Consider the following 144,179-nt stretch of genomic DNA (forward strand, 5'->3'; position numbering starts at 1 on the left):
AACGGCGGTCTCAGAGCACTACCTCTTGATGGTTAACGCCTTTCAGAATCCCATCACGTTAATCGAGATGATTTTCAAGTTGAGCTGCAATGTTTTTAATAAAGAACCACGCACCCCCACACGTTGGAGGTGCGTGCCTCTTCCTATGTCTACACAGCCGAAGGAAGTGGAAAGAAGAGCCAATGAAATACACCTCCACTCAAGTCAGCTTTAGGAAATAATCCAATGCACCAGCGTTTCCATGACAACGATGGATGGAGCGGAGGGGTCTCCAAGGTCGGAGCGAGATTGCCCTCCCCCTCCCCACCATCCTATTTCCTTCAGCGCAGAGGGGAAGCAGACCTGCCAGGGTGGGCTTCTGTGGGGGACGTCGCCGTCAGAGATTTCATTACCACCACCCAACACCCTCCACCCTCTCCCCTCCCGTCAGCTCCACCCGCCCTCACCCCCGAATGATAAATGGTCACTATATATTGGTCCCTTCATCATCTCTGAGGACATGCAAGCCAAGAGAATGCAAATAATAATAAAGAGCATTTGTCCTATATGGTGGAAGGAGTCGAGAGCATTTCTACAGCATTGTGCAAATAAGCAGGAGGGAGATATCTGAGTGGATGAGGACGAGAGTTGTTGTCGTGTGTTTGGATCCATAATTTAGGAGACTGACTCCTCAGTTTAGAGTGAGGAGGAAAGAATGGAATGGAAGGAAGGAACCGGGTTAGGAAGCAAGGATCATCTCACACACTGGCTTTCTGTTGTTCCTCATCATGGTCCTTATCTCAATCTGCCTTACATTCATAGAATGTATCTTATCATCCACAACCATTTACATGGGTACGTTTTATAAATTCCTACGGAATGCATATATGGTGTCTGCAGCAAAAACATCTTAGATCCACGCTTCAAAAGCGGGTGGGTTGCGTTAAATCTGTGGGAGAAAGTGGGGCGAGGCACTGTGATATGCTATATGTTTGATCATGAGGTTTCATCTCTGCTTGGCGTCTTCCCCTAGTGCACTGCAAAAATGGTGTCCACGGGGTAATCTTGCATGCACTTTTTTTTTCCTTTCACATATGTGCTACCGCATTAATCGGCACGTGCCGTGACACCCTGTGAAACCTTTTCATAGCAACCAGAAACTTTTTTGGTTGCTATGAAAAAAGGTCCTTGTTTTTTTTTGGGTGGTAACAAGAGGAAAATAGTAAAGAAGGAAAAGGCTTGCAACCGTGTATTAATCACGGTTGCAGCTGAAAACCGTCCAAAGAAATATCACATACGCTGATGTGTTTGAATAGAGCATAGCAACACTTCCAACACTACAAGTGGGCTGGATGGAGAGGTTTCTTTCACCATGCAGCGTCTCTCTCTCTCTCAGGACAACATCATGGCTGACCTATCTGTTCTCTGCCAGTTCTCAACATGCCTATGGGAACAGAGAGAGAGAGAGCGAGGGGGAGATAAGGAGATAGAGAGAAAAAACACACGAAAGTGTGTGAGAGTGAAAGATGTAAAGAGTGATCAAGATATAAAGATTATTACAGACTGTGAAAGAGCTAGAGGAAGATAGACAGTGACAGAGAGAGCAAGCAAGAGAAAAGAGTGGCAGAGAGATAAGGAGCAACAGAGAGTGCGAGAGAGAGAGAGTTATTCCAAAGAGACACGAAGCCACCCTGACTTTATCATCCGCCCACGGCTGTCAGAGTCTCGGCATCCAGGGACACAACTCCACAACTTTCATCACAGTTTTATGTCACTGGGCTGAGGATTCACTAGAGTGGAGGGCGAGAGGGGGCCAGGGGGAAGGGAGGAGAGGGTCAGAGGGGGGGCTGGGAGTGTGTGACAACGCCCCCATTGCACTCTCCTACAGACAGACACGTCTCCTCTCCTCGTGTTTCAGCAAGTACTGATCATCAAAAGTCTGGTGTATCCCCAGCCAGGAGTGGAAACTCTCTGCAATAAGGGCACATTAATTAACCATTAATTAAGGGAAAATTGACAGCGAGTCATTTGGTTTTTGTGTTGTTGTTCAGTTCTTCTTTTACATTCTTCTGCACCATCTAATAATATTAAACCTAACCCACTGACCCCTATATCAATGCTGGAATAATGCTTCTTACTGCATTAATTAATGTTACTTAATGGTTAATTAATGTACCCTTATTGTAGTGTTCCCACTGATCCTTTTTAGTGTATAGACATATATAAATATATATACACACTAGCTGAGATGTTTCTTTGAATAAGCATTCTTTAACCTCTTAAACTCCAGCCTATTTTTAATTGTCTAATTTGTCTAATATGCTATGTTTGAGTTGTGTTTGGTGTGTGTAAAAATGACTTGTATCTGCTTGTAGCGGAGTTTCTCATGTTTCATTTGAGATGACTATTTCTATATAATAAGGGCAGTGTTGTATGCCTTTTGCTGCGAGAGTGATCACGTTCTTCCCAATATAGTAATAGTTTAACTATTTGACCAACATCACAACCACAACAGAGCGCTAGTGATTTAATGCACAAGCCCTGTTGATCTAAACTGCTTACGTTGTATGCAACATCCACCCACCCACCCACACAGGGCCAAACTACCGGTCATTTGTTGAATATATTATTTTTATTTTAACATCATAGATTAACTTTTAATTTCCCTTCATTCATTTAAAATGATCACCTCTGAATGTACACATACTGCAAACTGTCAAAAATATACAAACAAATGCAGGCTTGTGCTATAGTCTGGTCAAATGTCTAAAAAACTGTGGCACTGGGGGGAGAGAAATAGCAAGAGAGACAGAGAGAGAGACAGAGCGAGAGCGAGAACGAGAGAGAGAGAGACAGAGAGAGAGAGAGACAGAGCGAGAGCGAGAGAGAGAGGAACAAAATAGACAAGATAGACGAGAGAAGACATTGAAACCATTGAAGACATGCACAGCATCATTGTGAGCACCAATCACAGCGGTCTGTGTGTACGGTGTGTCCGTGGGCTCAGTGTGGAAAAGTACATACATTTCATTTCACTGACGGTGCGGCACAAAACGCCCGTCACATTCCGAACAGACAGACCAAACCAACCCAGTACCCCGATTTCCCCCCCAACCCGCCCCCCACCCCCTCCTTCAAAAGGTCGCTAGTTAATGGAACTTGTTAGGCACATCATTGTTTTTTGTGGTTTTAACTTTTCTGGAAAATCTGAGATACTGTAAATGTACAATGCTAAACAAAAACGTAAAAGGAAAACAAAACAAAAACTAATTGCAAAAAACAGCCACACCCACCTCCCAAAGTAAAGACAATTGTACAATACAAATAAAAATCAACTTCGAAAAGTTATTAAGGAATCACTGTCTGGTTATAACCGTGTAACCATGTCACATAATTTCGATTTCTTCCAGGGGTTTGGGTGTTTTTGGGTCCGTCTCGTAGGGATTTCCGTATTTCCGTGTGCTTGTCTGAGGGACTGCATGCACGCGCGCGCATGTGTGTGTGTGTGTGTAGTGATCGTATTTGTGCATGTGTGTTTGCGTGTGACGTGGGGACAAGCAAAGGAAGAACCATCGGGGAGACGGGGGAGGTGAACAACTTGAGGTGCTTTGCGGTGGCAGTGTGGTGTCAGAGCCAGCCGGCCAATCAGATGCTCAGGTCCTTGGGGCTGTCCTTGTAGGTCTTCTTCTTGGGCTCTGGGAGCGAGGCGACGCCGGAGCGGCGAGCGGGTTCCGACTTGAGGGTGGTGTTGGCGGAGGAGCGGGTGGCTTCAGACTTGAGGGTGGCGCTGCCGGAGGAGCGCCTGGGGTCGGACTTGAGCGTGCTGTAGTACTCCCTGACCTTGTCCGCCACAAGGTCGTCATCGTCATCGTCGTCGTAGGAATCTTCGTCCGGCTCCGCCCGTCCCTCCCGCCTAAAGCTGCTGACGGGGGAGACGTCCCGGCCCGGGCTACGGCCTCGGCTCCTCGGCTCGGGGTAGGGGTCCCTGCTGGACGAGCGGCCCACCCTTTCGGGGGAGTCGCTCCGCAGCAGGGAGCTGTACCGCTTGTACGCCGAGTCCGAGTCGGGGGTGCGCACCCTGGGCAGGCTGAGGTCCCCGAAGGGCCCCCGCAGCGGCGCTTCCCTCAGGAGGCTGGCGGCAGGCCGGTAGGACCGCTCCAGGGACGAGGCCCTGGGCAGCGGACCGTCCTCCTTGTAGAAGCGCCCCAGCGTGCCCTCCCTGCTGGGGGGCTCCCGGAGGACGCTGTCCGGCAGGGGGCTGGGTAGGTCCAGGGATCTGCGGGGCTCCCGGAGCGCGGGCGCCCCCCCGTTGGGCTTGTGGTTGCCCTGGGCGGCGTAGCGGTCGGGGCTGCTGCGGCGCTGGTAGGGGTCCGAGGAGTGGGCGTGGCGGCGGCGCGGGGACTGGCGCGGGGAGCGGTAGGGCGAGCGCCGGGGCGAGTGTTGCCGGGAGCGATGAGGGGAGCGGTGGGTGGTGCGGTGCGGCGAGCGGTGCGGGGAGCGGTGGCGCCGTCTCTCCGGGGAGCGGCCCTTCGCGGGCGCCGCCGTGCGTCGCGGGTCGAGCGTGTTCTCGGCGCTGCGGGAGCGCCCCGAGCGGTCCGGAGAGTGATGGCGTCCGGTTCGGGGCTGCCCGGAGGACGGGTTGTTGGAGTGATGGTGGTGGTGGCGGCCGTCTTTGGAAGTGCTCTTGCCCTTGTCATCCTTGCCGGTCGACTTCCCCCCCTTGCGCTTGCTTTTCTTGTCCGGTGAGCGATGGTGGCGGTGTTTGGAATGGCTTTTCTTGGCAGGCTGACCGCTCGACGCCTTCTTGCTCCGAGCGGACACGGGGGGGGGGTCTGGCAGGTAGTCGGACACGGAGGGCGCGACGGGCGGGAGCAGCGAGCTCACTTCCGAAGCGTTTTGTAACCCTGTGGTTGACTGGACTGCGGCGTCGCCGTTTGGCTGGGTGCCTGCAATGGAACGTGACACGCGGTTAAGGGATGGGGGTGAATGCGTTTAAAAAGAGCAGAAGAAATGCCGGCCCTTTAAGTGACCACGGTTACAGTGCATGCTCTAAACCACAAAGCCAATGAAGTCACCAGATAAAAGCCATTCAGATGGTCGTTACCAGCAAGGCCGCTTACCGCCAGACAGCAAAGTATGATGGATCTAAAGTTACCAGAGCTTCTTTATAACAATAGAGCCATGTGGAACAGCCAAAGCTTGACGATGAAACTTTTGACAGGCAACCAACCTTCATCCCAGGTGTTACTGGATTCACTTTACCGAAGCAGGGTGGGCCAAACCGGCCACTGGATTGATGGCCAGCTCACCAACGTGCCGCGAGTGATTCTGCTGCATGATCGGATTTGATAGGCCATGCTCTTTCATGCGACGTCGCAATGTTTTCAAAATGGTTGATGTCGAAAGAAAAACAGTTTGGGATGAGATCCATGAACGTGAACGGAGCGGTATTGCGCTTCTTGAGGTACAAGTCATGAGGAGGCTAAATTTTTACAAGTAAATGTTTAAACTTAATCAAATAGTTGAAACTTAAAGTCGAGATGCATCAAAGGTGCCATACATCATGTGAAGACTATATTAGCACAAATTATATGGTGACATTTTTTGGGAGTGCTGCAATTTTTGATAATACACATTTTGCAGTTTTTCTTTAATCTGAACTGTCCCACGGTCAAACTCCAATTTCTTATTTTATGCTATTCATATTTTACGCTGCAAATTATACTATTTTTTTATCAAAAGCCAAGACACAATGTGCAAACCACAAGACTAAGAGGTGCTCGAGGTTAAATGCAACTGTGTCAATGCTTTAATCCGATTGGCTCATAATGACTACGGTGGCGCGGTGGATACATTTGCAATGCATTGTGGGTGAATGGGTTTGTATGTATTAAGTCTGGAAACAGCCTGCGTTGAAGCCACGCATACGAGTGGAGAGCAAGAGGACATGAGAGCCACCGCAAGACAGACAAGACGGATAGACACACAGGCAGGCGCAAAGGGGGGCGGGGGGGGTTGGGGAACAAAGCGGTTACAAACCGTGGTGGGGTTCGGAGCGGCCTCCCCCATCTTGTCATTTCTCATACATGCAGTGAGATGGGGAGCGACCCTCCCTGATGAGGACAAGAGCCGGGCACAACACCGGCAGATTAACACAGAACACACAGAGAGAAGAAGAGCACAGTGTTTAGAGCGTGGGAGCCTTTGCTGGAAGGAGGGGGGAAAAAAAGGAGAATTATCGTGTTGAGGTTTCAATGGAAAAAAATGTGTTTTATTTATTGATCATTCAGAATAAAGACAGAGTCCCAGAAAACGTCCCGACACTTTGGTGGAAACCATCAGATATAGAGAATGTCCTGGAAGAGAGCCCAGGCACACGTGTGAAAACACACACACAAACAGGCACCCGCACTCACACACACACACACGCAGACACGCACACAAGCATACAATAGAAGCAGCAGAGAGAAAAGACAGAGGACACCCATAATAGAAGCATTTGACGCCGTTTTTTTTACAATGCCCTCAGGATTTAAAAGAAACACTGACAAGAATGTCGAAAGGGTGTTTTGACTAAAAAGAAAAAACAAGAAAAAAAGGAATGGTCAAAGAATAAACAGGTCCCAATGATGTTCAGCTGAAGTTTTAAGAAGAAAAAAAGTCTTGACGCTTGACAGAAATAACATGAATGAACTTTTCCAGACAGGCAAATTATCTTTAAAAACATAACACAAAAGTAAAAATGCAGTTTCGATGACTTGCGACAATCCATCACAACAGGTCAAATACGATAAAAAAAAAAAGAATGATTCCATAAATATTATGGAAAATAGACAAAAACAGAAAAAAAAAAAAAAACACTTTGGACAAGATCATGCACCAATAGACTTTCACCTCAAATATGTGTATTCAATTCCGCACTCTGTACATAACACGAAAATACTTGTAAAATGCCTCTATTCGTTTCACCACTATACAAAACCAAGCAGTGGCGTTTCTGCCGCGTGGAAGACGGGGTGGTACGCTCCGTTGACATTAACAGCAGGTGCATATAAATCCATGGATTAGTGAATAATGTCACAATGCACAGCAGTGAGATTTCGTTGTTGCGCGGGGGGAGGGGGGGACGGGGGACGAAGGCTCACGCGTAAATCGACGTTAGACTGAGCACAGTTCCTGTTGCTGACAAACCCCTTCGAATTCAGTAGCTTACATTCACCTTCAATAAATAACATAAATATGCATCTCATCGCATCCTAACAGAGAAACCCCGGGAGGATGTTCCCCCGCCCCCGCTTGAATTCCTTTTCATTATGGGATGCGTGGTATAGAGCCCCTCCCCTCCATCGCTAAGCTAAGTACGTCCCTTGGGGGAATCACTTTTGTCCCCAAGTATGGATGACCTTTCCCTGCTCATGGCAGCCCCCTCTCAGTCCGTTGCAGTAGTGAGGGGCTCCGTCTAGGGCCGGGCGTTGGGCCCGGAGAGAGATGGGTGACGGTGGGGTGACATGGAAGTTGTGGTCAGGTGATCAGCTGATGATCCAATGGATGTCGCCTCACCGGCCTCACCATTCACAACACTCCCCCCCCCCCCTCCCCCCCCACGCCCCCCCCCCTTTCCCCCCACTCCCATCGACCCACCCATGTTTTAAACCAAAAAAAACAACACAACGTATCTATCGTGAGTCCATCCATGAGCGGGGGCAATGTGACCGGGTCCGAAGGTGAAACCACCACCAGCACCACCACCTCCACCAGAGAGAGTGAGAGAAGAGACGCACCCTCCCACCACCACCACCACCCACCACCACCGCCGCCACCACCACCACCGACGCCACCACCACCACCCCTCCCCCCGCCCCGCTCACGGCGCCCGGCCGGGGTCCTCAGGGCGTGAAGACGGGGGAGAAGGGGATGTTCTCGTAGATGGACCCCACCATATTCGGGCACCGAGCCGTCGCCGCGCTGCAGCAGCAGGTGGGCGCGCCGGCCCCCGCTCTTGATGAGCTCGATGGCGCGCGCGGTGCTTCATGCCCTTGGTGCTCTCGCCGTTGATCTCCAGGATCTCATCGCCCACCTGGAGACCGGCACAGAGGGGGAGACGGGGGGAGGGGAGAGGGAGGAGAGGAGGGGAGGGGAGAGAAGGGGAGGGGAGAGGAGGAGAGGAGGGGAGGGGAGAGGAGGAGAGGAGGGGAGGGGAGAGAAGGGGAGGGGAGAGGAGGAGAGGAGGGGAGAGGAGGAGAGGAGGGGAGGGGAGAGGAGGGGAGGGGGAGAGGAGGAGAGGAGGGGAGAGGAGGAGAGGGGAGGGGATGGAAGGAGGAGGGGGAGGGGAGAGAAGGAAAGGAGGGGAGGGGAGAGGAGGAGAGGGCAGGGGATGGAAGGAGGAGAGGAGGGAGAATGGGGAGGAGAGCAGGGACGAAGGTTTTGGGATAGAAACGGGGAGGGAGAGGGAAAAATAAGGACAAAAGGGGAGATAACATGAGCAAATGCCACACATCGTATCCTCAGTGCAAGAACCATACTCCGATCAGCATAAACAAACAAACAACAACTCTGGGAAGAAGAAAATAAAAAAGCGCCCATTGCATTGAAAAACCCTGATGGCAAAGTTGGCACAGAGAGACTGAGTGACAGCAGACAGCAAGGAGGAGAAAAAGGGAGCAAAACAACAGCTCCCTTTTTTAAATTTCCTCCCCTTCACGCCTGCAGTTATCCGTCAGTGCTGTCTTCTGTGCCCAGGGAATACCTCTCTGGCAGAATGTAGGTCTCACACACACACATACACACACACACACACACACACACACACACACACACACACACACACACACACACACACACACACACACACACACACACACACACTACCAGCTTCTATTAATATCACACATAACTCGTCATGTGAGCAAACCCGTATGTATGTAAACAGGCTTTGCAGACACAGCCGCCGTGCAAACAGACACACACACACATCTAAAATATGTCAAACAGTCCTCTTGCCATTCAGCTGAATATGCATGTGGATAAGTGTCAATTCATCAGCCCATATAGTGCATTCTATCTCCCGCTCCGATCACATGCATGCGCTTTTGGCAAATGTGTTGACAGTTAAAAAATATAATATATTAAAAAGCCTTCCTTATGTTGCCCTAAGAGCCTCTCTTGGCGTGCTGCTGCAGTGTTAATGAAGGTGTGTGTGTGTGTGTGTGTATATGTTCCTGACAGGGGTGCAACAACACCTATCAGCTAGCATGTTAGCTCATTGCAGCTCCTTAGGCAAGCGGTTCCGATTCAGTGTTTCACATCTCGCAGTAATTGGGAGCCACATAATGCAGAGCCAATTATATCCATGAGTGCTAGCAGTTCTTTTTTTCTAACGGATACAGAGGAGAGGAGGAGGGGCTGCCTCCATTAACTGCTCTTTAATGAACATCTAGAAGTGGCTGTATATCCCATGCAAAGCTGAGTGCGAGTGTGCTAATGACACATCAACCGTTTCCCCGGTCCCTGCTAGGCAACACAATCCTGTGAACACCACTTGGAGAGCAATCTCATCCATTGTCTGACCGACTGGTCTCCAGAAGATGCGGAATACATGGTACGCTCCGTCCCTTTATGTCTTGTGACAGGTGTGGCCCCTGCACTCGTGAACACAACCTCCTGCTGTCAAACGATTAAGACGTAGGAGAGACTTAGGCAATATAGACCCTGAATCCAGTTGATTCCATCACATTTATATTCAGCGCCCGATCGGCTTAACGTTGGTTCCTCTGCATCGCTTATTGAGAAAAAAAGAAACAAACATGCAGTCCTGTGCAGTTTTCTGATGCAAACGTGCGGCCACGCGGTCTAAATAGCTTCCCAGAGGGGCTGGATGATGAGGCAAACACGGCTAAGAAACCAGGAAAGGAGAAAAAACTAAGAGTCAGCTGGAGCAGTCACAGGGAGCAGCCACCCGGAGCATATCGGGTGTCGTAAATAACCTCCCCGCCCTGAAGCCAGCCTGCTTGTTCCTCCTCAGAGTTCCCCCCCCCGCCCCTCAACGAGGTCACGCTCCAAAGAGGGCTCTAGGCAGACTGTTCAACACACCCATGGCCCTGCCAATTAACGTTCACGGCCTTGGAAACGTCCAAAGACACTCCCAATCCCAACACACACACACACACCAACACACTAAACATCGTGTGTGTGGTGTGTGTGTTGGAGTGGATAAGCCGAGTGCCGTGGGGTGCGGTTGGTTTGTGTTTGGTCTTCGGGCGTGTGATTTGTGGGCGGTGCGTGTGTGGTTTGTGGGCGTGTGGTTTGAGGGCGGTGTGTGTGTGGTTTGGGGGCGGTGTGTGTGTGGTTTGAGGGCGGTGTGTGTGTGGTTTGGGGGCGGTGTGTGTGTGGTTTGGGGGCGGTGTGTGTGTGGTTTGGGGGCGGTGTGTGTGTGGTTAACGGGCGTGTGTGTGTGGTTTGGGGGCGGTGTGTGTGTGGTTTGGGGGCGGTGTGTGTGTGGTTTGGGGGCGGTGTGTGTGTGGTTTGAGGGCGGTGTGTGTGTGGTTTGGGGGCGGTGTGTGTGTGGTTAACGGGCGTGTGTGTGTGGTTTGTGGGCGGTGTGTTCATGGTTTATGGGCGTGTGGGTCGGACCCCCGTACCCTCATCATGCCGTTGCGTACGGCGGCCCCCTCCTCGGCCAGGCGCAGCACGTACAGGTCCATGTTGTACTCCTTCCCGCCCCGCAGGCTGAACCCAAAGCCCTTGTTGTCCCGGTCCAGGTCCACCGAGTACACCTCACCGTCCTGCTGTCACACACACACAGACACGCACACACATGGACGCACACACACACACACACACACAGGCGCACACACACACACACACACACACACACACACACACACACACACACACACACACACACACACACACACACACACACACACACACAGATGGACACGCACACACACACACACACACACACACACACACACACAGATGGACACGCACACACACAGAAGAATTAATACAATTTGCATCAAGGTCACTTTAGTGATTTCACCATCATCTATGAGTGGATGTTTGTGTGTGAGAGTGTATATAGTTTGAAGTCGACCCCAGGGGAAGCAATGTGTGTGTTTGTGTAAATGGCTAATTCAGGAGAGTTGCCTATTTCTAATAGGATACAGTATATGTCACACGGTGAGAGCGAGAGAGAGAGAGAGAAACAGAGACAGCGAGAGACAGCGAGAGAGAGAGCGAGAGAGCGAGAGAGAGACAGAGACAGCGAGAGAGAGAGAGAGAGAGAGAGAGAGCGAGAGAGCGAGAGAGCGAGACAGAGACAGCGAGAGAGAAACAGAGACAGCGAGAGAGAGAGACCGAGACCGACAGAGGCAGACAGAGGCAGACAGAGAGAGAGAGAGAGAGAGAGAGAGAGAGAGAGAGAGAGAGAGAGAGACAAGGGCACAGAGAAGGTGGACGCCCGTGTCCTCCGGTCCTCCTCTGGTGGAGGAGCAGCCTATCTGTGCGTGCCATCTCCACGCCCTCACATTAATTCAGCAGGCAGCGCGCGGACTGGGGGGCTCACTGTGAAATCTAATGAGCCTTTAGCTTCCTAACCCTTTCTCAAAGGACAGATGGCGGAGGGGACACTCGCTTAGATTATAGCTTTTATTGTGTTGGTCATCGTGTGCAAGTAGGGGAGGACAGACAGGTGAACGACTGGAACAAGGGTTAGCGGCTAGAGGCCGGCTGTAAATGTCATCAGGACACCGATAAATTGAGAGCTGTGGTGCGCGCGTGTGTGTGTGTGTGTGTGTGTGTGTGTGAGGGATTGAGAGAGTGAGTGAGAGTGAAAGAGGGAGAGAGAAGAGCGAGACAGAGAGAGGTGAATGGGATGCATAGGTGACTGGCTGGTTGGGGTTTCATAGAGAGAAGAGTGACAGCCTGGTTGAGTGACGTAGGGGGGTGTGTGTGTGTGTGTGTGTGTGTGTGTGTGTGTGTGTCTGTGTGTCTGTGTGTCTGTGTGTCTGTGTGTGTTTGTATGTGTCTGTGAGTGACATGTAAAACTGTGTGTTGAGATCTGATACATGGAGGTTCCGACAGGCTGATAACAGGGTGGACAGCGGGCTGGATGGATGGATGGCTAAAAGGAAGATGGAGGTAAACAAGGGCCTGGTTGGGTGAAGGGCTTCCTTACCTGTGCCGGGGGCAGGGGCGGGGGCGCTTGTGGGGCTTTGAACTCATACGACTCCTGCTTTGGTTTGGTGTTTCTGTAGAAAATGTGGAAGCGCCTGGTGAATGGGTGGCCATACTGTATGGTAACATTAAAACATGAACCACATTATGGACGGCTGGTAGGCCCAGGTTGTCAGAGCGCTAACAATCTAAGCAGTTGGTCGATGCGACTCAGGTTTGATTCCCACCTGTGGCCCTATCACATCTATCACAAGCGCCTTGAGTGGCCACTGGTTAGAAAAGCGCTCTAGAAATGCAGTCCATTTACCATTTATCTCTCTTTACCATCTCCATTAATGCACAAAAAAAACGTAAAAGTATTTACAAAAACAAACACATTCACCTGATTATTATCATTGAGCTAGCTAAAGAATATTCTGATTATCCAGCATTGTGCTGTTGTCCGAACCGACAAATATATCAAAAGGGAGAAAAAAAGACAGAATAATAATGAGATCAAATGATTGTGGTCCTGAAACTTTGACGGTCGTCATGTTGAAAGGACTCCGTTTCCCAGAAGGCCCCTTTACCTGGCCTCGGCCTGCTGCTGGGGGGCGTGGGTGGTGGTGATGGTGGCGATTTTCTCTGCGTTGGTCAGCAGGGAGGCGTTGGAGGATTCTGGAAGGAGGAGGCAAGGAGGACAGGTTGGATGAGACCCGGAAGGAGTCAACCACGAGGGCTTACATAAACCCACTCACACGGACAGGAGATTATGTTACACGAAGAGAGGCCCCTGAATACAACTGGGCCAGCTGCCCAGTAACCTCGTGTCTGAGTAAGTCATCCGCTTTACCGTTTAAATGTAAACGCCAAATGTAAAACGTGTGAAGGGTAATTTGCCAAAGCGCACTGGGTGGCGTTGTGGAAGCTTTATTTTCAGCTGTTCCAGGTTCACGCCAGAACCTGGAGTGGCATAGACCTCAAAGGTTTAGCACACACGCGCGTGCAAAAGAAAGCACACACTCCCACACCCACACATTCTTTTCAGTCTCAGCCTCTCGTTTGTTCTCTTTAATCCCCATTTATCCAGTTCTCCCCGTCTGCTCATCAGCAGACATTGCGCCTTTTCTTGGAGTACCTGTCTATATCTTTATACATCTCTACTTCTCAGATTGCCCCTCTGAAGCCTCTATACTGCAGGGTTGCAACTAGCGAGTAAAGTTCTTCGATTAATAGATAAAGCATTGCGAATATGTGACCCACAAACTCACTATTAACGATCTGAGAGAAATAACAACCAAATGATTGCATTCGTGGGCATCAAATTCTTTGCACTTCTTATTTGATAAATGACAAACAAATCATAGATTGCCAAGATGAAAATCTATGCATTTTCTCAAAAATCCACGCATCAATGAACCGATCAATTCATCCACTAATTGTTCCAGTGCTGCTCTGCCCCCACAACACCATCATTCAGCCCGTCTGTGTGTCTGCTCCGGCTCTCTTCATAAATTCCAGACACATCCAGAGGCTCTGCCGACGTCATCCAACACAAAACAGAGCAAGTCTGCTTCAAGGTGAGCTGCACATGGGACAACTCAGGGAGGAGGAAGAGTGTGTGTGTGTCTGTGGGTGCGAGCGTGTGTGACTGTGCGTGTGTATGTGTGTGCGTCTGTGTGTGTGTGCGTGCGTGCGTGCGCGCGTGCGCGGGATGGGGCAAATCTCGTCTCCAAAATCTCCTTCCTTCAATGCATTGGTGAAATCTCCCGTTTGGTCATTGCTTAGAGATGATACCATCTATCAACACCTTAGGATTGCCTCAGTCTCAGTAGAACAAGCGTTGGTCGCGGGCCTCGTGGTTCATGTATGCATGGCTGTGCACCCTGCTCTCCCTTAAAGCGGGTGGATTCATTCAGCAGCACCCAGCAGGCCACTTAAACCCGTCCTGATGTGTGCCGACAGGGGGAAGAGGGAGGGGACAAGCTATTGGGTCAATATGGTCCCAGACCTCCAAAATAACACCGTAATAAACATTGTGTTCATCCATGTGTGTATGAAGACACGACAGCCGTGACGCGAGTGATGGGGGATACAGCTCCAGAAACCTAAAGAGAGACAAGCATCTGATTTTTGTTGTGTGGTGGGGGTGGGGGGGGGGGTAGGGCGGGGGTGTCATGCTCTGTGCCAGTATTTTTGTCAAACCGGGTCCGTTTGCCTGGCAGATAACACAAAACGCAGGGCACTGCTTTTATTGTCTCACTGCTGTTTCCCAATCGCTCCTGCTGTGAGTTTTTTCAGGCAGAACAGTATCAGCGCACAGTTTGTCATCCGCGCTGCAGAGAAAAACAGCCATCAAAAAATAAGGATAGCTCCAATTTTCAAATGCACGCAGTTTGATAACAGGTGCACACACACACACACACACACACACACACACACACACACACACACTACTTAAACTTACACACACACACGCACACAAACAAACAAACAGTCTCATATCCACGTAACACAAGGTGGGGTGGGAACACTTATATAAGGGGCCCCATAACAATTCGCCATTATTCCTATTGTTTGTTGTGTGCACACAACACACACACCGTATCTAAATTGCTCTTGCATGTTTCAGATTTCTGGGGATGCTGGAGGCATAAAAAACAAATGCTGGGAATAAGAAGTAGAAGAAGAGGAAGAAGAGGGAGAATGGGTACAGCCCCCCCATCTCTTCTGTGGAGAGCGTGGGAGTTCCATTCCCCTTTGAACACTACAGGGGAACTCTACGGAGGGGGCTTTATATAACGGATAGGGAGCGGGTGACTTCATCGGCAAACAATGTTCTAATAGAAAACCACCACACCCTGAAAATCACCAACACCATCACAGTCCTGATGGTTATCATCACACACCGTCATCCTAATAACCATCATCATTATCTTCATCTCCTTCCCCGTCATCATCATCGCTATCATCATCATCCTCAAAGGCATCAGCATCATCACCATCACGGTCCTGATCATTATCGTCACACACCGTCATCCTAATAACCATCATCATTATCATCATCTCCATCACCATCATCACTATCATCTTCATCATCCTCAAAGGCATCTTCATCAGCATCATAACCATCATCATCACTATCACCACCCTCCTCATCACAGCCTATAAAGGGGTGAACCGCTGCCTCGATACAACGGCTGTGATCAGCCTCTGCCTCCACGAGGCTGACGTTATTGTTGTCTCAGTCTGACTCAGAGAAGTAGACCACTTGTTTTAATGTGAGCTGGAGTCCCCGCGACGCATCATTAAACGCGTCGGCGCGCGCTAAACGGCACTAAAAACACTGAGTCACAGCGAACAGGGCACCGCAGCGAGCCCCGCCACTGCTTAGGGGGGATGAATGACTGGCCTGGGAGGCTCTCTCAACAGCTAGGCTAACTGTGATTACATTCTGGGGGGGATGGGGGGATATTAGCGCATCGACAAATAATACTAAACATTTTCGGATTGTCATACGCACGCAAATACATACATTAACATATACATGACACAGACACACATAAATGAACACACACACACACATATATACAGTGGGGCAAAAAAGTATTTAGTCAGCCACCAATTGTGCAAGTTCTCCCACTTAAAAAGATGAGAGCGGCCTGTAATATATATATATTTTTTTTTTCATAGGTATACCTCAGCTATGAGAGACAAAATGAAAAAAAAAATCCAGAAAATCACATTGTCTGATTTTTTTAAGAATTTATTTGCAAATTATGGTGGAAAATAAGTATTTGGTCACCTACAAACCAGCAAGATTTCTGGCTGTCACAGACCTGTAACTTCTTCTTTAAGAGGCTCCTCTGTCCTCCACTCATTACCTGTATTAATGGCACCTGTTTGAACGCCTTATCAGTATAAAAGACACCTGTCCACAACCTCAAACAGTCACTCCAAACTCCACTATGGCCAAGACCAAAGAGCTGTCAAAGGACACCAGAAACACAATTGTAGACCTGCACCAGGCTGGGAAGTCTGAATCTGCAATAGGTAAGCAGCTTGGTGTGAAGAAATCAACTGTGGGAGCAATTATTAGGAAATGGAAGACATACAAGACCACTGACAATCTCCCTCGATCTGGGGCTCCACGCAAGATCTCACCCCGTGGGGTCAAAATGATCACAAGAACGGTGAACAAAAATCCCAGAACCACACGGGGGGACCTAGTGAATGACCTCCAGAGAGCTGGGACCAAAGTAACAAAGGCTACCATCACTAACACACTACGCCGCCAGGGACTCAAATCCTGCAGTGCCAGACGTGTCCCCCTGCTAAAGCCAGTGCATGTCCGGGCCCGTTTGAAGTTTGCTAGAGAGCATTTGGATGATCCAGAACAGGATTGGGAGAATGTCATATGGTCAGAGGAAACCAAAATAGAACTTTTTGGTAAAAACTCAACTCGTCGTGTTTGGAGGAGAAAGAATGCTGAGTTGCATCCAAAGAACACCATACCTACAGTGAAGCATGGGGGTGGAAACATCATGCTTTGGGGCTGTTTTTCTGCCAAGGGACCAGGACGTCTGATCCGTGTGACGGAAAGAATGAATGGGGCCATGTATCGTGAGATTTTGAGTGAAAACCTCCTTCCATCAGCAAGGGCACTGAAGATGAAACGTGGCTGGGTCTTTCAGCATGACAATGACCCCAAACACACCGCCCGGGCAACGAAGGAGTGGCTTCGTAAGAAGCATTTCAAGGTCCTGGAGTGGCCTAGCCAGTCTCCAGATCTCAACCCCATAGAAAATCTTTGGAGGGGGTTGAAAGTCCGTGTTGCCCAGAGAAGGTCCAAAAACATCACTGCTCTAGAGGAGATCTGCATGGAGGAATGGGCCAAAATACCAGCAGCAGTGTGTGAAAACCTTGTAAAGACTTACAGAAAACGTTTGACCTCTGTCATTGCCAGCAAAGGGCATGTAACAAAGTATTGAGATGACCTTTTTATTTTCCACCATAATTTGCAAATAAATTCTTTAAAAATCAGACAATCTGATTTTCTAGATTTATTTTTTTAATTGTGTCTCTCATAGCTGAGGTATGCCTATGATAAAAATTACAGGCCTCTCTCATCTGACTAAATACTTTTTTGCCCCACTGTATATTCCCACACACACACACACACCCACCCACCCTCCGGCCCGGCTTCACACTGACCGTCTCCGGGTATGATTCGCAGGGTGACGGTGTTGCCGGCCTCCTTGATGAGGTTGACGATGTCCGAGTGGGACTTGTTGGTGATGGAGCAGTTGTTGACGGCCAGGATGCGGTCGCCCACCTTCAGCTTCCCACAGCGGTCCGCCGGGCTGCCCTCGATGATGCGCCCTATTTTGTGGGGCATGGCCACACATGCATTGCCAGCTATGGTCACCCGCCGTGAACAGTGTGTGTACGTGTGTGTGTGAGTGTGTATGTATGTGTGTGCGTGTGCAGCGTGTGTGCAGTGAGATAGAAGAACAAAAAAAGGGAAAGATGCAAAGGAGAGAGAAGGGCAAGGGAGAAGAGAGATAAGGAGGCAAGTTTAGGGGTTAATTCACCGAAGCCCAGAGCTTGTTGAGAAACAAAGACCGAGGGGTCGCACAGAGAGAAGGCACTCCGAGGTTCCGGCAAAATGGTTATTAATGCGTCAGGGTTTTGTTTTTATCTCCCCGTTCCTGCCGACGCTCGTCATAAATCAACTTCTCAAGTGAATCAGTTCAGGGGGAAAAAAATAAATGTAGCTGAACTCGGTCAAATATGTTTTTTTCTCTTTGATGTAGTGTTCCCGTCCGCCCTCTGGCCCCCGTCTTTCCTCTGCTATCAACTCTAGAGTTTCCACGGGCAGCTCTCCGCCCGGGCGGGGGTATCGTGGTTCTATTTGTATAAGACAGCGCCTGCAGCAGCACGCTGGTAATGAGAACAAACCCGGGAAGACACTCACTAATACAGACACCTGTGCAAACTTTGGAGACAACGTGCACATCAGCGTGGCATCCCAACCAGCAGCCCGCGGCCACTCCCCCCCCCCCCCCCGTATCCCCCAGACCCACCCTCACCCCCATCATCCTCCTCCTCCTCTTGCTGTTTGTCTGTCTTCAGTCATTAAAAGAGAGAAATAGAGCACAAATACACACACTCCTTTCATTCCCTCCCAGTCTCTGCCCTTTCCCGTGTCATATTCTGCTAAATTCTTACATCTTACTCCTTTTTATGTGCTACACAGCCTCCCCATCCAGAACCTCTCCACTTGTCTGCCCTCTATAGGAGCTGGGCCTGACGGGCTGTGAGGAAGGGAGAGGAATTGAAAGAAAGATGAGGGAAAGTGAGGCACGGAGGAGGAGGTACTTTTCAAATAAGCAGCTGCAGAGATGGGCACTAGCTTCTCCCCCCCCCCCCCTCCAACACATGAAACTCTGAGGTTCAAAGTTCTATTCCTTCTCTTGCTCTCTGATTTTCTTCCTGTCCCTCCGTTTCTCCCTCTCTGTCTTGATCTAGCTGGCCGCCTGGCCAGACCGACCATACGGACGGACTTCCACATTATTTTCTACCTTGAGCATTTCAAATCCGCTGATCAGTGAGCCAACCGCAGCAGCACTCCCAGAGAGAACCCCATTACAGACACCACAAGCTGCACGGATCCACACTAAATAAGGCACCATCGCTAGCTAACACACTGCAGGGAATAAAAGCACTAATAGTATGTACACAGGAACATGTACTTTGTTGTTTTTACAAATTGGTCTACAAAAAAAGGAGGGGGGTACAGTGTGTATACGCAGGCGAATCTGAGAAATGAATGTACTTTTGAAAAGCTATCCCTGAACATTGACTCCACAGGAGAGATGATTCACACCTTTTGAATAAGTGCTCAACTGGGTGAAACTTGTTGGAAGAGGAAGTGGAGCAAATTATGAGGTTCTCTATTGTAGTCCCGTATTCTCGACTCCAATGCAATTCTGCAGACAGGTTCCTCTGTTAATCTAGCGCCGCCATTCAGGTCATTAGCTTTAAGGTGCTTAGCAGGAGTCACTTAAGACAGCGTTGACAGTGCTGCTGGCTCGGAGCATTAAACAAGAATCATGTTAATTGTCCTCGGTAAGAAGCATTATGCGCAGCACACAGGAGCAAAAAAGGAGATCCAAAAGTTTTGGGGTTTGACAGTCGCAGAAAAAAATAGCACAGAAAAAGATGAAGCACTGTTTTGAAGAAGAGACAATATTGATCTGAGGAGAGACTGTAAATAGCTCAGGTTCACCGGTTGTCTCAGGGGTTGTCAAGCGAGCGAGCGTCACAGAGACGTCATGCGAACACAAAGCAGAGGAGGACAGATGCAGAGTCCCGAGGGGGGAGCAGAGAGCCACCGAGCTTGTTTGCTTGTCTCGTTTTTTAATCGCGATGTGCGTGTACTTTAGCGATGAGCGTGTGTTGTGGACACACGTCTGGGCGTGACTCATCAACAACCAAAGCAAACATAACGACATAATAACATCACAATGTGGCACAACGATGAACAAACCCCCCCCCACCGAAAACACAACCCCCAGCGAGTGCTTCGTCTTACCGAAGGTGGTGCCGGCCTCGGGCCTCGACACGGAGGAGACGATGACGAAGCCGAAGCCCTCGTTCTCGCCGCGGCGGATCTCCACGTCGTAGGGGTGCAGGGTGGAGGAGGAGGGGGCGGCGGGGCCGGGCGCCGCGTTGTTGTGGGGCTGCTGGGAAGAGGAGACGACCGGAGGAGGAGGCGGTGGAGGAGGACCCGACGAGGAGACCGTCAGAGGTGCCATAGTGCTGCCTAAACCTCCGCCGCTGCCACCCCCGCCACCGCCGCCGCCACCCCCGCCACCGCCACCCCCGCCACCGCCACTCCCGATGCCCGAAGTGGAGCCGCTGCCGGAGCTGACGGTGTTGAGGGAGTTCTGGCTGCCTTGCGGCGTTCGCTTGCCCATCTCCTCGGTGAGACTGAGCGCCTGCGTGCTGCTGTGGTGCGAGGAGGCCGGCGATGGCGGGACGTCTCCCTCGGCCTTGACTGCAGGAGGAGAGCAGACGGGGTTCCCCCCCCGCGAGGTCAAGCAGGGAACAACGACGACGGTTTACACGTACACGTGAATGAATGGAAAGGATGGAGGTAAAAGAGGAAGGCGATGAGGAGGAAGAGGAAGAACATGAATTAATTAAAAAGGTGTGAGATGCAAACGTTGGCTGTGGGAGTCAGCGGTAGACAAAAACATGGCTCACGTAACAGGCACTCCTCTTCCCACTGCAGTGTGCAGATAAAAGGAGAGAAGGGGAGAAGAGAACTGGGGGCTTGGATGTGATTGCGCCGCAACAGAGCGCTGGATGTGACTTCACACAGGGGGAATGAGAGAAGGAGCTAGGTGGTGTTTTTTTTTTTTCATGAGATTTCTGGATAGTTCATTTGCTTTCAGGCTATGTGAGGAGAATAGCTTTAGGTTGTCGCATCGGACACTGGTGCGCTGACTTCAACGTCCAATCTGTCTCCATTCTACTCATGCATACGTTGTCCACTATGCATCCTGCCAAGGACGAAACTACGGTGCAGTGTGATTTAGAGGGGGAGAGAGATCCAGAGAGACGGATCCAGAGAGAGAGATCCAGAGAGAGAGAGAGATGCTTTACCGGTTCAAAGGGTCCAGCCTGGTTGCTGCCATTACTGATTACGATTTAACAGGTAATTTGACCCTGGTCACTCGCTGGCAGTGCACTCGAAAGCATTGTGATGAAGACAAATGTCTGTGTGGGGGTGATGCAGTACAACACACAAGGCTGCCCGGAAACGGCAGCCTCAGACGACCTTCTGTCCGACTCATTAAGGGGAGGAGGCAGGGACTGGGAATACACTGTGGGGCACCGGTATAAAAAGGTGATCCGTGCCAGGCTGAAATACTCCCAGCCTGTGGCAGTTTATCAAGGACTGCTTAGGATTTAAGAGACCTGCAGGAACCTGTTGTTTATGCTTTATGGCCGCTCTACTATCCATTTCTTTGGGTTGTAGATGGCAGCCATTAAAATGCATCAAAACAACACAGACGGGAGCGGGAAATATAGAACATCAGGAGAGGGCCTCCAAAATAAATGAAAACAACAGGCAGGGGGTTCCAAGCCATCTCATTTTGATGTCCGCCCCATAATAGAGCTGGGTGTTACATCAGTATAAATACAGACAGGGGGGGCATTGGCTCTGTACTGTTTTATAGCCATCTCCTGATTCTAGACTGTATGCTTTCAAACACCAGACTAGATGAGTCATCCAAATCCTCAAAATGTAAAGTTTTGAGTACTATGTTTGTCGTGAAAAAACCTGCGTGGGTGTGTGTGCGTGTGCTCCTAAACAGCATAGAACCCCTGCATACATCAACATCAAGCCTTCGGGTACAGATCAAAAAAGGGGATTTTGGGGACCAAACCCCGCCCCCCCCGGTTGTCTCTGTGGTTACCGGCGTAGCTGGTCTTGCGCCTCACGGTGAGGTTGACGTGGCCCTGCTTGGCCGCCTGCTGCATCAGCTGCACCACCAGCTGGTGGGACTTGCCCACCACCGCCGTGCCGTCCACGCAGATCAGCTCATCGCCCGAGCGCAGGCGGCCGTCCTCGTCCGCCGCTCCGTACTTCACTATGTGGCCGATATAGATCTGGGCAGGGGGGGAAGGGTGGGGGGGGTACAGGTACACCAAAGTAAACCAGAGAGAAGGATTGGGGACTCTGAGCGGATTGCTTTTAATAGGAAAATTAGAAATCACCCCAGAAGTCAGAATTGATTGTGAGGAAGAGCCTTGGCTTTTATGGCACATACCAACAAGCTTGTTGGAAGTTACGCTAAAGGAGCTAATTTGGATATTTTTGTGTATCTTTTGAACAATAGAGGATAGATAAAAAACTTTGAGCCCCGCAGCATATTTGTAATAGCTTTGAGTGGGAGAGGGATGGCTTGAAAAATAGATGTTATGTGATATAGATTAAATACATCTGGTAATTAAGCAGCCTGCATCTTCTGTCTCCATCAGGATATTTTCATCCTGTCATGGCAAAAGCTTAGTGTTTACATCTGCCACAAAGTTGGTGTGCGTTTGTGTGTTTTTGTGCTTCTGTGTGTGTGTGTGTGTGGATGCGTGTGCGTGCACTTCTGGCGCAGTGTAATCGCAACCTAGTTTGCTGGCTGACCCCCCAAGCTCGTGATTCATTAGCTTCCGCTTTTAATTGAGAGGTGCGGACAAGTGTAAAACAACAAACGACTTTCTTTGCAAAAGAAGGAAAATCAAAATAAGCCAAGCCCGTTCAGCGTTCAACAGGGTGATTATTTATTCAATGTTGAGGCTGATTGAAGTTAGCGCAGCCGGATCAAAAGCAGGAAGCTTTGTTGAAATCTCTGCAAGATAAAAATGGAGCCCAACAAGCGAAGCAATGAGCTTAGCACTAGCTGGTTGTGGAGGGGTAAGCGTGGAAACACTTTAAATAACCCAGTGGACTCCAATTAGGCTGGCTGTTTGAATGAGTAGGCCCACACATTCGCCCACCAGATTATCAACATTAATTTGCATATTTATTTGTGACCACATTCTTAGCTGTTTTTACCGAAGTCATCGTGACTCGAGGGGCAGCATGGTGTCCAAGTAACTCCGTTGGAGGATGGCACCAAAAAAGGAAGGAAAATTTTGATAAATAGACAGACATACCGGCTCTCCTGCCTCGTTCCCTCCCAGGATCCTGAAACCGAATCCGGTGTCCTTCCTCCACAGGAATATATCTTGCTCCTGGAAGTCTGGAACTGCAACAAAGGATAAAACGATCATAATTAGCCTAACAGGCTGAATACAGCATAACATTACACCTGACGGCCAACCCAATGATCAGCACTGTATCAAAAACTTGGGAGGCTCTTAGTGGTGGAACAAAATCTACTCGCAACAAGAGTTGTACTAACGTCTTGTACTGGTTCAATCCTCTGTACTGAAGTTATTTCAAACGTTTTTTCATACAAACTGTCAAAACACCTCACATCAACTGTTCTAGGAAAATCGACGATGAAGAGCATTGCTCAAAACAAGCTTCCAACAGAACAAAGATGACATCCATCAGAAGACCCAAACACGTCTATTCTCAGACACAAAGCCAAAGAAAAAACACCCATAAAAAAATCTATATTCCCAGGTACAGAGCAAAACTTTGGAAAGCAGCTGACACAGTCTATCCGTCTCACATTTAGCAGCCCATCTAGAGCCCGAAACAGCAAAAGCCTTTCCACTCCCCCACTCAAGCCATCGCTCCACTCTCTGGGAAACAGGCCATCATGGAGAAAGGACATGAATAATCCCAGAGACTTCTCCGTGGCCTGCTTTTCATGAATTGGCGTATTTACTCTGAACTTCATTCTCCACCCCCCTTCTCAGTACAAATGCCATTCCCACCGGCAAGTACCAGAGAGCCAACATGAGAATTGTCCATGCATTATTGAACGGAGGGACCTCTGCCGTGTCTGATTCACCGTCCACAGGGTCGTAGGTCTGTGGGTCCGAGGTCGGTTGGCCTTTTCATATGGTGTGAGTGACAGCTCTCGCTCTGTCTTACACTGGAGGTAAGAGAGGTCCTCCGGGAGGGGCTTTTACTGGGATACGGGGAACCAGGGGGAATACCGTGGCTTATCCAGGTGAGAGATTGTGTTTGACCATACACATGATGCATACGCCTTGCATGAAAGAGCCGGCAGCATCGTGACCATCCTTATGCACGGTTGCCTGCATCTGGATGGTCGTGTCCCAGCCGTAGTGGCCGAAAATAAACAAGCCTGCAACCCTGGATACGGTAAACGCCCTTTTGAACCGGTATCCTGTGGAGCCGCGAAGGGACGGCGGGCCACAAACACCCAGAAGGTGAGCAGAAGGAAGGGTAAAGAAAAACAGCCTGCTGCCAAGCTGTTGCTTCAGTGAACGCTTGAAGACCCTGTGGAAAGCAGCCATCTTTCTCGACCCATCAGTACATAGCTGGGGGTGAAATGGGTGGAGGCAGAGTCAAAGGCTAACTGTGGCAATCTGTCCCTGTAAAGAGTGATGGAGAGGAGAGGGCGGTGCTATGGCCGTGTCCATTAGCAATGATGGGTGCAGGAAGAAGGACTGGGCATGAACCCATTAATAACTTAACGACTGGCTCCAGGTCTACCTCGGGCGGCTGTGGTGACTACTAAAACATACAAGGCCTGATGAATTTCAATTTCAAGCAAATGTATCAAATCTGAACCCAGCATCGAAGCACCAAAGCCTTCTGACAAAAAGATGATGCCCAATCAAACAAAAGCAAGTCTGACAGCTTTTCCAATCTTTTGCTGCAATTTTAAATACGTGTTTCATTTGCTTAAAAATACTTTAGAGGCGAAAAGGTCTCCAAAAAATTTAGTCCTTGATCTCAGATCTTTTCTCCTGAATCCGCCTTCACAGCCATGGCCATGTGCTGACTAATATCCTGGCTGTAGCCAAGGTCTCTACCCGCCAGGCTTCTTGGAGGACAGCTGAACACAGTATCAGAAGGTACTTGCCAATACATTATTGTCTTGTTCTGTCCATTTTCATCTCTTCATTTTCAACTAATCCCTTGTTCCCACCATCTCGTCAATTACTCGTCCACTGACTGAAACCATGCCTTCCTAATTCTATGGATTTCAGGCAGGCCAGGTTAAGCTCCGGTTAAAAGTCACTGATAAGAGAAGTGGCCCTGAGTGAAGGCAAGCCTTGATGAGCACTGCCTTCTTTCTTTTCAAATATTTTTAATCTTTTACCATAAGCCCATTAGCCAGCCCACACTCTGTCCTTATCCTGACCTCTCGTCTTAGGAAGCCAAACAATGGAAGAGCGAAAGCGGGGCAGTGATGAGATGTTGTAGGTTATTGGGACTTTCCAACTCTCATTTGACTTATTATCCATTGTATTTTGATCTGCTCCACCGAGCCATGGACTGGAGAGCAGCTTATGGTCTTAATTGGGATGCTAGGCTTCCCTGCTTCAGCGTGGCTCATGCAGGGGGTAGAGGGGCGGGGGGAGGAGAAATCTGCTGACATCCACCCCACCACTGCTGCTAATTACACAACCGTTCATCAGAAGATGCGCCTCCAAAGGGCAGAGCGGTGCAAGAGTGTGTTAATGGGGTCAAGGCTGGTAATTGGGCCAAATTGCCATCTCGAACCGATGCGAGGTATTTGATGTAATGTAGAACACAGCAGAGAAATGCAGTTTTTCCCCCCACTTAATAATAAGGAAAGTCTCCGGAAGTAGACCGAGCGCTATTGTCTTACAGTGAGATTCTCTAGGGTCGGGTTCTGCACTGGGTTACAAACGGACGGGGCTACCCACAGAAGTCAGCATTTCAATGCTGTTATGCGCTAGTATATTTATAAAAACGTGGAACAGAGGACTGGGAACCATTGCGTGTTCTTGGCTCAAATCATAATTCCCTCCAACAGGGTACCATGCCCCCACCAGAGTACCATTCCTCCACCAGGGTACCATGCCTCCACCAGGGTACCATGCCTCCACCAGGGTACCATGCCTCCACCAGGGTACCATGCCTCCACCAGAGTACCATGTCTCCACCAGAGTACCATGCCTCCACCAGGGTACCATGCCTCCATCAGGTACCATGCCTCAACCAGGGTATAATGCCTTTACGCCTCCACCAGGGTACCATGCTTTCACCAGGTACCATGCCTCTATTCCTCCACCAGGGTACCATGCTTTCACCAGGTACCATGCCTCTATGCTTCCACCAGGGTACCATGCCTGTACGCCTCCACCAGGTACCATGCCTCCACCAGGGTACCATGCCTGTACGCCTCCACCAGGTACCATGCCTCCACCAGGGTACCATGCCTGTACGCCTCCACCAGGGTACCATGCCTGTACGCCTCCACCAGGTACCATGCCTCCACCAGGGTACCATGCCTGTACGCCTCCACCAGGGTACCATGCCTGTACGCCTCCACCAGGTACCATGCCTCCACCAGGGTACCATGCCTGTACGCCTCCACCAGGGTACCATGCCTGTACGCCTCCACCAGGTACCATGCCTCCACCAAAACAATAATACTTACGCCTACTTTCATACATGACTCTGGACTTGGCCCAGATTTTGAAGGGGTCGGGTTTCCTTTGGGAGGGGTCGTCGGCGGGGCTGTCCTGCGCGGGCAGGCCCGGCAGCGGCTGGGACGGGGCCGGGGGGGCGGAGCTCTCGCTGAGCGGGGCGGCCAGCGAGGAGTGCAGCGGGGAGTCCTGCGTGTGAACGCTCCTCTGGCTGGAGACGCTGTGCTGGGAGCTGCTCTGACTGTCCTTCCTCGACAACTGCTGTGGGGGGAGGGATGGAGAGAGGCGGTTAAGGGTCAATAGCATGGGTGTCCGCATGAAGGGATGAACGAATGACGGATGCCAAACGGGGAAGATGGAGGGAAACGGTAGACGTGAGGATGCGTAGTGTATGTCCTCAGAGAAAGACAGGGTTATGCTTCCTCAAGGAAAGAGGAAGAGACGGGATGAGAGGCTTTCGGACGCGCTAGGACGGGAGATTTAGGATGAGAGTTAAACAGGTTCCAGGACCACAGATCTCCATGTCTCCATGGAGACCTGTGGTCTGTAGACAGCAGACCAGAAACAGATTTCTGAAAGAGGCTCTAATGTTGGCTGGTGTTGTCAACTACAGAAAAGCACTCTCTTATGTAACACAAAGAATCTTTATTTTTTCTTTAGACTGTTCCCCCTGAAATGGGGTAAAGAGAACGCACAGTGGTGTCTCATGATTAAGTCATTCAGCTCGCAAAGGGGGAATAAAAGGAAGGAGCCCACTTTGAATGATGTGGATACATTGTCTAGTCCCTCTGGCTTAATAGAGTGGAATGTGTGAGCACGACCGGTTGCATTAACTACACTTGCTGGCTCATCCCAAGTGAGCAGACACAGACACACACACACACACACACACACACACACACACACACACACACACACACACACACACACACACACACACACACACACACACACACACACACACACACACACACACACACACACACACACCAAATTGCACTGATGAAGGCAGAAATATAAAACCCCTCATCAATTTCCAGTGGCCACCATCAAATAATATGTCTCCTTAGGCAGGAGTTTAGCAGGGGAGTCAGTTGTTCCCGGCGCCTTAGCAGTGTACAGGGCTGTTAACCGAACCTACTGTCAAAGCTGTCGACTACAACCCGGAATCCCTGAGCCTTGTCACATCGTTAGAATTAGCTAATTACCATGAGCACCAACAAGTGCTCATGGTAGTTAATTGCTAACAATTCTTCTCGTGACAAGGCTGAGGAGGAGTGTGTGCTAGCTGTAATTGATTCCAAACTCTACAACTGCCAAGGCAGAACAACGACTAGGATGGAGAGGAACCACAGGCAACGGCGGCAAGGCGATACAACAGTGGAGATTGGAGGAGGGGCGGGGACTTTAATATCAAAGCATTTCGCCTTCAAAGTGCAGCTGCTGTGTCTTCAATAAATCCACAGTAATTATGACCTGGATCTGCCCGTCCGCAACACCACCGTCCATGATAATGTACCTCATCGCTTGTACCACGTGAACCCTCGCCTGACATTTCCGTTAACGTGACAATATTTCAGACTGCCTGTTTATAAATGCAAAACGGCATCAAAAGTACGGCTTTGAACGTAATCTCCTCTGCTGCTGTTTCAAATAAAATCAATAGCCATAAAGTGAGTCACACACCGTGGGGCGTTCAATCATACGAAGGGAAGGTCAAACCTCAAGGATGAGGGCGGACAGCACCACTCTTCACTTCAGTACCTTTGGGATTTCACCGTTTCAATTGCTTTTTATTATTATTTTTTTTTTTTAAGGAATGCATCCAATCAGCAAAGTGGTTGGAGAGTTGTGGTGTGTCTAGTGGAACTCCCGCCCTCATTAAACACAGCAGACGAGCCTTTGAGGACGTTCTCACTGTGTGCTTTTGACCTTCCACTACTACTCATTATGTGTCCGCAGGGCCTGGCCGGCGCATTGGTTTCTCCTGCTCCAATAACTTGTTAAGGAAACACGAGAGAGAGAGAGAGAGAGAGAGAGAGAGAGAGAGAGAGAGAGAGAGAGAGAGAGAGAGAGAGAGACACAGGGACAGGGAGAGAGACACAGGGACAGGGAGAGAGAGAGAGAGAGAGAGACAGGGACAGAGAGTGAGACAAAGGGAGAGAGAGACAGACAGAGAGAGAGCGAGAGCGAGAGAATAATTAAAATGAAGTTCTCAGAGCACAGCCCAGAGCCATGTCCCATTCAGGCCACCAGTCGACCTATAGAACACCCTCTTCCTCCTCCACTCCCTGCCTCCCCCCCAGCTCTTTCTCTGTCCGTCTCACTCCGAGCCTGTCAGTCCAGCTTTAATCATTGCCCATCATTCTCCGCCAGCACAGGGGCAGGTTGAAAATCCAATCCACCCCCAGCAAGGCAATTTTGCTGCCGTGTACAAAAAAGCAACCTCCATACAGCACCATATCAAGCAGCCTAATAAACTTGTACAGGATTATACTGTCCTGTATTGAAAAACGAGCAAAAAGAGGGAGGGAAAAGGTCAAGAAAACCACCATCACCTTAAGTAATCTATACACTGCAAACCCTTCCACCGTTATCGTCTAGCACCACCAAATCTACCCACCACCATCAGGGCCAAAACACCCCCGTCCATCATCACATACCCTGCGTGCGTAATCTCCGTATGGAGGAGCCAGATCCTCATAATAGCCCTGGAAAACATAATGAGCAATTACATGAATTCAACACAACCATCATCTCCCTCTTCGCTGGAGGAGAGACCCTCTCCCCAGGGCTGCTAGCTCAGCACAGTGTCAGTAAGCTAGCGATGGCTTCAAAAGGTAAGCTTCCCTCCCCCCCCCCCCCCCTCCTCCTCCCCTCCCTCCCTCTCCCTCGCACAACAAGGGATGGGATAGGGGGTATGGGTGTGGGGGGGGGGGGGGAGAGGCTGTGGGCGGGCTGGGGGGATCCACCCCCGCACGGCAGCCCATGCAGCCGCACGGGGAAACACAACAAGAGCAACAGACAGAAGGCAGGGGAAAGGTTTGGGGATGGGGGGGGGGGGGGGGGGGGAACGGACGGACGGACGACACGGGGCACAGCATTGATTGGTGATCGGTGGATGGATGGCATCCACAGGAGACGATGAGTGATGCACAGAGAGATTCAAAAGGTTGGGTCCTATTATGCAACATAAAGACAAAGAGTTCTTTCTTACCAGTTTCGGGCTCTTCTTTGCAGGCGCCACCCCTGGGAAGCGGGAAGAAGAAGAAAAAAGAGACAAAGAAAAAAAGGGACAAAGAAAGTGGTTACAACCAAATGTGGATAACTCCACTTTCCCCAGCAGCAGACAAACAATGAGGAGCACAGATTTTTTAAAAAAGGACTCCAAAACGATGACGGAAGCCTGCTCTCATCGAGCTCTCGCCTCTGCCTCCTCCCCTCCTCCTCTTCCTCCTCTCCCTATCGCTCTTCTCCTCTCTCTATCTCGCCACTCCTCTCACTCCCTGCTTGGTTCCTGTGCTCGCTCGTCCAAAGCGCTGCGCGGCTCGCGAGGAAAGCATCGCAATCTATCCGCATTAGTGGCGTAGCCATCGCTAGGCTGGGCTGCTGCTGCAGCTGTAGAGGACAGCGGGTGTATCCCCTGCGATCGCTAGGGAACTTACCCCGCCAACCTAGCTCTGTGTGTATGTGTTTCTGTGCGTGTGTGTGTGTTTGTGTGCGTGCGCGTGCTTGCGTCAGCCGGAACGCAAGGGCTGAGCAAAGAATCCAAATAAGGAAAATAAAGAATCCCATGCGGCCGTAAACAAGAGGAAAAGCACAGAAGTGGAGGGAAAGTAGTAGCCAGCGATAGTGGGGGAGAGATAGAGAGAGAGAGAGCGCGTGAGATAGAGAGAGATGGGGGGGGGGGGGAAAGGAGAAATAGCGGGAGACGGGGAGACAGCAAGAGAGAGAGCCGTGCGCTGGAGCTCCTGGCCGTAGCATTACCCATGGAGAAGGAGTCCAGGATACTGAACATTAAATTATAGGCAACGGTCAGTTCCCCCCTTACTGAGACCATCTTCCTGTGTCCGCGGTGCACGGCGCTCCGCTGTCGTGGGCTCCAGCATCTGGAGGCTCTGCGCGTCCTTCCGCTTGCTCCCACGTCTGCCGCCTTTTCCTTTTTTTCCCCCCCACTACCAGCTTTCTTACTCGCTCTAACTCTCTGCCTCCTCTCTCTCTCTCTCTCTCTCTCTCTCTCTCTCTCTCTCTCTCTCTCTCTCTCTCTCTCTCTCTCTCTCTCTCTCTCTCCTCTCTCTCTCTCTCTCTCTCTCTCTCTCTCTCTCTCTCTCTCTCTCTCTCCTCTCTCTCTCTCTCTCTCTCTCTCTCTCTCTCTCTCTCTCTCTCTCTTCCTGGCACTCCCCCCCCCCGCCCTCTATCCATCCATCCCTACCTCTATCTCTCCCTTCCTCCATTTCTATTCCCTCTGTGATAAACATGCACACACACACGCACACACGACTACTGGCCCACTGCCGTCATGGATTGAGATGTTGATGCTTTGACAGACATGCCAGAGTGATTAGGTCGCACCCTGATAGTGGCCTTTGCGGGGATTTTCCGAGCGCGCGCACGCACTCACACACACACCCGCACACACACACACACACACACACTCTCACTAATGGATGGTTAAAATAGAAACGTGTAGCCTAGATCCTCACAGTGCCCCTCCTTTCCTTTCTCAACCCCTATTCTTTCATTCCTCTCCTCCTCCTTGCCGCTCTGCCTCCCAGGGCACTGCGTGAACTAAACATTTGAATGGAATTATGCAAATGAAATGAGAATGGGAAACACAATTCGTGCCAGGATGTTAAGAAAGAAAAAGCGTGGCGGTTGAGTGTTAACCTCAATTAGTTGATGGTGGGTCTTTTTTTGCAGGGTAGGTAGCTGTGGCATTGTTGTGTGGGTGATCCTTTCGTGGGTGATCCTTTCAAACCCACACTCCACACACACACAATCATCAAACTAAAATTGTCATTGCTGTTAACACACATCTGTGCTGCTTCACAGCTGTGATCCCCTCCAGCTGCCTGGAGTCTCTCCCTCTTTTCCCTCGCACCCCTCGTTTCCTCCAGCCAGCTTTCGTTCACCTGAATCACCTTTTCAATCAATACAAATCTTTCATTTCAGATCCAAGGCCGGGATGACGCACTCACCACACTCTCTCGCACGCACGCACGCACACGCACACATTTGGTAACTCAAGGTAACCTCTCCCTGTGCTAAATGTCCTGGCGGTCTGGCAATGAAGACGCCATCGATTGCGCGTCATCCTCAGAGCGGCAGACTTTATCAAGCGCTGTATTCCTCACTCCGGTCTTGCTCTAATCTCAGCCTTCCCACCATGGGAATGTGCACAGCCAAAATAACACCAACAACCCACATTAACAACGCACATGAAATGGGGCTCAACCCAATGTTAACACAGCAGCACAGAACCGAACGCAGACATTTGAGCACAACTGTTGAGGAATGCTTTGACCTGTTGGGACCTACCGTGCCCCACCTTTCAGCAGCACGTCTGTATTCATAAAAACAACGTAATACTCAATAATTAATGTGCCGTCGGATACAAGCAGTGCCTACAATTAATGGCTTCTCTATATTACTTCCGCTCAACAATTATTAAATGCACAAAAAAAAAAGGAAATTAGAAGCATTTGCTCCTAATTCACAGGCGCAGATACACGCAGTGCATCGCCATGGAAACTAACCATGGTGTGATAACAGAGACGTAAGACTCACACATCGGTCGGGAGGGAGTGAAATGGGGGGGTTCGGGGCGGGGCCGAGGGCAGAGAGAGAGAATCGATGTCCCTTTGTAAAACAGACGGTGGATCATCGAAAGGAAAAACAATAAATGCAAGATGCCCGGGGCGGTGGTGCGTCTGACTTTGGAGTCTGGTCAGCGGTGCCCGGAGGTCTAGAGCAGCCATTTTCTTATCCTTGCGGTGATATTCCCAAAGACGCTACTTTGAAGGTGCTGTCAGCGGGATGTCTCCATGCAAAGTGTGTGCAAAACACAAACAGTGTCCGCAGAAAAATATGCAATGATTTAATCTTTGGTCCTTCAAGGTGACGGATCATCTGAGGTTATCCATTTCAGGATGGATGCCCGTGTATATTTCTGTGTTTGTGTGGGTGTGTCCTAATGTGCATGTGGCCATTGGTGGACGTGTTTAAAAAAAGCCCAATCCTTTGAGTGCATTTTGACACAGGGCATTTATGTTGGCCGACACACCAACCATTATGCCGATAAGTGCCGTCTAGCCTGGCAATGAATTTCCCCACTCCTACTCATGGTCACACACACACACACAAATTCAATACAAAATAAATGAAAAGATCAACATTGCATTCTCCCCTCAGTCTGGAAGAGGACAATAAATCATTTTTTAAACTGCCCCTAAGACAGAAAAAAAAAACATCAAATTCACACAAACACGACAAAGACAAAAAGCTTTGCCTGCCGTGCTTTAAAATATAACTACACGGCGGTGATTCATTTCCAGCTGTCAGTGCCTCTGAAAGAGTAACCAGCAAGCTGACATGGATCCATTGGGACATGACCCCAACCTTTGAAGCGTTGACTTTGCTGAGGTGGGACAGGGACAGGGCAGGGACGGGGGGACGGGGGGGACGAAAGCCTTGGGAATACGAGTCTGTCTACTAACCCCAGACTGCTGTCCTGCCCGCAGACTGTAAGAGAGGACCAGGCCTGTCCGCAGGTTCATTGAAATAAGAAGTGTTGCTCGTGACTGATGACTCAGGAAGAGGGAGGGCAGGGGAGACGATGGGGAAGAGCAGAAGGAGGAGGGGGGAGGGGATAAACAGACGGGAAAAATGATGAGGGGCGGGGGGGGGGGGGGGTGGAGGCGTGGGGGTTTTTCTGCACCACTCTTTCATCATCCTGCCTCTGATCCCTCTGACATCCCTCCGTCCTCTTCCCCCCCCCCCCCCCTCCCTCCCCCCTCCTAACACCCGCTCTGCCTCTGTCCTCCTTTCCCTTCACCCCCTCCTCTCTCTTCCCCCTCCTCCTCCTCCTCCTCTCCTCCCCCCTCCCCTCCCCTCCCTCCATCCTCCTAACACCAGCTCTGCCCCCCCCCCCCTTCTCAGCCCCTTAGCTCCCCCTCCCCCCCGTCCCCCCCGTCCTCCTCGCCCTCGGTGCGCTGCAGTTATCCTCTGAGCTCGGAGCCAACAGCGTCGGCCGCAGCCAAGCGCTGACTACCTCACGGTGGCTGCGGCGGCAGCAGCAGCTGGCCCGGCCTCAACAACAGGTGAGAGGCGGGACAATGTGTTGTGCAGTGTGCCACGAGATGAGAGCTCTTTTGCTGGACTCTCTTCCTCTCGGGACAGCGTTGGACTGGTGTACCGGGCTATTGAGCGCTGTGGTATTCCACAACAAAAGAGGACTGAGGCTGTTCTTCTCCTACCCTCTATCTGATGAAAGACAGCCCAGCAGATGCAAGCATCCCCCAAGACCCTGGGAATTTACACCTTCTCAAAGGAGGCAAGGGAGTGGAAATTCAAATTTTCGCTCTGCAAGCCAAATGGGGCCAAAAATGTGTTATTTCAGCAAATCAGAGGCGGTCCACGGGAGAGACACGAGGAGGAAACAAAATCAACTTGCTGGAGCCTGGTTATTTCTGGATACCCCTAGTTGGAAGATCCTCTGGTTGACTCGGGGAGTCCCCGTTGGTCATGTTCTGTATAAAACCACCAGAACGATGTGCTGGAGATGACGGTGCTCTGGGAGGTTTCGGTCACATGCGTACCCTATTAAGGCTTGCTTTTCAAAAGTGACACCGCCTTGGCATTAACAGTGGGCGTTGTGTCGGTTGGATGAGCGCTAATAGGATCCATGCTACACATTTCCACACTGGGCTTCAAAAGTTTATTGAATACACACAGTCTCCTGTGCCCACAGTACCTTTTCTTCTGTACTCTAACTGCCCCGGGATCTCTTAATGAGTGTGTATGTATGTACACATCGGGCCCCCGACTGATGCGTGTGTGCATTCACCAATCACAAGGTCTCCCTGGCTTAGATCGGTAATTTAACACATTCCTCTCTTTGTGTGTGTATAAATATTATGCATATATAAATATATATATATATATATACTGTATATATAAAAAACACAAGAGACAAGACACACAGACAAAAGAAAGACGGAAAGAGAAAGACAGAGAGAGAGACCTGGCACCAGCTCTAAGGCTCATCTCATCATAAAGGGGGTCCGACTCCTCCCGCTGGGTAAGCATGTGTCTGGAGGGGAGGGGGGCGTCCGTGTATAATCAACACAGACGACGACACATGACGGAAGAAGCTGTTGACACATGTACGCCTCGATGAAGCATGTTACCACCACGGGCTTACTACGGCAGGCACACAGAGCCAAACACAACCCCCTGCTCTTGCTACCCCACACACACACACGCACACCAAGACACACACCTGAACCGAGGCGGTTGTCAGGACGATGCTATTATGAGAGTGTGACAAAAGCAGTCAGAAGTATAATACAAGGGGAGCAGAAGGGGGAGAGAGACACGGACGACAAGACTGCCAAGTACAAAAAATATCATGTGACTTGCCGCAAAATACCCCTGCCAATCAGGACGAGTTGGGCTTGAACAAACTGCAACCGCACACACTCAAGCACGTGCCACACACTTGCATGCATGTGTTCACAGACATGCATGCGCACACATGGCTGGAGTTTAAAAGCTGCACCGTTAGCCAAGGCCAGCCTGGCGGCTAATACAGACCAATTACTCGAATCACACAGCGTGTTGGGAGCTTTGAAGGTCTCTTGACTGCAACAACTCGTCCATTGCCTAGGATACCTGTCTCATCAGACACGCACACCGCCGTGATCAGAACCCCTTCATGTGGACCATGCCATCTGTCTATCCAGTGAAAAGGGATAGTGCAGATAAGGCTGTTTCATTATTTTTGGTCAATGACGTCAAATATACAGTATATCAATGCATTTTGCATGGTTTAAAGTAAATGCTTGAATGTGATCCCAAATCCAACACCACCATGAGATTGCAGCACTTCCGCCACACGACTCTCCCAACAGTCTTTTTGACAGTATAATGACAATGTGCACGTCCATTAAGGTGAGCATCTGCATTCAATTTGACAGAACATACATGGTAATATTAGCCTAGTAGGCTAACATAATATATAATAATGTAAATGTATTCCATCCGACGCAGCTCGATTCGTTCTGATCACACGCGGTATTCACAGCCGTTCATGACAAAACCTGCATCAATAAAGAGATTGTAGAAGCATTTCACTGATTTAAAAAGTTAAGTACATGTGAATGATGAGTTTCAGCATATAGAGCAAATGTGGCACCACTCAATTTAGCAGAACAGCGAAAGTGCCCTACCGACAGAGAGAACCATTTTCACCCTCGCGTGGGGCATGCCATGACAGCTGCTGTTGACTCAGTTTGCAATTTACTTTTTTTTTTTTTAAATCATCTTTAATGGTTTAGACGCTGCCAAATTGCCAGACCTTTTTTCCTGACATTGTGTATCCTTTTAGACAAGACAGGCCAGAATGTGGTCTCCTTCGAAATATAAAATGCTAGGATTACACATAGGGGTTATCAAATAAACAACTAGGACATTTCCGAAAAAAATGTAATAGAGCAAAATGCACAGAGAATTCACCCCCCGCCCGACAACAAAAACATAGTATAACTCACAGGCATTTTCTTCTAGTAGCCAATTAATGCTGTTGCATTTAGCCCCCCGCCCTCCCCCAACTGAACACATGCACAACATTCCGATATGATTCGAATATATTTATTGAATATAACCGCAGACGTTGACTGAATACATTCCCAATGAAGGACTTGAATCATCCAAGACTCGAGGTCCCCCCTCGTAAGCCTTCCTGATATCATCTCCTGCATGACAAAAGGTTTAGCCAAGGAGCTGTGACAACGCCCGCCCACTGACTTTAATGGGTAGCTCGTACTGCCCTCTGACCTTTCTGGTAAGCATGACGCACAGCTCAAACGCAGACAGTGCCATGCTAGAGAGAGAGCTACCTTAAAAGGCTTGGTCAAGAAAAGAAAAAGGCAATCATTTCATCTGTAACCTGTGAGTGTGTGCGTCTGAGAGTCCAATTCAAGGGTTTTGTGCCGGGACGATTGTCAATCTGAGGTGTCGACCAGAGCAAGATTGCACTGTGAATGCGGCCGACGGTCGGCCGGCGCACGGAATAATTGCCATTTAGGGACGACACACTTTACCACATGTACACAAGCGCGCACACACACACATGTGTGCCGACGTCGCAAAACACTCACGGCCACAGATAAAGCTAATCGTACACATGATGATGCAAATTATTTTTAAGCGGTCTTGCTCTGGCCCTTTGACTGAGGGCACATTTAAGCCTGACTAAACCTGACAAGAAAGATTCACAACCAGCCCACACAAGCCACAGGGGGTGGAGGGAATGGAGAGAGAGAGAGAGACATACACGCACACGCACACACACACACACACACACACAAAGACAGATGAATATATGGATAAATAGACAGATGGATAGATAGAAAGTTAGATAAGCCTGCAATCTCTGTTTCAACTCCCTCTGTCAATGCTCTGACTGGCGGTTCAGTCCTGGCATCACTTCATCTCCTCGATCAGTTCGTTGTTCCGTATGTTCAAACTCAACAACTCACTGACAAAGTCTCACTTCGTCAGTTTCCTCGTGTCGCTCCTTTCTAATCTCTCATTATTCCTCCAGTCTTCCTCTCCTGCCACCTGCTTTTCAGGATGCCGTCATCTCCTGGCGTGGATAACTAAATAAGGTAGTCAATATGCTGGGAGACGGAACCGCCACAGCAGGCTGCAGTCTCTCACTGCCGCGTGATCCAACAACCTCATGCCGGAGGTGGCCACTGCATCGCAACACGACATATACTGTATACCGAATGCATCAAAAAGAAAAAGCCAAACAGAATACAAGCCTTTGTGTGACAATGAAATCCCACACGGCCAAAAATATACTAAATAACAAAACAGGGTGCGACTCATGCAACACATACGATAAATCACAAAACACACAGCGCCATGACGAGCGCAAAGCACCCACCTCTCTGCACCAGCATGGTGACCTCGGTGCCCTTGGGACACTTGCTGAGCAGGTCGACCACCTGGTTGTGCGACATGGTCTGCACGTTCTTCTTGTTCACCTCCACGATGATGTCGCCCTCCTTGAGGCCCCGGCAGCGCGGGTAGTCCACGATCTGCTTGACCCGCTGCCCGCCGCCGCCGGGGCTGTCGGCGATGGTGAAGCCAAAGCCCTTGTCGCCCTTCTCCATGTGCACCGTGATGAGCTCCGGCTGCGTGGCGATGGACGAGGCCAGCGTCTGGCCCTCGCTGCCCGCCGCCTCCGAGGCCGAAGAGGGGCTGTGAGGCCGCGGGAGGCCGTTGAGCGCCATCCCGCCGCCGCCGTTGTTGGCCAGGTGGTTGCTGCCGTGGCTGCCGTGGCTGGACGGCGGGGAGTCATAGTTGTGGTGCGACTCCTGCCCGTTGACGATGATGGGCTCCTTGTTCTCCGTGATGGCCACCGAGGTCACCATGCTGGTGTTGGGGTCGTCGGGGTCGAAGGGCAGCGGGTAGCCGCGGCACAGCTCCAGGTTCACCATGGAGCCGATGCCGATGGACTGGAAGATCTTCACCACCTGGGCGTGGGTGTAGCCCAGCACGCACGTGTCGTTCACGCTCACGATGACGTCGCCTGGGAGGAGGGGGGGGGGGGGGAGGAGTTGACATTAAGCAGTGCGTTTCATCCGCCCGGTTAAATATCACGCAGGAGGCATTACAGCAGACAGAACAGCAGGGGCACCCTTGCGATGGAGTGGATAAGATTTGGTATTTGGCTGGAGACACCCACCTTCTTATAGATTTACGTTTGAAATTGTATGCTTTATAGTATTGTATGCTTTTATATTATAGAGTGAGGTAGAGAGGGAGGTATGGGAGACATAGGGGAGGACATGCAGCAAATGACCACGGGCAGGATTCAAACCCGGGTCGCTGCGTTCAGGACTGAGCCTTTATGGTACGCGCTGTACCCGCTGAGGCACCGGGGCCCCCCTGCAGACACCCACCTGTCTCCATCTTGCCGTCGAGCGCGGCGGGGCCGTCCAGCACCAGGCTCTTGATCTGCAGGAACTCGTCGGGCTCGTCGCCCCCGACGACGGTGAAGCCGAACCCTCGGCGGCTCTTCTTCAGCTTGGTGTTGATGAAGGTCCCCTTCAGCTCGGCCGGGTTCCGTGTGAAGAACGGCTTCCCCCCTGGCGCGACCGAGACACACACCCGTCAGTATTGCCAGCGTCGTCATTCTCGTCACCAGAACGGGTGATTTTTGAAACACGTTAATGTTCAAGTTAATAGGCGTGTTAATGTGGACGTTAATTTGCAGTTTAATCGGCAGGTTAATGTGGTCGTTAATGTGGTCGTTAATTCACACGTGATTGCGCACGTCAATTGACACGTTAAAGGGATAGTAGAGATATCTGTAAATTGACTTTTGCCTGTCCTACCCAGATTCATACGAGTTGATTTATTCCAAATTCATTATTGTTAGTCCAGAAGGGGAGTTTTCAAAAGCCAGCAGCCAACCTCCTACAGTTTCTGACTCGTTTTTAATAAGAAACTATTCGGAACACATTGGAAATCTTCGGAAAATAATTAAAATACTTCTTTCCCTCAAATTAGGAGCCGGGCTACAGTAACTCTGCAAGTCAATTGAAGGGGCTAACGGAAAGCTTATGCTTACCAAGCAATCTCCCCTTCGTGATTCACCATTGGCAATTTCACAGTATTTTTATTTTACAAATAATGAGTATTGCTCAACATTATAATTTTGTGAAATAATATTTAGAAGAAGAAGAAAAGTAGGTAGGGAATTTCATGGCGCAGTTCAGAATTTTCAGAAGTGAAATGATTGCAAATAAAGTGGTAAAGAAATAATTGGAACAGGATGACTCGCAGCAAAGTGGAAGAGCTAGTTGCAAGGACTTCACTTGTCTTCTCTACGTCGTAGCACAGACTCTTCTGGATGTCTTCCATTTCAAGACAGATTCTTGGTGATTTAGTTTTATTGTATTTTTTAAGCAATGGCTTCTTTCTTGCCCTAATGCCATACTTGCACTGTATGCATATACGACTCTCAGTAGGGGTTGAGGTCTGATCCTAGAATTGCCCCTGGGACGCACAATGATGAATTGGGAATGAATCAATTTAACACGCAAATGCCAAATTACAGATATCTCTCTAAATGTAAATTCTCTTTGCATCTGACAGAAATCAATAAATCAAATGTATAGATCAAATTTAAAATTAAATATATATTTATTGCTGTCGCTGGCCCGTAATAAACCTGTCCAATAATTGAATTCGGCCCGAATGCAATGATTGGACGGCCCACCTGCCTGCCTGCCTGCCTGCCTGCCTGCCTGCCTGCCTGCCTGTCTGCCTGTCTGCCTGTCTGCCTGTCTGCCTGTCTGCCTGTCTGCCTGCCTGTCTACCTTCCTACCCAGCTCCCTGCACGTACTCTGACCCCTGCGCTTGACCAGAGTCTTCCACAAGGCAGGTCAGACCTAAAGCTAGAAAGCCATTTCGGTTGGGCACTTACAAAATCTAGAATACCATGACAGCTGTTTTGCCTACCATACCTTTAATTCACACATCACTTCAATGGCTGAACTGAATGAAGGCGGAAAATACCCAGAGGGGACCATTACCCCAAATCAGTCTAATCATCAATCTACCCCAGCAGTCCGTCGTTCGGGACTGCATTGCTCTGTGGTAAATTGTGCAAGAGTTCAATTATTAATACAAGGTTGTATATTTCCAATGTGTATTAGACGTTTTCAATGAAGCTGTACGACTCCAACATGGGGTAATGAGACTGGATCTTTATGCGTTGCAATCCTACAGTTGCACAGCTATCAACGGCACATTCTCACACGCCATGAGGGAAAGGGACTAGCTTTACATTCCAGCCCTGGAAACAGCCAGCAGGCAGACAGGGAGACCGATGGTGGAGGAAATAAGTCTCCATTTCACTCCACTGAACTCTTTAGACTCATTACTTGGACTTGTTACAAGTCTCTATTTTTTCCGCTGTGCCAGGCCTTTCTGTCCCCAGCTTCCTGCCTCCATTTTGAGTGCAAGCGGCGGTGGAGGAAATTAGGAGGATGTAGTAAATTATAAGCAGGCGGTGAGTGATACGAGATGCCATGAATCAAATCCACGAGGGGTCTCCATTGACTTACAAAAAGGAGAGGATGTAGCAACACAAGAAAATCTGAGCTTAAGCAAGCGAGCGATATTTCTTAATGAAAAGAAGGATGGGGCACTGAGCATTCAGTTTATTGGAGTGATTTAAGGGGGAGGAAACATTATATTGACTTGAGTTCAGAGCAGAGATGTAGTGGACGGATGAAACTGAACTAGAGCAACTGGAGCATAGGGAAAACATTGCTGAAGGAGGGATAGAATTTTGTCCTCCAATTTAAAAAACAAAACCCTTCTACAGTGTCGGGTGTGGTTTTCAGTATTTCGGGGAGCTTCTTTGTATGATGTTTTGTGTGTTCAAATCCAAGGAAGAGGGAGAGGAAGAAGGAGAAAAAACAAAAAACATAAAAAGCTGGAGAATAGCAGAGTTTGAGCAAAGCATTTCTCTTGAGGGATGTGTGGGGCAAGACAGACACCAGCACACATACGCTGAGAACAAACAAACAACTGAGCCAAACCAAAAAGATAGCAGCACAAAAAAAAAAACGAACAAAAGGCAGCAAGAAAGTAAATGTCAAATGTCAAAGAAGAAGTGGAACAACTAAAACAATGGGCGAGAGGGAGAGAGTGATAGAGAGAGTATCACAACAGTGAGGCAGTTGACCCTGTGGCTGTGTTAATTATAAGTAGAAAAGGGGTCGGTGCACTGGTGGAACGTAAAGGGCCAAGATAGCTGGAGGAGGAAGACAACATGTTTCACTGCTCATCTCTTCCTAACCATTTAGTTCAGTCCAGATGGGGGCGTGCGTTGAGCAGTGTGCGTTTGGATGATCAGACTTAAAGTTCAATCTAATATCAAAATATTTGTATCAAAAAAGGTGAGGTACATGCTAAATGTGAGCAGTGCACTAAAGTCAACATAGTACGTGGGGTGAGGAAGAGTGTTAAAGGACATATTTCTTTAACCTTACAAAAAAGCCACAACACGCGTTGCCGTGGGTGCTTAATTAAGAAAGAAGGTTCAATACCAAAAGAATGGCATGTCATTACTTTACTTGTTGATGCAAAATCTGAAATTTCGACAAGTAATCTCTGGTAATTGATGGAAAGGGAGCTCCATGTGGAACTGCTATAGGCTAGACATACTTTAAACTGAGACAGTCCTGCCAGCTACTCGACACATTTTGTTCTTTAGTAGTAGTACCTATATATGTAGTTATTTAGTAGTGCTATCACTTGATATCCTATATGTTTAGTATTTTTGGAGTACTACCACTTGTAACCTTATACATGTAGATATTTAGTAGTGGTACAACTTGTTACCGTATACATGTGGTTCTTTAGTATTACTACCCTTGATACCGTATACGCGTTGTTTTTCAGATGTATTACCACTTGATACCATATACATGTAGTTATTTAGGAGAACTATTTCTTGATGCCATATACGTGTTGTTTTTAAGAAGTACTACCATTGATACCGTATAAGTGGAGTTTTTTAGTAGTACTACCCTTGATACCGTATACGTGTTGTTCTTTAATAGTACTACCCTTGATACTGTATACGCGTTGTTCTTTAATAGTACTACCCTTGATACCGTATACGTGTTGTTCTTTAATAGTACTACCCTTGATATCGTATCCATGTCTTTTCTCAGTAGCACTACCGCCTGTGGTACTCACGTTTCTGGCCCATGGCGTTGGGCATGGGCGGGCCTTTCTGCGGGTCCCTGTAGGTCTCCTGCAGGGTGGCTGCGGCGTAGCTGGCCAGCGGGGCCCCTGCCATGTTTGAGTCCTCGATCCATTCTGCAACAGCAAGGGGCGTGTGAACTCCGAATGGGGGTCATGAAGTGTGTGTGCGGGTGCCCACCTCCTATGAATTTACAGTTTATGGCTGGCGAGTGGGGGGGCGGGCGGAAGCAAGAGCTAATGCCCGTGACGCAGAACTTCCATTCCAGCTGCCCTCACCCTCTCCCCTGGGGATCTGGAGGAGATTGGCTAGGAAGCTGAGGTTGAATTTCTGGGGTGAAAATTACAAATCTCACAGTGCGGCTGCAATACAGCCAGACTACTCCCCTACGCAGCCCTGGGGATGCTTATAAAACCGTGACTGGCCGTGATTGAGGGACAACCAGTGATGTATATAATAAAGCCTTGACTCCCTGCCGAGCGACAATAGACGGCTATTAAATTACATTTACCAACCGGGTGAAAAGAGCCTCATATTCCCCGGTTTCCCTCCCTTGACGAACGACTGTGGCGGAAAAAAGAACGGCGTTCCATCTGCACACCGGGCGCAGCCTGCCATAAATCACCCTTCCATGTTCCTCCTCGCGCTCATACGAAGCACGGCGGTCATTCATATTCGGAGCGCTGAGATAGAATCAATAGGGCAGGGTTGGAGGGAAAGCCCTGTTCGTGTATTGGGTTCTGGTCGAGAGAGATTGAGTATTCATAGGGCCGGACGCACTAAGGGTGTCATCGAGTAAGACAACGTTTTATGCTGAGGGAGTAGAACGTGAAGAGCCGTGGAGAGGCTTCCCCACCTCCTGAGAGTCCAATCTCCTTTCGGGAATCCCTCTGCCCGCAGGACGTCCTGACGATGGATGTGGGAGGGGAGGGGGAGCTACTGCTACGCTTCGAGCGCTTTTGGGTTGCTTTGGGCCGTTACAGGAAAATAATATCTGGACAAGATCTTCCGGAGCAGCAGGGAGTTTGTGCCGTGCAGACCCGGGGAATTAACGCAACCGGAGACGTAATGTAACACGTGTTTTGTTGTTTTATTGTATCGCGCCGGTGTTAGCGGCTGAAGTGGGGTGTTAAATGTGTTAGCGCAGCTCCATATGGTCCTGCTCAAATAACCCATTAGGGGAGGAACTGAACAAGGATATCCAGCAGCTTGACATCAAACTTACCTTTCACGCCACTGTGAGAGAGAGCATTTATCAACAGTTTTGACACATACACAACTGAGCTACAAAAGAGAATATACCCATTAAAACGGCTGCGGGTACACAGCTATAAATCATAGGTATGCCTTTATGGAAGGTCACTTAGCAAATCATAAGTCAGTAGCAGGCGACAGCAAGAATTAGCCAAAGTCGGGTACACAAAAGCCACACACACACACACACACGCACGCACGCACGCACGCACGCACACACGCACGCACGCATCACAAACACACCCCAGTCGCGCCATATGGATAGAAAGAAAGAAAGTGACGCCCCCGGCGGGGGCTGGTGAACGAACCTCGGATGTAGCGCTCACCTTCGGGTGGCTGCTGGCTGAGCGGCTGCTGCTGCTCCAGCTGCCGGCGCCGCTTGGCCTCCAGCACCGGGTTCTCGTACTGGGTCTTCCTGTTGATGTGGCTGGAGGGTGGAGAGTGGAGGTCGGAGGTGAGGTTGGAGGAAGGCCAGTGGTTGGTTGGTTGAAGGGAGTGGTGGTGGTGGGGAAACGTATGGAGGGACACAACAAAAAGGGCAAGACAACAAGGATCGAATATATAAATAATAAAGCAAAGACAACACGGGGGTATTGACGATGGGGGATGGTAGATTGGAGGGCCGGAGCGCGGAGGAGAAAGAAGATTGGAAAATTTGAATGAGGAATACGAACGTATACAGACACACGTGAGGCCGGGGAATTGAATTACGTCGGGTGCGGTGTGTGTGGGGGTGTGGGTGGGGGTTGTGTTGGGTAATGGGAAATTGAAATCCGAGGAATGGAAAAACAAAGCCAAAAGGTGGACGAAGGAATGTTTTTCACAATACAGGATGAAAGGAAATTAGACAATCATTGGTCGGATGGAAGGCCGAAAATCATAGATGTATGGAAACCATAGCAACGAATAGATTGGATGATCAAGCAAGAACAGACAAGGTTGTGGATGAGGAAAGAATGAGAAGGAGGAGAAAATTAGGTCATAGGGAAAAAGAGAGCGAGAGAGAGTGAGCGGTCGGGAGAGCAAGAGAGAGCTAGGACGGTGAAGGAGACTCAAAGGAACGATATAGAGATAAGAATTGATCAATACGGTCGGCAAACACGGATTAAGACACTAAATCCCAACTATTCAATGGCATATAGGCAGGGAGAAATAATAAAAACACATTTAATCAGAACGAAATAGACACGACTTAAAAGCATTCCAACGGGCTAATAATGCAGTCTGATAAAAGGACATCAAAATAAAACATCAGCAGCAGAGCATCCAGTCCCCTGAGGTATGAGCATCAAAACCACATGAAACATATTTACATTTTGCGCACACACACACACACACACACACACACACACACACACACACACACACACACACACACACACACACACACACACACACACACACACACACACACACACACACACACACACACACACACACACACACACACACACCAAATGACATGAGCACAAAAATGGCCTACATTTCTTGAAAAGGCCTGAAATAGTTATGTATGTGGCTGATGTTTAATGCTGCAACAGTACATCTGTTGTGTGAGCTCTCTGTATTTTACAGTTAAACCCGAAATCTTTCTGCAACACCACCCCCACCACCACCACCTCCGACGCCTGCACAGCGCTGTGTGACTTACTCCACGTAGTAGACCCCATACACTGGATCGTCTATCTTCTCCCACCCGGTCGGCAGTTCTGCAGGAAAGGAAAACAGACACACAGACAGAGACAGACAGAGAGAGTGACAGACCGAGACAGAGAGAGACAGACAGAGAAAGACAGAGACATACAGTGAGTATAGGCAGATCCAAAATGCAGATGCATGGCGATATATTGTTGACTGTAAAGAAGGAATTCAGGCCAGCAGAGAACTCTGCCATGCGTCTTTCCTGCCTGTTTGTCAGTCAGTCTCCAAGGCCAGAGGGAGGATGCTTCACAGGCTGTCTGCCACCCTCCCCTCCCCTCGCCCAGCCTGCCTGCCTGCCTGCACTCCCCACCTCCCTCCCTCCCCTTCCATTGCTGCAATTTTCACGCATCAGATAAGTGTATAGAGGGGTGGCAGGGACACACAGATAGGAGGAGACACACACACACACACACACACACACACACACACACACACACACACACACACACACACACACACACACACACACACACACACACACACACACACACACACACACACACACACACACAATGAAAGACAAACACAAACCAACATCAAACACCTATAATCACTCACACACTGATAAACACATACATACTGACAAACAAACAAGCATGCAGATAGAAACACACTTGCCAGGTGCCTCGTAATTCACTTTGGGAGACGGTTCCATTTTGCTTATCTTCCTCTTTCTTCCCGCCAATCATAGAACCACTTATCAAAGACAAGATCCCTCATGTTTTGCCCGTTAAATCAATGACGTGTTAACTCGTTGTCCTTAAGGGGTCGACTAGAGTGGACGTGTGCTGGAGCATGGATCCCAGCTGTGGTCGCTTGGTTGTGACCTCATGGATTTCTCACCGTCAATCATTGCAAGGTTGAGGTTAAGATGTGGGCCAGGTCGTATTTGGCCTTGCATCGTGCGCCAATATTTCTCCCAACTACGCAAGCATCTCCAAGAGACAAGAACATTACCGTCATTCACACTGTGAACAAGCCATTAACGGATGATTTAGGACAAGAAGTGCCTATTGTTTGACCCGAGTGGTATATATATATATTACATTGCAAATTCAAAGATGCCAAACGCCTCCCTAGAAATTGTCCGTAGACTGATTGCAGCAATGGAACGATTATTGGGTGGCGTCCAACACAACAGCAATGTCAAATGTTTTATAGGCAAATTGTCCAATCATTCTCTCCGGCGAGGTATCAATTTTGCATATCATTGCCCTCTCAGCCAATTACGGCTGAGTGTACGTGGTGGCCCTGCCGGGTAATTACATCCATCAACCTCTGGAGAACGCTCCTCTAGCTGTCTAGTGCGGAACGCCTCCGGTTTGAGTGGAGTCAATGGCAGACTTGTGTGCTACACATGTCAAACCGCTGTTGCCTCTCTTCATTCACAACACCGCTATAGACACACAACAGTAGATATCCCCGAAAGGCTCAGAAAGCAGAATGCGTTTTTGAGCAAACGGGAAAATCTGCTTACCAGCAAAGTCGTCACACAAATTGAGTTTTAGGTCACAAAAAAACTGGAGCAGATTTTTCCACACCGGTTAAAATCAAGAAATGACATGAAACCTGACTGTTCGACTGCATGGTGCCCGTGTGTGCGGGGGGGGGGGGGGGGGGGGGGGGGGGGGGGGGGGCTGTACGACACAGCACACCCGCAGAGCGGTACGGTGGCCGGGGTGATTCAAATGCACTGGAGGGGAACATGAGGCAGAGCGACATGGTCCCCCCCCCTCGCCTTGTGCTAAAATTCTAATCACCCACTTGATTTCACAGTGCAGTAGTTCCGCCCCAACTGGGACAACCTGTGCACCTCTGTGTCTGCATAGGGGTGTGTGTCAGTGTGTCCGTGTGTGTATGCGTGCGACGACACATTGCATTCCTGCCATTACTTATCCGCGGGACGCTGCAGCCACCTCTGCAATAAACACTCCTGTGCGTGAATCCAGAGAGGATTAGAGTGCACGCAATCTAGGAGACATTCAAAAACGCTCTCCGTCGAATCTTTCCATCTCAAATATCAAGCCCCCCCTCCCCCCCACACCCCCACACCTGCAGCTATACGCATATCTACCTGTAAGCATCTCATTCTGTTGCTCAGTATTTGATTTCTACCCAGCACTACCCCGAGAGCTCGGGGCATCATTTGCAGTCTCCTGCGTTTGTAACTCCCAACGAGAAGGGTAGTAATTGCATTTCTTTTTCGCATCCCCCCTGGTCTGTATGGGATATTGTGATCGATAGTTATTGGACACGTTTATCCACTTGAGGCTGTGGAGTTCCATCTGGCTGCCCGCATCATGATACAGATGGGAAGCGTGCTCTGGCAATAGCCAACAAGACTGATGGCCCATGGATGCATGGCCTTGTATGATCAAGCATTGTTGTGTACTTTGATATGGCCGGTGGTTATGGAGCTTTTTTTCAGTTTTTTTGCAACATATGGATTTCAGTTACTTTCAAAACTTCCAAGTCTTGGCGTAGCTGATTAAGTGGCCACATGTGCTAGAAGGAATACCCCGCAATCCAATTTAGTGCCCCTCGCTTTTTGCAAGGTAGAAGGAGTTAAAACCAAGTGCTTTGAATCATCATCATGATGTCCAGGCATAATTTTACCATGATGCAGGGTCAGACATTTGAAGGACTTGGGGCATCATGTAAATAAAAGAAAATTTACCTTGAAATTACTTCGAAAAAACTTCTGTATACAACTGTGCATTTTCCAGAACAGCTACAGGTTATTTTTTTTCTTTTTTATCTTTTTATCTTTTTTTTCTGTCTATCATGTAGCATAGAAAAAGTTACCAACATTCAATAAGATTTCCTACCCTGCAATGAGTGTTTCAATAGAGGATTTGAACCTTCAACACAGCTAACCCTGTTGATGTAATACCCATAGAACAAGTCTCACAGAGTGCCCATTGAAAGGGTTGTCATTGAAATCTTGCGCAACTATTAATCAGGCTGCAACTGCAAAATTCAGTCTGCTTACAATGCATGGATGGAGCCAGGGGTATCGGCCCTCTGTCTCTCTCAAACAAGCCATGGAGACCCTCATCAATAAACCAAAACAGCCTGGAATGAACGCCATCTCTTGTCAATAAGGATGTTGAGCGCCTGTCGTTTGTGTAAGTGTGTGTGTGTGTGGTGTGTGTGTGTGTGTGTGTGTGTGTGTGTGTGTGTGTGTGTGTGTGTGTGTGTGTGTGTGTGTTCATAATCTGCACGTGCTTATTCATATCTTATAGCTACATAATCTGCATCCAACAGCACTAAAACAAGGTAACCTCTGTTTAGGTGTTGACAGCACACACGTAATTAATTCAATCAATTCAATTCACTAATCAATCTGAAAACGGGCCACATTACAGCCTATTCGGTAGCTCGGAAGATGACATGATGTAGATGAGGTGTTCAGTGTGCTGGAAATGCATTCATGCTGTGGGCCTTTGTGAACATTCAACTAGTGGTGATGGTGAATGAGTTGACAGCCTACCTAGATCATTGTCCAGCTCCTCTGTGTGTACCCCTTCTGCTTGGCAAGAGAGACAGGGCAGCAGAATGGTAGGAGAGATGAAGAGAGAGAACCTTAATATGGGGTATTCATTAGTACAATGTAGTAACTATTTACAACCACCAGGTGGCAATAGCTCATCAAAACTGAAAGGTTTGAAACAATTCTGTATTGTAATTACCTTTGGATGGGGAAAATCAGTTATCTTCTCATTGCACTCATGCAGAAAATAATCAAACTTTACTTTTAAAAGGGTTAAAGATGCACCTCACTAACAAAAACTATTATTTTCCAGGAAAATAAATGTACATTTGTTTGCTTGCACAGATATCGAAGCACACAACCACCGCTGCGCATTGCATTGTGTGTGTGCACAGCAATGTGCAGTGTGTTAACGCATCTGAAGGAATAGTTGTATTCATAAATAGGGGGTTCTACTGGTATCAACTCACACCTAAGGGGTGAGGGGCATGTTTTTGCTAAGATCAGAACAGCTGTAAACTTATTCCATTTAGACTGCAGGGGCACACTACACAATGCTGACACCTACAGGCTACAGAGGAAATGTCAACACTAGGGGCGGGTGACAATCATAAAACAATATATATATATACGAGAACAAAAAGATTCCCTAGGGCATAAATGTTGAACCAATTTTTTTTTCAGAATTGAGCTTTGATTTAACAAAGACAAAATTGTTCAGGTTCTTTCAACACTATTTGAATATACACCACACACACACACACACACACACACACACACACACACACACACACACACACACACACACACACACACACACACACACACACACACACACACACACACACACACACACACACACACACGTACCATCATCTTCACATTCTTCTAGGGGTTTCTGAGGTTTGTCCAGGCACCGAGGGTCTATCCAGGATGTGGTCTTGGTATTGTGGCTGAACATGGACACAAGGAACACTTGGAGGTCATCATATCATTTGCAAGGGGGAAACAACTATACAAATGCAAATATTCCCTCTATAATACAATTCCAAAGAGCATGGCGGCAAATAAGATGATGTTGGGAATTGCAATGCATGAGTCTACATGAAGTCTTACAACCTGTTCTGTGGATGATCAGGATGATCCTATTCTGGGACATGATGCAACTCTATCAATAAAGCAGGTCAACTAGCTCCTGTATAACCCACGCAAGAACTCACTGAACCGATGTTTGATCATACTGATATTGAAATATATGCTGACTGCATAACGCAGACTGGCAGCTTGAAGACTGTTTCACCGCCACGCAGAACCCTTTGGTTGGACTGCACAGTTTATTTGACACTGCAGACAACCTATGCTCATAACCTCGTCTACCATTTTCTGTATCTGTGAGCTTCATATTGTTGATAATTCAATGCTAACATTTACTTAGTTTCCACAAAGCTTCAATATCCAAATTATCATATTTGCAGAACCCTTAGCAAGCTGTTTTTGCTATCTTTCCATCTCAAAGCTGTTGTGGTTCTGTTCATCAGAGCCCTTCTGTTAGCGCTGGAGACCAACACACGCTAGTAGACAGACAAGACGATCCAAGGACGCCAGTGCAGACGCCCCCTTCGCCCCTCTCCTCCAGACGACCTACTCTATGAAGTAGCCCTCCCCGTTCTCCGTGTACGCCATCTCCCAGTTCTCCGGCAGGGGTCCCAGCGGGTCGTCCTCCGGGGGGGGGTGGGGGTGCGTTTGCTGTGTCCTGTCCGTGGTGGCCAACGGGGAGGGGGTGGTCCCGGCGTAGGACGGGGCGCTCTGGCGGGAGTCAAAGGGGCGCACCGCTTGGTGAAAGTCGTCCGCTTCGCTGGAGTCGCCTGGAGGGAGGGAAGAGACGAGGTACAGGAGGGGGACACACGTTTTGCGAGCGTTAATTGTAGTTCCTTGGAACTGCTTCAATCCTCGTCGGGAATGAGGGGTTGGTGGACAGTTCTTTGAGATGCCAGCGCTTCCATAGCCATTATCAAACAGGAGGATGATACACAGCTATCAGACTATCGCAGAAGAGCAACAGAACACATTACCACAAAAGAAAGAAACCAAAGAAGAAAGAGGGACAGGGGGAGACGTGTCAGAGTATAGACATTGCCGTATTAATTACAGTTTATCCCGCCCCCCTCCCCGCATGAATACTGCAGCATCAATGCCCGACACAGATTTATTAGAGTCTAGCGGTCTAAATTCACACTTTTGGAGTAGAGTATTACACCAGGGTGCGTGACTATGACTTTATGAAGTTGTACACAGAACAGCCGAAATAAATGGTCCTGGTCCAGCAGCGGCTGCTAAAATACACGAGTAGCCCAGAAAAAGAAAGTGCTGACCACGGCAAAGAAATGTGGTGTGCAAAATCGACACAAAATAACACATGCTTGGTGCGAAACGCGACCGAAGCTGTTCATTCCTTCATTTATACATTCATTACTTCCTCCTTGTAACCATTTATCCATCCGTCCACTTAGTATCACTAGCAATAAGAGGCTTATTTGGCTAAATGCCTTGTTTGACATTGACAGAAATGGCCCTGCTTCACTAACCTTGATCAGACATCACAAACAGAACCAATTGCAAACACAAATATGAATCAACAAATCCCGGCTAGCAGGCTAAGTGTTGAATCTCCAGGACGTTGGCAGGTGATTGGCATTCTAAAAAGCCACCCTGTAGTCCATTGATGACGGTTTTCCACAGAAATAAGTTCTGTCTGACAGAGATAACAGCAGATACCTTTCTGCAAGTGCTACTATCACAGTTTAAGATCTAGAAACATTCACTACACTGTATTATGGAGCGCTGCTGGAGGCATGCGCAGGGCGCCAGGTAGCTGGCCAAGATATGTCGATTTGAAATTACTTGCACATTTCCTATAACATCATATCATGGCTATCATGGTTACACCCTTGGTCTGCAATAGGCCTGCCTCAAAGTAGTCATAGGGATATATTTTAAGGATATTGACAGTGGCCTGAAATTAGTTTTTCAGATGCCACAGGTACAGAATGTATGATTGAATACAGGTCTGATTCGCGGCTTAAACAAGACCCTCATTGAAAGCCATTATGAAAAGGTTTTATTAAGTGTCTGATTAGAAATCCAAGGGCACCAAGTGTAAAGGGTGGAATTGGTTTTTAGTCAGCCGATACCTTACAGTTTGGGATTCATAGTGGGTATTGCCCATCTTCCAAAAACATTATTATACTCACTGCTTGCACTCTTTTATCCCTGAACCATCCCAAACTTCCTCCTCCTGCAGAGCAGATGCTTATTCAAGAGGGACAATTCGCACGTACCCCCCCCCCCCCCCCCCCCTAACCCCTAACACCTAACCCTATCCCCCCCCGCCTTTAAGCACTGCATTTCCTGTTACCTCATTCACATGCTGACTGACACCTTGCTGACACCTTGGCACGCTGCAACACAAACACTCCCATGTGGAGAGTACACAACCGTTGGTCACACCTTTAAACACAAATGAAGGCCGAGGCTTGTTTGACTATCTATAGACGTCGGAGCTACGTGTCACAAAAATGAATAACATTTTAGAAGGATGTTGCAATACAGCAGGCTGATTTAAAAGCCACATTATTATTACGGTACAAATCCGACACATATTATTGATACACCATAAACAAGCCTGCGTAGCCTAATAAAAAGGGTGTAGTCACCATCACTAGCCACAAATACAAGCCACGTGGTATCCTCCATTCCTATAAAAATCTCAGAAATTCTCCCGACTCCAACTAGCAATAAATACACAGTTCGCACAGCAACCACAACTGTATATTTACACGACGGCGGGGAATATTTCAAACATGGAGGCTGCCATGTCATCCAGTGCCGTCCCGCTTGCAGCCAGATGGCACTATTTTTCTCCCTCCCAGACACCCAGACACTGGCGGATGTGGACAAAAGCGGAGACCACTTACTCACCACACAAAGAACCACTTGTATCCTGCAGCCCGTCACCACAGCATGCTCCTGTGTGTGCGCCCGCTCTCCCTCTCCCCTCCCTGGATCCCGCGTGTTATTTTGTATTCCTCCTTCCTACCTTCTTGGAATAGCCTTCTAAAAACGCATTTGTCCCCCTGATCTGCTTCTGTGTCTCCCTCCCACAATCCTTTCCTGCAACCCACTTCCATCTTAAACCCCCCGGCCCAACACCCCCCCCCCCCCCCCCACACCCCTCGCCCAAAACACACACACACTCTTCCCTAGCCACTCCCTCATTCCATCCTTCCATTCCAACTCCTTTGGCTCTTTCCATCTTTTCCTTCTTCACAAGTGATCCAGCGGAGCAACCCCGGCTCCCCCCATCACCTGGACCACACAGCTCATTACTTTTCTGTGTTTATTTGGTAAAACTAAAAAGGAAGTGGCCTACCACGCACAACAAACACAACACACACCCCCCACCCCCGCCCAACCCGATGCGCTCGACAAGGCATTCCGAACAGAACGGAGCGACCGTCGTACGATAACACTTCGCTCTGGACGATCACCCTTTACGATCCTCGCTTTTCGAATAAATGCCCTGCTCTCGTTCCCTCTCCCACCCACTTCCTACCGGTGCCTTTACAGCCCCTCTCTCGTCACTAACTACCGTCGGCCCTAGTAGCCCCGCCTCCCCGCCCTCCTCAGCCCCGCCCCCCCATCCCCTTTAGCTCCTCCCAGAGGCGTACCTGTGAAGCTGCTGTTCATCTCCGGGAGGTCCTCGTCGTCCTCCAGTGGATGCTGGTGCTGCCGCCCTCCAGGCCCTATCCCAGCATGGTGCATCTCATCGTAGGTGTCTGCGCGTCGTGGAGTAGAGTGCTGTGAGCCGGGCAGGCTGCCGCTGAGCCCGTCTGCCAGAGGGGCATCACCGCCGCTACTAATCACTATCCCAGCGGGGGGCTGCGCTGGCGGCTTGGGCGTCCCATAATAGTTACCTAGGCAACGGGGGGAAATTAAGATAGGGCGGAAGGGGAGGGGGGGGTGCAGCAGAAAAGGAGGACATGTTAGGGGGGCATGGCAGGACAACAACAGGGTGAATGCATTGGCAGAGTCTGGGTCAGGGCGTGCGCCCGTGCGTGCGTGCGTGCGTGCGTGTAGGAGTGGCATGACTAAACCAATCTTTGTCTTGTTAAATGAGAAGGGTATAAATTTGAATTCCAGCCGTGACCCTAGTCGTGACTGGCTGCTCATTACACGCTGTTCTTGTCCACTGTGTTTGCTGTAGCTTTGTCATCACTAGAATCCCCAGGACATAGCTTTTTCGTTTAGCAGTATTTGAGCAAAATAATCATCTCCTCTGGGTTGGTGAAGCCAGCAGAACAATGTGCTATTTTGTAAAAGCAACAGGAATAAATATGGTGTATATTTTTCTTGTTTTGGTAAGGAAACAATATGTCATGATCCACAGTAATAACATTAGTAATAATAGTACAATAATATTTTCCAGAATTGTAATTAGAATAAACAAGAGACAAACGATTACCGTTTCAAATTAGGAAATTTTTTTTGTTTACATGTTGCTAGCCCACATTAAATTAGCCTTTACTACGGAGTCAGACAACATTAGTGGTGCTGGGAAGAAAGTGTTTGGATGCATCCATAGGTGGGGTGGTTTATTTAAACGAATGTAAACAATAAAACATATCACAACACCAGACCCCACACCAGAAGTGTTTGTGATTCTGTTCATCACATTGGCAACTACAGTACAGGTCATTATGCTTCGAAGCATGTGGAAAAACTCATCCGTAGCTCAAATTATGTCAATAACATTCATCATAAGAACATGCACAGCATCCCTTTTGACCCTATTTTTTTTATCACGCAAACAAATGTATCGGAGATCACCTTTGAGGGATGGGAGGTATCCAGCATGAGAAGGGTGTTGCCATGTAGGGCACCCTGCTTCCTCACTTCAGATCCCCCCCGCCCCCGCCCATAAGCTCCAACTGAGATCTCCCACTGAGCTACACTGCTGTCATCCGCTAGTTCAACATGATGCCCTCCATGGTTCCCAATCCACGATGTACATCTGCTTCAATAGGCCCAATGGCTGTCCTAGGTATCATCGCTTGATTTTTTTGGGTTTAAGATAAGCTTAAATAGTGTTTATTCCGAAACGGTCAATCGTTCTAAAGGTCTTTTGAAATGTGAAAATGGGTTATCATCACTATTGCAAGTATAATATTGAAGGCCTCAGTTAAAGTACAGACACTGACTATTTCATAGCAGAAACATTTAGCAGAAAGGAGTAACATTAAACATTCCACTACGTTGAAACTCACTGTTACTGCCTAGACTAAACCGATTTTTTCTTCTACTGACCATAGAGAGGAATGAATTAGAAACCTTCACGTTAATGTTTTCAGAAGATGACATTTATTTATTTATTAATTTATCGTATTCATTTATTTTAAAAGTGGGCAGACAGAAGTCAGGGGGGTTAATATTGTGTGCGTCCAGTGCCTTTTTATTGAGTCACTGCACCTCGCTCACATTTCCCTAGAAGGTCAAATAATTCCTAGTAAATTGCTACATGTCCAACTGGTACCGTTGTCAATGTATTTTGATGCACATTGTTTGGGAACTCAGACGTTTACTTGAAACAATGAACGAAACTCGAGTTAGAGAATGTGGAGACCTACCTTCATACGATCCAATCTCTAAGAGGGTCCCAGCCTTCTCCAACTCCAAAAAGTCCTCGACGGACAGGAAGTTGTAGTGAACACCAGGGACCTCTTCGTCACGTGGGGGACGGGTTGTACCTGCACCGCAGAGGAGAAGAGGAGGATGAGGAGGAGTGTGAGATACAATGGATAAATCTCCCATGATCATGGTTTACGTTAAGGAAAACAGAATGCGAATGACGAAACAAAACGATGAGGCAATGTGATCTATATCAGCGGTCCCCAACCCCCGGTCCGCGGACCGGTACCGGTCCGTGGGTCATTTGGTACCGGTCATACCGGTCCTTGATGCTGAAAAGGTTGGGGACCGCTGATCTATATCACATTGCGTATAGTGTTTCAGTGTATCTGTACACAACAACCTCACTTGTAGAAGGCTGAGAAAGCTTTGCTTAAACATCCTTATAGCAAAATGACAAATGGTTTGCTTTTTTCGCACTGGGTTTGAGATTCAGAATGTGAGGTGTCGGTAAGCAATTAAAACACAGCTCTTTAACTCGACCAAAAACCCCTGCACAGAAGGATTACGATGAACAAGCAACTCAGTGGCCATGTCAAGTATCCACGTCACGATGCTTTGCATCTTTGTCTTCTCATAGCAAATACTGCGTGAGGTTGCCTCATTTTTGTGATGTCACTCACAACATGGGGAGTGGGGTGGGTGGGGGGGGGGGACAGCCCTTTGCCCCTCCCCCCTTCCTCTCCACCACCTATTTTCCTCCCTTTTCATCAATCTCTCGATCATCTAATCACGTCGTCTCTAGTGGCTTGGGGAGCAATAAGACGGTAAAAATAGATGTGTGGAGCTGGGGGAAACGGCGCCCACTGCCGCCACCGTCAATGGCACCCGTGATAAATCACCCATCCGAGGGGCGGGGTCGGGGGTCCGTTTGGCAGGGAGGAGTGGGTGACTAAAGCAGGCAGCGCACACACAGAGAGACACACACACATACAAGCTCACACGAGCACACTCGGGGCAAGCCGCATGCATGGTGACGATATGCACACTCGCCTGTTGCCTCCTGGAGACAAAGACGGGGACAAAGCACACGGCGGGTCGTCTCGGGCGGCGGCAAACACTGGGCCAAGGCGCCGACTGGCCGTCCCTTGTACGAGCTACGTGTCCCTGCGTCTGCTCCGCGCGCGAGGGTCACCCTGCGAAGGACATTCGTTTTTAGTCTCACCGACTCTCCCCATTTTTTACTCTTTGTATGCACGACCATCATTGAGCATGTAGTGGTCTACTGCGTCTACTCTGGGCTCTGCTGGAGGCTTTGGAAGGTCTCCCCGACAGGAGAGCATCGTGTGTGCGTACGTAGTGTCGGTTAGCATGGAGTGACAACTTTGCACAGGGTCCTTGGCCACGTCCGAGTGGCTTATTGCTGGTCGGCTATTCCAAACAAAAGCACACATTGATTTAACTCCACTTGGACATTGCTGCCCCTAAGAAAGCAAATAGGAAGTGCAACTGTGATCAGTGTTTCAAAAAGGGGGGGGGGGGGGGGGGGGGGGGGTCTGTCGAATAGCAGAAGCTTGGCGACGGCCCAGAGTCTTAAGGCACTCATTGCTATCAGCCTAATTAATTCACCATCAACCCTTGTCCACAAAGGCTCTATTGACTGAGCCACGCATCAGAGTGAGTGGGAGAAAGGGATTGAGAGAGCGCATGAGTTACACTTTCAAATCACCCCGATTGGGCAGGATGACCGCCACGTGCACTTTGCTCCAGGATACTGACCTGACCGAGACGGAGTGAAACGGAGAAAGCAAAAGGCGAGCCGAAGAGTTGAGAGTGAATGCTTAATCCAGGTACTAGCACACAGCGGGGGGCCTTGGAGAGTTGCTATGGGGGTGGTTGTCTAGCTGAGGCCGGGGTTGGGTCTATAAGCGTTTCATATCATCCTCAGTGAAGAAACGGTGGGCGGGTAATGTGGTGAAAAGAAATCCATGATTTGCATTGCAGAAAAAAGATCAAGAAGTCACAGTTTGGGACATCGGATGACACACTCGTATCAACACCTAGCGCGCCGTCACTCTGGCCGGCCCACACCAATCACATTTCACACACACACACACACACACACATTCACGCACGCACACACACACGCACACACACACACCCCTCCCTTGCTCCATTAAGTGTCATCGAGTTAATGCACAGTGGCCTTTAAATACAAACAAAAATAGATTTTATTTTGGTCTGTTCACGCCATCAGCCGCTTGGCTGTCCTGTTGCCAAGGACAACCACGGAAGGATAGGTTGGCGAGAGACGGTGAAAGAGCCACAAGACTGTCCTTTGATGACGCTAAAGCCCTTATTCACAATACAACAGGAATAGCAGAAATATGCTATGTGCCTGTAGCTCAGCAAAGCACAGTAGTGATGGAAGGAAGCGCAATTGCTTGAGCATGACTCAAAGGTCTGGAAGCGCAATTGCTTGAGCATGACTCAAAGGTCTGCGTTCAGGACAGCGTGAGAGGGGCATCACACATGAAACAGAGCAAGGAAAAAAAACCAGTAATGGTTGCAGCGAGCAGGAATAGTACACGATGAGTAAAGTTTGGTGCACTATATTTGATAAAAAACTTTGAAATATACAGTACAGAGAACTTTTAGGATCACTGGGATAAAGTGATCCAAAATACACAAATACAACAAAGAAAATAACTGACCTTTAATAATATAGTTTTTTGTCATAGGTTGTGTTTCATAGCATGAAAAAATAAGTGTTAGGAGATAATCATCAAGTTTTTTGCAAGGAAACGAGATGAAGACCATGATAGGCGGAACCACGCTACGACCTTGGACCAGTACATACTTAGAGAGTATGTACTGAGTATGTTGTAAACACTGTATTAGTGTTTACAACAGTTCTGTGGTTGTGAATTTGTGATTGTTGGTTATGTTTTTCCATCTGTTGGATGAACAAAATATAGTCTTACCCTTTATGTCCAATGGCGGTCATTTTAGACCCGGGATACGACAGGTGTGACAATATTGATTAATGAAATGAGGAAAACATAGGGTCTTGAGTTAATTGGATGCAAATAAAAGTATTTATTTCTGATTTAAGAAAAGTTGTAGCCCCTATGATTTGACCTGAACACTGGATGAGGATAAGGCCTCAGGCAACAATATTGGTTGAAACAAAGCAAAGGTGTATTCATTTGGTTGCAATCTGCAAACTCACCGCTAACTGCCACTAAATCGTCTTCATCGTGCCTAAAGTTTTGTTTAGGTTGGTCAGCGTAAGCATGAAAACATTTAAAGGGCTCAGAATTCAATGAAGTAGCCCATTTAAAAACAAACCTTATCACAAGGGGGGGTTTCCCAAACCTAGATGTATGGATGAGGCTACAGTTGGTACAGTCCACTGATCCATCCATGAAACATCTGGCTACACACTCACACTTTGCATAATGAGTAGAATGTGAAGAGGCTTGTACTGGCGGATCAACGTCACACCTGGTGGTGAAACGGGAGCCCTGTAAGTGTACATGACCCTGGATGAACCGCCCCTGCCTTGCGTCCCCTTGGTCCCATCGTTTGTCTCTGTCACTCCAGCGCAGCAGAATGCTGAGCCACGATTACCCTCAAAGTAATCCAACTGAGACTTGACTCTGACGGAAGCCCAAGACTGGAATCGTGTAAACCACAGACAAGTGCATTACCACACACAAATACAAACACCATTAAATGAGGAAATGGCCCTTATAACAACCAACAGCTGGCCCTGCAAAAATGTTCACAGAGTTGCATGGCTACACGCACACACACACGCACACACACACACACACACACGCACACACACACACGCACACACACACACACACACACACACACACACACGTGTGAGGGTATACAGCCACCAAATGGCTGTTTCGCAACAACCAGACAAGATAAATAAACACTATAAATTACCATTTAGTGAGTCACACCTCCTCCTGCAAAACACACACACACACACACACCAAAAAAGCACATCATGATGTCATACTACAGTTAAGAATCTCTCGCAACAACCCCGATTGAGTTTAACTTAAATATTCACCATAACATTCCGATCAAAACACGACACCATCCAACACCCACCAATTGGGGCCGGCCTCCAAAGGTCTTTCTGGTTACTAAGTTACGCTGACAGGATTCTTCCAACCAAGATCAATTCAACATTGGAACACCTGCTGATTTTCCCCACAACCTCTGTCCTCTGTCCACAATGTCGAGATCAATAACAAATGTCTTGCCCTGTCACCTTTCCATCACACCGATCTGAAAAGATGGTGATGCGACATCCAAAGCCACCCTTAAATGGTCAGGCGCAGGGTTGAACCAAGCCACAAACACACACAGACGCACACACACACACACACAAACACACTCACTCAACATTTGGCTCACAGGAGATGCAGGCAACACTGAATGAATAAAGGAGTGGCTGCTGAAGGGGGCCTGACCAGCATGGCCCACTGAACCACTAGGGCTGTCCTCTGACAGAGATGGTAGGTTAAGGGAGTCATCTTGTGAGATCTACACCTCGTTCATTCTCAAGCTCATCTTATTTGCTCTGGCAGACGCATTCAAGTAGCTCATCTATATTTAATTGATGGCAAACTATTTTGGGGAGCCTCTGCTCTTGCAGAAGCTCAATACATGCAGTGAGCGAGGACGCTTGTGACATTTGGGAGACCAGTGAGTGAGACGAGATAGTGCCAAAATTAGATTTGAGAGGCCAATGGAATAGAAGGCTGATATATTATGTAACTGTGAGACATCCAGCAAATAATGAACAGCTGATAAACAGTTCTCAATCTGGCCATTAAAAAATTGAAACTACAGAATCCAACTCATTGAAGATATATTTTTTCTTTGTTTGTTTTGTCACGTAACTGTTCCAAAATACACTGAACGAAAAAACAAAAGGAAATTGGCCTAGAGGTGCATGCCAAACACTCATAATAGACTAATTTTTTAGAGTGCGTGCGTGCGTGCGTGCGTGCGTGCGTGCGTGCGTGCGTGCGTGCGTGCGTGTGTGCGTGACCTACATTTAACTCCGTCCACAACGCTACTACATGTCTTTACTGAGTGGTTGACTATGTCTTCCTGGCCAGGATTAAGATCTTGGTGCTCCTCAATAAACCATGCGTTGGGTCGGGCATCCTGGTCGCCAGGTCGCCCTAGCGTACGCTCCTCGTCAACAACATACTCCGACTCCATTATATCTCGGCTGAAACTAACCTTCTTTACTCGCTCTTTTTTTAAAGGAATAGCAGTTTCTCCACCTTGTTGGAAATCCTGACGCAACGTTGATGATCCTGAGTAAACATTTTCCTCCGAATTCAAAACCACATCTGAGTGGGGGCCATCTTCGAGTGTTGGCTTGGTCTCCTCGTCCACAAAACTCTCCAACTCAACTGTGTATTCATCTGAGCTATCCTGCTGTTTGTCGTTTACTCGGTCGTCCGACTTAGTGAAGGGCTGCTCGTCTTTCAGATCGTTAGCAGGTTTCTTCTTTCTTTTACGACATCCAAAGCATCCACAAAGGCCGAACTGAAGAGCACTGAACATGTTTGTTGGGGTTTTTCAACTATTGCCGATTAATCCAGATACCCCTAAGTGAAATTAGGGGGGTATTACGATGGTGAACAGAAGCCAGGTTTAAGCAACACAGTAAATATTCCAATATAGAGCACAGCCCTCATAGGCCAATACACCATCCAGGGATCGACCATTAATGAATATGTGTCTTAAATGGGCTATCCAGACACCCGTTTTCTCCCTGATGGATTTGCTGCTCCAAAAACACAGAAAAATAAACACCTGTTGTGTTTTTAGAAAGGCAGCGGAGACAAGCGAGTTGTGCCGAGTTAATGCGGATGCTAACTGACTTCCAATGTTTGCTGGATAAACTAAAAACACTTTTTTTGGCCGGAGGGGTAATTATGTCTTCGGTAGTCGCTGTGCCTGTGTATCCAGAGTGTATTTACTTTTGATATCTTAGTGACAGTAGGAAGAAGAGCACATTTTCTGTTCTGAAAATGTGCTGTTCGTCTGATTGAAGGCCCTGAGCTGACCAACTACAGTCAAATGGATGGCCGCACCAAGTACAGATCCTCAGGGCAACAGAGACGGTCTAATGAACTAACCTAGAAGATTGAGGAAATCCAAGGATACGTTTCAATATGTCTTCATGTTTTAAAGAGTAGTCACTCGACATAGCTTCAAGAGAACGGTTGAACTCAGTGGACACCGAATACTTTCCCTGATCAATAATAATCCATTCTATCATCATATCCCATCACCACCGTCCACCCCACATTACAAACGGAAGCATCCAAAATGTTCAACATAAAAGGTAGGATTTATGCCATGTACATGTATTTAGGCAATGTAAGATCAATAAAAAAAAAAAAAAAAAAAAAGACACAATTAGATAATCTTCCCAATAGATCATGAGTATCAAGTCTGTCATTCGGACTGACGTCGTTGACGACGTTGCATCATGTGTTGCCGAGCACGTTTAACCAGGAAAGGCCTGTTTCTGAGCTGATATGCAACGTGTCATCTGACTGAGCCGGACCATCATGTTCTAAGGACAACAGTCAGGGCGTGCCACGATGTTCAACAACATGCCTGAATGGTGCTAAAAATAAAGTGATGAATGGCGTTATGTGGAACCTGGCCTGCAAGACTCGGAGTGTTTGGGAATTTCTAACTAATTACGAACTGAGCCAATTCCATTATCTATTTAGAACCATTTTCCAAGTTGTGATTACGTTGGGATAGAAAATAATGCATACTGCGTACCTTGCCATAAACACATAGTATGGAATTCAGAATGACCTAAATGCAAATACAGACGTGTCAGCAGACAACTTTGAGAATCACGCTACATTAGATTGTACACTTCTGCTGAGTGAATGTCTACTCAATGTAAGCCCAGACCTTTCTGACTTTTTGATGTTCTCAACAGAGAACCGGCGATCAGTGCCATGGAAAGTAGGCCACCATCAATTTGTTTGGCAACGATTCAATATCATAATAGTTCTATGAATAGAATGAGCTATTTAAATTTAGCTTGTGTGCTAACACCGGGGTAATCGAGCACAGGAACAATCCAAGAGAGTGCATTCAAAGCCACTCTTGGATGAATTGATTGAAAAAATGACAACCATTAGTCATGTAGTCTATCCAGGAAAATATCCGCCACGATTTAGTGTCGATATTGGGAGTACAGGATTTATGTGTGCATCCTGCACACAAAGATCGGAGGATCTTGGTGTGTTCTCGCCAAGTTAGATAGAAAGACGTTCTCTGTGAAGACTGATTAAATATTTCATGAGCCTGACTCAGTGCATGGTAGAACTAGTGGCTTGTGGCACTCAACCCCCCCACACCTCACCTACCTACCTCTCCATCAACATCCTCTCCTACCACTTCTATCTACTCCACCATCTCCCGCCGTGTTCTTTACGAAACCTCCCTTTACCCCTTAACTCTTCCTGCCTTAGGATTACCTTTGCCAAAATTAACCCTTTCTCATTTTAACTTCTTGATGCCTTTCTCTCAGACCAAGCGTCGTACTCGATCACTTTTGAAGATAAAGTAGATCGCTAGTACTACTCCAACTTCAAATGTTGAAAACAAATGTTTTCTTAGTTATAGCAGTCTTGCAATAGTGATCTTGGCTATATAAAAGCCAGTGGCTATCATGCCTTGATCGACCACCTTATTGTAGGATTACTTTTGTCCCACTTTGTACTTCTTCAAATTACTTGGCCGTGACAGGCTGTGTGGCCTTGCCTTGAGCAGAATTACTTTTTCGAAATGAACAGATAACTATCATCACCAGACGGATCGCATGCTGCCTAGACCCACAGTTCTACACATGGCGTCTCTTGTTTTCATGATGTAATGTAGCTTGGAATAAAACCCACAGAAACCACTGCATCATTCTTCCACACTGCCAATATTCATTTAAATGAGCAGCCATGCAAAATAAATGCCCTGAGTAAAGAATAACCAGAAAAATGTTAAATTGTTGTAAAAAAGAAAAAAAGAAGGCCACTAATTGCCTCTTAAAGGGAGGAAAGATGAGTCAGATGTTTTGGTGTCCCTGCTGTGGGCAGATGAGGGGTGGCCATTTTCTTTCACAGTTTCTTTATGTGGTAATGCCGGTGGTTTGTGGTCGGCGCACCATTGGCAATGGTGATCGACGTATCATTTTTGTTTCCCTTATCAAAGTGAGGGAGTTGGGTTTTTAGACAGACTCTCATTTCCGTGATCAAGTCGTGATGAAATGACTTTGTTCGAGTAGATAATATCCTAAATCTGAGCTAGGCTCTGTGCCACTATGCGGTTTGAAATGAAATAATAAGGGTATGAGAGTGGGGATTTTATGTTTTATTTTACGTTACGTTTTTACTTAATAAAGGAAAAACAGAACGATGAATTATATATTTCCCTGACCTGGAATGAACTACATTGCCGATTACATATATAGATATAGCGGTGCTGTGTGGCTTTGTCGGTTGCCTAAGCAATAAATTATGCTCTCCTTGGATGGAATAATTCAAAAGTAAGGACTGTTTTTACACTGTCTGAGGTGAATGTACCACAACACAGACAGAGACAGAGACAGAGACAGACAGACAGACAGACAGACAGACAGACAGACAGACAGACAGACAGGGGAGAGTGGGGTGAGAGGCCATGAGACTATGTTGTGATATGCACAACAGTCGCATCGGGCCTAAAAAAATATGGATGTCCTGAAGAGCAGCGCAGATGCCGCCCCTTGCTCTCACCTGTATTAACTCCCAGCAAGAGTCAGTAAAAAATACTGAACCGAGATGCTACAGAAACCTGATGACTTTTTTACATTAAAGCCTTACACTTAGTTGTTGATTAAATAAACACAGGGTTAGTTTATGCTATGTCTCTCACAGTTTCAACGTTATTTCCCCAAAGAGTGCAACACTTTGTCCTTGGGTAGGCAAACAGAATAAGTGAACAAATCCAGCTGTACTGTTCCTGTGTTTCCCATATTTCAATGCTTCTCAATCATAGTAGCGAGCATTCCCAGGATTGAAATCCATTCATCCATGTAGACATTGTTGGCCTGTTCTCAATTCGTGCCTAATGCCATGCTAACCTGTACAGATTGTTAGCCACTTCTTGTTATTTTCAGCATCCATGTTGCAAGGAAAAACTAGATTACGACAACCTACATTATAAAATGCATAACATAACGTCAAACACACATAACTAAAACCGTAAACGCAACACATAAGCAGCCAGGGAAAACTGGAAACATTTCAGGAAAACCATGCGTGTTCTTTGATTTCTAGGATGTTACAGCAGCATTTTGCCAAAATCTCTCAACGTAGCGCGCACGCACGCACGCACGCACGCACGCACACACACACACACACACACACACACACACACACACACACACACACACACACACACACACACACACACACACACACACACACACACACACACACACACACACACACACACACACACACACACACACCCCAAATTAGAAATGTCCCCCATCTCCGCAAGCCTGCAAAGGAGTTTATGCAAAGCAGAAGACCTTATAAACACACAAGCAAGCAGGACTAGGGGTCAAGCAAGGGGTCGGTGTGTCTCTCGGCAGGGGTAGTGGCCATCTGTCTGCTTAAAGGGTTAATCCAACCCCAACCACACATGCTGCCGCTCAATCCCACATTTCTGCTTCTGTGGTTCTTTTTTTTGGGGTGGGGGGTGTAATGAGTCAGAACGTTAGGGGTGGAGCAGCATTCCATCGTCCAGATACCCCACCTCTCCCCTCTGTACCTCCTCCCCCTCCCCCATCTAGGGTGGACTCTCTGGTGGGTTGGGACCTTTTGTTATTGGTGTGGGGGGGGTCTTGAGTTGGGGAAATTTGTTTGTTAACTCTTTGTTGACTGATAAGAGGATAGCAGCAAGAGAATGCCCCCAACCGTTCTGCCTCCCACACACACACACACACACACACACACACACACACACACACACACACACACACACACACACACACACACACACACACACACACACACACACACACACACACACACACACACACCTGTGGACCAACATGACTACTCCTTGATGTGGAGACCAACTAGGATGTCCGTTCAAAGAAAGAGGTGGTGATGGAGAGAAATAGAGAGAATTGAGAGGAAGCTGGTTGATGGGGGGGCTGATCAAAAACAGATATTTGGCCAGTGTGGGACTAAATCAGCGAGGAACCGTCTGAAAGCCCACCACCACACCAATGACAACCACTCTTTGTCTGGGATTTATCCCCCTCTTTCTCCTCACTAAAAAGGAGTGACAGCAGCCAGGCAGATTGACCAGAGAGAAAGAGAGAGAGAGAGAGGGAGAAGGAGAGACAGTGAAGACAGAAGAGAGAGGTGGGGACTAGCCTAGCATCTTGGAGGCTTCATTCAGTCAGTCCGACAGGCAGCGGCCGCCTGCTGCTAGCCAGCCTCAACGCAGGCTAATGGCTTCCAGCGTGAGCAAGCATGTCAACAAATCACATCTCACATTCGCACGAGCCAAATACAAGGCGGGCAAACACACACACACACACACACACACCACAGGCATACAGAGACACAATCCCTCCTGTCCACGGTAAGTGACACAATTTATATTGAAATCTAAATATTAATTAGTTGACAATCATAACCTCGACAGGCAGCCGTAAAGAAGACCATTAGCAGCACACAGCCAATCTCACACACACACACACGTGCACATGCACACACACACACACACACACACACACACCAGCCCCATTCCCATTCACCGCAGGCCGCCCGCCACACGTTTCCGTCCGTCGGACCACAACACGTCAGCCACCATTGCTGCCAGCCAGCGACGTGCCCGTCACCCACCGTTCTGACGCCTCCTGCCTGATAGTCCTCCTCACCCCCCCGCCCCCTCCCCCACCCCATTCCATTCTCCATCTCCAGCACCCCCCAGCCCTGAGCTCCCTCCATCCCCAACCCCCCCGTCAATTTATCCACCAACACCACCCCAACATCATGCCAGCCCCCCTACACGGGGGAGAATACAACCACACGGTGGTGGAGGACATGTTACCTCAGTGTGCATACGGCAGTTCTCCGCCTCCTCCCCCCCCTGTAGTCCGGCTGGACCGAGACGACGACAACACGAGAGAGACGGCGGAGAAGGGGGTGAAAAAAAATCCAATCTGCTGGGGATGAGTGGTGAAGGAGTGGAGTGCACAATCTCAGTCCTCCTCTTGTCCCTCTCTCTCTCTCTCTCTCTCTCTCTCTCTCTCTCTCTTTCTCTCCCGCTCCCCTTCGGGGGAAGTGCCTGCTGCGATGCTGGCTCTGCCTGGCTGCCGTTCCTCCTTCTCTGCCCTGCGTCCAGCGTAGCATTCAGGGCTTTGTCAAGCTAAGCTAACGGTGGATGAACGAGCAGCGTCCACACACTGGCTGTAAACGCTCCCTCACTCGCTTGCTCCCCCTCTGTCTCACTGACACGCGCGCGCGCGTCTATGCACGCGCGTCTACACACAGCAATGCTAAGCTTCTGTCGCCGTGTGGCTCTCTCTCGTGTGCACTGACTGAGCCTTGCCGTCTCCCGTCTCCGGCACCCACATGCACCCGCCCACATATTTTTCTCTCCTCTCCCTCTCCCACTTTTCTAGATCCCTCTCATTTCATTTCAGTCTCTGCATCTCTTTCTCTCTCTCTCTCTCTCTCTCTCCCTCCCTCTCTCTGTGTGTGTGTCACCTAGCCTGTTCCTTAATTCATCCTTTTCCTTGTTTTCCCAGAACAAGTCTTCGCCCACACTTCTACACACACAGTGTTTGTCTGTGTATGCATGCTGCATGTGGCTCAAGACATAGCCAGATACGCTCTATTAGGCAATCCCTTAAAAAGGTGGCATTTTAGTTGTGATTTGTTGTGTTTTGTAATGGATGTGCGTGTGTGAAGGCTTAAAATGGCCAATGTGCAGCATTTCATTGTTATAGTGCTGACCCCGGTAATGATGTGCATCAGCCTGGAAGAAGAGGGGGGATAGGGGGAGGTAGGCTGAGAAGAGTCACTGAGCCAGGGCGCAGGGGTCAAAGTGCGTGGGTTTCAAGATGGCAGACGGCTACAAAACGAAAATGTAACTTGTCAATTATGCTGCTGCATTTAGACCTACGCAGTGATAGAGATTATCTGTTTGTTGGATAAAGTTTCACGCCTTGATGGATGGGAATGACTGAATGGGAACAAGGCCAACTCCAGGACAATGTGGTTGCTCTGAAAGTTTGTAATATATTAGTCGGTATTGGGGTCTGCTGTGCAACTTTGCAATAAGGAAACTTCTGGGTGGCTGTGTTGTTTTGATGGCCCTTAAAGGACCAGCGAGTTCTTATACCAGTAGGTCAACCAAAGGCCTTTTGGATTTTAGTCAAACAAAATGTCTGAGTTACCAACACAAAATGCCGGAACCATAATTACTTTCTAACTATAGATGTAATCAACAGTTTTAGAATGATTATTCTTAAAGGGCATTCCGATGCCTTCTACCAAAGGTAATCTATTGGAATTTGCGATGTGCATTAATTAAATGCAAACAAACTGAGAGGTTTGAGGAGATATCGTTGGTAAAAATGGTACAACATCTACACATGATGTTCTGCTCCGTCCCATCACCAAAAGTATATGTGACATCTCCATTGACTCCTCCCACTCACGGTACTATAAAATGCTTTATTACTCAAGCCTTAAAAATACTTTGTTAACATTGAGTTTGTTAACTAGGATTGCGTGCATGTCTGGTTTGTGTGTGCATGCATGTATTTAGCATATGATACAATCACTATGAAGACAACTGTTGACTTTATAACTTAATAAATGTACTTCAGAAGTTCATTATGAATCATTCAGGATGAATTGACTGATAATAGCTTGCAGAAGAAAAAAATATCACCTGAAAAGGTTGACGGAACCACGGACAAAATCATATGAAATATCTTCAGCACATCCCATTAACCAAAAGGGCAGGTTTTCAACGAATTTGCGATAATATTATTCAGTGTTGTATTCACTGTAACACAAAGAGGTGCTAATGAAAATATTTCTCTGGGAGACCAGATCTGAGATTCAACTATGCAAATATAGTATTCATCACATAATTCAGAGCCATCTTTAGATGGATATAATAGCTGTATAAATGTATATAAATACAGAAATATCCACATACATAAACTATCAGAGCTTAATTCAGCCTATAATGCCATGTTTCCTTTGTGATCTGGTGGCAAAAATAAAATGGACACACATACATATGAATTAGCTATTTTTTTCCTGGATGGAGCAATAGGGGTGCCATTGTGGAGGAATTTTGCCATCTCACCACACAACCTGGCTGTGTGAAAAGCATACAACAAGCCTGCATTTTACATCATGAATCACAAACACCTCAGCTGGTAGCTCAGACGTATTCAAACACGCCGCAAATAGACCCCAACACCAAAACATGACGTGTTCATGCCAGTGTTTTGGTTTTAGCTAGCAGCACCGTTTAGCATTAGTGTGTGTTGGAGTGTGCGTGTGCGTGTGATTGTGTGTGTGTTCCATCTCGCACAATACTGCTGCCCATCCCCCTCTTTAGCCCCCAAACTCCCAAAGCCCCACCCCCGCAACACTGGCCGCTACCTCCCCCCTTTCACGGCGCCCTCTTAGCCTATATACTGGCTGTCCAATCGTCTCAACTGCCAGATCTACGTTTTACACGTGTGTACACACACACACACACACACACGCACACACACACACACACGCACACACACACACACGCACACACACACACACGCGTACACACATGCACTCGCAACCCACGGGCGGCATGCCTCCCCGCGAAGCTGCCAAACACAGAGTGGCGAGAGGGAATAATGTGATGAGCAGCACCATAACAACCACACCAGACAATGCCGCTACTTGCCTTGACGGAGGTGAGGTCAGGGCTACGTTCCTCCTCCCGAGTCTACACAACCATCCCTGTCGTCTCGCTAGCGTGGTCGGCTGATCGTGGGCAGCCGGCGCAAGAAAGCACAGGAGAGGAAGAAAGAGAGGAGAGCGAGCGAAAAATGGGGGGGGGAGGGCAGGAGGGAGGGGAGGAGGGAGTGTGAGGCAGAAGGAGAGAGAGTGAAAGTAGTAAAGGATTTAGAAGTATTGGTTTGTGTGAACAAAGCATAGTGGTGTGGAGTGAGAGCAGGACAGAGCGCGGTGGTGGGGGGGCGGGGGGGGCTAGGGGGGTTAGGGAAGGGGGAATGCTGAGCGTGCAGATGGACTGACCACAAGGAAAGCCGACAGACGCCAGGAAAGGTGGTGGTGGTGAGGTAGGGCGGGGGTGAGCGGATGGAATCGTATGGGGACAATTAGGAGTCAGCTCGGACGGCCGTCACTCTCCACACTGCTTGTAGACCGTGCATCCTATATGGCTGGGCACAACAGAGCCCTGATGCACAACAGAGCCTTAGTCTGCTGGTCTGGTCTGCTGGAATGCTTTGATTTCAACCAACAGCTGAAACTAATGGGAGACAAATTCGGCCCATGGACGGCAGAATAATGCTTTATGGAAAGATTTTGACAGACAGACAGGAAGACAAATAAAAAAAAACTCATTTATGACAGACAGGGAAAGGAAGCTATTCCACAGCTGTATTATTTTCCAATCTGGTTACTATTATGCATTTACATGTTTGTGTTCAATTCTGGACGAGAAGAGACAGAGTTATCTCCACATAATGTATTTGCTAGTTTGTTATACTGGTAAAGTTGTTTGATAAGAAACAATAACTTGGAGTTAAAAAATCTTTGAAAAGTAAAATGTGGTTACTGGGTCAAATGCATGTGCAATGTAGGGGTCATTTTAGACCCTGTCTACTCCTAATAAGCTCAGCCATTTACTTTTATTTTTGTGTTTAAGTGAACCCCTTTTCAGATGTATTGTCCAAAATGTTTAATGCCTCATCCAAACGGTAAGAGAGCTGATAGTTTGAATGAAATCAGTGTTGGAATGGAGTCAAGGAACCCATAAATTGTCCTTCAACATATACCTACAACCAATGGATGCATAATACATATCCCTATCAAAAAACGTCCTGTCCCCCAGTCCCCTAGTGAGAAGCCTACATAATAACCCATTGCTAAATGTAACAAAGTCATGTAAATCTTATTTGGGGCAAAGCCCCCTAAAGGTAACTAGACCGCCTCCAGGACAGCCCCCATGTCCGGACAGAAAGGGTTAACGTATGGCCAGGCAGAGGGAGGTTAACCAACAGTGTTATTCTCCCGCTCACATCAAACACACACACAATTTTCCATCTGTCTCTCCACCTGCTTGCTGTTCATTAGTCAAGCCTACACACACACAAAACATGGACACATACACTGCTATTCAGTGACCTCAACTGACCACTACACATTCAGAGCTTGAGTCATACACACAGGTGCATATTGGATTGACTGCCTTTGCATTAGAATTCATCAATTAATATAATTGGGATAAACTTTACACATAACCCCAACATAGAGATGCAAACATCACTATTGCACAACTAACAAGATGTGATGCTTCACGACTGTTCCAAAATAAGAGTGAAACAGGTTTCAGCAATTGCATAGCTTTACAATTTCAACTCGATGTAGGAATAAAATTTGTCGTTTGTTGCAAACAGCAGTTTTTACGAGCGGCCCATAGACCTCAGAGTGATTAGGAGGGCCCATTACAACGGGACCAGTGTCTGGCTGACATACGGCCCTGGACATTGGGCTGATGAATTCCTCTGAAGAGACCCCAGAATAAAGATCCTCATTTGCGTGAGAGGGTCGTGATCAAAAATATTGAAAAGCCCACCAAAGAGAGGCATTGGGGCCAGAGTGTGTCGGCTTCAGGTGGTGAAGAAGCACAAAGCATGGAAATTGTGAAGGGATCTAAAGACAAATAAGGTGCTGAAAAGTCTAAATGTTGGCATTCTAAAATATTCAGTACTGGTTCAATAAAAAGAACAAGGCTGAAATGATTTCCAAGAGCCTCAAACCTTCTGAAACCACGGCCAGGACATCCATGAACACATCTGTATCAATCATGTACCACTTTCACATGTTGTTACAAGGGGGCTGTGGGGATCCATTACCAACTTAAACCTGACAAGAACACTTAAACATTATCGTTCAAGTTAGTTTTTATAACACTGGAAAGGAAATTCCAGTGAAATTCCCAAGTCTCTGCTTGTGCCGCCATGCAGCGGCAAATGCTAAATCAAACCAAAAACACATCTCCAGCTAGCTTTCAACAAGGCAATACCCAAGAAAAATAGGATGCCTGTGTGGGAGGAGGCGTTCGAAGGGTAGGATTCCTGGATTACAAGGTTTGGCGGCGGCAGAGATCACAAGCTGCTATAAAGGATGCAGGTCAACTACAAAAGAGGCGACGCATTTAATCACCAATGCTATCGACCCTACCAACCGGGGAGAGTACTGGTCTATCGATTTCTCAAGGCGCCAAGCCCTTCTCTTGTAAATCAGGTGCTATTGGTAAAAGCAATGCATACGAACAGAGAACGTATAGAGGGCCGTGGGGCATCACTTACAAGGCACGGCGTGGCGGTAGAGGTTCTCTCGGATGGTTTGTTGCAGCTGGTGGTCGGCGGAGGACTTCTGGAAGCGCAGGCTCAAGTAGTGCTTCAGGTCCTTGTTCAGTTTGTTTCCTGTCAAGAGGAGACAAACAGGAAATGGGTGTGAGCGAGGGCATCGCACAAAATACGCTTTCCAATCCCAGGCCAGAAAAATAACACAACGTAACACAATGGCATCATGAACGGAGAGACGTGACACATGACTACCAAGTGTGAGCAGGCCTCCCATCTTGCTTTGAGTGGAAAACTGTATGAATGGATGAGGAGGCGATGCGAGGTAAAGATAGACAGCGAGTTGGTTGTGTGCGTGGAAAGGGTTAATTGCAACGCTGCCATTGTCACTCTCATGGGTTGGCTGGCAACAAGCCACGCTTTCCCGTCGCACTAGAAAACACTACGTCTGGCACCGAGGTTCAGTGGCGACCCACGGATAGGCCATCTGGACCTCAGACATGGAACCTCAGACACACAGTGTGTCTCTGAGGATAAGCCAGGCAGTGATGGGAGTGTGTTGTGGGCTATGGTTTGTATCTCTGTGTGGCTTGTAGCAAGCCATGATTACAACTGATTCTGGTGAATGTTAAAGTGAAACATGAGAGAAATCAAAACGTACATGTCCAATGCAATCATGCTTTGTGAAAGAAAACAAGCACACCTTTGCACTGTACATTTCAACAACTCGGTGTCGTGATCCCTCTGTGAATAGAAATCTAGTGTTATTGTAAACCAGAAACAGCCCGTTATTAATATACCATACATCTATAGTCTCTGATTGGCAGTTTGGACCATTTGTGGCCGTCTTGGAAAAGCACCCAGTCATAAAAGGCCCAGGATTTTGTTTCCATGGAAACAATGAGTGCGTGCCTGTGTGCGCAAGTGTTGTTAAAGACGGTGGAAGCTCAGCGTGTGGATAGTTGTACAGCGAGGAAAGGGGAGGGGGGGGGGGGGACACGATGCACATTGGTTTGCAGTGCTCAATGAAGACTTGCTATCAAATATGTAACACCCCCATACAAACCACTACAATGCCAACGTCCTTCCCCCAAAATCGTGGCAAATGTAATTGACACAGCTGGTTCTGTACAGTTGAGCAGTAGTACTATACAGTACATCATCAACCCTTCAAGCAAAGGGGTTTCTGCTAGCGTTGCACAGTATACCGATACTAGAAAGGGATCACGATACCCTCACGCAAAAAGCGATACGATGCGCTAATTATTTAGCATCGATACTTTTATAAAAGAAAAAGGCATACTTTTATAAAAAAAAAGAGAAAATATGAAAGCAAAAAATACTTTCAACGAAAGTAGCATCAACTCTCAGTCATACTCCTTGCACGCAGGCGCAAGTCAGTGGGCGTGCCCATGGACATGCCCCCCAGCTCGCACACAGCAGCAGCAGGCAGTTCACTGAGCGAGTGAGAGTGAGACGCAACGAGATGGCGACAGGTTCGGAAGCGCTTGCCGACAGTCCTCGGCTTGTTGAGAAAAAGACGAGAGAAATTAATATGGAGTGTAAATAACGGATCAGAAGTGTCCATGTAAACGCGGCTATTGATACTTCTGATCCGATTAGTTTTCTAATCGGAATAGATCTATTCCTATCATGTAATCCCAATGTACTCTATAGATGGCATTTACAAAAGTGGTAAGGGTACGTCCGTATGTCTCTCATGCACAACCATTATGTTGGTCTGGACTTATATGATATATAAGGGATAATGTTGTACAGAACGCTAGCATTGTATAGCCTACACATCGCTTTTTTTAACAATAGATAATCACGAAAAAGTTTTAGTGGTACACATTGAGGTTTGGCCTTTGACTTTGGCCTCATCAAATTACTACTCAAACCCCATGAAGAGAGTGCCGTGTCATACAGGTGTAACACTGAACAGTGAAGATAAATGATAGGTTGGATTTTGTTTCAGAGTACTACGATAAACAAGCTGCAGGATATGGATATGGGGGGGGGGGGGGGGTAACAGTTGACCCTGTGACCACAAGCGTAAATCCCTCCTCAACACGATAATTAGAAACAACGATTGCCCTAAGAGCCCACCTGCAACGGATTTTACATTAGCCAACTACAACAACCTTGATGTAGGCAGAAGGGAGGTAGGGGGAGGGTGTAGCAGAGGGGGACAGAGGAGGGGAGCAAGGAGAGAGACGGGAAAAGACAGTGGGAAGACACAGGTACAGAAAGTATGGAGGGAGAAAGACAAGAGAAACTGAAAAGGGCGAAAAGAGAAAAAAGAAGTGAAAAGAAACGTGGACCAGCACGACAAAGACAACGTAAAAAATGTCAGAGACATTAAAAGCACAGGCAAAACTTTCAAGGCATTCTCCTAAACACTGACTGCCTGCATGCCTGCCTGCATGCCTGCCTGCATGCCTGCCTGCATGCCTGCCTGCATGCCTGCCTGATGCCCCCCCACCCTACCCAACCCCCACCCGGCCCTCCCTTCATTCCTGCCCTCGAGTCCTCCCTGATCAGCCAGCCGAGGCTCTGCTCCGACACGCGAAGCCGGGCATGGCACCGGGCAAACCTTGGTTGGCAGTTGACATCTGTATCCACGAGGCAAAAAAAAGACCCCGAACACCACTGAAACTCAACCCCTCCCTCTCTCTCTCTCTCTCTCCCTCTCCCTCCCTCTCTCTCTTCCTCCCTCTCTCTCTTTCTCCCTCTCTCTCCCTCTCCCCTCTCTTTCCCTCTCTCTCTCTCTCTCTCTCTCTCTCTCCCCCTCCCTCTCCCTCTCTTAGTAACACAAGATCACTCACATTCCTGCTGAGGGAAACAAATCATACACACACCATCATCATTACATATCCTAGGCTGGAGCCAGGCAGCCCGGCCTCTAGTCAGACCGCTGCTGAACTCTGTTCACGTCAAGTTATTCCTCCCGTTGTGCTTGCGAACTAGAGCTGTGGTTTCTGGGATTCCGAGGACAGTCCAAGCCCTAATCGCCGAGCTCCTCATTAGTTACATGTCTCTCTCCACGGAGGGAGCCCAGCCCCCCTCGAGAGCGTACACCCCTCGTAATGGTGGAACTTGGAAAAACACAAGAGTTCTCACCAGCTAGGAAGCGCCAGTCTAACTGACATAGCAGAACGGCAGTCATATGCCACGCTGCCAGGCGGTTTTAGGCCCAGCCAGACTACGATTTGGCAGCGTCAACGCTTGGCCTGGACTCCAGTGTTGTATCACAGTTGAATACACAAACAGTCTGGCACCCAAGCTAACAAATAAGAATTTTTTTTCCCTTCTCTCTTTTTCAATTGTCTGCTTATCATCAAGGGATGCCAGATAATAGTCTCCCTGATTAAGAGGAAAAATGTCTTCCTTTCATGTGGGTCGTTTATTGTTCAATTTACTTTCAACCAAGTAGTGGGGAAGTCCAGGAATCTTAAAACATAAACAGTATTGTGCTCCTCGGTTCCATACTGCCATGTTCAGTTAACATGAGAGCCAGGATCTGCATCCCGGGGTCTCTGCTATCATCTTGAGTCTGGTCCTCATTGAGACACTCATCCCCTGCTCTAGTTAATCAGATAATCAGGGGGCTGTTCACCTCTTGATCACCTCAATCTGCGGCCCGCGCCCACGGTCCAACAACCAGCTTCCTAGAAGGGCTGATCCATAAGCAGATCCTCGCCATACTGGTGTCAGAGTTTGGTCAATGACCAGAAATAAGCTCTCGTTATAGGTCCGCTATCTTTACAATTAGCGACTGAACCACAGTTTGTGTCTCCAGTGGTACCTTCCTGGGTGATGAACAGCAAATCAATGGGCAAACATTGTAAAGTGTTTAGCCAATGACAAATTAATGACATCTCAAGTCCTATGTGAGTCAGACAACATGCCAGAGGGGGAGAATTACAGCTGTGGATGATTAGAAAATATATCACAAAATCGATATAATTGCATTATTTAATGGATAAATATAGATGATCCCACTCGTGTATATTTCTATCTATTAATTTACCAATCAATCTAGAGCCGTAGGCAATTTGTCAGTCTCAGATATTCCCATGGGGCTTGAAAGAGATCTTTGATACAAGTCTCTCGGCATATGTCCATGTGTGTGTGGTAGTGTTTAAGGGCCCATCGCTGCTCTCTATTTCTGCCTTCCTTCACGGTGAAGGCCAGTTCCTGTCTCCATGGCAACGAAAGGAGGATGAGCAAGGAGGCTGCTGCGTTGGTGGCAAATGAGAATGGCTTGGTGCCACCTGCTGGCCTTCTATGATATTACATAAACATTTTACCAAAATAAAAATATAAGCCAGAAAGCTTGTGTCCTGGCCTGACGATTAAGAGTAGGCTCTACAGTAGCCGGGTAATCCAGTCCAGAATCAATAATATCAACCATATGATCCTGTATCAGTGTATTTAAAGCCTTGGTGAATGTATTTAGAAGTACCTTTAACATAAGCAACTACAAATGTAACACACACACACACACACACACACACACACACACACACACACACACACACACACACACACACACACACACACACACACACACACACACACACACACACACACACACACACACACACACACACACACACACACACACACACCCCCACCCCCACCCACCCTCCCTCCCTCCCTCCCTGGGGCGAGGGAAAGCAGGTTTCTAATCAATACTCAGGCTTGTGTTGTTTGTCCCCAAATTGAGGAAGAAATGCAATAAGACAATAAGTGTCGGGCAGTGGCTGCTATGGTTTGAATGGCACAAGCGGCCTTTCTCTGTGGTGGTAAATCCTACGTAATTATCATTGTCCTTTTACCCTTTCAATCGTTTGCTTAAACCCTGGCGCACAGCCAATAACCTAAATCCCTTCTGTGTTGTGCAGAATATTTTCCACACAACAAGGAGCAATATGATTTAGGCAATGGTTCAGTGTTCTGCGAGGGGGGGAAAAACGCTGGGTACAGTCATTCCAAGGGAAAGCAATAAACATAAAATCACATCTCTCGGCAGTAAGATTGTTTGTTCTTGCCTTTAATACCAACTGCACTGGAGGCACGCAAGCCCAGAAGCAGGAAGACTGGTAAAACTGCAATGACGCCGTTCACAGTCTACCCTCCCCACCCCCCCGCGAAACACAAGGGGAAATAACACATTTTAGGTACAGAAAGAAAAAAAGTGACTTAAAGAGCTAGAGGTTTAAAAACAACCCTCTTTTTCACAAGATGTCCTTGTGATAATGCCTCATTAAAATGACAAAGACCATCCATGAACTATTTGGAGCCATGGTTAGAAATCTGTCCTCTGCTTACTAGCTAGTTAATCATTCCAGATTGCTTTAATTGATCGCATCCTGGCAATGGATAAAAAAAACAGCATATCTCCAACACTAATGCTCATAGAAATTATGAATAAATCACAAAATATGAATATATAGGACTCCCACAAGCTCTTGTAGAAGGTTTCCCTCCATCCCAGTTGTGTTTATTCAACCACTATTCCTAGGCTCAAGTGTGTAATACTATTAGTGCCCCCCCTGGTGGTGTAGATGGAGAAAAGCACATACCAAAAATGTGTGAGTTGCCAGCAGAACAGTACTTGCATGTCGTTGTGCGATGATATAGTGCTTATATATATTGTAAGCACTATGTGTGTGTCTACTATTCAATATAAAAAAAATATTAAATATGAACTTCTTCCAAGAGTATGAATCAATCTAACGTGTCTTTGATACTTTTGTGTTTCGCCTTGAATAACATTTTACCATCTATTAGGGTGGAGGGGAGCTTCCTCTCCGAAGGTTCACTGACCCATTTTCTTCGCCCAATCATCCTACCCCTCCGCAAACCCCAGATGTGCAAAAACACACACACACACTCACACTCACACACACATTAATTAGAATGTAGCATTGCCTTGCCGTTGCCCTTCATCATTGGTAGACGACGACAGATTGATTGAAATGGAAAGGTTGCACGTCCCTAAGGCTGACACTCTATATTACAATGTACAGATACACAGAGAGATGAGACAACACTCTGGGTCTATTGAAGATGGAGGAACACGCATGCTGCTGTAACATGAATAACAAGCATCACTCATTCCAACAGGCTGGCTGATTGGCCTGCACACAGACTGTGCTGCAGTGAGCAGCACCTCAGCTGAATGCGATGGTTGGTTGGTTTGTTTGAGGTCTGCATGGATGAACTGTTAAAGCTGCAAATGAGCTCCGGTCCAAACGCATGCCTTAACGCACACATAATTGCGAATGTTCAATGAAGCAACGCTTCTATTTAGTGAGGGAGTGAGTGGTCTCGAGTCGGAATTGGATGGATCCTTGTTCCCATATGTTTTCTGAGTAAAAGCCTGTGCATGGGTGCATTGCTGTTCCTGCATGCATGTGAGCTATTTCATTTGTGGGCCATGTGCCGTGTGTGATCAGTGGACAGGACACAGATAATAAATATTAATATTAGTGCTGTCAGTTAAACCCGTTATTAACGGCGTCAACGCAAACCAATTTTAACGGCGTTATTTAGTAATTATTATTATTAATAAAAATAAAGTTTGTATGTTCATCGTTTAATTGCACTATAGGCTTTTTTTTTTGTATCGTCCTGTTTTGATCAGTATATGCCAATGTTATCAATAAAAAAACATTTGCATAACGCAAGCCGATGCACTTCTCCATGTTGATAAGAGCATTAAAATGAGAAAAATTAATGGGACAAAGAAATCAAGGGATATTTAGCATAGAAAAAAAATTGCGATTAATCGTGATTACTTGCGATTAAATCGTGAGTTAACAATGGCATTAATGCGATTAATCGCGATTAAATATTTTAATCGCTTGACAGCACAAATTGATATACATGCTGCCCTCTGTCCCTGCCTATGCCACATACAGAGCGATAAAGGGAGTTAATGTGGCGCAGTGTAATAGGAGTAATGTAGTACAAAAAAACAAGGCCCTACAAGGGTTTCTTAAAGGAGGTTTTGTCAGCCTCCTTACTGAGCAGAACCGAGAACTACGCTTGCTCGGTAATGTGTCGACATCTTCTCGTCGTACACAACAGTAGCTAGGTGGTGGGGCATGAAAGAAGCTGCGCAACAAGCATGTACCACGTTGTGAACTTCACAAACCACATAATGATACATCCAATGGGGACACCCACATATCCAAACCGTTGAGCGAGAAACTCTGCTGTATTTGCACAAGCCCACACAACCACACCACAGATGGGCACACACTTCAAACAAGTTTCTCCAGCTCTATTAGCTGTTTGTTTGTGTGTGCGCGCCCGCGTGTGCGTGTGTGTATGCATATTATAACTACACGTACAGCAGTACCATTCACTGTCGGCCCCATTAAAAAAAAAAAAATGTGGGAAGAACAAGAAAATAATAAAGACAATAATTGAATTTAATTCAGGCATTGATGTGCTGCTGTTAGAACAAATGCAAAGAGATGAGTATAAAAATAAGTCAGAAAGTCCCAATGCACCTCCTTAGCAGTGTTTAAGGCGTAGCAAGCCATAAATGCTTACTTTGTGACGAATCACAGTTCATTCGGTCGTCCTTGTGTGTTCTCGACATGTGATCTTGTAAAACCTTCTATGGGCAGGCTGGGACGATTAAGCCACCAGTTTCATTTTGTGCGCTTTTATTTTTTTAGAACATTGGGGACACACGTTGGAAAGCAACAGTGGCGTTCTGAATAGAAATGCCCTTAAAAGTTGGTACAATTGTGAGTTTCCTAGGGAAAGAAAAAAAAGGGAAAGGATGGAAAATAGACCTTGAGAAAATACAGATTGATTCATGATCACAGGAAAGGAGTTAGTAGTGTAAAAAATGTTAATGAAAAAAGAACATTGTGAATAGACACAAAATAGTTTTGAACGGACAGAAGATTTGGAGAAAGAAAAAGAGAAAATAAGTGGCCAAAAAGCTGAGTGGGCCGGATAGGGGAGACATCAGGAGAGGAAAGGGAGGGTCGGTTGGTGAAGAGAGAGGGGGAGGGAAAGAAAGAAAGAAAGAAAGAAAGAAAGAGATGCGTGGTGGCCTGGCAGGGGGCCAAAACTAGGAGTGTGCCACAGATGTGCCCCGGCCACACAGGGCGGAATGTGCTGAGTGGACAGGAACGCCCTTCATCACCCTCTCCATCCAAAACACACACACACACACACACACACACACACACACACACACACACACACACACACACACACACACACACACACACACACACACACACACACACACACACACACACACACACACACACACACACAGTTTGTGCAGCCATCACTCCATCACACACTTATTAGACAAGTGGTAGTAGTCAATAGAGAGACAGGACCACCCACCCAACAGGTCAGCCAGGCTCTTAGATGAACTGCCATCTGCTGTACTTGGGGACTCTTTATGGGAAGAAATATTTGAGTTTGATGTACTTTTATGACAATAAATGGGCCGTGTTTTATAGATTTTCTATTCTCAGAAGTATATGATTTACCCACTTCTAATACCTTTAATGGAAAGAAATGACAGCCACAAGTTGTCGACGGCGCCCTCGCCTGGTGGTCCTAAGCAGAAACACACAACCACTACAAAGGCAGAAGCGAAGGGCCAACTGTGTTTAAAATGCCCGCACACGCCCAAAGGAAAAACCAAGCGTTCCTAACGGGCTGTTACCGCATGCTTGTCTCCTGGGCCTGATATACGTTTTAATAAAGGTTAACGTTTACAGAATAAGAGCCCACTGGGGCATTATACCATAAGGTGCTTGTGGACAACGCCAAGTTGCTTGTGTATGTTGGCATCCTCGTACATTTCCACTTCCTCTGTCCGCATATCCCGCTGCCAATTCAGTTTTTTTCCCCCTGTTCCATCTTGGTGATGAAGCCTGGATCAATAGCACACAGCTCCAGCTTCCCGGGGATCAATACAGTAGAAAAGAGGGGCTGCTAGGCCTAGTAACGGGCGGATTTGAGTGACACAGTGAGGCTTGGGGACAGGCCGGGGGGGCGGGGCCTTGTGGTTCTCCTGGGATTGGGGGTTATTAAGTGTCGGAGCTTAATGGCTGGAAAGAAAGATGTCATCTTTATGACTTGGGAGGGAAAAGTGTCTCTGAAAGCATTTCTATCTCCCTCCCAATTCCACACAAACACGGACAGATGGACTGAAATGGCCAGGGAGATAGACCAGGATCTTTCCCAGGCCAGGTACATTGTTCAAGATACACTAAACCATCTTTTATAAAAATCGGATGCAAAATCGTTTAGCACTTTGCGCTCTGCACAAATCTTTTCCATAAGTTGGAAAGTGCAACACCATAACTAAGGCAGAAACTTAGGTGCATAATGCCATCAAGGTATGTGTTCCGGCAGCAATATTCCACAGCTGTATTCAGATATGCCATTTTGAAAATAACATGCGTCCAATGCCCTATAATGGAGAGGAAATGTACCGTTTCTTTTAGAGGCTTTAATGGTGTTGATGTTAGTGATCACAGCTAGGTCAGCCAGAGCTGCAGTGCTAGTCATGTGTGCGTCATCCGGAATCAGACCTGGCTTAATGCTTCACAGGTCTGAGACTTACACGCTCCACGCTGGCCGAAAGTAGGCCCTACTGACTTTACAAGAGTTAAGGGATGCGGAAATTATGACTTACAGTACATGTAAAAGCGTACAAATTATGAGAGTGGTTGTTAATATAGACACAACATTTCATCCAAAAAATTAAAACGAGGGTCCCTTCCTTCAGGGAATGTCAAGAAACAAAAAAAACACATTAAACAGTCAAAATAACCCAAACCAACCCAAGATCAAAGGTAACAACGCTGCCTTGATGATGAAGTGACAATCACTTGCGAAAACAGACTGGTCAAAAGCAAAACACTAAATCCTTTTTACCGACCGCAAAGAGCCAGCAGTGTACATAGATATCATCTACCAGGTGAGGGTGTGGCATGAAAATCCACGGCGGTGACACAGCGTCTCATGGAGGACCGCAAAATTAATCTGTCTCCTTTGAGTTTAATGATGGAGCCTAAGGCCTGCACCCCAGTCACCCTCTCTGTCTGTCTCTCTCGCTCCCCAAGAACAAGCAATATATTTGAGAGAGAAAGATAAAGAGAGAGACAGAGACACAGAGAGACATACACAGAGACATAGAGACCGAGTTGAAGGGGGGGAGAAGATAACATCTCTGTGGCTAAAAGCATCTAATCAGAACCTATGAGTGAGCGGTTGTCGTGTTGCACCACTTTGTATTGTTCCTCCCCGTGCTGGCACATTTCTGACTGCTCAGACTGTGTGGTAAATCAATGTTTTCAGGAGTGCATGGCTTGGGGGACTCAATCTGTCGTTGCATCGCAGCGGCATGCGGCGCAGACTGCTGCAGACAGTTGCTTCGAGATAATAACACAGATGGCGGAAGACAGGACAATTTACTAGGCAGGGCAGTTAGATGTAGGGGGAGGAGAAGAGTGAGGAGGTGCCACTTTCTGGAAATACAATTTGCCGCAGCTTAAATACATCGCGATGGCAAGAGAGAGAGAGAGATAGAGAGAGCGACGGCGAGATGAAGGAGAACATAAGGAACAACCATAAACTCAAGGAGTCCTTGTAATTCGGTCAGTCTTAGAGTGCTAATGAGCAAGGCACTCGACGAAGCAACAGGGAAGAAGAGCCTTAACCCCTATGCTTGAATACAGCCACTCATGCTTGAATACGGAGACAACAGGGAAGTCTGAAAAAAGAAATGCCCAGACAGCCATCAGTAGGGACTTGCACTACATCACACCCTGTCTTTTTTAGAAAAAACAAAGAACAACACAGAGATTGGAAGGCTGATGGACAGCCAATGAAGAAAAAACAGACAGCCAGACAGACTGAGTGAGCCGAGAAGAGAAGGGAGCTAAAAAGAGGCTAGTAGACACAGTCATGGGATTGTAAACAAGCCAAACCACAGAGATTCCAGACTGGGCCATTACTGTGATTCAATTAGCTTCCCTATCAGATCTGGCCCCTTATCTGATCCAAGTGCCATCTATTTTCAACCCATTTTGATACCACATAGTCTTGAAGCCTCCGCTAAAGCAGCACATTTGTTTAAAGTCAAATGCGGAGAAGTGGCCGAAACTCTACAGAAGTCCTCTCATTAGTAATAATAAAAATGGCTCTGCTGCCCAGGGCTCTGGGGAGGGACTTAACTCCTCGTTTATATGCAGATGAGCCGCCAATCAGTAACAGCCCAGTGAACTTGGGTGGAGGTAGCGATGTGTGCCAAACGTTCACTTAAATCCTCAGGAAAAGCATTCAATGACCAGGCCTTCTCTCAGAACCAGTGGGAGATTGAAGTGTTCAAGGTGTGCAGATTTTCTATTAACAAGGCAGGAGAAGGCTGAAAAGATCATGCCAAAGGCAAGACTTGGTCAAGAGTTTGTCAAGTTTGATTCTCCACTCAATAATCTAGGCTGACCTGTGCAGATGAGCACCTCACATCCAACTCATGGATTGCACGTAAACAAACAGAGCTCAAGATCGAATACAAGCCAAGCATGAAACAACAATCCTCCAATTTCCCAGAGAAACAAACGCAGGAACCCAGCACTTCACCTTGGTTTAATGAGTCCTCCTTCAGTTGTTCCTGTTTGAGAGGATGGAACAATTTATTTTCGTTCTTGTTGTTGAGATCCAATCAGTGGTTACTGTATGGTTTAGTTTACACTATGGAAAACCACAGACTCCCATTACACTTCAGACATCTGGTTCACTCCGACATTCAGGGTTCTCATAATATAAGAGTAGGGGGCACGTAGAAATGGGAGCAGTGTGCCAACTTTGTTCAATAACTCATTGGTGGGGTGTATATATTCCAAGCAAATTGTAAAACAAAGAACACACCAAAGTAATAGGATAAATGATGATGTCAGATGTAAAATGAAGCAATTTTCTTTTAGCCTCAACACTAAGTCACATTTTATAGCAGCACAAACTGCTTACATGGCAGACTGGGACTTGTACTATCAATATCAAACAGAAAAAGCTTATGAACCAGAAGTAAAATAATATACCCGTAAACAAACTATGACGTTGTAATTGCTATTTATCAATCAATTATTCTCAATTATTAATCTGGCCGAATTTTTTATGGATATGTCAGAGGTGTCTTGCTAATTGACTTTTAAAAGTGGACAAGTACGGGGCGAACAGCACCAGATATCTGTAGAGTAGAAAGCGCTAATGTGTTAAACTCGTACATGAATCGACCCAATGCTAATTTCTAACAGACCTGTTTCATTAGCCCATCAATATAGCATTGTAGAATACAGTGAGGTAATTAGCAGGACTACAGGACCCAACTTCAAGACCATAGATAGGACCCTTCAAGACTTTGTTGTCCTCTTATCCTTCAGAGATGCAGATAATCCCAGCCTCCAAGACGTGAGAGTTCACCCCCAGTTGTATCCAGAGAGGTCTTCCAACCGCCTGTTCACTGGCATAATGGATGCATTGTAACTGCCTGGAATAGCGCCAACAGCACCAAAAATGCAGACAACTAATTATGCTGGGCATGCATATATGTGTATACATCGTGGAAATGAATGTCCTGGACTGGAGTGAACCAAACACTTTGAGTAGACACTTTTCCACCAATTGAGGGTAGGCTTGAGTCGGTACCGAGCAAGACTATGATACGTTAACTCTCCAGCAGGTAAGCCTTCTGCCTCCCATTGACACAACCGCACAAACAAAAATGTTCCAATCATCCCAAAAGCAAAAGGCAGGATTTGGAAGTGGCAACTCGGGCCGCTGCATCGACCACACTTGAACTCCAGGGGGAAATCTTACATGATGGCATAATAGACAGGAAAACAAACATTGGAGTGAAGTGGATAAACTGGGAGGGAGATTTTGGTGTGTGTGCGTGTGTGTGTGCGTGAATGCTAATCCACATTCACCTGGTGAAGACGACAGAGATTCAATTAATTAAAATCGACTCCGCTAGATCGGGCAACAGGCATCATGGCAACAATGAGTTGCCACAGTTTAACGCCTTCCTCTCCATCTCTCCCCCAAACAGTCTCAGCGCTCCACAGCTCAGCCCATAAGAAAGGCAGTTAAACTCAACACCGGACTAGGCCCGTCATCCGTGGGTCAGATGGGGCGAGAGCTGATAAGGCCAAAGATGATAAGAGAGCTCATAGGCTCAGAGGATGAACAACTCTGGGGCAGTATATAGTTTGACTAGCTAAAAAGGTTCTGGGTTTGAAGCCCAATCTCCTGAGTCTTCAGTCTCATAGGGATCCTTGAGCAAGATGCCTATCCCCCACCTGCTTGATATGATGTATCTGAAGCCCCTTTGTTTTTTTAAAAGGTCGGACAAAATAAAAAATAAAAACAACATCGCAAGTGGAGTGTTGAAACTAACCGGTGTGCTTACAGAAGTGCAGTAGCCTGAGTGTTTCCCATGTAGGGTAGCAAGGGATGAAAACTTTCCATTAGAAAACAAAGTAAGAAAATCCCATTTGACTCCCATGAGGCAGCTTTTTGGAAGCAGTGTCCTTCAGGAGGAATGAGGTTTTACAGACATATTAGGGAGCGTCTCTTCCTACATTCTTCCAGGGATTTTATCTAACAATCTGTGTGTTGATGCAACACAAATCCATCAAGAGAAACAAGGAGGACTTAGGAATTTTGAGATTAACTGTCATTGGTGTGTGCACGTATCATGACTCTCCACACCACCAAAACTCGCACCAGCTCACCTCCCAATCAAAACCATACTTGCCATGAAGGTTGTGCTTGATGCCATTAAAAGCTAATTTGGCGCACTGATGGACGCATGGCCACAAGGGCTTATAACCTGGTGAAAGTGGCTGTAATTTAAATAAATGAACACCCTAAAATAGCACTTGCTTGCTAGGAAGTGTTAAATGGTCCGCAAGAGACAGCGCTGTGGGGTGGCAGAGAGTCTGATGAATGAATCAACAAGTTTGTACGTTGCTTATGTTTTGTGTGTGAGTGTGTGTGTGGGAGGGGGACTTATCAACCTCACACCAGAGTGAAGGTTAGTTTTAATTTTTACGAATTCTTAGAAGATCTCATTAAAAAGGATAAGGTTCATCTAAATTAAGGGGGGCATGAGTTGGACAGTGTAGATCTGGAGGGAGTTGAATACACACAACACTAGGTGGAGGTAGGGGTGGGCGGGCAGAAAATATTCAGACTGTGGGAGAGGAAAAAAGAGACGGGGATTTGGTTTAAACATCCCGAGAGGTTGCGCTCCAGTAATTGATCCATGATGAGTTCATCAACTCCAAGAAATATGAAGCAATTAGTTAGAATGGAAATGACAAGGAACGTGGAGTGGGCTTGTGTCATAACAATGTATCAATTTAATTTAGAAAAGAAATCCAAGATGTAACATTTCAATCCACACAAACCCCAGTATACATTACAATGATTACATCATCCAAATTACAAATGTGTTAAGCCCATGAATACAATGTTGAATACACGGTTGTCAATCGTTGCGAGTTTTGAGCACACTCGTTGAAACACTAACAGCTTGAAGCTTGTTTTATTTAGAGTAGCCGCCGCTGGTCATTTTTCATCAAACAGTGAATCTTACATGGCCACATTTGCATGGAAGTGGTTTGAAAGTGACGAAGCAGTATGAGCCGTTTCATCGGCAAAACAAACCCTAACCTAGTCGCATTGGGTTAAAAACAGGTTGTGATAATGTCACTGAATGTTGTTAGGGTAGCGGAGTCGATTTGAATTAATTGAATCTGTCGTCTTCACCAGGTGAATGTGGATTAGCACACACACACACACACACACACACACACACACACACACACACACACACACACACACACACACACACACACACACACACACACACACACACACACACACACACACACACACACACACAGGGTTTCAATAAAATGAGAAAAATTACAACTTTTTAAAAGCATTAATTGTGGGTGTGGGATGACCGATGCTTTACTACACCAGTTCACTTCAAATGTAGAAAGAGAGCCGTACACTTTGAGGTTATAACATGTATGTCATTAGATGATTAGATACTGGTAATAAAGTCAATGATGTTTCATATCCAGGGCGATAAAACTAGAATACAAGGGATTTCCAAGAACGTAACGCTGAATCCGAAGCTCACACCCTTGAGATGAAAGCTTGAGAAATAAATTGTCAATTATTGTTTTTGTTATCATCATGAGTTAAAACATTACCCAGCTTGAAAAACCAACCAATTCCCATCTCCACTCTCATCGCTACCCTCATCGATTCAGAAAGGGGAACCGATGTGCCGGCTCTCTGAGGCAGTGTTTTAAGGGCTTGCTGTACCACACAGTATACAGCGCTCGTAATGCCCAGGCATCTGTGTGAGATTAGGCCTTCAAAGCCCCTGGGCTGGCAAATCCATGCTACTAGCCACGCACCCACAGTTTACAGAGGCCAAGAGATCATCGGAGAGCAGACCCACAACAGATGTTCGCTCGAAAGATCGATTGCCATTTATAACAGAATAGCCATGAAGAAGAATCTTGCAACGGACAAATAGACTTAGGGAAGGGAGTGGGCTCATGCGGGTCAATCATTGAGCCAGGACCTGATTCGATTACCGAATTAGCTTTACCCAATATTCAATTTGGGTCAATATTATGAGCAGGTTCAACACATTGATGACGCCTCTTGTTTTCCTAGTCAAAAATGTCCGGATAATATCCACTCTCTTACAGGGATGTTCTCGACTAGTGGTGCAGCGCTTTGTAGTCGGCATTAGAAATACCGGTCGGCTTAATGCTCTTTTGTTTCTCTCTCTGAGAAAGGCATCACGAAAGGCATCACTAAATAAATCACGAAAACACACACCATGTTCTATTGATAGCAATAATGTAAATAAGAACCAGAAGGGGCTTTTAATGGCTCACCCTAATAACATCAAATCATTTAAAGAATAAATCCCTTCATACTGGTCTCACCACCACTCTTCCACCCAGTCAGTTACTGCGGTCACGATCCACTGGATGATGTCTTTACTGAGTGTGGGCGAACGGAGCAGCTCACAGGAACGGCCTGCTCAACCAGTAACAGATCGATTAAATTAATTAGAAGAGAATAAAAGAACCGCGATCTTGGCTATGACGTATCTTGAACGACAACGATTTATTTTGGGATGCTTATTTGAATGTAACACCCGGAGCTGACACCCTTAACTACCTGACCCTTCAACTGGTGCGATGCAGAACACAGATTTACTACCCGAGGGTCTCATGTCACAATGGACCCAAAAGGTTACACTTTTGCGCCTAGTTTAAAGTAGGATTTCTATACAACATTACAGTCAGTATTTCAAATGGCTCATAATACAGTGTGTGTTATTGTATTATTGCTTTGCCTCTTAGAATTGTACATGCTCAATATTTTACTACATTTCTATATTTTAACTAGTCCACTAGTTGTTCAAAAAAAAAGTTGTTGTTAAACGTATGGTAATGGAACGAGTCGTCAGGCACATCCCTAGTCTCTAACCAAAATGTATTGTTCTATCAATGATACATCACGAGCCGAAGCTCCCGGGAGCTATAAGGGAAAAAATATCCCAAGAAAGGTCGTTATTCAAAAATAAAAAGCCAACTGAATGACGAATCTTTATGTCTTCCCCATCTTACAGGGCCAATTTACAGTGGCACTGACGCAGCAAGAGCCCATGATGGAAGATATTGATGTGTGTAATGTATCTACAAATAGCATTTACCAGCCGGATGCCAGAATGTAGCATGCAACAATTTTGTGTGAATGCCAGGCAACTGGAATGTAGACAATAATGCCCTTCTACATTCCTGTTAAACCTGAAAAGATTCAAACAACAACATATAAAACAACCATTTTACTGTTCAACAATACATCCGTGACCAAAGAAGAAAAATGATGAGCAGGACTGCAACATCTTTTGACAATAAACACAAGGCAATACAAAATTCCAAATCCAGCTTCCTGAAACGCAAATCCATTCTAGTCTTTGATTTGAACTAATTAAAGAAAAGAAAACACAGGCTCATAAAGCTGTGGTAGCATTAGCGTCCTCCGCTAATGACAGCTTGCTGTGTTTTTTCCTTGCTCATCCTGTAGTGATTGGAGACCCCAAGTTCTAAGGGTTAGATAATATGATGGGAGATTCCTAGACATCCAAAAAAAGGTCATCTGTAGCACTAACAGACACATTTAGCAATCTAAGTAACAAAGACCTTTAGCCTTAAACGCATAATTGTCGATGATACATGGTTCCATTCCCAAACTTGCACAGGGGGCATAGCCTGGAAGTTTCCTCTGGCTATTTAAATAGCCAGATTAACAAGCTGTGCTATGACAACCTATAATTTACCATCTCCCTGAGTGATGTCGCGCTTTGCGGGGACGTTGTTTGGGACCCGTGCATTTTAATGGCAAACCCAGCGATGTCCCTTTGCAGCGCAGCATTGCCTGAGCAATCCCTCTCCCAATAACCTATTTTTGATTAGACACTTTAATCGGGGGACAAACGGCTGTGAACCCATTCTCATTATTGTAGAGTATTGAATCGGCTTCAAAGTCAGCCCGAAGCCGCCCATCCCAGGCCCAACACTGTTGTGCCTCTCTGCATTGCAGTGCCCTGCACCTCAGTTGTTGGCGGATGGTATCGCCTGCGAAGGAAAGGGAATTATAGCTGCTGATAAGGCTTAATCAATACAAACCTTTAGCTTCCCTGATTCCCTTCACTAACATCTATACCTTGACTCATCCGTTCCTGCATTTTTGGTTTATAGTTTTGGCCAAACTATTCTCGAGCCATTTTTCAGCCTTTTCAAATGTGTTAATTTTTCTTTTGTTTTTCGTTACTCTTTGTATCTAGTTACGGTATTTGAATTTTACAGAACAGATTGAAATAACGTCACTTAATGTTTTTCTTGCAAAGCTACACCATGTATTGCATTGTCACTGTAATCTAAAAAGACGATGAATATCTCTGGTCATTGTGGCATCCCATTTTAATTAATCACAAGATTGATTACAATTTCTAAAGTATGACAGCCCTTCTTCCATGGAGTCAGGAATGAGGAATGTTATCCCAGCACATTTATCTCAACAGAGCTACCAAGCTTATATTAGCAGAATAAAATATGAAGCAAAAATTCACCTGCCACTTAATATAATTGATTAAATAAAAGGGGTTGTGAGCTACAGGACATCATATGTGGTGACCACTCTGCTGAACAACTGGGACTTACTCGTGTGCAAACAACTCAGTTCTGCCGTAGAAAAGGCCTAAACCTTGTCTGTTGAAGTTTATTTTCAGCCCATCTGCCAGCATTTTGATATAATAAAACTGAATGGTGGCAGGCAATGCATGCATATTATCTAAGCATTGAAAGAAAAACAGGAGACTTGAGAAGCATGGATTGTAGTTTAGATTCTAAATCTGCCCTAGGATAACTCTGTGATTGAACACTGGCCAAGTCAAAGAACACGGCAGTCATAATGTTGGGACAACATTGGGACGACATAAGGACCGCCATGTTCTTTGACTGGTTCCTCCGCTTAATTCTCTTTAAAAAGATAAACAGGAAAGTCTAAATAAAATGAGCCAGGAAAAGTCAAGTGTACACAATAGAAGGCCAACTCTGTATAAAGCATACAGCATCATATTATTACATCTAAGATTGACAGATATAGAAGGGAGGATAACAATGGAATAGTAAGTACAAGGTCATTAAATCTTTTGCACATAGCAAATTGCATTAAAAAATGAAAGTTTATCCTGTAATTCATCCTGTTCCCTCGCAAAGGTTGAGAATTATATAAATCAGCTGGAATTGATTCCCGCTCACGAGTCAGAGTTAAGTGGGGGCGAGACAGCACACACACACACACACACACACACACACACACACAGACACACACACATTCACACAGACACACACACTGAGAGACTCCAGAACACTAATGCAAACTCCAAGACATGCAGACCTCAACGACTGCTGACCCGAGCAGAGAGTGATCACAGATCATGCTCATTGGCCACTACACAAACCCTTCACATTCCACAAACCGACCGGGGAGTCTGCTCTGGTCCAGATGACTGGGGGGCTGACCCGACCCCCCACCCACCCACAGACAGGCCGCCCGGGCTCTGCTAATGAGGCCCTTTCATTACTCAATAAACTCAGGGCTGGAACTGTTGTGCCTCAAACATCTGATCTGGGGCCGTGACATTTTCTGCACATCACACGCTCCAAATTACATGGTGTGTGTGTGTGTGTGTGTGTGTGTGTGTGTGTGTGTGTGTGTGTGTGTGTGTGTGTGTGTGTGTGTGTGTGTGTGTGTGTGTGTGTGTGTGTGTGTGTGTGTGTGTGTGCGTGTGTTGCATTAGAATAGGCTGAGTGAGAAAGGCAGAGAGGAGGCTGAGGATGCAGTCTCCAGAGTCTTCTAGGTTAAAGAGGAAACACCATCTATTGATTTGTTGTATTGTTTACACAGCACAGTCGATCCTCGCTTAAGGCGATACCAGTCACGTGCTGCTGGGGTTCTCCGTGTGATCCATTACACATGAAGACACCGATCCCACCATCCCCCCCCACAGATCCTACAGGAGTGGGGTGAACACAGACAGACTCCCAAAGTGTTTCATTGAGGATCTGTAAGGGAGCAGTCCTGTTGAATGAGCCCTGGAGGGGGATCTCCTGCCCAGGGCCACGAGGCTCCATCCATCTTGCTTTGTGCGGTGGGACACGTGCGCTCAACCCCCTGCATTACTTCTACTTGCATACACACGCAGTTTACTCACCGCCCCGGTTCTCCTGCATTTACATGTAATGGAGAGACCTGCCCTTACCGGCATTCCCATAAACCCATACAAAACTTGGCAAAAACCAAAGGACAGCCATAGTGTCACTCATACCTCTGAATTTCCACCCTCACAATGACAAAATTGTAAATAAGGGGGAGGGGGGGGGGGGGGGGTTATTGTTCATCAGGATCCATACATCATCATGTTCCATGTAAGGAATGGGGGGGGGGGGGGAGGGACATTATACTAGTGTCTGTAGTTAGCACTGCACTCTGTGGACTAAACTGACTTCCACTGTGTGGAACTAAAACTAGAACATCAGGTCACAAAGAAAATGCAGTGGGCTCATAAATAACCCATGTCTAAACTAATGACTTGTCAATAATGACTTAAATAGGCATTTAAAACAACAAAAATGTTATGCTAAAATGTTTGTCAGCATGCCCAGCGTAGGAAGATGTGTACGGGTTGTTTGAATACGGCGGGGGTCTCTTGGGCTGGAGCGGCCTAAAATTGAACCAGAACTGAGCCTGTAGCAACTGAGGCCCCCCCCACACACACACACACACACACACACACACACACACACACACACACACACACACACACACACACACACACACACACACACACACACACACACACACACACACACACACACACACACACAAATTATAAGAATCGTTGAGTCACAAACTCATGGCACTCGAGGACATTTATTAAATCAGCCAGCTATTAAATCTGCCAACTATTTAATCAGCCAATGCAAAGAATGCTTACTCACTCAACTCACACTTCTCCTTACAGGGCAAACACACCATGAAGCTCACCTTTGTGGGCTTCAGCTCTGTTAAAGCTCTCCTTTGGGGGTTGTGGATCTTAAAGCACTGATGGCAGTGATGGAGCAGCGATGCAGTACCGACCCCAATCCCTCCCCATACCACACCTTGTTCACCGAGCAGACCAATGGGGGCCGGGCGCTTACAGAACACCTACAGCAGCTCGGAATGTAGTCATGCACACGATGCCAAACTGCCGACAACGTGCAGAGTCTCAGGCAACAGCGTGTGACAGAGAGTTGGCACTGGTAGCATACGTGAACTTCTTGACCCCTCCTTTAAAGCAACATCATGCACAAACACAACTAAAAGGTACACACAGCAACGACACATCGGATGCATCCACCAGGGACGGTCAACTTGGGCGAAATCAGCCCAAAAAAATAAAAAGCTTACAAAACTAGACGAAAAGCAGAAGTCGGCACAAGGTACGTTCCTTTGTGAGATCATGTCAAGTGGCTGAGAACAACATGTTGCTTTTCTGTTGGAGACAAACTCTGCTGTTGAGACGAATGCACTCACTGGCCTGGGACCCGGCCAGGCATCTGTTGCTTATACAGGGTCCCCCTCCCCCAGAATCAAGGGGAGCAGAGGAGACCACGGACCTAGCGAGCCTCTCTCAGGGAGTCTCCGCAGTGGAGGAAACCAAGATCAAAGCGCTGGAGGCATACACATACACGCACGCACATGCACACACACACACACACGTGCGTGATAGCAGACAGAAACCATAGCTGGGCTAAGTATGTTAAGGCAGAAACTGGTTGAATAAGTGAAGGATGACATCAGACCACACACAAAGACACGCATACGCACACAGACACACAAAAACATAAATTCCACCCTTGCTGGTCCTACAACATGTTCCAAAGCCGCCACTTTGGACGGTTTTTATTTTCACACACACACACACAGGCAGAAATCCAAGCTCCTAGCTTCTCTTCGCAATAAGCAGCCACTGTGCTCCGTATCACCTCAGATCCTACGGCAGTGCCGACCACACTGACCTCTTCACCGAGCATCAAACACAAACCGCTATGTTTTATACCCTTCGTTCCTTGCAATGCCTTGTTCTGATTCAAGCACCGGGTTATGCATTTACACCTGACACGTAGACGCAACGATTTATGTCCACATAGTTTCCAAACTTACATTCGTTAAGTTGGCCTCTTTAAAACTGCTACAGCCCAGAAACATAACATAGGCCTATACACAAAAATCCAGGAGGGGACACGGATTGAAGAAAATGCACAGCCAGCATTAGAACAGGGTGTCTAGGGCTTTCCTTCCTTAACCGATACCTGAGCTGGGTTTTACCAGGACATCGTTAGATGGGTTGATTTAACATTTCGGATGACGCTTTGTCGCAACAAATCATCGGTACATGTTAAAAGATTCCAATCATACATCAACACTAAAGTACATGTAGGACAGACACCGTCACGCTTAAGCGACATGGAAATTGTCCTCTCAGTGTCGTAGTCGGGCCATTACGTCTGCTCAAGCAGACGCCGTACGGTATTTCACACCAAAGAGGGCTGTCTTCCGGCGGCAGGCCGTTAAGCGAGCAATGTTTAATCCATGCAGGGTCTTGCCAAGCGAGGGGGCTGTCATTGTAACAGCAGCCTTTAAGGAGGTCCAGCCCCGGGGGAGGAATGCCAGACATATGGGTTGGATAGGATTAAGATGCAGGGTTTGGGGGGGGGGGGGGGGGGGGCTTTATATTAACATCATGGCCTGTTAGGGTAGGGTGGGTTGTGGAGGAGGTACAGTACTGCGTTGAACTCCAACGCAGTGCAGGGGATTTATGGTGTGAGCGTAAAGTGTAGCATCACAGAAGCATGCAGGGCCAACGAGGAGCATTGGCCAAGCTCTTCACATCCATCACACGGAGGAAGACTCTGGACTTCTGTGCCCGTCTTGCGCATCTCAATATTTAATGCATTTCAGATGCCTCGCGGGCCTCGCCGACTGGAAGCATGGAATCGGTTGTCGATTTCTCCAATTCTCGACCACGCTAGGATGATGGTGTTGTCAGAGCAAGGAGATGAAAGTGAATCAAATGCCTGGGTAATTTATAGGATGGGATCAGTTTGAACAAAAAAAAGCCATAACCCCTTGTCATCACACATAAACTTGAGAGGAGGGAGAAAAGCACTTTTTTTCCCGTTGTCCCGTGTCTGCTTAAAACGAGCATGCTACATGGGAAAGGTCTCTAAGGGACATCACAGAACCACCATGCTTCTTGTTATCCAACAGCAACATGGAACATTTTCCATCAGTGCTGCATCTATTGTTAATGTCAGCAGAATTGTTCTAGGACTCCATATTTAGTCGCTGTGTTTCTATGCATATATAAAGAAAAGCACTACAATCATCAGTGAGAGCTGGTCTCCAAAAAGAAGAATAAATTATAAATTGTGATGAAGTAATGATTGCTCAATCTTCTTTGATATTTACATATTCCTGGTTGGGGCGGAGGTCACAGAACTTGTGTGTGTGACTTCCATGAGGATATAGCAAAACAAATCAAATGAAGCGGGGGCAAAAAGCCCAAATTCCATCAAGTGATCAGATTAGGTCAGCAGATGTTTTGAATAACGGAAACACATTTGGGGAGCGCAGTTCAAAAAGTCAGTTAGTTAAAGGAGTGTTGCCAGTGAAAGGATACCCATCATGGTGGAACACAGTAACCAACCCAGATATATTTCCAAGCAAAAAAGTTGATCTGAAGAAGGAGATCGGTGCGAGAACCCACGCTAGCAGGGGGACAGAGGGTAAAATACCCATTCTGAACACAGGGAATTGTGGCAACAGATACAAACACAATCACCTAATGAGGGTTGATGAGCCTGTTAGCAGGCAGGCTGCCTCCATTCTCAAGGAGTGTTCCACCCACACAAATCAACTGCAACCTGCCCTGATCCAACTGGACTATTCTCTTCCTCATATCACCACTACCATCTTCCCACCAGTCAGCCCCTGCAGCTACCGCCACCACCACCACCACCAGCTCTTTCCCCATCTAAGCCGTACCTTCCCGTGTGACAGCACAACGTGGGAGAGGCAATGAGAGGACAAATGTTAACACTCCAAACACTCTCAAGGATATTTATTGTGGGAATCTCTTCACACACATGCACTTGGTGCGGAGAAGCATGCATACACACACAAAATATTCAATTTTTGAAAGACTTATATTGTTTTAGACTTATATTTGTATTATATTGTGTTCCTGTATAGCTTTTATATTGCCTGCATTTCTTTTCTTATTTGACCTTTTGAATGTTCTTTCCTCGTGTTTAAATGTTGTTTGCCCTGCTGTTGCTGTAATTCTCAAATCTTCGAAGCACTTTTACACATTGTTTAAAAAGGTGCTATATTAATAAAGACACATACTATATACTAATACTTAAACACACACAGGCAAACAAATGCATGCAACACGCACAAGCATATCTTGTTTTCCTAAACAATGATGGGAGAGATAGAGAAATTTGTTCAAGATGGGAAGCATTTCTATAAGATTGATAGTGGTGGCTGGACTGTTACTCAAGCCTTTCGTAATTTACATGGACCAGACATGACCACTTCAGGGTGGGGGAGGGGCTTGAGAAGAGCATGATGAGTAAATGTGGAGTTAAGAGGGGAAGGTGAAGATGATGGGTTAAAGGACGTGGAGAGTGAAACGTAGAGCGGATTTCTGTTCGAAACTCTGGAATGGATATCTTAGGGATGTGGAATGGGCCCATGAACCTCAAAATCTCCAGTACCATGAAGACATTAGGCAATGAAGACATGAAGCATGAAGCCATGAAGTAATGAAGACATGAGGCCATAATGCCATGAAGACATGAAGCCATGAGGCCATAAAAGCATTACGCCATGAAGACATGAGGCCCTGAAGACATGAGGCCATGAGGACATTAGGCCATGAAGACATGAGGCCATGGATTCGTGAGGCCATGAAGCTATGAAAATCAGATGGATTTTGGGGGGGGAGGGAGAGGGGAGTCATTCAGATTGCTCAATCATCCAGTATGAGGTGAGCAAAATCTCCAGAGAGAGAGAGGGAGAGAGGGAACAATGTGGGCGTGACCCAGTGCTAATCAGTTAATTAGGTAATCACAGCCTTTTGTAGCCTCAGGACTATCCTCATCCTCCCTGCTCTTGGGTTCAACACCCCAACTCTCCACACTGCCTTAGAAGGGGGCGCACTAGAGAGAGAGCCTCCCATGACTCCATGTCCTCGCAGCTATTCTCATTTCCCCCACAGAAACCCAGAAGGATGATGACAGAGGAGATAACAGAGATGGAGGAGGGATTGCTGGTGGCGACATTGATGGTAAGATAAAGAAGAGGAGGAAGAGGAGGATGTAAAAAGCTGCCAATAGGAGAGATCCTGCTCTGGGGGACATCAATCCGTTGATTTATTGTGTTTTTAAAAAGGAAATCACAATAAAGGACTTGAAGACGAAATTGCGAATGGAAGACACAAGGGACAACAAGGACCGTCTGGACCCAAAGGCCAAAAATAGGCTACCTCACAAGACGCTTGGGAAGATGAACCATTATTCAAACACACAAGCCTAACAAAGCATTCTCGTCAATAAAACATCTGCAGTGAAGCACTTAATGCATCTCCACCACAGCACTTATTCAGACCCACACTCTCTCTAGGTTTAAGAGCCTCTACTATTAATAGAGTGAGTGGCTGTACCAAGATGACCCCCCAGTCCTACCACGCCAGGCTGACAGACTCCCATCAGTAAATGAACTCAATGAGCTGGTATGAAAAATACACGCGTGTTTACTAGTATGCATGGCTGCAATATAAGCCCTGAAGAGGGAGGAGTTTATGCTAGGATCACCACCCCTAAAAATGCATTACCCTCCCATTCTTAAGGGGCACACGTTGCTGTTCCGACTTGTCTGACTTTCACTGGACTGGTTTGGTCAAACGGCACTTCAGGAACACATTGTTACTCTTAAAGAGGACACCGACATCGGGGCCTTAACATGGGGACATGGGACCAAAAGGGTTGAGGGGGGGGGGCCTGCCCAGAGTGAGCCCTGGAACATATTTGAAGCCGACTCACTCACCAGAGACACAATGACTAGCAGAGAGTTCCAATCAAATGATGGAGCCGACATTTAGAGCAGAAAAAACGTCTGCAAAGCTATGACATAATTACTATGACGTTATTCAGTCCACCGAAACTGTGTTACTTGAATGTGCTTAACCCATCCCTGTCAAACATTAACATAGCATTTACCAATGCAGCTGGGTTGCAGTTCAAAGCCCATCACCGCTTGGATGATTTTTCCTTAATATTCCCACATGCTTGATGAAAGTTAGATCAGCTCCAGACACTTCTCCATGCCAACTCCACTCCCTACTCTGTGAGGGGGTTGGGAAGAGGTCAGGAGTAGGCCAGCGCCTAGTGTGGATGCCGGTGATAACATCACTGTCAATCTCATATCTCGCATTGCTTTGGAATATATAGAAGAATACAAATCATTTGTTCCTCATTATGGAATGGAGGAATGGTGCACGATTCTTTATCATGACAAAATGCTTTAGGCTGATCAACTGCCACTTCCATATTGCTGGCGTGTCAAACCATTGTTTGAAAACAATGAAGCAAGTGTCGGATTTCGAGATAATTCTGCAGTGATATGTGAGCAGTGTTGTCTGTCCAAACAAAGAGGAGGCTAGCAGATCTCTCTGTGGCATTGGAAGACTGAAGCTATCCCGCTAACACTAATAGTGTTTATCTTGGGGCTGTGGAACCCTCAGGATTCCGACCCAACTGCTATGGCAACCAAAGGGCCACCTGATTTCAATCTCCTCGGACAACATTTACACACACTAAAAAGAGAGAGAGAGGGAAAGAGAGAGGGAGAGAACAACAGATCTTCGTCCACTGTTGACCTTGTATAAAAGTACAACCAACTGTGACTGTATGGATTATCAAAAGTTTATAATTGCTTCGCATGGCAGAATTCTGGCCCTTTCAAATGAATCGACTACTTTTTCAAGGTTAAACCGAGAAGTTTAGGATCGACATTTTTATTCTAGACTAGAGAGAAGAGCGTGAAAAAAATGGCATTTCCTTGTTGTCATAGGGATGAACAGTATTTGCCTCACAAGCTGGTGAGGCATTCAGGTGGAGAGCTCCGCCCAGTTCACCTGTTCAAAGCTATAAAAGGAACTATGCTGCGGCGGTTTCACCCCAACCAGTCTGACAACTCTGCCATAAGAACCTGGTGTCTGCAAACACACAAACAAATATTCCGAACATGCATAAGCTTGGGACACCATTTTGATCACACACACACACACACACACACACACACACACACACACACACACACACACACACACACACACACACACACACACACACACACACACACACACACACACACACACACACACACACACACACCCCTATCTCAGGTATTCCCACAGTGCACCCGAGCAGTGTATTATATAACAGTTGATTGGCTAAATTGATCCATTTCAATTCATAAGTGTAGTATCCGGGAATATAACTGAACTGCTGTGTGCCTAGTAGTTGCCTACCGTCCCTCTTCATAAACAGTACACTACTGGTGCGAGACAGTCGCTGTACGCCAGGGGGTAGAACAGATGAGAGCAGAACGGATGGAGTCCTTCTGTGTTCCGGTTAACCTCAGCCAACAGAGCAGCCTTGTTTGCACCACCACCTCCACCAGAGACTACTGACTGCAGGGAGTGACGGGGGACTAGGGGAACGGCCCCGACTGGCTGGGTAGGATTCCGCCTCCACCGGGGGAGATGGTAGGACTGGCTGGGCAAGGGTAGAAAACAAGGAGGCGTGGAGAACGACGCACTGGCACTGTGGTTGGAGTCTAGCCTGGAGCACTTGTTCCCGACATTTGTCTTTTTATCTATGGTTCCCGACCTTTGTCCTCGTATGCAAACGGTAAGAATTGGATACACATAAATGCAGTGGCTGAGGAAAGATTGCTAGTGCCCCCTTACTACAAGAAGGCCATGACCAGTGGGGAACAGAGGAAGGAAAATGTCACCAACGCCACTCATGCTCCAGTGTGGTAATTAAGCAAACACAAATGAACACAAACTTCAATAGAAAGCATTCAAATGAAATACAAGATAAAATGCACAAAGCGACATTATTTTTAAATCTAAAAAGCCATTATACATTATACTATACTGCGTTGATTTTCAATTATCTCTATATTTTTCTCTTTATTGTAAATTTGCTATATGAAGAATAAAATTGACCTGCCTCAACAACAAATACTTTGATTTCCCATATGGGCACGTATCAATGCTGCCAACACTTTCAATACAGTTTGCTCATCTTCGGATAGAATAAATATTACAGCCAGATGCCAGAGGCCAGAGGCTATTTGAACACAGCGTGAGAGGGAGATCAAATATGGAATAGATCGGATGTATACAGAGCTCATACAACGTAAACACAAAAACCCATACCAACAACAAGCAGGTGTAGGTGAACAGCTTCACCTGCAGCAGGCTGTCAATCAATGTGACCCCCCCCCCCCCCCCCCCCTGACTCCCAATCACTACTGCTGCCTGGGGTCACTGAAAACAATGCATCAACTAAAAACACTAATGTGGACTTTAATAAATAAAAAAATACTCAAACTATTTACTACAAACAATATGACTAGAAGAATAATACTACCACACAGTCCATGCAGATTCTTGTAAATGTCAACCGGGAAAAGAGGTTAGAGGGAGACAATGGAGGGAAGGATGAAGTGACACGCTGGAGATGGATGCAGACGGGGAGGGAGAGGAGAGCCCTGATGAAGGATTGTGAACCAGTGCAGAGGAACAACAAAAGGGGAAGGAGCGAGAGAGGGAAAAGGACTTTGAGCTGGTTATTCAACTTGACCAGCTGCTAATCTTTGATAAGATTGCTAATGTGAATGCGCATATGTGTGTGTGTGTGTGTGTGTGTGTGTGTGTGTGTGTGTGTGTGTGTGTGTGTGTGTGTGTGTGTGTGTGTGTGTGTGTGTGTGTGTGTGTGTGTGTGTGTGTGTGTGTGTGTGTGTGTGTGTGTGTGTGTGTGTGTGTGTGTGTGTGTGGTGCAAATCCAGAGCCAAGACAATATTGTTTATCGTTAATGAACAGATGTCCACACTACCTTCTAATGATTTTAGAGAGTGGGGCCCTCTATTTCCACTGGCCTTCTTCCTCTGAGCAGCCCTATCTTAGGTGGCAGGGCTGTACGCTTACTTTTTAAAATGGTAGCACTGGTGCTAGCAAGCATAAAAATTCAGTAGCACAAAAATAATTTTGGTAGCACACATACTATAGTAAAAAAAATAGAAATTATTCAGATATAACTATATGAACAAAATAGGACGTGTATATACAAAAGTAACACAATATGAACAAATTTAACAACAGCAAAGTGACAATGAACATATTAAATTGTAAAGTGACTATGAGAGCCTCTTTTAAAACATCAGCAGCCAGAAGTGGTGAACACATTCAACAAAATTAAGTAATTATTACAAATTTAACAAACACTTATTTATTAACCTCTGATGTCCTTTCCCCTGCCTTGAGGCAATATTTACAAAACATAGACTTCTTGGATTGGAGCCAATTGAACGTTTATAACCACTGGGGATTAAACCTGTCAGTTTTCCCGTTGGCCGAGACAGAGTCATGGGCGGAGTCGGCTTCGTCCAAAGGTGCCGGTTCCGTGCTTGTGGTCGCCGAGTCAATCTCTTCCATACGTGGATTTTTTTCCAAGTTTCCATCTTTATTTGATGAAGAAGAACTTCCGAATACATTGAAATACCTTTTCATTTTTCTGTTTTGCTTAAAAAGTGAATTTCCCGCGACCGTTACAAAGCCTCTTCCTGTTCCTTCATGTTCGGGAAATGTCGTTTTTTAGTAGTTCAGCGGAACTGGCGAGCCTATAATTCAAAATACATTTCCCTACATGCATCGCTCCCATCATGCTCCCACACACTCACGCTTAGCAGTGCCATTGAAAGTCTTACAGAAAGACGTATTTTTTTTCGGCACGGGTCCTTCTCACCCTTTCGCACCGGTGCGAGTGGACTTGTATTTATCTTCGCACGTTATATATTTTAATAGCAAATGCGATTAAAACTGTCGCACTGTACAGCCCTGGGTGGTATGGAGGGAGTCTATATCAGCAGGGCTGCCTTGTTTTTTTCCCATATACAATATCAGCCTTTGAAATAATACATTGGAGAATGCAAGCGGATACTAACCGGCACAAAGACGTTGCAATCTATACTGACTCAGCAAAAAAGACAAATGCCCACTCCTCTGATTCTACACCTCTCAAGAAAACTTGCATTAAAATAGGAGTGAAAAAGAAAATATAGATAATACGTCTCTACATCTGTCTAGGTCTTTGTCTGTCCATGTCTTTAACTCGTCTTAGTAGGGTTGGAGCCAGGAGCCCGACAAACCCTACAGGGAAATCAGACTTCTTGTCTAATTTAAGAGCTCTGGAACTCAGCAGCAGGAAACAGACAAAGTCGGACGTGTGTGATGGAAGTCTTTAAGATAATAGATGACTCGGGAGTGTGTGCGCGTGCGTGCGTGCGTTAGATTCCACAATAGGTGGTGGAGGTGACTTCTGTTTGACAATAAGCACCACCCCTCTCATCCGTGGCGATGGTGTGTTCATTGGATAGGCTGTGTGAGCCGCGTTGGTGAACGTCAGGGCATGCATTCATCACGGCGAAGCAATTTCAGAGCAACTTAAAAAAATAATACAAAAGCTACTTTTCCATCAACAAATCATAGAGGCCCACCTCCAGCTTATCTTGCCACACAGTTCACAGAGAAAACAAACGACTGTGGTTCTTCAGTCACGTCCCTCTATGTTTTGAACGAAGGCACTGAGCCTTTCATTAACAAAAAGAAGGGAACTGAAGGAGAAGAAGACGGGATGTGATATGACGGGCAAGCCAGTGGACATCTGCTCCGTTACCACAGTGTTTCTCTGTCGCAAACCTGCCAGTGACGCAGTCCAGACACCTGAGAGAGACAAACACAGAGCCCTTCTGAATCCCAGCTATATAAACACAGCATTCCCAAGCCGGAGCGGCTGCAGAAGAAGAACAGGGTACAACGTCTGTATCTTGGTCGAGTTGGAGATGTGCTTGCATTTCGTCTGATAATACCCAAACCAGAAGAGTACGAGTAGGTCTCAGTATCCATTTAGCCGTTGTATTGTGGAGAATGAATATTCAGCAAGCGGGTTATGAGTGCATTTGTGTGTGAGAGGTGGAGCACGAAAGTTTGAGTCAGATGGAAATATAGGAGAGAGACGGAGAGAGAGCGAGGGAACGATCCTTGGCCCTTCTATGATCTCTTAGGAGCAGTGTTTAATCAAGTGGTAAATAGTTTCACCCCAACTCGGGCCTACAGGACCTCATGCTCCTTGGACCCAACAGGCGGCAAGATGCAAATACTCCCCCAAACGGGTGGAGTAAAGAAGAAACAGCTATGTGAGGGATGGTAACATTATCAGAACATCACAGTAGTGCTAATTTATACCAACTGCAAAGGAGAAGAAAGATGGAGAGTGAGTCAACAACAGCATGTCAAATCCACTGTGAACGGATCCAGACAGGGTGCAGAGCGAAGATGGGTACATGAATAAAAGACGGCACCACAACAAAAAGGAGGTAAATCGATTATTGAATGCTGAAACGATGGTGCAAGAGGGGTATGGTTCTGTTGGAGCGGGGATATGGGGAGGGGGAAAATATCTGGAAGTATACCTGAATGCTTGTTTCTTGATTGTTGGAAAAGAAAGTAAAAAGACCTTGACGGTACAAAATAAATTAAAAAGTTAATGGCTTTAAATTTAAATCTCTGTATATCTTAACATTTTCCGAACCATGTGAATAGGACACGTCCAGAAGTTAACCAGATTACATCCTGTTTGAAACGAAGGGTAGAATTTGACGGGAGCTAAGGGTGAACAGTTTAAGCATCACCAGTAGCATTCGTTCGCTTCGGTTGAATCAAAAGGTTTAGGCTCTATGTGCTCCAAAAATAAAAAGACTAAAGTGTTAAGAATGATAACAATGCAGCATAGCAATGTATGTGGGGGGGGGGGCGGGGGGAGGTCACACTGGTCACACGGATCAGAAGAATAGGCGCCAACATTATCCAACTGCCTAAACAATGAGGACGTGAGAAGATGGCCGCCAACAAGACTGATGCATCACCAGATTACTTTTCCTGTCTCGGCTAATTAGTCACCACCGGTCCAATTAAGATCACTCAGCTGACTTTTCATTTTCACCCCCACTATCTGTTAATTGAGGCCTGCAGCTCATTACTGAACTGGAGCAAAGGAGACGAGTGAACAGATTGATTTAAAAAAACAAAGAGAGGAAAAGAGAGAAAGAGGGGAGGGAGTCGAAGCCTATTGTTCCTTTTAATATCAGAACTGACCTTCGTATGCTCAGCTGTTCCACTGTTCAACCTCTGTGGGCGCACACGCACACACACACACACTTCTACCCATAGTGGGAAACGTGCTTGAACACAACCCATTACTAAAACATAAAAAAAATAAAACATTTAAGTGTTGTCTGTTCCAGCCAGTCCTGGGATCTCCACCTCCATTATAGTGTTGATTACTGCGTTGATGATGCAGCTCGCCCACATGCCCTGCTCTCAGTCCAACATTTGATAGAGCCAAAAGCAAAGAAGATCAAAGGCCCCAAATGTACAGCCATTGTCATAATAGGAAAACTAATATCACTGTGTTTAAAAAACCTGCATATCAATCAAAAGTGGGTGTATAAAGGGTATTACAGTGACACAGATCATGTTACAGATACCGAGAGCACACAATGGGAATTGGGGAGGTATATGACGTACTTCTGGGCGATGTTGTTTTAGGTGGGTTTCTAATACTGCATGATGGAAGTACAACACGCCTACAAAGCTGATGATGCCATGCCAGGTATCATCATGCGGTGACTGAAGCCGTTCGCTGGTACAGCCGTTTCCAGAAGCGGTTTTGAGCAACACATGCTTTCTCAATCCGAGGCGCTCCACCGCTGATCTTGACCACATCCACCTGTATTTCCAGATGGCCACCATGGAGGTAATGACAAGTAGAGCCATTGTGAAAAAAGGCATTGTGCAAAATAATGATGCCACACGCATACAGGAAGTCTGGCTCGTAAAAATATGAGGTTATAAAAAAAAAATTAGCCGCAAATAGAATGTAATGTATACTACCGGCATTTGCGCTAACAACATGCCAGATATGCAACAGTCAGGAAAACTATTCCTGTACAAAAAAAATATGTCTGAAGGGATGCTCATTAACTAGATATAAGCACTTACACAATATGACACTATCTGTATTAATTATATTCAAGTCCAGTCCTTTCCTATCTTTGCACACCACCCCAACTGCCCCGGTGGCCACCACAACCACCAGCCACACAATACACTCTACAACTCTTTGTGGGGCTGTCATCCATAACCGCCCGCCAAGTCACCAACAGGTCACTCATCGAGCCCTTTGAATGGCAGAGCGAGCAAGTGTCACAAGGGTGTGTGTGTGTGTGTGTGTGTGTGTGTGTGTGTGTGTGTGTGTGTGTGTGTGTGTGTGTGTGTGTGTGTGTGTGTGTGTGTGTGTGTGTGTGTGTGTAGCTGATGAATTCTGTGCATGTACCGGCAGACAATAGACTCATCCTCTAAATCCTCTTAAATCAGGACAATACGGCCCACAAAACCCCAAACATATCTTCACATTCTTCGTAGGCGATGGACTCAACTTAATGGGATTTGTGTTATCAGACTAGAGAGCCAGACCGTGACTAAAAAGCACAAGAGGATGATGACGAGTTCCTCAGAGCCAGGGTGATAATTAGCCTGGTTCAGGTCCCCAGAGAACCACGACCACTTTGTTTTCAGTTTGTTTTGATTTGTGCGATGCAATGACATCAGGGGAAATCAGTTGATGAACAACCGTGATTGGCTTTAACGTTGACCAATCAGGGGAGGGGAAGCAATGGGGTTAGGTAGAAATCTTACTCAACAGGAACCGAAACACACGGCATCCAGTTTGCTTTACAGTTCAGCCTTGTGTAGCACAACCCAGAGGATACAGTCTTTACTGGTTGAGGAGCGCCGACAAATCGTTTTAATGTCCACAAATGATCCTCAAAATAATGCTATGAGCTCTTAAGCCGTATCCGGTAGTTAGGAAGCAGAAGCCTTCATTTGAGATCCAGAACTCCATAATAGACAGGGTCGAAGCAGACCTTTTGTTAAAAAATAAAAAGCGCTGCCCTGCAACTAGGCCTGTTCTTACCGTTTCCTTATATATCCTTAGTCTCTCCCACTGCCATCGCCCTACTTCCAGGGTGCCCGCCAAAGGCATAAGTGTGTCTCGGCGTGACTTCCATCGGGGGCCCGGCTCCACTTCAAATCGTTCACAGACCCAAACACACACCAATACTTCAAACATACACCAATACTTCTCACACACACCAATACTTCTCACACACACCAATACTTCTCACACACACACACACCAGTGATTCCCATACATAGACCATTGTGTGGCGCGGCGCCACAGAATCAACATCGAGCGCCACGAATTGATTCTGTCTTTTTTTTTTTTTTTGTATTAAAAAAAAAAAAGATATATTTTTTTTTCAATAACGCGATTTGGAAATCTAAAAATCGTTCCGTCCATTCATCTCTGCATAGCACTTGTTCTCCCTGTCATTCACACACACACACACACACACACGTAGCGAGAGCCACGATACACTAACACATGAACCCACCGATGTCACCCGTCGCTTAGCAACCGGACACGCTGGGGTTGATAAGTTACCGGACTACTTTAACTACTACGGAGTGATAATATCAAAGACGTGAATCAGGCAATAAATTCAATTTCCTTGACAGCGGTAATGTTCGGTGTGCATTAAAGTACAGACGGAGTGGACCAATTGCGAACTACTGCAGCTGCTCCAAGTTAAACCCCAAACTAATCGGAAGTATTTATAGCGGACTACACCACCTATTCTATTCCGCATAGAATTGTATTCCGAACCGATTGAGGTGTATATATATGATACTTTTCTATTCCGATTGAGCTGTTCTTCGACATCTATGCGAATCAGATGTGTCCGCATGTAAACGCGGAGTTACATGCACACTCACTGACGGTCGCGTCGCCGTGCTGCGCCTGTGCCGCCGTGCGCGCTGCCACCCCCCCGCACCACACATTGGTCCTTGGTCTGTGGGAAACACTGCACACACCAGCTTCAGTCTGTGCCCAGAAGGACGAGGCAGTGTGAGACGGGCCCGGTATGGTTGTAGGTTATGCCCTCTTCTGTGGAAACGCAAAGCTCACTCCTTCTTTAAAAAATAAGGAGGTGATGTATCAAATTCCATCCGAATATTTCAAAAACTGTTGAGTTGTTTGTAATTATAAAATCTAGTCTATAAAGTCAGAGACTGCAGTTTGTTCTATTAATGAGGTAGTAAAGCGATATGAAGGAAGGACAACAGGACTTTAACAATGAAAGGAAATGGAACAAGGATGTCCCGACTTCTCCACTTCTTGAGTATAGGCCATAAATAAGTCAGCTTTGTTCTTGTTATTGTAGCTGACTGAAGATTAACAGATAAGACTAGACAAGCATTCCTCACAAGAACCAAAATTGACGAGTCCCACTTTAAAAGTGTCCAATGCACCCAAGATAGTTTCTAGGCCCAAACCAGATGGTTAATTGGGATACACCAGATTGTTGCTGGGGACACTCCAGATCGTTTCTGGGCCCACACCAGATTGTTTCTGGGAGAAATTCAGATACTTTCATGGGACACATGAGTTATTTTCTGGGGGCATACCAGTCAGTTTCTGGGGGAAACGCTGATATTTTCTGGGGACACACCAAATTGTCTCACCGGACACGCCAGATAGTTCCTGGGGAAACCAAGTATGTTTTGTTTCGTTCTCCTCTGGCCCTGGGGGATCCCCAAATGGGGAGCACGAAATAAACTCATAATGCATCAATAAATCACTCCAAGTCACTTCAGGGCGTGGCCTTGAAAACTATGGAAATAGAAAATAAATAAACTTACATTTCCTCCATCCTGTTTACACACACACACACACACACACACACACAGAAAAACACACACTTTCCACACGTAAAATGAAGAGCAGAGTTCCCCTGGAGCCGTGCAGAGGAGAGGAAGCAGAGCTGCTGTGAGCTCCGACACAACGCAAAGGTGGAGGAGGAAAGAGGCTTGTCTGACTTCCTGCAGAGAGGGAGGGAAATAAACACTTCCACATGCATGCATGCCAGGAACCACAACCCCATACACGCAAAAAGACACAGATAAACAAAAATCAAACACACACACACACAGGCAGAATCAAACTATACACATCACAAAGATGCAGACGCGCAGAAAAACGTGTAAACCCAGCGGCCCAGAGTAAACACAGTGCGGTTCATTTAAAGGGGTAGGACCGGTCAGCTACTATTGCTACCGTATGCAAATAAAACAACTCCGGAAAAGTAGAGCCAGTATACCCAGTCACGTCATTGTTAATCACCATGATGCACTGCTGCAACAAATTGAAAAAAGACTGAATCCCCACTAGGCTGATAACTCTTCTGATGAGGGCAGACAGACGGAGGACTAGAAGGGGCAAGAAGCAGCCCAACATCACGTCATTCTGGAGAAGTTGAATGTTTGTCTAGTCAGCGAGTGATTAAGATAGTCAGTAAACCTTTTGGGCATAAGGATACTTCTGAAGACTGACGCCAACGGTCCATTCAGACTCGAGTTACTCAGTTGAATATTTTCATCAATCCATTTTGTTTGTAAATAAAAGTGTGTTGAGGTCAATACCAGACTGCTGGCCCTATGCGCAGGTGTGGGAACCAGAACATGGACTGATTTGTCTATGCCAGTCCCACTGAAACCATATGCAAACATTACTATCAGTGGGATAGTATCGGTGAGAGACTCTTATCTGTGTAATACAACAAATCTCTGTCTGTGTAATACGACAAATTCCTCTGTCTGTCTGTCTGTCTGTGAGGAAAAAAGATGGCGAGAATCTGTGAATTTTGGACAAAATTCATCTTAACTATTGATACCGATATGAATATTTTCCCCTCCTTTCTCTTCCTGTTGCTCCCTAGCATTTAAGTGGGTGAGGAGAGAGATGGAGTCTGCTACCTTCACTGGGGGAGTATCAAAAACCTCTGACTGGACACTTTTCAACGCTCTTTCTCAAGCTGGCGGTCTACAGAATCGCAGTGAGCTAACCATTCATTGTGCCAATAAATCACCTTAGCCGGCTTCATTAGGTCTGAAGAAAAGACGATGCCACGGTAGAGATTTGGCCACTATGATTGTACAGATGGCTCGAATTTGCAGAGAATTTTTTCCCAATTAGGGTTGGGGGGGGGGGGGGGGGGGCTAGAGCCGGGAACTCCCAGTCAGCATTAATTACTCAAACAATTGAAATGGGATCTAATCATGGAGCGGCTCATCACACCTTGATAATGTCACCCAGGAAAATATGTCCTAAGGAAAAGCCTGGAAAGGCGCCAAGTCGATCCTGGTAAAACCATAGTAGGCCCTCCAGGCGACGGATTATCCCAGACTGAATTAGTTTAACTCAGTGTCTAGACTCATTGTAAAGTGGAGAAGAAGGAAGAGCATCATTGAAGGAAATCAAGAAAGGTAACTGATAAGGCCTACTTCCCATAGTTTCTGCATCATGATTTATCCATAAATATTTAATAGGATGATCAAAATACATTCAGAGCTGTGATAGTGCTTAGAAAATGTCCCGGATCTTGTCTCAGCCAGCTGATCTTCACATGCTTAGAGATGTGTGAAACTGACCTAGAAGAGAAACTGTTCTTCTATCTGCCAGTACCACCGTGGATCCTGAAGTAAAGCATGGCTGAGGACCCAGCTGCGTCCCATCGGCCCCGGCAGCCTGCCTGTCACGCTGGGTGTCTGTCAGGCACTTCAGTGTCAAACCGCAAGACCGTGCCGAGCAAAGCTGACCATGAACTGCACAGTCCGACCACAGTGACGAGAACCTGTTATCCATTAGTTTTCCACTGGGATAAAACCCAACGATGACGACCGCAACAATAACAACATATCGGGGACTTACGGAAACGGATACAACTCATTACCTGGCTACACAGTATCATCACTTGACTGCTAGAGTCTGGGCAATGTAAAGAAGCGTCTGTCTAATCATTTTAACCTAGGTCCCTAATACTGGTATTCAGCATCAAAACCATGAGTTGGCATACTTTAATGTTTGTATTTAAAAAATATGACATAATCCAAATAAATGACTTTTCAAAAAGGGCGAATCAGGTGTAATGGAGACAGAGGTGTGCTTGTGTCTCCTGTTTCACGTCTTACCTTGACTGACAGTTTTCAGCCTGACGGGACCTTTACAATTTTTTATCACGGTGTGCAGGTCGTACAAAGGCAATCCGGATATGGACAGGTTCTCCACCTCCAGTAGCAACTCCCCTTCGATTAGTTTCCCAGTGTGGTAAACCACGACGTCCTGGTCCAGTCGTCCGATGGTCGCAAACTCCCCGTTCTCCGCGCCCCCGAGGAGGGGCACGCCGAGCTCCCCGCGGGCATCCTTCACCAACGCGCAGTCCCTCACCCTGGAGGTCCAGTGGCTTTTCTTTATCCCCGGTTTAGACATGGTGGGAAAAAGTCTCCAAGCACCAAAAACAGGTGGTCTCGCCTACTGTTATGATACAAACAAATAGGGCTGTCTGTGTATGTTCAGCGCAATAAAAAACGATATCCAAGTCAAGCGCAGCAAACTTTCTTTCTCTTCCACTGGAACATGAGTGCGTTGTGAGCGTTCACCCAAAACGGGTCGTGTAGGAGGGATCAAGCCATCCCCGGTCACCGACCGCTTCAAATAGGTGGCTTACCGGCTGTTCACTAATGTGCAGATAGTATTATTCTCATCTTCTTAAGATCCCGCTTGGTATTAATCCCGCTTCTTCATCGTTGTCATCTCGAATCTGCCACCACCGCTCCAAACACAGACTCACAGAATCACTTCTTCGGAGTCCACTTAAGCTGTATTTTAACTTTTAAATATTTTTCTTTCCAACTTTCGTCAATATAATTACTCGTCGACGTATCCGGTTACTTGGTCGGTGGTTTTACGCCGTCCTCGAACGCTTTAAACAGGTACAACGTTGTCGTGTGTTTTACCGAACCTCATTCACATTCACACGCACTGGATGTATGTGTGTCTGTTGCTGAGTCTACAGTTTACGCATGCGCTGTGGTTTCCCCAAGGCATGAGGGATATCCTGGCTACACCTATCACATCACAGGGTCCTAGAGCGCCTCGGGTCGACAATACTGTGTGTTGTTGGCATGCTTTAAATCAGCTTTCATAAACTGGTGATCTCACTGTAAATAAAATGATTCTTCATAAAATGTATTAATTAATCAATAATCATTCAAGTATATGCTTTGTATTCAACGGTTGGTATGAGTCAATGCCTGATTATCAGCATGTGGTTATTTTTAATTCTTTGAGGAACTGTGTGTTTTGTGTTTTTCAGCATTCCTGCACATCAGGTCTGACTGGTGACTCAATGGCAAATCTCGTGTGTTTTTGTTTGTGTGTGTGTGTGTGTGTGTGTGTGTGTGTGTGTGTGTGTGTGTGTGTGTGTGTGTGTGTGTGTGTGTGTGTGTGTGTGTGTGTGTGTGTGTGCGTGTGTGCGTGCGTTTGTGTTCGCCATCATCATCATATGAGTATGTTAACGTGCATAAGGTGAGTCCCTATTTGATTGTTGTGTCATACTTCTGATACAGCAATGACAGAATACTTCTATCCTTTATTCATTAATCATTGTGTTCTGTACAACTAGTAAGCAATAATAAGGGAAGAGGAAAGGGAGCATGAGGAGAAGGAACTAAGATGGAGGGAAAGATAGAGGGACAGGCTTCACACAGCTGGCCCAAGGCACGCTGGGAAACAGCAGCTATTGTTTGAGGGGCTCACATGGACAGGCCCATCCTAAAAATATCACATCACATCACGTGATTTCGTATTGTATCATCATACTTCAATCTGCATGCTATATACTTTCTCTACATACTTTTTTCATTTTTCATTTTATTCACCAATATACAGATATGATTCCTAACAAAGTGGTCTTTGAGACTCATGCATAATGTAACACTTTATGTAATGTCTTCAGTTACCCTAACATGATAATAGTGATATTAATGTGGCGCATTGGCCTCAGAATCATAGGGTTATGAAATAACTTGTTTATTTAGATGTTTTGTTGATGACTCAAAGCCCCGAGGAGGACTGTGTATGTTATAGTTAATAAAACACTGGCCGTACCATTTCCACTGCCATTGTGTGTTGACAGGCATGGCCTATTAAACACACAGCAGCTCTGCTGTGTATGAATAGCATTAATGAGTATTTCCATTGGGTAGAAGCTTGTATTCAAAACACAAGTGATGTAGTCGATGAGACATACAGAGATATTGAAAGAGAAAGATCAGTGGATAGTCTCTGTTGACTGCAAAGAGAAGGAGATGAGATGGAAAATCAAGAATGCAACAAAAAGTGAAACGAAAGGAAAAAAATAAGAAAGGAAGAATGAAGGTGGCAAAGTTAAAGCTGATTCAGCCCTGACTCGGCAGATAAATGTGAAGTGGCCAAGAGAAGCAGATGCATCCTGCTCTTTAAACACGGGTCTCTGGAAGGCAAACCTTTAGTACAGCTTCTACCCCAAGAGTGAATGATACTATGACATGAAGGACAGTACAAATCAGATTTTGTTTCACTTTTTGATGAATTTGGAGCAAGTTTACACTATTAGATAGGGCTATGGGTTTCAAACCATGTGCTTCCCTGAGCAAGATGCCTTACTCCTCAAGGGCTCAACAAATGTGTCTACAAATACAAGTCACTTTGGATAAATGGGTCTGCTAAATGGAACAACAGTCATGTCAGTTTGAGTGGCCATTGATGGTAATAACTGCCCATGGCTCTCTTCCCTCAATCCTTTCATCATATTCATGGGTGGGACCAGCAAGTCTATTAAACCATCCTCAAATATAGCAACAATTATGCCCCGCGCCAAGAAAGACAAAAAGTAGTTTGTTGGACAAACAAAGGCCAAATATAAGGGTGTGTGTGTGTGTGTGTAGGTGTGGGGAGGGGAAGAAATCATGCTTTACTATTTGTCAGGCATTAGCTTATGTAAAGTCCACACCCATCACATAATTGCTGCACATCAGAGACCTTGTCTGCATTGGGTCTGCTCTGTCTCTTTTTCTTACTAGCTCTCTTACTCCCTGTCTTCTCCCTGAAACAACACATCACCTCCTCTCCCCCCTTCTCCTACTCTCCATTGCTAGTTAGCATTGCGTTACATAACAAGCCATTGCCACTGAGGCATGACTTATGTGTACTCATCAACGCACAACACAAGCACTATAAATTGGCCGATCCCTTTTTATTCCGCCTTTCAATGTTATCGCAATCTGCCTCTTTACCTCTTTGGCCTCGTTTGTTACTATCCAGCAGGGAGATTTATGGGAAATGAGAGGAGAGAGAGAGAGGGAGAGAGAGGGAGAGAGAGAGAGAGGGAGAGAGAGACACACACACACACACACACACACACACACACACACACACACACACACACACACACACACACACACACACACACACACAGTTACAGAGAGAGAGAGAGAGAGAGAGAGAGAGAGAGAGAGAGAGAGAGAGAGAGAGAGAGAGAGAGAGAGAGAGAGAGAGAGGGAGAGAGAGACAGGGCAGGAGAAAAAAACTTGTTTAAACGAATTCAGTGCTGCAAAGCTCAGTGTTGCCTATGACGATTAGGGATGAATGGCTTTGCAGGAAAAGGCCATCAGATTATCCGTCACACAAAGCCAATGACCGTTGGCTTTTGAGGAGCAAGTATAAGGAGCTTCTTGGTTTAATCAAATACACAAAATCTAGTTTCCCTATACTCCTTACACTTTTTTCTCTCTATTTTGGATGATGTCACAAGGACAATTTCTATACATTTTTGGATCAGCAGGAGAATCCCTTGCTCTTCATCCCAGTGCCAGAAATGGGACTCAGCGAATCATACATTTTATTTAGAATATTTAACAGCCTGAAATACAGTCAGCAAATTCTCTCGGCTGGCAATCTTCCCAGGATACGTTATGTTGGATTAAGATGCTGCAAATATGAGATGCATCCACTGTATATCTTTGATATACCGCATAGCAGAGACCACCCAGCCTTCTCTCTCTCCCTCCCTGTCTGTCCAAAACATTGTCACATCAGTTAATAGAAACCCACCAGGCAAGGGGATTCTTCTTGGTTGCTTCTGAGGTGAGGTTAGGGTTATCCTAATGAATTATGTTCATCTAGGACAGCAAAAAGCTAGTTGTTTGGCTTGCAACTAAAAGTCAGATCCAGGATGTGGGGTCTGTAGAACCATGCATTCCAGTTGACTGGTAAGAGTATTAGAGGACGGGTAAGGAAATAAATGTAAGCAGGGTCATATAAATCGTATATTCATGGAATAGGACGCACAATTAAGGTGTGTGTGCATGAATATTCTATCGGCATTTGCATGTGAAATGTAAATGTTTGCAAGAAATTTGTAAGCCTAACATACTATATATTTATATTTATATATTCATACACATGTATATCAATAGTAGTTCAGAAAAAAGTTTTCGATTTTTATACCTCGCTTTGTACCAGTTTTTAATTTAACAATCGTTTAAATTGAATTATCTCTGCTCTCTCTGCTTTGTGTCTTACTCTCTCGCTCTGTGACCTAACTTATGTTCTTCCTCCTCTTTATGACGGACAAGATGAGTAAACATGTCTACGCACCTTCAAAGGGGAAGCAAATGACCGCTGACACATTCATAAAGTGTGGGGCTTAATTATTAAGCGTGAATAAAACCTTTGTTCAAAATCCGACCCACAAGTTGGTGAAGGAGTTCAAAGTGCACCCTGGCACAATCAAATAGGCAAAACAAATCTTGTTGCATGCCGTGAACCGTGTGTGCTGGTCCTCCAGTCTGCAGTAGAACAGAGACATTCAGAATGGAGTGAAAGGACTATGCTGGAGCTGAGGCGGCTTGGCTGCGTTGAGCTGCTTCTTTAATCCGCGGCAGATTTGGCACATGATGGTACATGTTTCAAACATGTGGGGCAGTAGCGGCAGCATTAAGGTTGAAGGGATTTGGGATTTGGTTCTCCTGACCTGGAGTCATGATACGGACCTGTGGCATGTGCACGTGTTCAATCCAAGTCTGTGTCCATGCACACTGAGATGTTCACTTTAAAAGGTTGTTTCCTCAAAGCACTGCTCTGGTGTTTTACTTTGCATCGTTGAGGCATTAATAGATTGCCACATCTTAACTACAACTTAAGTCTGGTTGTAGTTAACACAGTAAAGCTAAATAGAATATAAGACTGCATTTAATTGTGCTGCTTTACACAAAATATTTAAACTGAAACCATTTCAACTTGGGATAAATAAAGCACCCTGCATCTGAATCAACATTATTCATAAGTAAGCAAAATCAAACATCTGTATCTGTGAAATCACCCATAACATCTAACTATTCAGAGTATGCTCAACATTTCATTTAATGTTTTTTTTCTAGCAAAAGCTGGAAGCAAACTTGACGTATTATTCTGAATCCATATCCACATGACCACAGGATGACACACACAGTTATCGCCTTGTTGCCGCAACAACAAATCATTCATCAAAGTCACACACACACACGCATGCACACTCACACACACATACACACAACCTTTGTGGAATGCAAAAATAGAGGTGGCCCCTCCCAGGGGTGTGAGTACTCTCTCTGCGTCCACTGTCAACTGGCTGTCCAGCAGGTCTGATCACATTACTGGCGGCTCTGTCAACCCTACCGCGATCTTGACGTAAGCACCTTCGTTTCCTAAATGTGGTTTCCTGAAGCAGGATAGCACTTCCAGGTGTGGCTCTCTAAGTATGTATCTGCTCTCTTTTTGTAAACTTATGTAGTGCATTTCGTCTACACGCCCTGGTATATAAAAGCAGCAGACCCATCATTAGTGTTATGGGCAACACCGGTTTTTGTCCTGTGATGAAACTAGTGAGTTGGAGGAGGGTCTAGAAGGGAGTCTAGTGGTCTGGGTGTTTGACCCCCAGCCCAAAGGTTCTGGGGTTCCTACCCCCAATGTCAGCAGTCTACCCCTATGAGCTCATTGAAGACAAGTCTCAACTGAAATCTCTGTAAGTGGCTTCGGATAGAAGTGTTGGCTGGAGGACTTAACAGCATTGAAAGTGCTCCACGGATGCCCCAAAACCCCCCTGGGGCATCGGCTGATGCACCCTAACGAGGATGCCAAAAAAAAAATGTGCCGACAAGCTACCCAACTAGGGTCATGGGGGTGGTTGGGGATGAGGACATGGTTCAATGAGGAGCAGAGGTTGCATGCTAAAATGAGAGCTAAAGTTCAATGTTGACCCAATATCTTTTATGTAAGGCAGGGTTAAAAACAGAATCAAGGAGTTGTTTGTTGTTACTCTAACGATGATGAACTAAATAATGCCACTTTCTACTTGCCCTACTTTTCTTGGTCAGCCTCGGTCATGGAGCCAAAAGGAAAGGAATCAATGTTTCATAATGGTCTGTATTTATATTGGAGGGGTAGACGGAACGTCACACAGACAGACAGATCGAAATATAATTGGATGGTATGAGAACTATATTGACAGATAGATGGATAGATTGATGTACGAAACGATAGATAGATCGATCGGTGGGCCGACACAGGGGCAGACACACAGACAGACCGTCAGATGGATGAAACGAGAGCGCTATAAACAGAAGGAGTACACTGTCTGTAGAGAACATGATGAGCCAGGATGAGATCATGGGTGCCGCGTTAGGGTGTAACCGAATAAATTCAGCACGACACAACTCAAAAACATCACAGAACCAGGGTTTCACTTTCCCAGCATGCTCTGCTCAAGGCGCCCACTTGGCCCAACGGATGGCGTGCGAGGGATGACGCTGCATGTTACTGTGATATCCAGCCCTGGTGACAATTCGCCGCCGCTGTGGGTACACAATGCTGTTATTCTGCCTCACTGACGTCTTTGTGAAGTCATGGTTAGCCAGGCTCCTCAATGCACAGTTCATCTTCAACAACAGGTCTGCACGCTGTCTTAACTGTACACAAACCCCTGGGAACATAAAAGGGCAATTACTAGTTACATGACATGGTTTCATTTAGACCATTTCCCTTGATTGAACAATTTGGAGCACTGGTCTCCTGTCATAGGCTATGTAAATATTCAACCTATTTCGAGGAAGTGTGTCATAGGGCTGGCTGATGACAGATTTTTCTGAACGAATGCCATTCATCATCAAGACGAAACCAGACCACTGCTATTACTAATGCATTTCATTCCTTTTCTATCTCTCTCCTCTGCGTCATCCATTAACACAAATTATTGTTCATAGATGTCAGTGCATGGGCATACATGTGTTAGGATTTACATGCATCGCTCATTTCATTTGTGCATTCCATTTAGGTTTACACATGATGTTGTATTTATTCAGAGTGAGAGATCAGGCGTGAGAGAACAGCGAGCCCTTCAATGGCTGGCATTGGGATGATAGCACAACAACACATCACCAGAGAGAGAGAGAGAGAGAGAAAGAGAGAGATGGAGAGAAGGGGAAAGAGCGAGGCAAAGAGAGAGACAGCGATAGAGAGATCCCACGCTCCAAATAGTTAGCATCTCAAAAAGTTAATCTATCTCTAGCATCCTGTCTGCACAGTAACCCCTCTCCTGTACCTGCCTGCGTACCTTTCCATCACGTGTATGAATCCATCCAACCAAGCCTTCTCCTTCCTTGGACTCACTCAATGATTTACATGCTTCAAAATAAAAGAAAGATACACATGTATTGCATTGGTTCCTTCACTCACTGTTAAGTGAAACAATTCAAGTTTCTGTCGTAAAAAAGTGTGTCCTTTTGATGTAGCTGCCCTTGAGAATGGAATGTGTTTACAACAGCAGACATGGGGGGGGGGGCAGTGCGCACACACATACAAACGCACACACACACACAAACACACACACACACACACACACGCACACACACACACACACACACACACACACACACACACACACACACACACATAACACTCACTGGACACACTCGCTGGAGTGTTGAAATACTTGTCACACAGTAGCTTAAAACAGAAAGCCATTGTTAGATGGCTGACCTTGAATCAGTCCCAGTTCACCAGGCAGCAGGTTCAGGACCAGAGCAGCAGGTTCAGGACCAGACAAGCAGATTCAGGACCATAGCCCCAAGCAGCAGGTCCAGGACCAGAGCAGCAGGCAGCAGGTCCAGGACCAGAGCAGCAGGTCCAGGACCATAGCCCCAGGCAGCAGGTCCAGGACCATAGCCCCAGGCAGCAGGTCCAGGACCAGAGCAGCAGGCAGCAGGTTCAGGAGCAAAGCATTCTGGGAAGATTCTTGTCCCCTTAACCATGTCTGGTCCTCACAGCACCTCACAGCACCAAGATTTGGACTTTCTAGACTCTCGTTCACTCACTTCCCTGCAGTTCCATCAAGCTTCAGTCCAGATCAATTTCAAAGGTAAACATGCATCCTGCCGACATGTCGACGTTTTTCCATTCCAAGAACAAAGCACCTCCTAGACTACTCTTTAAGGGAACATTTGTTAAAAGCCCCCTCCACTTTTTACCTTCTTTCTATTCCCTTTTATGTCCCAGTGGACCCTTGTCCCATGATCAGTCAACTGTTGGGCACTTACACACACGCACACACACACACGCTCACATCCACATCCACAAACGCACGCGCACACGCACGCACGCGTGCGCGCAAGCATGCACATGAATTCACTCACACACGCACATACACACCAGACAAATGCACAAACGTACACACCTCCCTGTGGACTACATAGGAGCCAGTGAAACCTGGACCGCTTCCAAAACACACCAGCTCCATGCTTTCTTTACTTTATTCGCATATAGTACTATTAGCACTTTCCTATTGCCTTGAGTCTAGCTGCCTGGAAATCAGCTCTTTCAAAGAAAAGCAGATACAATCCATCTTGAGGGCAGCTTTACTAAAGTCATGTTATTTATCACACCACCACCACCACCACTACCCCAACACCACCACCACCACCATATCAGGAGCCAACAAGCAAGGGGAACATTGTGTGGTGTTATCAATGAAGGCTACGGGCCTCATGTTTTTAGTTCCTATTAACAGCGGGAGACGAATGAAAAACATTTGTCCTCCCCTCTTCTTTTTTTGTGTTATTGTAGCCAATAGAAGAGCAGTGAGCTACCATGGTGGAGTCAGTATGCAGCCATCTGTGCACAGCTACTCTTGCGGAAGCATATGGGTCCATCTTCTGTCGGAATGCCGGCTGCTCCCGTCTCCTGGACTTAACAAGACCAGGCTCCGATCCATCAAGAAATACATAAATAAAAGAAGGAGGGAAAAGATGGAGCATATCTTAACAAAGCTTCCCGGCCATTGGAAGTTGAACCAGTGTCACGGCTGTCTGTGTCTGACCAATGCAATGGGACAGAGGGGGGTTTGAGTGTGTGTGTGTGTGTGTGTGTGTGTGTGTGTGTGTGTGTGTGTGTGTGTGTGTGTGTGTATACATGTGTGTTTATGTTTGTGAGGTGTGGGGGGGGGGGGTGGGGGGTTGTAGTGGCTTCAGTCATACATAGGGGGAGATCATGTTCAGTGACTGACAGCGACATCTAGCATCTGTCATTACGTGTGAAACGATTTAACATCTGCTCCGCATTCGGTGTTACTCGGCTGTAATGAAAAAAAATTATAAATCATACTGTGAATTGTTTCAGAGCGCTTGTGGCATCACAGACCCCCGCTATGTAATGGTATTGCTCGCAAGGTGTGAATCCGTAGCCATTCATTCGTTAACCCCATTGTCAGCATAAGTCAAAGTATGTCTTTGTCAGATGCATGAGGGAACAAACAGCAAAAAGTGGCAGTAATTTCAACTAGTCAGTGTAACTAAAGACAACGTAAGACTACATATTTGTATATACAGATATATGTATATTTTGAAACTCTAACATTTAAGACATTAGTAGGTGTAACTGAGAGATTTTCCATTGAATAGCCGATCCAAGACATCTATCGCCTCGCACACAAGTCAAGGGTTGTAACAAAAATATGTTGCGTTCACTTTGGCTTTTCTGACTTGATTAGCAACTATCAATCTCAATAGAACTGTCTTCTCCTTGCAGCTCCTCCAATCAGTAGTTTCAGTGCAACCTGATCCGGATATCGCCAAGAGACCCCAGGAGCACACCGGTTGCCTCAACCCAGCGGAAAACAGAGAGACGATTTTAGGGATGGGCACGGAGTGGGAGCCGCAGTTCACCGGCAAGGCTCCAGGACCTCCAGGCTTCCACCCATCTGGCGGCACCAAGGTCTGGATCTCTGGTCTCTGCAGTCCAGCATGACCATGGTCACCCAGGCAACCGCCCGGAAACTATCCACAAAGTGGCCCCCTGGAGGAAATGATGAGCGAGGATGAGCGCTTAGGTTCTGATCCCACAGCCAAGAGGAAAATGGACATGGCAGACCATCGCCACCGCCGGCTAGTATGGAGTCAAGGATGCTTGACAGAAGCTTGAAGACTCACTTGACTAACATCAGATCGGCTTAAATTATGGAATAGCATTTTACCATCTGCAAATAATCAAATGTAAATAAATGAATGACAGAAGCAGCACAGTTTAACCTCACTTTATATCAGCGTTATTTCCCATTATTAGCAAATCATAAAAACGAAAACATAGAAATGAAGATACGATAATGCCAGATATGGTTAGTTTTATTTGATATGCATGTGTGGTTACTTTAAAAGTAAATTACAATTAATTAATTGATTACTCAAATTCATTAATTGATATCCTACTAGGTTATCATAATGACTAGCTAAGTCGTATCTGAGCAACGTGCTTCAGGTTTATTTTGAGATAGTTATTCAACTTATAAAATGAACACATAGGAATAGCTTGTTGATAGTTTGGCAGCGTTTACAACATAACCGCTTTTTGAAACACGTAAAAAATAAATACAAAACAATCCCAAAACCTTGCTGATTGGTTGGTAATGGAGAAAGCACGCCCACTTTGCACTCAGGCCATGTGATCCAGCAGCATCCTATTCTCTTGAGACTGCCCTTGTTTTGGAAACGCCCAGCAGTGAGCCCCATCATGTTTCCTAACCTCTGCTCCATCTCTGCTCTCCTCTGCTGGCTAATCAGGATCCACTGCCACTTAGAGGTAGAATGGTGCAATGACAAGACACATATAATGAGCCCCAATCCACCTTAAGACAGCTGAAATCTGTGTTACTCCAGCCATCCTGCTGGAGCTTTTGATCTTCACAGAGGAGGGCTTTGCTTTGTGCCTCAATCCAGCCGCTGATTACGGGACAAGGAAGTGTTGTGTGGTGCTGACCACAGACATGTTTGTTGACCTGTCCTAATGTGAAAGATTTGTCACAGTATAGCCGCAGTGTGTTCATCTTACAAACAAACACAAACGACAACATCGCTTCACCTCTGCTGACAGTCTAATTGTCTTAACTGGTATCATTTTTCGAGAAGAATGTAGAATTAATGAACCAGCCATATGCATTCATACGCACATTGGGTTGCAGTCAAGTGAGTTATGAGTATACTCACCAAGGGGGACACAGTATTATATAAGGCTGACGGCTGTGTGATGATGTAGAGGGTTAACTGCAGCAGAAAGCTCCAGCAAGGTGGTGAAGGAGATGATGGAGTGAGTGACTGGAGGCGAAGCAGACCAGGAGCCAAGGAGCCGGGGCCAAGCCGAGTGCAACCATGCCCCAGCAACAGAAGGGATAGGCCGGGTAGGGTTTCATGCGAGGAGGTGGGCAGCGGGCCCATCTGAGTGCCTCTAGCTCAGGCTATAGCGGTAATGTGCAGGGAAAGTGAAAACATTCAGGAAGTGAGGAATAATTCAAACCAGATCACAGGGGAAGGAGTTGCCTTTGGTTGTGTGAGTATGTGGCGACTCCAAACCCTATCGTGTGTCCCCATACGTAAATACATGAGGCTCCTCGTGGAAAATATACAACAGCACACACATGTGTACCGTTTGGAAGTTCTGTCTTGGTCAAGGTTGTTTTCCCACAAAACTTTTTTGCGAGCACTTTCAACAGTTTGAGGGCATAGTTCCAGTACTTTTCCCCCTATATATATATATATATATATATATATATATATATATATATATATATATATATGTAGCCATGTATTGATAGATAGAAATGTCATCATATGTATCTTTAAGTATGGAAGCACTTTGTGAGCGCTTGTATCCAGAGGCTGAAACATGTGTCATGTGAAACCTGTCATCCCATAGTCTCTAATGTAATTCTACAAGCCATTCTGACAGCCATTTTGTGCCATTGGGGTTCAGTGTTTTATTCGCCCGCCCCATGTTTTACAACAGTACCACTGGAGCCTGTAAGGGATCTGTGATGATCGGAGCCAGGATCAACATGTAGCTCGGCCTCTACGTGCATTTAACATCAACACACACATTCACAGATAAACGTACACAAATGCACACAAAGATGCACATACTCATTCACAGCGCGCACACATACTGAGATAAGCAACCCAATACTGTGACATACCGATTAGGATAAATCACAAACAAGTTATTAAGACAATGGTTGAACGCTATAGACATCTCACAAATATTCTGTCTAGAGCAATGTAAGAGAGAACCATATGGATATAGCTAGATAAAACACTGCTCAAAAATAAAGTTTTGAGCAGTGTGGACCAATCACAACCTTTTTGGCAGAAACTGGCAAAAAATAAGAATTTAACTCCTGTTTTATTTGAACAACATACTTATTTGAGTAATAATGCCAACAATGCATAGATTACTATTCAGACAATCATTTAAGACATATTGTGTTTAAAACAACAAAAAATGGTTTTGGGTTCATGGCCCCTTTAACTAGTGCTCTGAAGGTTTCCCCATCTGCATGCTCCATATATTCTGCCTTCCAGGACCTCAGACACTGTGTTGACCATATACTGTGTCATGTGGTTGTGTCATGTTGTGTTTGCATGTTGTCTTGTTGTGGTTGCTTGAATTGTGTTGCATATTTTGTATTTTCTCTATATTAAATCGTTTTGCAATCGCAAGCTGGGATGTTGTGTGGCCGTCGTTCAATGATGTGCTGTGTCACTTTGTGTTGCTTCATGTTGTGTTGTGTTGCATTCTCTGTGGCAGACTCTGATGTCAAATGGCTGCCGCACTGCTGTAGGCCTTGGCTGTCACGGCAGGTTTGTGTCTGGCTCAAACTGTGGCACAGCTGCACAGACCCTCTGTACAGAGGGAAATGTGTGTGTGCGTTTGTGTGCGTGTGTGCATCTGTTGACGGTTTCGGGATAGAGTTTGCATGCCGATGCCTGCAGATGTCCTTTTGGTCGTGGTTAAACAAGGGGGAAACAGGCTACAGGAGTTTCTCCAGTCATGGCACTGTCATTAGCAGTGGAGAAATTTGCCATCAGAAAGATAGTCATCAACATAGGCCTCATAGCTCCAGCATTCATTACAGCAGCTACTCCTAATGCAGCCCAACCACATTTGCTTCTTGTATTTCCTGTGTCGTCTGCCTAGTCCTCATTACCATAAACCTAGTGCATACTTTGACATACCCGGGTACATAAGTAGACTTGTGAAGATAATCTTCACAAAAAAGGCTTTCGCTGGTCCTCTAGCAAACCTTTAGGTATATTTCCAATAGCTACCAACTAAGGCCCTATCCCTCTCACGTGTATTTTATCATGCGCTCCATAAGCTCTCCATAAGATCTCCTTTACCTAATAATATCTTACTCGAGCGTCCTCGAAGACGATGGCAATCCCTTGCTCCCTACCGCTCTCTCTCTCTATCTCCTTATATCCATTCACCCTCTCTCCCTCCACCCTGGTCTCTCTCTACCTCTCTTTCCCTCAGATGTGTGGTCAACGTTTGCTCGGTGGTTCAGTACCATTTTACTGTTTTCTGTGTGCTCCCGCCCTCCCTTCTTTATGCCCCTTTGTTGTCTTCCCGGCCCTTTTTCAATCATTCCTACAGCGAGGCGCTAAACATATGCTTACACAAACATTACACTGCGCTTAGTGGGGCACCGCTACACGCACACACATACACATACGTACGGTACGGACACACACACGCATAAATTCTGCAGGCAAGTCGCCTATTGAGACAACGATGAGCAGGGTGGGGGCAGGTCAGATGACCAGTAGCTCATGTGCGTAGTGGGCGTGTGCAAGGTTGACTGTTATTGTCCAAGCAATGACACCAGCACTATTTGAGCTCTATGGCTGTATATATCATGGAAGGAGCTAAAAGCACGATAACAGCCAGCAGCCTGTGTGTGTGTGTGTGTGTGTGTGTGTGTGTGTGTGTGTGTGTGTGTGTGTGTGTGTGTGTGTGTGTGTGTGTGTGTGTGTGTGTATACTAACAGGTCAGCAGGAAAAGGAGATGGGATAAGACCCAAATGCAGACGAGATTTCCTGTGGAAAGTAACAAAATGGATTTTTATAAAGAAACCTAAAAAGTCACCCTTCCATGAACTGGCACATAAAATAAATATATTAAAAAAACGTAGTTTCCAAATAATTGGAAAACTACGAAAAGAAATGTTCCTGACGACAATATCGAACCAACAATGTAATAAAAGAAGTGAACAGGTATATATGGGGAGAGACTGATTAGGGAATGAGGTGCAGGACGGAAAAATTGGCAAGGACACTCAGGTTTATAAATAAACGTATTTCTTCCACGCTCTTATGCCTTCTCCTATGGATGGCAGGGGTGCAGTGATCTGCAGGTACTGCTGTTTGGACTGTGGGGCGGGTGTGTGAATGAGTGAGAAAGGAGCGAAACGAGAACAAATTAGATCCCCGGAGACTGAACCTTCAGTAGCATGTGTAGTACACACACTTACACATACACAGGCACATGCACATCGCAATATCATGGCTATAAAAAAGAACATAGCATGTGTAACTAATTTGTATTGTAAACCACCTTTTACGGATTTGTGAAAATGCAAAGAAATGCTGGCAGGGAACAGTTGTGTTAATACAGTCTAACTGAAGCTATGATGTATATTAGATCCACAAAGCAAAAGTGCAAACAACTACTTATACTCCTTAAAAGAAAACATGAACCTATGCCTGCACATTGAGGTCGAACAAGGAAATGCTTCCATTGTTCTGCCAAATAAGCATCTCCACATATTATCTGTGCTCATGGCTCTCATGCTATCTGAGAAGGTAGATGGGTCTCAAAAATCAACATGCCTTCATGAGTACCCCATTAAAAATGCATCGTTCAAATGCCTCTGTAATAAGTATGCCACTAAGTAGACATTGGAATGACACACACGCACGCACACGCACACACACACACACACACACACACACCCTCTCAGTGTAAATATATTATGGCATCTGTGGGGCTTCTGCTTCCCAGTGCAGTTGGAACACATTTTGTGAAGCAGAGACCACATTCTCCACTTTGTCCACAGACTCCATGGGAATATCAGCCCTGCTTGGCCACAAGGGGGAGGGCTATAGGGCTTGAGTTGCGGGTGAGATTGATGCTTTAAAGTTGTTTAATGAGATTAGCTGCATTGTTTCAATGGTCTTGGATCTGGCATGGCTGGTATGATCCTGCGCACCCAAGCCAAATATCATGCTAGAACTAAATATATTCTAAGAGGGTGATTTGCATATTCAAATGAGCCTTGCATCATGCAAATGTGGACCTCAGCAACAGGTTTTTTTTGTTTTAGGCAAATGAAAGTAGGAGGAAAGTTATACAATAGCCATGACTTACTTTAGGTTAATACAGTTAAAACTACATTTTTGAATTGTTAGTTAGATTTAATGAGTAGATGGTTGCCTCTAAGCTTCCTTTTTCAAAAATTGTTTAGTCTGATCCTAAATTCTCATCCATCGGCCAAAATAATACTCAATGCTTCTATAGAAAAACACATTTGAGCAAACTTCGGAATAGTAGGTTTTTGTCTCCTGTTCCACTGCAGTTATGAGCTCTCATCATAACCATTTATCTCTTACACTTTCTCTTTCTGGCATTAGACAGGTAAAGAATAATCCCTCTATCATATCCTCCCTCGCTCATTCTCCCTCTCTCTCTCTTTGTCCTCCCTCTCTGGTCAGGTAGAGAAATAATCCCCGTATCCATACCATTAGTCACACAGGATTAGTCCCCTGGCAGAGAGAAGAGGAGATGAAAGGTGAGAAGAGAGAGAGAGCGCGAGAGAGCGAGAGAGAGAGAGAGAGAGACGGAGACCATGAACGAGACCGAGACAAGACAGTGTTTCGCAAACAAATGTATCGCAAATTTTAACCAAATGTTCAGAAAATTGGCCAAAAAAATGCTATGTATGCCCGTTTCCATCCACTACTGTTATGTGATATTTGCAAATGGTTCACTGATAAAAGCTATTGGTGGCGATAATTCTCCAGTCAAAAACTTCATATGACAGCTATGTGCTCTTGGAAGAGTCCAGGGCAGCCCTGTGTACATATGAGCAGAAGCTTGACTGACATTTAACTCACAGATTTCTGTAATCATCTTGTATTCACATGTATTCGCTCGATCTGTTTTCATTGCACCAAGTCACATATTTAAAGTTTTGTCAAATGAAAAAGGTGCATTAAACACGTAGATTGAATTGCACCTAGAGAGAGAGAGAGAGAGAGATAAAGGGAGGTAAAGAGGGAGGTAAAGAGGGAGAGAGAGAGAGAGAGAGAGAGAGAGAGAGAGAGAGAGAGAGAGAGAGAGAGAGAGAGAGAGAGTGTAATGTAACTAGGTGTATGCACATGTTTTGAACTCATGAGATAAGGTGCACATAGTATCTACTTGGATTTAAAACATTGCTTTCCATAAGTAGATGGTTGCTAATAAGCCTACCTATCAAGTTTTGGTTAGCCTGATGCTGAGTTCCCATTCATCGGCCAAAAGATTACACAAGGCTGTTGTTAAAAAACACATTTGAGTGCCACAACATTCGGAAACCTCAGAACAGAACGTTTTGGTCTCCTGTTCCAATAAAAAAAGACACATCCTCAAAATCCATGACTGCCCTTATGAGGTTAGCAGTGCCAGCGATAATCTGTTTGTTAGCTTGAGTGCTTTTCAGATCTGATATTGTTGGACGGTTGGAATGTCCTACAGTGAACCTGCTGATGAATTGCAGGGCTAGGGGTTAGTCGCTAATCAGTGAGGATAGAGATCTCTCCACAGTCTCACCACCCCGCAAACTCTCCCAGAAGCACATTTGAAAGTCGTGACTCATTTATCTGTGTGTAATCTAATTAAACACAGCCTGCAGCTGGGAAGAAAACAGCAATCTGCTATTATCTGACTTAACCACTTGCTCAGTCGTTTTTATATAATTTCCTGGATATTTTACATTACACAGTCCACTTTCAGCTTTTTCTGTTTAAAGAGTTCATAAATGTTGTTTATGTGACTTGTGTTTTTTGTTGCATAATCCCTGTATTCCATTACACAACAGTTGTAGCTTGAACTCTCTCTTTCCTCATATTCAATAGTGGTAACACTTTACAATAAGGGTACATTAATTACCCATTAATTAACATTAGTTAATGTAGTAATAAATAATCATTAACTAACAGATTAAAAACAGTTAACTCATGTCTAGGCATAATCGACTAATGATGTTGATGTTACCTGAGGAAATGCTGTTAATTTTAGATCTTAGGTTGTACATTATTTAATTTAGAGTTCAATAATGCTCACTGAGATATGCTAAACCTAACTCCATTAAATTATGCTAATGCTACATAATAATGATTATTTCTGAATTAGATAATGTTTACTAATGCTTAATGACATTACCCATATTGTAATGCGTTAACAAATGTCTCCGGATAAGGTCAACTTAGCAGGGGTATATTCTGCAGTTACATAGCGTTATACATCCTGGTTTGTCAATGCTCTGCGACAAATGTTCTTTCAGGTCCCTGAAAGATTCCCTACCTCCAACTGAAATCAGTCTATAAGATCTTATTTCCTCTCCATCTATATTAATATCAAGGTTTCTTTCAATAGTGCTTCATAATAGAAAAATATTATTCTTCCAAATGTATGCCCATCCATTTTTGCCTAACTTTGTGAGATACATTATCATAATTCGTAAAGTTCCGTGAATTAGAACAATAAAAAACTGATGTTCTATGATTGTTTGATGGATGGAGGTGCCTCGGTCAACTGTCCAATCCAATCCATTGGATAACGCACTAGAATGACGTGTGCCCCCCCTGTTGGTTCAATGAAATACTGCAGTTCAATGAAAGCGATAGAAGACAGGCATACACATTGAAAGGCAGACACAGCTGCAATGAAACTACTGATTATAAATGGGTTCATTGCTCTCTGAAGCAAATAGGCAATTTCCCATTACTGCTCGCTGAAAGACATTTGCCTCATTTAACCGAATGACCCCACAACAAGCATTCGTCACTATTACAGAACATTATCACATCACAAGCAATGCACTTGTGTTATGTACTGCCATTTGTGTTGCTTGGTCCGCATACTCAGTCAACGCATTGTTCCACATATATTCAGTTGTCATTAAATAACGGGAGTCATTCCAGCAATGCCAGCAATCTGAGAACATTACCATGTGGTAATGTGTGCCAATTAGAAGACAGGAAGTGACAGTCTACTTTGCTAAACAACTAGCGTCAGAGGAAATGTATTATTTATGTAAGAAGCCATATTAACTCCCTCCCAGGCTATTTGCGATTGCCTGGGAGTTTGTATGAATAGGAAATTGAGGCTTGGTGTAACAGATGTGGTAAGATGTTGTTAGTACAAGACAGCACAAAGGAGGGAAAAACAAGGAACAGACATACAGTTGTTTATGAAAACACCAGTGTAAAATGTCCAGCTGTTATGAATAGGGGTGCACGACGTAACTGGTACGCAAGTACGCATGTGCGCCCATAATCAGGGATGCGTTACGTCTCTTAAGTTGTGTCACTACAACACTTTTGCGTAACTAAAGGGAGAACGAAAAAAAATGAAAAAACAAAATACATTGAGCAGATACTTTGGTGTTCGCCGCCAGCAAAGAAAAGGCAAACGGAGCCGGAGCAGAAGAAACTAGTTTTTTTTCGAAAGTGGCGCCAATGCAAGATGTGCCGTGGCTCGAAACAAATGATAAGCGCACTGACATGTGCGCTCATGTGCGCTGTGCACCGCAGGCACACTGGAGAACTGCGCAGAATCAGCTGATGGCAACGCTCCTTACTGTGAGATATTCAAACGCTCCGTGGTCAAGCTGCTGCAGTTTTATAAAAAAAAAGGTGGCGCAAAAACACTGCTGTGCTTAAGAAGTTGTGTATTATAAATGGAATCTCCTTTGTGAAACTAAATAAGTTTCATAAGATCAGATGTTATCTATGGGGTGTGGGGTGCGTACCATCACCATCTCCCGATACTCATCTGAGTAACTCACTAAAAAAGTTATGTGCAACCCCATATAGACATATATAATGTTGTCTGTTGCAAGTTGCAGAATTCGGTTTCCATGTGGATGCTATCAATCTGGCCCTCCACCAAATCCTCCCAGCCCCTACTCCACCTGGACTCAGGCAGTCCACATATGAAGGATAGCTCTGCACTCAATGACCCCGTCAGGCCCAAAGCTGCTCCAGCGGCCTAACCCATCTGGCTGTGTCCACACCTGCCAGAGCGAGATGGGGGGAGAGAGAGAGAGAGAGAGAGAGAGAGAGAGAGAGAGAGAGAGAGAGAGAGAGAGAGAGAGAGAGAGCACAGGTGCCTCCGCAGCTGTGTGTTACTCCCATAGCCGACACCTCCCCCACTCCTCATCCCCAGTTTTACTCTCCACTAATTGACTTACCACTTTCTGAAAGAAAGCTGCCATTAAATACCTGTCATGCCAAGAGCATGGAAGTGGGGGGTGGGTCACTACCGACATAATGATGAGTTCTCATCATTATCCACAATTGCCCAGAATGAATATTTAGCAATTTTAAGCAAAATGTACTGCCAGTGCAACTTTGATATTTATATAATGTAAGAATGATATAAATAAATTGACTGAAAAAATCTTCATACAATCATCTCAAAATATATAAATAAACTGATGAGCAAGTGACGCTAAAGCATGCAGGCCTGACTTGGATGGGTCCACTTGGGACATATTGTTGACAACATCCGGGCTCATACCCCGATACCTTTAAGCTAGGAGTCTAACACTGCTGTGTCCTTCTATTGTCTCATTCGGGTTCAAGTTAACATTGCCTCTCGATCCAAGCTTTCAAAGGTTTTCCCCTCAAGAACAATTCCTTCCTAAGCTTGAGGAATGTCAAGTAAAGTGATGATTGTAATTCTAGTGATGCAGCTCAACATGTTTATATTCATGTACTTCATCAATATTGGTATACAAGCGATTCATGCATATGTGTCTTTATTGAAGTCTTATATCAACATTATGGACAGAGGGCTGGAATCTACAAACACCACTTCTATGTGTGTGTCTGTGTGCAAGTGTATGTGTGCGTTTATGTGTGTTTGCGTGTGTGCATGTGTCTGTGTGTGTGTGTGTGTGTTTGTGTGTGTGTATCATGGTAGATCACTTGTTGGTTCACCCACTGACGTTTATTTTAGATTACATAAATGGATGCTTTGCCGTGTGGATATATATTTCAATGTCGCTTATTAATGGTGAGGCTTAATAGTGAAATTAGCATGTTAATGGATTTTTATCACTGGAGAAAGTGCCATGCCCCTAAGAGAATTGTGTGGATCAATCGTAAGTGCATGAGAATGCTTTGCTTGTGTTGAAGGGAGATCAGAGCATGTAGAACCCTTGACAGTGATTAATGGTTTGAAAATAAATGATAGATGTGGGGTTAATGAAGGCCCACGGTGCTTGTTCCTTCAGATAGGGTCATACTGATTAAAACACTCCTGGTGTCCTGTTTTCACACAATAGGCTAAACGTAGATCTCATAGCATACTTTTTTTGCTTTGTGTAGTTGTTTTTTATCTATATACTAGAATTAGTTATAGATTTTTGAGAACATAGGATTCCCTTTTTTTCTGTTGCAATTTTCTGATTTTCTGAACGGCCACTAGATGGCACTCTGAGGCCATGGTAAAGGGCATTGATGTTATGGAAATGGAAAGGTTCAGGGTTGCCTTTTGCCAGCATTGTATGCAGTCTAAGGTCATAATTTGCAAGCAGGTAAGATCTGATGTAACATGTATTTCGTAATCAGTCATAATCATCAGCTGTACCAGGTTTGGCAGACAAAGACATCAGTATCAAAGTTGATATTCCGACCCCGACGGAAAACGTAATTCTTCAATCTTCATGGATGGAGAACTTTACAGAGAGCCATCGTATTGTTTTGCCACGCTTTTGACAGACAGCAAACAGAGAGCTCAATCAGAATCCTGTTTAGCAAGCATACTAAGCAGAACAAAACTGAAAATGTGATGTCACAATGCAAGTGATGTATACGTGGGTGAAACCAAATGTCAAAGCAGGCAGGGAGCATCTGGAGCAGATCTATATTTCTATTAGGCTGCAGATACCATCAGATTGGCAAGCATGTTTGTGCATATTTCAATGTGATGCAACACCTTTATCTTCGTTGACCAATGTCGGTGGATGATAGCGATGCCCCCATGGGAATGTATGCACACCTGACAAGTGCACAACAGACAAGCACACACACACACACACACACACACACACACACACACACACACACACACACACACACACACACCCCTGCGACTCCCTACCATGTCACCATGTCATAGCACATGTCTTGATTGGACCTGTCAATGTTGAAATGATGTTTACAGGCTTCGGCCCAGAAGCTCTTCAATGTCCTCTAATTCTGTCTGAGCCGTGGGTCTGCCTTTATTGATCTGTGAGCACCAGTCTGGGGTGGAGGCTGCTCACACCTGGTTCCTTCCCCGTAGGGACCTCCAGACATTGGTCAGGTCTGTCCTCGGCGTGTCCTCGGCTCCGAGTGAGCAAACACATGAAGGTAGTAAACCGCAAGAGGACTCTTAAGGTCACAGGAATACAGGTAGCATCTCATACAGAACATGAGAGAGAGAGAGAGAGAGAGAGAGAGAGAGAGAGAGAGAGAGAGAGAGAGAGAGAGAGAGAGAGAGAGAGAGAGAGAGAGAGAATGTGCTCAGCTTGTCCCAGAAAACATATCAGCCTGGCTAAGCCACATCGACCCAAAGAAGTGAACAAGTTGAAAGAACAAATTTCGCTCACTACTGTAGGGGTATATGTTCTATGCATGTATGCATGTGCAAAGTGTGGCCTTACGCTCGACTGTGAATAAGTAAAATGCATATAATTTGAGTAGGTGGGTATGTATTTTGAGTGGTATGAGAAGCATTCTGTGGACCAGTGTATTGGACTCACTGTAATCATCAACCTACCTCATTATCATACACAAACTGCCTCTATCTGCATCTATTTAGCAGCAGAATGTATCATTGTCAGTGTCAATAGGGCACAAAACAAAAAACACAATTGCATAGAAACTAAGAAGGTGAAATGATTTATCAAACCTTACGGGACACCAGAAGCACATCTCCCATGATTCATTTTCACAGCGCTTTGCAAAAATGTTGTTGTTTGGATGCACTCACCGTCCCCACCTCGGCACTTAGGCTATGACAAATGCGAGTGTCATCTTTGACTAGGAGGCAAAGCACAGAAAAAGGCCGGCCGCTTAATGCATGCTGGACGGAGAATTCCAGCACACCGCCTGTGATGAATAGATACCGCATCTCCTTTCGAGGGAAACCATTTTGTGCAAGTCGCTCTTTGTGAAGTCACTTTGAATTTGTGTGTCCTTTGCATCGGTCAGCAAAACTCTGCAAAGTTTTTTCCTGTTGTCCTTGTCCTCTCCTATCATCGGTGATCTCTCCCCAGATTATTGTCTTCCAATCCTGATTTAAATCAGTTCAAACTACTAAAAAGGGAGAATCCATTTTGCTTTTACAACCATTATCCATCCAAACAGTTTGGATTGACCAAATAAATTGGCTCATTGGCTGCATAGGATATAATAAAATATAATGTTGTTCATAAACAACATTACAGAGGGACAGGGGAGGGAAAGGACAAGGGACAGAGGTTGAGGTGGTGGTTGGGGGGTTGGGGGCCTAGTTGTGGCCTAAATGGGCCAGCGTTAAGGGCCTGCTGGACACCTATAACACAGCTGTGATTACAAACCTCCCAGTCGCAATCCATCTCGTTCCCATCCCCATCCCAGACCAGTTGGACCTCCGTGGACACCTCCCCCCCCCCCCATCTCCCCACAACCACTCTGTGGCCGCATGTCCGTCAGACGGCCCCACGCTCTCCGCCGGACAACAACAACAACAACATCAGGCTGCAGGAGCACAAAAGCCGTCAGCAGGGGTTTGTGGGGAAATTCATCATGGCGATCGATAATGGCCAGCGCTGCCACGGGCACCGGCGTGGAGGTGGAGGAGAAGACATTTTAGCGGGGAGGTGTGTCGGGGCGGGGAGGGCTGATCTATCTATATTTAGGTAGAGGGAGCACGGCTCGGCAACGGGATCAATATGCGACCGGCAGCTAATACTTCAGAGGTGGCCCAGCGGGGACAGGAGGGCCTCAAGGTGTGGAGGTAACAGGGGAGAAAGGAAAAGATGGGATGATGACATGGCCTTGGAGTGGCGCTAGAGGGGAGGAAGGGGGTATTTGGAGCAGGTGGGTACGCTGGAGGGTGGGGTCAGGTGTGACACAGGAGTCGCCGGTGTGGCCACAGCGTGACAGCTTGTCGATTCAGTGAATTCATAATGAATTCTCTTTTATTCCTTCTCTCTTCTCTAACCTCTCCTCCCTTGCCCATTGCTTGCCTGACCTCGATTCCCCCCCCCCCCCCAGAAGCTGTCCTCTTTCCCCTCCCTTCCCGTCTCTTGCTTTCAACTACCTCATCCCCCACCCCCCATTTCCCTGTATTGCTGAACCACTTTGCCCCCCCCTCCCCCCCACAACCCCAAGGTGTTTCTTTCCTGTCAGCAGGTGTGTGTGCTTTCACCTCCTGAACAAGCGTCAGTAAATGAAATAGCACCCCCCCCACCAGCCCCACTCCCCAATCGCCTGCACCCGCTGTCACCCGCGCCGCGACGATGTTAGGCTCGCTAACATCGTTATGCCTAATGCACCCCCCCCCCCACACACACACACACCCAGCACCCACACAACCTGCATCTCATGAATAATACTAGCGTGTCAGAGGCTGAGGTGTCATCAGCTGACAAATAGTGACCACTGCAGATGGTGCTTTCAAACATTGTCCGTGTGGGACGAAAACAACAAACAACAACAAACAGAAACAACATTTCGACAACTATGCTTGTTAAAAAAAGGGTCAGAGATAAGAGTGTAAAACAGTGAGGGTAGCAGGACCTCTTATTAAGCCATGATGAACACTTTTTATACGGAATTCAAGCAATGTGGCTCTTCTGTAGTTATACACACACTGATATATGCACACACGACCCACAAATGACCCCCCCCACACACACACACACACAAACACACACACAGAAACACACACACACACAAAAACACATGCACACTGTAGATAAAGTGTCTGAAAACTTTGGTTGAACTCTGAACGCCTCCGCACCTGCACTAATAAGCCTGCCCTGTGTGCTGAGGTTCACACTGGCTGTCATTCGACACGTTACACCTTCCCTAAGCAGAGGCAAGGCTTTTCTTTATTACAACCCACCGTACCGCTGCTTGCCTACCACCACCAGCAAACCCCCCCTTCCACCTCCACCACCTCTTCCCCTCTCCTCTTCGTCTTGGGGCATAATCCTCCCTACTTTGCCCTTCGCTTTTCAAAGACAGCCCGCGGGGTAGAGTGACCTTTGCTGACAGAGAACAAGTTCTCTCTCTCTCGTTTGCTCTCTCGCTCTCTTTCATCTGTGCAGGATGGTACTCGGAGCGGGGGTCAAGATCAATGGGGCTCCGTGTGAATCTACATAGACTCAAGGGGTGAATCTCTGTGACCTCACAAAGAGCTAAATGAACAACACTCCCAGTCACAACCTGACAGCTTTTTAAATTGGACTTTAACGCGGAGGAGATTCTGCCGCACCATGGAATTAACTTTGAAACGGGGTTATTCTGTGAAGCATATATGGTCGATATGAGGGCAGCAGACTAGTTGAAAGACTCTGTGAGCGCATTGTTCTTTGCCCTTAATCTAGGAGGTGCGTGATACCTAGTGAGGCGCAGGGTTCACTGGGAGCACAGGGGTCACGAACACAGGTGCAGAGCTGGGATGAGAATGCAGAGATATGCAGGGGCAGCCAGCACGGAGACCGAAAAATGGTGGATAGAGAGGAGCTTTGAAATAATAAGTAACTGTTGTTTCTGTTTTGAAAAGGATAACTCATTGATTACCTCTGACCGGCTATACTTCAGGACTGGAGTCAGGGCAGCTTTATCACATCCCAGCTCCTACAAAACGATCAGTAAAAATACCGTAGTTGATTCAACATGTCTTATTGACATATTTTATTGATATATGGAAAAACAAATTGAGCTATGTTTGAAGGAATCCTATTACAAAATATGATCATTTACATAATCCAGTATAACACAGACAGTTCGAACAACAAGTTTCCTGTTTGCATCGCGACACAAGGAGAAAGCAACCCTGGTTGCGCTCGGCTCTGGGTTAAGAAACAGCCTCAGTACCAACAGAAAGGAAAGAGAGAGAGAGACCGAGAGCAGGAGATAGATTATTAGCTGAGCGAGCAGCTCTCCTCCCATTTCTAATACAGATCAAGGACAGCGGTGCGAGCCAGAACACACAGCTGCGGCCCACGTCCACGGCCGTCCCTCAGAGACACACCTCCAGAAGATGGATGACGGGGCGGCGGGGCTTCAAACCGGCTATAGTCTGGCCCAGACCTCATCACTGTGGTCTGGGCAGAGTGAAGAGGTTGTTGGCCCCCACCCCTTCCCTAATAGGAACCGCTGCAGAGGGCTGACAGCAGTCCATAAATAACCTGGCGAGTCTCTGGTGCTCACCTGGCCGTGTCACCTCCCCACCTTCCCATCTCCAGTCCAGACGTCACCTCCTTTCCCCATCACGTCCACACTCCATAGGCTGGACCAGGGAGGGCAAGGGAAAGTGATCCTGATGATACACTGTGTGTGTGTGTGTGTGTGTGTGTGTGTGTGTGTGTGTGTGTGTGTGTGTGTATTCTACTGTTATCAGTCACAAACTAGGTTACTTTTCATTATTACTAGGCAATAATTAAAGGCACCCAGTGCAACTTTATGTAAACATTCAATGAAAAATAAACATTCAATTTCTAGTCTTTTTTACACGTAGTAAGTTTCAATAACTCCATACCATTACATATCGACATTCAAGGAGCAAAGATGAGACGTCGTTGTGTGGTGAGAACTGATAGAAAATTGTAAACAACAACAATCGCCGGTGGGGAGAAGCCATTTTTCCATTGACTGGAAGCCTGCTTTATTTATTGTAGGTTACAAAAAATAAAGAAAATGGCGGCATTGTTGTTGTTATCGATTTTGTATCAGTTCTCACCACACAACGACGTCTCATCTTTGCTGCTTAAATGTCGGTATGTAATGGTATGGAGTTATTGAAACTTACTACGTGTAAAAAAGACTAGAAATTGAATGTTTCTTTTTAAGCCTCGAAAGTTGCACTGGGTGCCTTTAAATATTTATGAAGTACTTTTTTTACGTATTTTTGTACGCGACGCAAACAACACCTACGCAACCACACATAAGCGTTCGAAATCGTTCCCTATACCCTATATACTAGTGTACATAATATAGTGCACTATATAGGGAATAGGGAACGAGAATTCGGACACTACGCTGAACATTTCTAAACGTCATTTGCGTCAGTAAATGCGCCGGGTATTTGTGTGACGCAGACAGATGCACCCATAGGATGCGCCCACATCATGTAAACAAACCGGGCACTCACCGCACTCACGAGTAAAGCTGGAGGTTGTATTGATGTTGAATGTTACATTTCCTTGTTCAAGTTTTTTTTAACTAATTTTGAATGTTACATTTTCTATGTTAAATCCCAAATAAATTGTTGACATTTTTATACGAAAGCCGGAGACTCCATCATTACATGTATTCGTTTTCGCGGTTATTCAGCTTCTTCTTCTCCTCCTGAAAATGACGACCGCATTGCATTGTGGTATACGGGAGTAACATGTAGGGTACATCGTATGTTTAAGATCACGCCAGGCTGTGGTATGTGCTCATTATACCACTGTTAAGGGGCGTTGTCCGGCCCCGACGCGCAGCGGAGGGCCGGCGACCCCCTTCACAGTGGTATAATGAGCACATGCCACTGACTGAAGTGATCTATTGCTTTTATACAACGGTTACTATTATCGCGAAACGAAAGTCATAGACACACTACATTTAAAAAGAGACCAAGAAAGTCAAAATAGCCGTTTTATTAAAGAATACAAAAAAGTAGTCCCTCCTGGCTGCCGCTATGCATCGACGGTCGCTATGCAACACACTTTAGCGTCCCTCCGAGAGAAGGCTCCGATAGAGCGGTTCGCCGGCAATTTATCCTATGGAGCAGTTCACTCGCCGTGTGCCTAAGCTTTCGTTAGTCTCTCCTTCGCCTTGCTCACTCCCGGAGTAACAACATTTACACGCTCTCCATCATCCAACATATGTTTTACTTTGTAACTGTTTCTACTTCCAGGCGCAGAGTGATATGCAAACTTTCACAAAATGATCGGGCGTCATAGCAGTTATGCATACGCTCATTATACAACAGTTGGGAACCAATCAGATCGCTGGATTTAGGTCCCCCGTTGTATAAACCCTATTTTAAGTCCACTATATAGTGCCCTATATAGTGTACCACTGAGAATTCGAACACCCTACAAAATGGCGTGCACCCTATTTAGTGCACTACATCCATGATAGGGAACTATTTCGAACACAGCTGGACAGAACCCACATAACAACAATGGAGGACATCGATAACATTACTATTATTAGCTGGCATGTTGAAGAAGTGGAATATGTTGGCTGCGGCGCTGCTATGGCTGTTACCAGCATGGTTGCCATGTCGCTGTCGTGATTTCGTCACACTCTCTGGCCAATCAGTGGCCGGCCGTCTGCCGACGTCACCTTTTAGCATCGGCTCAGCTCGCTTGGAACCTAGAGCGAGGCGGTACTAAAAAAAGCAGCCACTTCAGGTACCAGATACCATGTTTTCGCGGTGGAAACGCAAAAAATGCGAGCTGAGTCGAGTCGAGTCGAGTCGTGTCGAGCTGGTACCATGCAGTGGAAAAGCGGCAATATAATATGCCGCTTTTCCACTGCATGGTGCCGCTTTTCCAATATAATATATGTTGGAGGTTAAACTTACTTGTCTTAACCAATGTTGTAGGCTACTCCTAAATAATTTTAAAGAGTGGGTTAGTGTTAAACATAATTTAAGGCAACATTTATCATCATAAACGATGAGCCGCATTTAAAATAGCTGTTGTGTGCATTTGATATTCAATGTGGAATAATGGGTTAATAACACATTATCACTATTATAACGATACTATTGTAAACATATCTAAAATATGATATATTTTCTTACCAACGAGGTTAAATGCAAATGTATGAAAACATATTTATGCGTGCAAATAGTTAGGGCTAGGGTTCGTTGCGTGGCATTCTCTTCTCAGGACCGAGCGACTGGAACGGGATGCTTCAAATTAGCGTTATTGGCTAGGGAGAGGGCGGGACTTCTGATAAAGGGTTATCTGTTTCACGTTTTGGATATTAAATAAATCCATATTAATCCTCCTCGTCCTTGATGTTGTATTATTGTCATGGTTGGTCTTATTCTTCTCGACCAAGGAACTATTAACTGGCATACACAGCTGGTAAGTATAATAACGGAAATTGCGTTTGCGGCAGACCGGATAACACTATCCCGGAGAATATCCTCTCTCAGCCCAGGAAAAGCTCATCCAGGTCATGTGGTCACTCTACGTCACAGGACGCGGAAGTAATACTCCAAAAATGGCAGCGTCCTTGACAGGCATGTTATTACTGCACTGAAGTTATAAACATGCTGTTAAGGTACATTTCAATATCAAAGACATTTTGTATCAGCTGACAAGACGGAACATAACATACCATGGAAAAACAAGCGTTTATTGCGTCCTTAACGGTAATGTCACGATGTATACAAATTCTGACAATCAGTCACTAACTTAACTGCTTAAACATGATCTATTTTATTGTATCTTTAATTCATTTTCAACGTTAAAAATCGACCAAGCCTGTGCATTTGTTTGTAATATACCTGTGAATATATAACGGTTTGTAGTCGTTTACTGCATACATACATTGTAAACTATGTTGGGCTGCAAACCATGGTCTGATGTTTTAACCTATAATAGTAAATTCCAGTAAATATAAGCAGCAATTCCATTAGGCTACCTATTCTTAAATACTAAATGTTTGTAAGAAAGGGAGAAGAGAATGGTCCTTTACGACAGTGTAATACATATTGTAGTTCTTGTTATGAATCTGCAGAGAAGGTAAACTACTTTGTGACAAATCAAATGGATCAGCATGTGATTCAGCACAATATAATATTATTACAGTCAGATTAGTGGGACTTGCATTAACATTCTGCGCCACTTGACAGTTGACACTGAATAACGCAGCCCTGCCGGCAAATAACGTTTTTTGTTCATGCTTTAGTGCCTAATATAATCAAAGTCCAAACAGATGACTCCTCTCTGTTTAACCAAGCTTAGTATGAGAACACAGGGCTCCATTGTTGAATGCTTGGATGAGCAGATTTAAATGAGGGTCTAGTTTTGCAAATAACCCCAAAATGATTTATCTTGTCTTTAGCCATATTCTATTTTGCCACACTGTAGACCCTATACACAGAGGCTTTGTTATAGTGTAAACACAGGTGTCTCTACCAACACTTACCATGGGTATGCTCTTTTTATCTAAACTAGTGACTATATCACACATTGACCGTTTGCCCTGGTACATCGAAGTAGCAGATGAATAATTAGTGTTATGAGCAATCTTTTTTCTCCTTCTCTGTAAAAAGGGTATATTGAGTTAAACTGCAGGTAATGGACATAAATGGGGTCACTGTTTATACTAATTTAGGATATCTATTTATTTATTTTGAGATGTGATGAATACTTAATCATCTTGGAACCTATTAAATGTGTTAAGTGTGTGGATTGCAGCAGACACAATTCAAATCAAGCCCAAACAGGGTCTCCGCATGAACTCTGAACTTGAAGTACACATGAGGGATTTTAATTATTAACTGATTACATGCTGTTAAGAATTTAACAGATTCAACATGTATTTACCGACAATGTAGGGTTTATGTACCTTTTCTTACAAACACGTTGGGTTTGGTCTGTCTTGTTAGTCTAGGAATGGCAGTAGTTGCGCCCCATTTCAGATTGTTTTGTTTGGCGATACCATTTGTTGAATAAGAGCAAGAACAGCTGTTCAAGTGAGAGCGTTATTGTTTTATAATTCTGTTTATTTGTTTAAATTGTTTGTGTTTCATGAATTAATGTTTCAAATAACTCATGTTACGTGGGAATTGTTTAAATAAAACGTAAGTTGAGACATGCGTTTTGTATCTTGTTAATTATTAATGATTAATCAAGCAAGGATTGTTAACGTGTTCAACTATCGGAAAGGGAAACGCATTACATTTGCAACCCAAATGTTAATAAAACAAACCACCCATTATTTCACTCACAGTAACAGAGCTTATACCTCCTCTGTGTCCCAGGCGGGGGGCTGTGCAGGGATGTGTGTGGATCTGGCACTCTTCCCCCTGGACACCATGAAGACCAGGCTGCAGAGCCAGCAGGGCTTCTACAAGGCGGGGGGCTTCAGAGGGATCTATGCTGGGGTCCCGTCTGCTGCCATTGGCTCCTTCCCTAACGGTACTACACTTGTTATGTCAACAGGGATTTTCAACTTTTAAAAACATTCGAATGAATTGGGCAAGTAGCTGAGAGTTCAGATGCTGTTTTCAGAGGTATTCAGGCCTGATAGAGTTCAGGCGTGGTGCCTGAATTCAGGCTTGAGCTCGGCCATGTATGTTGTCAAGAAAAGTGAAAACAGGTGAGTGGTGCCTTTTAAAATGTCTAGTCAACACGTCAACCTACCTGACCTTTTGATTGACATGTCTGCCACCAACTAGGCATAGTCTATATTAGGAAGTCTTTAACCTTTGTATGTTTGCACTGAGGATGGTCTGAATGGGACTGAAAACGTTTTGCACGCACTTTGGGTAGCACTTTACACTTTTATGCAATAAAAACGTATTGTTGCATCGGCTGCATGGTGTGCGAGTTCCGCTCCTTTTATTGTTGTCAAGAAAGGCAATTCTCTATGGTGTCTTCGAATGTATTTGATAATTTCAGGCACAGATAATTTCAATTCCTATCAGCCCTGGGTATAACTTGATGGCATTGCATATAACGGCACGTTTATAGTCCGAGGAGGAGATTCTGGGTGGGGTTACAAAGTTGAAAATCACCTTCAAAGTGATATATTAGTAGTAGAAACAATCTTTAGGATTAAAACATAGTCTTGGATTTATGTCAATTGAGTAAAAAATTATGTTTTGGATAGATGCATAACATTAACAGAAATCTATAAATATATTTGGATATGGTACCACAATCCATTATTATATTGACTCATTGTTCAGTTTCTGCTGTTCATTTTTCCAATCAATTTAATTTAGTAGTAGCCAATATTCTTTCACCCTAATTAGACAGTGGTTCACTTTTTGAATTATATTTTCTGCTAAACTTTTCTCTGAAATGACCATAATTAATACTTTTCTTCTCTGTGGCATGCCTCTCTGTAATTGCCCTCATATGAACACACACACACACACACACACACACACACACACACACACACACACACACACACACACACACACACACACACACACACAGAGAGCTCTGCTCCAGCCTGTCAGTGATGGTGAGGGGTATTAATGGCTGCATACTGGGCTGACTAATGGGCCTAAACGGACTGGGTTTCTGCTTGGTTTCAGCCGCTGCTTTCTTCGTCACCTACGACTGCACCAAGTCCCTGCTCGGCAGAGGCCAGGACGCGGCACGCATGGCACCTGTCAATCACATGTTGGCTGCCTCCCTGGGAGAAGTGGTAGGTGCCCACCTTCTGGTGTCTACCTTCTTTGTTTACTCCAAGTCCTGCGTTGCAGAAGTCACTTCGCCAGGGTGACTGTGTGCATCATTGTGTGTCTTAATGATCTGTATCTGAATTCATTGGAAGGCGCTTTAGGACGAGAATGTCTGGGGGGGGGGGGGGGGGGGGGAGGCAGACTTTGCACATGCAAACAAATACGAGTTTATACCTTTTTAATGCAAAAAGTAGACAATAAAGCAAATGCCCAGGGAGCGGGACTGCGATTGCAGGGAGAATGCTCCCCGTACTAGTCCGCAACAGCTGACACATTTGTCTATACTGTTTATAGTTTCATGCAGTATCTTCCCCTTGCATCACAATCTTTGGGACAATCTCAACCTTTGCACTTTGTTCAACTGGTCAGGGCAGTGTGTGTGGGCAGGTGGGTGACCACATGTGGCCTGGTGGGTTAGACTGTCATCCTGGATCCTGGGACATCAAAGTCGGTGGGTTGTGTTCATGGCTTGATTCCTGCACCCCATCCCCCCTTAGCTTGGCAAATAAAAGTCTGTGGCTGTCTGTTGAGTTCACATTAAAATTTATTTCAAACTTTATTTGTGGCTGTCTAGATATGCAAAAATTGAGTTGGAAATAAATGAAAACATATAAACAATTTGGAAGGCTGTAGTGGGACCCTGGGGCTACAGCCTTGTATACAACACACTGAGGGCATAAATAATTTACACACTTGTCTCGTTCATCTGTATACCAGATGTTCCTTTAGGAAATGCTGTTTGTCAGTTTATATAGCCTATCATATCTAGTTAGCACAGCACAGCTAACGCTCCCCCCAGTATTTAGTTGTGCTACAATAGTATACTAACTAATTCACCATCAAATTGCATTTCGTCTGTTTATCGACAACAGTTGGGTGATAGAAATAGCAGTCCATCCAAACATGGCTTACGGATACAGGATTTTGAAACGATTACTTTCTTTGGTGTCCAATTCATACTTGCGTTTGTGTGTGCAATATTATACATAAAAAGGGAGTTTGCTGCTCTCTCCAGCTTTCGGCCCAGGACTCCACCAATATCTTTTCAGGGAAGTGAGGCTTGAAAACCTATGCTATACCAATTTATTCAGCACGGCCCTCTCGATGGCTCACAGCGAGTCCAGGAATCGCAGCCCTCCAGGGCCCCACGGGCATTAACATTGGCATAAAAAAGGAGGGTGTGATGGATGCATGGATGTGAGAATGCCCCCCACATCTCCAAACCACCCCAGCAGGCTACAAAATACAAGGTTTTTTAGTATTCATGGGTTTTTGGATGGCTGTAATTTCCCAAGTGGGCATGTTTATGAAAGAGGATGTTTGTGTCTGGGTGGATCTTCTCAGTCTTGGAGTGCGCTGGATCTTGTGTGTCTCGCGGTGGTGGGAACAACAGCGCACCATGTCGCACATCAGCTCGAACTCCAAATTGAATTAGTCCTGTGTTTCCTCTCCAGTGGCTTCATAATTAGTCATTTAGTTTTTTGTCATCATGACACTCCTGCAGCTGTAGCAGAAAAAAAAAGACCCTTTCCAACCCGGGCCCCTTGTTGTGTTCCACAGCCGATGAGTTCGGGTGACGTCATGGGTTGAGAGGAAGGTTGAAGCTATCGTTCACCTTTCTTTACCCCGTCTCTGGGATTTAAGTCCATCAAAGGAAGAAATCTTATGAGTCCAGCCTAGGCA

At 46.2% G+C, this 144,179-nt stretch overlaps 2 protein-coding genes across 2 annotated transcripts in view; one reads left to right on the top strand and one right to left on the bottom strand.

Moving 5' to 3' along the window:
- Window positions 1-2,589: 2,589 nt before the first annotated feature.
- Window positions 2,590-111,225, bottom strand: magi1b (membrane associated guanylate kinase, WW and PDZ domain containing 1b). Its single transcript, XM_060070114.1, is given in 25 exon segments — window positions 2,590-4,925; window positions 7,917-8,001; window positions 8,003-8,056; window positions 10,617-10,760; window positions 12,158-12,230; window positions 12,726-12,813; window positions 17,350-17,553; window positions 19,733-20,197; window positions 21,627-21,819; window positions 22,861-22,952; window positions 26,262-26,511; window positions 28,914-28,961; window positions 29,468-29,499; window positions 37,424-38,071; window positions 38,445-38,630; window positions 42,262-42,384; window positions 43,831-43,949; window positions 45,174-45,231; window positions 48,717-48,752; window positions 49,587-49,669; window positions 50,362-50,581; window positions 53,444-53,689; window positions 55,400-55,519; window positions 72,106-72,222; window positions 110,336-111,225. Coding segments are annotated over 25 exon segments (5,283 nt in total). The 5' UTR covers window positions 110,634-111,225; the 3' UTR covers window positions 2,590-3,624.
- A 28,013-nt stretch (window positions 111,226-139,238) lies between these two features.
- The window catches only part of slc25a26 (solute carrier family 25 member 26), an 11,563-nt gene continuing 6,622 nt past the window's right edge, over window positions 139,239-144,179 (top strand). The window contains exons 1-3 of the mRNA XM_060069802.1: window positions 139,239-139,442; window positions 141,060-141,216; window positions 142,347-142,459. Of these exons, the coding sequence (XP_059925785.1) occupies window positions 139,410-139,442; window positions 141,060-141,216; window positions 142,347-142,459 (303 nt within the window). The 5' untranslated portion in view covers window positions 139,239-139,409. The remainder of the gene's footprint in view (window positions 139,443-141,059; window positions 141,217-142,346; window positions 142,460-144,179) is intronic.

The sequence above is a fragment of the Gadus macrocephalus genome, chromosome 13 (genome assembly GCF_031168955.1).
Source record: "Gadus macrocephalus chromosome 13, ASM3116895v1".
Lineage (NCBI taxonomy): Eukaryota > Metazoa > Chordata > Actinopteri > Gadiformes > Gadidae > Gadus > Gadus macrocephalus.